The sequence below is a fragment of the Lepidochelys olivacea genome, assembly GCF_965140295.1.
Source record: "Lepidochelys olivacea isolate rLepOli2 genome assembly, chromosome: 6".
Classification (NCBI taxonomy): domain Eukaryota; kingdom Metazoa; phylum Chordata; order Testudines; family Cheloniidae; genus Lepidochelys; species Lepidochelys olivacea.
Window position 1 is genome coordinate 69,621,130 of NC_140416.1, and position 121,896 is coordinate 69,743,025.

The 121,896-nt window shown below is 43.8% G+C and overlaps 2 protein-coding genes, 1 long non-coding RNA gene and 1 pseudogene across 10 annotated transcripts; 2 read left to right on the forward strand and 2 right to left on the reverse strand.

Annotated features, from left to right (window-relative positions):
- Positions 1–7,477: 7,477 nt before the first annotated feature.
- On the forward strand, positions 7,478–38,449 carry BMF (Bcl2 modifying factor). Of its 7 annotated transcripts, none has more exons than XM_084631302.1 (5): positions 7,478–7,611; positions 10,714–11,031; positions 12,221–12,384; positions 29,163–29,260; positions 38,342–38,449. In XM_084631302.1, exons 2-5 carry the CDS (start codon positions 10,719–10,721, stop codon positions 38,352–38,354), a joined length of 588 nt encoding a protein of 195 aa, XP_084487428.1. In that variant the 5' UTR covers positions 7,478–7,611; positions 10,714–10,718; the 3' UTR covers positions 38,355–38,449. The 7 variants fall into 7 exon arrangements, with proteins under 7 accessions (XP_084487428.1, XP_084487427.1, XP_084487431.1 ...); XM_084631301.1 differs by lacking the exon at positions 38,342–38,449 and adding an exon at positions 29,430–34,656; XM_084631305.1 differs by lacking the exon at positions 38,342–38,449 and adding an exon at positions 29,430–34,656 and having other exon boundaries at positions 10,714–10,815.
- Positions 38,450–60,470: 22,021 nt separating this feature from the next.
- Positions 60,471–117,641, reverse strand: LOC311522222. The gene is made up of 3 exons (XR_014712082.1): positions 117,349–117,641; positions 74,057–74,119; positions 60,471–60,524 (listed from the first exon to the last, which is right to left on the reverse strand). It is a non-coding gene; the product is annotated as an uncharacterized lncRNA (long non-coding RNA).
- On the reverse strand, positions 70,256–73,737 carry LOC311522590 (potassium channel subfamily K member 9 pseudogene; annotated as a pseudogene). The gene is made up of 3 exons: positions 73,634–73,737; positions 72,444–72,478; positions 70,256–70,969 (listed from the first exon to the last, which is right to left on the reverse strand). The product of its transcript is annotated as a potassium channel subfamily K member 9 pseudogene (transcript).
- Positions 117,642–117,723: 82 nt separating the features above from the next.
- On the forward strand, positions 117,724–120,888 carry SRP14 (signal recognition particle 14). Its single transcript, XM_084631308.1, has 5 exons — positions 117,724–117,882; positions 118,745–118,817; positions 119,362–119,474; positions 120,204–120,236; positions 120,655–120,888. The coding sequence occupies exons 1-5, from the start codon at positions 117,793–117,795 to the stop codon at positions 120,742–120,744; spliced, it is 399 nt and encodes a 132-aa protein (XP_084487434.1). The 5' UTR covers positions 117,724–117,792; the 3' UTR covers positions 120,745–120,888.
- The last annotated feature ends 1,008 nt before the right edge of the window (positions 120,889–121,896 follow it).

Here is a 121,896-nt window from a genome sequence, read left to right on the forward strand (position 1 = left end):
AAGGATCCACCCATGCAGAGCAGCTTGCAGGACTGGGGCCTAAGAATACAACTTATTCTGCAATTATTTTGTGCTGACAGTAGTATCAACATGTTTATTGTAGTAAAATAAGCAGAAATGGCTCTGAAGATACATCATGGAATAGATATGGGCAGTAGATATATAAAAAAGCTGTTCTCCCACCACTTTTCTAAGCGTCACATCAGTCTACCACTGAATGATTGTTCTCCACTGATCAGAATGGAATTTTGGGACATTTTTTCCTACAAATGTCTCAGGGACGCCATCACACATGATTTCAGATAAACCTCCGTGTATAAAAATACCATCATGTACGTTAATGAGCAGAAATTACTGACAGAATGTCTACCCCAGGGGGTCCAGTTCCCAGGTAAGGAGTTTGTCTCAGTGCTATTGTGGCAGCTCTATTAGCAGAATGCAGCAAGGTCACTGGTATAACTTGCCCTCAGTTCACAAATTTCCATTTCAGACTCTCTGTCTCTGTCTTGGTTTCGGTCTATTTACTCGGAGCCATTTCTTAACAATGTCTAATTTCCTCAAGGAATCCCTCTGAGTCCATTCTCTCAGATACGCTGCCATATCTTTTTTTTAAATCACTGAAAGGCACAAATATCCTTCCTGAGCTTTATAACCATCTAGCTGGATTATAGACATGAATTTCAGTTACCATACATTTTTGCACTGCTGGGGTTCCAAAAGTGCAGCCTTGGGGGATCTAAAATGTGGCCCCCTAACCACCTTCACCCACAAGATGAGGGTAAAGTAGATTGATACTGTTTTTTACTGCTAATAAGAACAATCAACAAGCATTTTTTATCATGGAAGATACAAGCTATGGGAATTGTGGTGCATTCATTTTTTATTTATATCACTGCACATGCAAATTAGATGCATCCCTCAGGTGTCTGGCAAGTTGCTGATGTCTGACAGTTGGTGTCGCAAAATTTGTACATCTCTAATAAATAGAAAGCTTTATGTTGCTGTTTTGTAGCAGTTTCTTCCAGGTTGTCTGATTTTCTAAGGTGGGGAAGTAGGCTTAATTAAATTAGGATTCAGTCCTTTATTGAAAATAAAAGGAATCAGTCCTTTCTCTTTCTCACTTGATAAGGATACACAACCCAAGCAGAGGTGCCTTAATCCCGCTGTAATGAGGAGCAGGATCAACCCTTCATCAGGCAAATAAAAGACTATGGAATGGACTTTGGAACTGGAGCCATAAAGAAATGTATCAGTGTTTCTTGGAGAGAGTGCACATTATTAGCACATAGATCTAGCCATGTCACTTGTAAATAGCCTCTCAAAAATCACTGAGAGTCTGGAGCGTTAAACTAAAGAGGATATCAAGGCCCAGTCAAGGGGAATGTTATATTAAGATCTCACAGTAACTTGCCTCACCTTTCTGGTAATCGGTTCCCAATCTAACCCGTCTCCTGAGTTTAGGTTACAAACCTCAATAACTCTGTGGCAGTCTTGACAGCAATTAACATTACTCAGCAGCCAGCTGGGTTTTAAAATCTCCCTTCCAAGTGATCTTGTTACCTAGGTTTTAAAGACAGCATGACACGGTCATTTTGTATCTAGGGGTCTGATCCTGCACTTTTGAAATCAATAGGAGTTTTACTATTGACTTCTATGGAAGCAGGAGCACACTCCAGGAAAGCAATCCTACAAGCAAGTAAAACAATAGTAAACTGCTGACTGTCTCCCAAATCCCAAAGTCTTTTCCTACCTGGTTTTGATATTGTTATGGGAAACAATGGATGGAGGGGGGTTGCCCAAAGGTACCTTCTGAGAGCTTTTCCTCGGAAATTAACCCCCCTTTTTCCTCCTGATTATTTAGTTTAGCATATTATGCACAAGTATCACAACAGTGTATTTCAGTGTTTCTCTTACCCTACTGTTGGAGCACTCAGACTTCAAAAGCCTATGGGAGTCTCATAAGTCATTTAAAACAAACAAACAATGGTTTTGTCTGAAAATAACTAGCTGCTGTTGGACTCTCACATCACTTTCAAACCCAGCCAACAAATTCCCAGCTCATCTGTTATAAGGACTCTACTGTCAGAGTCAGAACCACTGCCATGGAAGTGGCGGGCAGTGCAGGGTCCTAAGCACAGTGGGGTTTGAACAGTAAGATTGAATGAATGTAAAAATGAAAACATGATTTTTGGAAAAAACTGTTTCTCTGTAGTGTCTCTTTGCACCCTGTTCCCCTAAAATTACACAGTGTATTTATTGCTTTACATGCGTTAGAGATGTGAAAGACTTACTACTTCTAGGTTTCAGAGTAACAGCCGTGTTAGTCTGTATTCGCAAAAAGAAAAGGAGGACTTGTGGCACCTTAGAGACTAACCAATTTATTAGAGCATAAGCTTTCGTGAACTGAGCTGTAGCTCACGAAAGCTTATGCTCTAATAAATTGGTTAGTCTCTAAGGTGCCACAAGTCCTCCTTTTCTTTTTACTACTTCTAGTGACTCCATTCTCCTATTTAACCAACCATAGCAGTGGTTCTCAACCTTTTGGGGTTCAGGACCCATTTGTAAATGTTTATGGCCTATCATGACCCAGTAAATAGTCTGGGGGTTGAGGCCCTGGGGTGGTTTTGATTGGAGCCCACCCCCCAGAGGGGGGTGGGATTGGGTCCTGCAAGCCACTCACCCCACAGTAGCAGCTCCTGTACTGCGGGGATGGCTGGGCTTGGCTCTCCGTTCCAGGCATTGCAACCTCGAGGGTTGCAGCGCCACTCAGGTTTGACCCCACCACCCTCGCTAGACCAAATTTGAGTGAGTGGAATTGTGACCTGGCTCATGGGATTGCAGTGCTATTCACTCAAATTTGGCCTACGTGGACTTTCATCATCATGACCTGAGTGGTGCTGGGACCCCACAGGTTGCAATGCCTGGAGCAGGAAGGCAAGATCAGCCAGTCCCACGGGACAGGAGCCACAGGAACTGCCACATGACCCTTTGAAACATTCTGGTGACCCACTTTTGGGTCCTGACCCAGGAGTTGAGAAACCCTGCTCTGGAGAATATTCTTGAGCAGTCCAGTCTAGTTGGGAGGCAACATGGTCTAGTTGATAGGGCACAGAACTAATAGTCAGGAGATCTGCATTCTCTTCCCAACTCTGCAGCTGACCTGCTGTGCTACTTCACCTGCCATCCTTTGTCTGTCTTCTCTATTTCGACTGAAAGCTTTTCAGGGCAGGAGCTGTCTGTTACTACTTGTCTATACAGCACCTGGAACAATGGGGCCCTGTTCTTGGTTGAGGTCTCTAAGTGCGATACAAATAATAAATAATAATAATAATAATAATAATAGCTTTAAATGACTCAGGTAGTAGGCTTAGGGCTTCCACCACTTCCTTTGGGAGATTATTCAACACTCTAAGAGATCTCATTCTTAAGAATTTTCTTCCCGACGTTCAACCAAGATCTGGCTTTGGTTTAATTTCATGTCACTGGTTTTGTTTGTTTTTTTTGGGGGGGGGGGTTGGGGCGGGGAGAGTTGGAGGATTTTTTTTTTCAGTATTCTTAAATCACAGGAATACTGACTATTTCTTGCGTGTGTGTGTAACTCTGGTAGTTTGGTTGTAAGAAATTTCCATTAAAAATAAACAGGGGGAAAAAACAAAACCCCAGAATAACTCGCTGAATGATGAAAGCGTCTTAAGGAATTCCCAGACTTCTCCAATAGGCGAAGAACAGGGCTTCAGCCTCATCTCCCCCCTCCCCTCCCGCCACCCCTAACGTACAGATGGCATACAGGCTCTTCCATATAACTGCAAAATGTAGCAGGTCTGATTCTGATCTCACATCAGTTTTATGCTGTAAACAGCAAGATGAGGCCTGGCATGTATTATCTGCTTACATCTCATGAAAGTTTATTGACTTCGGGGGAGTTCCCCTTTCTGAGTGGGTAGACTGGCTAGGATAAGCATGATGAGAGAGAAAGGAAGTGGAGCCCTCTACACACTGACCTGAGAGCCCAGTAGTTACATTTTGTACCATGCAGTGTATCTGGAGAGCCCCGTATTCATGATATGGGTGGAGGCAGCAAGTTCTCTGCAGCAAGCCCTGAGGGCCGATTTCTCTACTGCCCGCCTCTGGCCCCTAGAAAATACCCTCAGCACAGAAGGCCACACAGGTCAGCATACAGGGTAGGTTGGAGGTGGGCCAAGAGGAAACAGCTGTGCCAAAGCATTGCCTGCACATGAGCTATTATTCAAGGGGGCCCTTATCTACACTGGGAGCAAGGCAGGTCCCCAGATGGGCCCAGAATAAAGGGAATGCAATGGTAGTCCGAAGCCACTTTTCCCCTGAAGTTTGCTATGCTGAGCTGAGTGCAGAAATGGAGTACCAGAGACTGGGTCCCTAATTGCTATCCTTGGATAGAAAACTCTGCTAAAAGGATGGATTGATTCACACCTACTGCAGACAGTGTTGTGTCCTGGTACAAAGGAGGTCAAAGGTCCCAAAGGAAAAGCACCACATATCAGAAGGCCTTTAATCACCTCCTCCAAAGACTTGAACATTGTTCTTGACTGGAGGTTTAGAATTTTCCACAAGAAGCCCTTGCTGCCAAAAGTATGTAAAAGGACAAAAGCACTCCAGGTGTAATGTGGAATTGGGGAGATATCAGTGGCAATCCATTCCTTCATAACTTGGGCCTGATTTTCAAAGGGGCTAAACACGTCACAGTTCCCACTAAGTTCAAATGGGGTTGTGAATGCTCAACATTTCTGAAAATCAGGCTTAAGGTATGTCAAGTTGGATACCCAAAAGCTGAGATACCTCAAGTAGGGTGACCATTCATCCTGTTTTGGCTGGGACAGTCCCTTTTTTAAGCCCTGTCCCAGCTGTTCGGATTTTTTTGGCAAAAGAGGGCATTTGTCCTGGCAAGAGCAAAGGGGACAAATGCCCACATTTGTCAAAAAAGTGAGGTGTGGAGCGAAGGAACGTGCAGGGGCTGATCAGCAATGCCAGCCTGGTGTGGGGAGTGGGGGAGGCAGAGCTGGAACAACCTGTAACAGCATTGCGTGGTGGGGGGAGGTGGGTAGGCAGGGCTGGGGTGAGTGGCTTGGGCCAGCCCCACGAAGGCGGGGGGAAGAATTTGGGTCAGCCCCACGTGGTGTCCTGTTTTCCCTTTGGGAAATATGGTCACCCTATATCTCAAGCCACTATCGACTTTTAAAAATATTGGCCTTGACTTTTTGGTGCCTCAGTTTCCCCATCTGTAAGAATGGGAATACTATTTATTAGTGCTGTCAAGTGATTAAAAAAATTAATCGCGCTTAATCGCACTATTAATCACACTGTTAAACAATAATAGAATACTATTTATTTAAATATTTTTGGGTGTTTTCTACATTTTCAAATATATTGATTTCAATTACAACACCAAATACAAAGTGTACAGTGCTCACTTTATATTTATTTTTGATTACAAGTATTTGCACTATAACCCCCCCCCCAAAATAGTATTTTTCAATTAATCTAATACAAGTACCATAGTGTAATCTCTTTATCAAAAAGTTGAACTTAGAAATGTAGAATTATGTAAAAAAAAACCAAAAAACAAACCTGCATTCAAAAACAAAAACAAAAATGTAAAAGTTTAGAGCCTGCAAGTCAACTCAGTCCTACTTCTTGTTCAGCCAGTCACTCAGACAAATAAGTTTGTTTACATTTGCAGAAGATAATGCTGCTTGCTTTTTGTAAATGTCATCTGAAAGTGAGAACAGGCATTTGCATGACACTGTTGTAGCCCAAGTTGCAAGATCTTTACATGCCAGATGTGCTAAAGAATCATATGTCCCTTTGTGCTTCAACCACCATTCCAGGGGACATACATCCATGGTGATGATGGGTTCTGGTTGATAACAATCCGAAGCAGTGCAGACCAATGCATGTTCATTTTCATTATCTGAGTCAGCAGAAGGTTAATTTTCTTTTATGGTGGTTCGGGTTCTGTAGTTTCCACGTCGGAGTGTTGCCCTTTTAAGGCTTCTGAAAGCATGTTCCACACCTCATCCCTCTCAGATTTTGGAAGGCACTTCAGATTCTTAAACCTTGGGTCAAGTGCTGTAGCTATCTTTAGAAATCTCACATTCATACTTTCTTTGCATTTTGTGAAATCTGCAGTGAAAGTGTTCTTAAAATGAACAACATGTGCTGGGTCCTCATCTGAGACTGCTATAACATGAAATATATGGCAGAATGCAGGTAAAACAGAGCAGGGAACATACAATTCTCTCCCAAGGAGTTCAGTCACAAATGTAACTAATGCATTATTTTTTAACAAGCATGGAAGCATGTCCTCTGGAATGGTGGCAGAAGCATGAAGGGGCATGTGAATGTTTAGCATACCTGGCACGTAAATACCTTGCAGTGCTGGCTACAAAAGTCCCATGCAAATGCCTGTTCTCATTTTCTGGTGACACTGTAAATAAGAAGAGGGCAGCGTTATCTCCTGTAAATGTAAACATACTTGTTTGTCTTAGCGACTGGTGAACAAGAAGTAGGACTGAGTGGACTTGTAAAAATCTACATTTACAAAATCTACATTTGTAAGTTTCACTTTCACAACAAGGAGATTGCACTACAGTACTTGTATGAGGTGAACTTAAAAATACTATTTCTTTTGTTTATCATTTTTACTGTCCAAATATTTGTAATAAAAAATAATAGACACTGATTTAAATTACAACATATATGAAAATGCAGAAAAACATCCAAAATATTTCATAAATTTCAATGGGTATTCTATTGTTTAACAGTGTAATTAAAACCGCGATTAATTTTTTAAATCATGATTTACTTTTTTTAGTTAATCGAGTGAGTTAACTGTGATTAATCCACAGCCTTACTATTTATGCCTCTTTCCATGGTACATCAACGTCCGTGGATGACTGCAAGGTATTACCATTGTTGTAGCAACCCCTGTCAGTTTGATGTCATTCCCTAATCTTACAAGCATACTCTCTGCTCCATTAGCCAAGTCATTAATGAAAAATAATGAATAGTACCTGACCTAGGACTGACCCCTGCAGGGCCCCGCTAGATACACCCTCCCAGTTCGATGAGGATGGTCTTTCAACCACTTGCGCACCCCACCTTATAGTAGTTTCAGCTAGACCACGTTTCCCTGCTTTGCTTATGAGCCCGTCATAGAGGACTGTGTCAAAGACCTTCCTGGCCCTGCAACCCCTCGGGCTAGCTGTAGCATTACAGCAGACGGAGCCTCCCTTCACCAGCCCTGCTGTGCATTGTGCGCTTCATGAGGGGCTGGGGATTTGCCCTGCCTCCCTTACTCTGGTTTACATGGAAGGCTGCACATCAGCGTCTGTCCCTGCTGCGGAGGCAGCGCGGGGGGGCGGGGGGCGCTCTTTCCGTATTGGCTGGTTGGCGTGTACGTCACTGGGGGGCGGGGCTCCTATCAGCTGTTTGGGGGATGCCAGGAAGCAAGTGTATTTTGGAAACAATGCGGCGCGGCGGCGCCTGAGGCTGCAGCTTGGGGACTCCTCGCTCTGCCCGGGCTCGGCGCCCGCGCCCCTCCGGCGGTGCCCTGCCCTGTCTCCCCTGCCACAGGTGAGTGCCCGCCGGGCCGGGGGCTGCTGCCGGCCGCCTTCCCGCTGCGGGCATGGAGCGGAGCGCGCCTCAGCTCTACCGCGGAAGGTGCTCCCGGGCGGGTCAGTCAGGAGGTCCCTTTTTACCCCGTGCTCCCCGGCTCCTGCCCTATCCGGGGGGGCAGAGACCCCGCACGCTCATGGCAGCGGCTCCGGAGCTGCTGCTGCTGCATGGGGGCTCAGTCCCGGCGGGCTCTGACCTAGCAGCCCGCCTCTGGTCCAGGCGGGGCTGGCTGGAAGGGGGCCGTGGATCAGGAGCCCGAGGGTGGTGGGGAGAGAGCGAGCCTGTGGCAGCTTCTCTCTCTGGTGCCTCTTGGCTGGGCTTGGGGCCGAAATCGAGCCATCCCGGTTGCAGCAGTTTGTGCCATAAGGGCCGAGTCAGGTAGGGACTGAGAAGGGTCGGGACCTGCACTTAAACCCATGGGGTTTGCAGTTACCCGCCTGGAGCGGGTGCCTTCCGTTCTCCCCGGTCTGGGTCCTGGAGACCCCAACCCTCATCACCTCAGCATGGAGAAATCCGCACTCTGTTGGTACCGTTTAGTTCTTCCAGTTCACTACGCTGAGTGACCTTCTTCCCCCATCCAGGAAATGGCTTCCCCTGTTGGCATCAGGGAGATATTTATATTGTCCCCAACTGAGCCTGGGTGACATCTGTTTCTCTCTGTTCTGTGAGCTCATGAACCCCAAACTGGTGAGGGGGAACCTTCTCGCCAGTTACTCTCTGACTATAAACTGTACCTCTTTCACCAGAAAAATATTTGCAGTATCCTCAGTCCTAGTCATCTTGGTATCTGATTTACTTAAAATAAATAAAACTCCTCTTCTGTTGAGTTTCCTCAACCTGATGTGATCACTTCCTTATAGTTAGATTCATGCAAGTAGCTGTTGAAAAATACTTGTGCCTCTTTGGCAGTGAGCTAATTCAGTGAATTGATCACAAAGCAATTATTCGGGCACTTGGCAAAGGCAGAGACTTTTAAAAAATGGTGATTTGCATAAATGTTAATAATCATAAAGAAACAAGTTAGTGCTAGCATTATTCCAAAGCATATTGCTTTTTGGAAACCGTTACCTCTAGTCTGAAGTGCCTGTATAAGACCATGGCTCGTACATACAATGCTGAGTACACTCGTGATGCTAGAAATTATGCTAGTGTCCAATAGCCCAGATAATGTGTTTCCACTATTGAATCTCTTCTGGGGTTTAAAGTTTCTGTTTTAAACCTTGCTGGCCTCAAACATTGTATTTAAGTCCTCTGTACGGGTATAACTTTGCAGTACGTAAGCCCACAAAGGGAAGGAAATGAAGGAAAGAAATATGGTAGTCCTAAACTTAGACCAGCCAACTTTGTTTTGGGAAGCAGGCAGAGGCATGTGTATGTTGAACCCTCCCTCTGTTTTTACTGTCTGCTTATCTTGAGAGTAGCCTCTGATACTGTAATGTATAAGAATTCCACTGTCAGTGTACTCAGGCTTTCTCAGATAGCAGGTTTTCTGGTCTCCTCAGGAGAAAGCAGTAGGCAGATAGAAGGTATGATACTCCATGCATTTGTGCTCCCACAGTCATAAACAACCCTTGCAAACTGATTTGTTTGGTGCATCTCCCTTTGAGAAACTCTATTTTTGCTGTTCTTGTTTTTGAAGGAGCTAGCAAACTTTATTTTGGGGTCATGAAGAAATTAAGTGGCTTTAGGGTAGGTGATGCTCTGGACTTGTCAAATGTCTTCTTCTTTGGGCCTCAGAACAAAGCATGAGCTCATCTTGGCCCACCAGAATAGGATGTGGACTAAGATTTCTGACTGTTCTGAAGCCCCTTTTGTTAAATGTTTTGTGTACCTAGTAAACTTCCTGGCTTTGGGGTTTGTCACATTTAGCTTTTTGTACCAAATGTAGCTATAATTCGAGTTATACATTTTAATGCTATTTGCAGTTGTAACCTCTTTTTGAGAGTGGAAAACCTTATTCCTTCCCATCTCTGTATCTTCTTTAGGACAGTGGTGTCCTGAGTTCATATTTACATGGGAGGAGGTACATGTGGAGAACGGTGAGGGAAGTACTGGATAGATTCTTTTTATTTCCTTTAAGCGTAGGATTCCTTTTACTAGTCTGCCATTCTGTTAAGTTTTGGTCAAAACCAGAGCAAAGGAGATGTGAAGAGTTGAACTTCACTTGTTAAAAACTGGGTGGAAATCCTGGGGATGGATCTCTTAGGAGACTGTCTTCAAATAGGGTTAGATGCATAGATAACAGGAAAGGATTGCTGGATTCATTGGCCAGGCTGCTTTTACTTATCCTGTGTTAGCAGAAGCTCTAAAAGAGTGGTTTTCATTTTCCTACCCTCTTTTGCCTGGTGTTAGGACATAATGGGGCTCAGGAATATACTTTGACGTGTATAAAAGCACTGCTTGCGATACTGACATGACCAAACACTCACTGACTTCTGTAATTCTAGGGTGAACTAAAGGAAGGGTGTTTTGGATAGATTCTGTAGTAGTGAAGGGTACATGGGGGTGGTGGGGCTGCATGAGTTTTGGGCATTTGCTTGGTTAGGTTGTGGGGCAGGGAATGAAGTAACCAGGGGTTATGGAGTGTTTGACAGAAAGTAGTATTGACAAGACTTATGGTTTAATGGCAAGTCTCTTACTATTTGGTGTAACCTAAAGGTTCTGAAATCAGAAGACAAATGTAAAGATTCCCAAAGTGTGTGTGTGTGTGGAGGGGGTTGGCTATGCAGGTTGGATTTGCTTTTTAAACCAATGTCCCTCTGTCTCGCCATGACTATTCTTTTATTGGGGAGGGAGCAGTCTTTAAGACTTCCAACCATATGTGGAGCCTTTTTGGCTTGCAGAGCTGTCTCTTCAAGGGCTCCAGAACTTGACCACAAGGCCTTAATTATCAGCTTATTTCTGATCTTTTCAGGTCATGTATGCTTTGTTTTAGGAGGAAAAAGCTTGGGGAAGTAGGGAGAACTGTGTGTTCCTGGATGGAATTGGGGGTGAGGGGGTTATTCTGGACTGCACTCTGGTTGTATCTTAGCCATTTTTTCAAGTGTTCATTTGTTGCAGGAGCAATGGATCCCCCCAGCTACCTAGAAGAGGACTATTCCAGCTTGGACGGGCTGGACGATGACGTGTTTCACTCTGACTTTGGACTCACAGGTCAGCCTGGTGAGATGACCCCTCCTGGCATTTTCACACAGAATCAATCCTACAGCTGCCTGCTGGGGAGGTTTCAACTGTTCCCACTCACACACTGCTGTGGTCCAGGTATCAGGCATGCTGAGCAGCAGGACAAGGCAACCCAAACACTCAGTCCATCCTCTTCCACTCAGGATGTCATGTTGCCATGTGGAGTCACTGAAGAGCCCCAGAGACTCTTCTATGGTAAGAGCACTCCAGCATCACTAGCTTTGCAGAAGGGAAAACTGCCCCTCTAGCGCTTCCCCTCTTTCTCCCACTGGACAAGAGAGGGTTACTTATTCTGCTGCACCTGAAAGAAAGACAGCTCTCTCTGCTTCTCACCCTTGCCTACTCACTGCAGGAGCTGTCCCTTTTCTCACTGCTTCTGCCATTCGTTAAACACCAGCTCCTTCCCCCCCCCCCAACTCCATTATAAAGCAGTTGAAGTTATTGCTAGACACCTACAGCAGCACTTAAGGCTGAGACCCTCCTGCAGGCTTCAGAGGGCGATCAAGTGCTTCCCTCGCCTCAGTGCACATTCTGCCAATTTGCCTGCAAAGAGTTAAATCTTCCCTTTCTCCAGGCTGCCCAGGTGAATCTTGTCATGTGGATGGGACTGCATGAGTGTTGTCAGTGCAGAGACAGTAAACACAGAGGTTCAGATGTTGAGAGTCTTTTGTTGGGCTCTTGGCTGAGAAAAAAGTTGTCGGATAAATAACATGAACAGACAGTTTTTCAGTGGTAAAGAGGTAATTGGCTTGAATTTCTATTAAAGCTGAATTGGCGACATGAATCATTCCTGACTTACATTTCAGGTTTAAAAAAAAAAAAGCCATTCTCTCCCCCCACCAACAACTTTGAGTCAAATTCTGCCCTTGTATCCTCACATGTGGCACCTGTTATAAAGTGTATCCCAAGGTGAAACTTGGTCCTAAATGCTGGGCGGTTATGAGTGATGCCTGATTTGGAAGCTGCAGCAAGGATTATGCCAGGAGATTATTGATGTTTAGGAGGGACATAGGTACTGCATAAGTGTAAGACTGTCATTCCAGATAAAATCCCAACATTGACTGAACTATAAACAAGCCTGATCCATGTGTGAGAGCTTTCCCTATCTCAGTGTGGTTTTTTTCTTTCAGGTCACTCGGTTATGGGAGGAACATAATACACTCTGCTGGATCAATGTAAATCTACTTAAAACTCTGAGTGAATGTTTTACTGAATACTTAGTATGATTAGTCATTGTTTAGGCTGCAGAAACTGGACTTTAGCCTGAGTCAGAAGTTTGCAGTTACACAGGTTTTCCTTCATGATGTGTAATGGTGAGAAGGGGAACCAGGCTTTAAGCTGGGAGACCAAGCCATTGAGCCTTCTCATCTCTAATGTCTTGCAGGGAATGCTGGGTACCGTTTACATGTCCCCCCAGTTGGCTTTGCATTGAATCCACATCTCCAAGAGGAGCCTCGGGAAGGTCAACGGGAAGCACGTGCTGAGGTTCAGATTGCAAGGAAGTTACAGTGCATTGCAGACCAGTTCCACAGGCTCCACATACAGAGGGTAGGCGCTCTTTTTGGGGGGAGAAGGGGATTTGGTTATCCAGGTATGGCATCCAGGAGCCTCTGGCTCATCTGACCCTTCACCTCCCATCTCTGTTTAGTCATTGTCCATGCTGAATACACACTTGTGCCACTTGTTGTGACTAGAGTCTGCACCGTGAGCCAATCCTAATCGATGTCTGTCATATTTTGGCTAATTTCCATGCCACAAAAGGAATCTGTATGACACCATTCCGCCCTGCCTTCTAATCTCTGAGTAAGAGGGAACTAGAAGTCCCTGATCATCCAGGGTTTAGAATGGGCATGTCCAAAGTGCAGCCCAGCGCTGCCCTCCTCTTTGACATGAAGGTAGCTAACAGAGTGCACAGGCTCTAACGTGCAATACCTCATCATGATTTGAGCAGACTTCACTAAGATCAAGGAGTGCTACATGCTGGAACTGGTAGCTGCTGATGCCTTCCTGTGGTCTTCAGAGGGCGAATGCTTCCCTCACCCCAGTGGAGTCATTTAAAGGTGGGCGCTGCTTTGGTCTTACTCAAGTTAGGTGAGGAATTTAGCTCCTGGAGAGTTGCTGGGATGGCCCTCGGTTGGGCAAAGTTTGGGTTCACTTAACTTTTGGAGATGAATGGTCCCAAAGTTTTCTTCTCATGACCCAACAGCAGAATTATTAAGGGAATGTTCTAGAAAGATCAACTGAAGAAATGTGAAAGTTGGCTGTCTGGACTGTAGGATGTCATTCTGACATCAGAAATACCATATCACAAGTTATTTTTGTGCATTGTTTGTTTATTTCCCCCCCTTCTAAATAGCACTCTCTTACTAGCTGTCCCTGTCTCACTGTGTGCTTGCTTCTTACAGCAAAGGGAAGGGTAAAGATCTTTGCTGTCAGGGAAGCAGTGGAACTGGTTGTAACTTGACCCTTTCCATCTGGGGAGTGTAGCTATCCGATGTCTTTGTCAGGGAAATGCACCCAAGAATGCCCCCCTCAAAAAAACAAAAACAAACCCAATAGAAAATCTTGGCCTGTTCCCTCCCCTCTCCCCCAGGCAAGAAGCGTGTGCTGCTATGGCACTGCGAGAGCCATGCGACTGACTGCAGTGCAGGACATACGTGGGGAATGACTGAGCCAGGAGAATAGAATTGAATCGAATCGCGTGTCAGCCAAGCTTGTGGGAGAGTTAGTAAACAAAAGCATCCGCCTGCACCACCAGCTCCTGCAGCCAGCCAAGGAGGAGCTCCTGTGTCTTTGTTTGAACTGGAAGGACAGACAGTTGAAAAGGAGGGGGAGCTGTTCAACCATTTAAAAAACAAAACCAAAAACAGGTGTGAGAAATCTCAGCCAGTGGTTCTGCAGGACTTGACACTGGGATAGGTATTGACATTTAGAACTGCTCAGGGATTCTTTTCCTTGGGAGAGGGGTAGTACTGAGCCCTTGTGTTAATGTGGAGCTGTGCCTTCGACCACATAGAGTTTTAATGTCCTATCTGTGCCAATGCATTCTCTTCCCTACTGACCCTGCGTGGAGGACTTCCTTTGGCTGTTGGCACAATCCATAAATAAAGTCCTGTGCTCTTCTGTGCCTGCTGCTTAAAGGGCAGTTAGTGCCTAGAGACACACGAGCTGGCTCATGATGGGCTGTGGTTTGTCCTTTGGGGCAGTGGAAGGGGCAATCTCTGAGAATAGGAAACCTGAGCTGCCATTTATCTGTAAAGCTTCTATTTTGCTGTGAAACTAACCCCAAAACTGGGCGCCCTGTTTCAACAACTCAGAGTCTTGGTCACAGCCCACGATTCCAGGGTTATAATAGGAAACATTTAGAATATCATAGCATAGTCACAACCACACCTCCTGAACACCTGGAACAAAGAACAGAGCCAGTGGGATGTTCTTCCAACAGATATGAGTGTTTGGTGGATCCTGAGCTGGCAAAATAGGTGCCAGTTGCTGCACGAGTATGTAGGAAAAACTTCCAGTACTGGAGTTATTTGTCCTTTTAGCTGTTTGGCATATTCAGGCTTTTTATGCCTTCATTTGATGCAGTGATATATTCAAATAAAATAATTGCGTCTTCATCCCCAGTATGGAGTTACTACAATGATGTGATATTATGTAGCACTTCATGGTTTTACTCTTCAAAGTGCTTTTCAAATGTGGGCTACTATAGAAAATATTTCCACATGCAGGCTCTGCTACTTAGAATTGCTATGGTCAGTCCATGGTTCTGCAGGGCCCTTTTCAAACTATGCACAAGGGACCTTTAGTTCTCTCCTCACTCTTGCATGCCCCATAGTGCCCTCCATTTGTTTAAGGCTCCATACCTTCTGGTAATCTCCCCTCTTACCCCCCACCCCCCAATGCCCCCACCATGTACCAAGAAACCAGGAGGTGGAGCTAAAACGCAACTTTCTGTGTGCAGGAGAGACACTGGAGAACTCTCTTCTGGTTTACTGGAGGTAGACTGGACATGAATGGGAAATCTGGGATGTTGCTGTGATTGGTAGGTTGCGTGCACGCATATATGCTGTGCTGCTCGTGTGTGAGCACCTAAGTCACTTAAACCTGAGTTTTACTTGCTGTGATAACTCAGTGGAACACTTTAGCAATTTCCCACTGAAAAGGCACTTACTGAACAGGCTGCAATTTTGTGGGGTCCAGTTTTATTCTATCCCTCCCTCATCCCTTAAATCCAACATTGGCTACTGTGGACAACTGTAAGATCATGTCACAGAAGGTAAAATTGTCTCTTTAGGAGTAAAGACCTAGTAGCCCAGGACAGTTCTGGGCTTTATTCCAAGTGGAGCCACTGACTTGCTACATGTCCTCAGACAAGTTTCTTGACCTCTTTGTGCTCCAATCAAGTCAGCTGGAAGATTGGGTTAAAAAAAGCAGCACCTCAATGAGAACCAGATGCTGAATCAGAGCTGAGCTATCGTGGGTAAATAAGTACATTACAACCAACAACAAACCCCCTTCAAACACATTGGAAATCTCACCGTTGATTTAGGTGTGCTGACCATGTTCAGAAAACAATGGGACCTAGCAATAGAAATTTATTGCTACCCTATTTGGAAATTCCCCATGTATGTTAACAAATTGTCTTGATCTAATTGTGAGGAAGAAAACTGTGATTGGCCTGAGCATTGGCCCTGTGTATGAAACGTTTAGGACTAGATCCATACTGGTTGTGGGCAGGTCTCTGGAAATGAGCCCATTGCAGTAAAATTAAAAACAGCAAAATAAATTCTTCCTCCTGAAAACTTTCCACTTGAAAGTGAAACTTGTCATGTTTCACATATGTTTTTTCTTATACAAATTCATCATCTGAAGCCTTTCTTGAAACATTTTGGATTATCCATCCATTAGGGAGTCTGTGGTCTAAGACCCTCCAGTATAGGCTGTAGGCACAGGACATTCATTGTCCAAGATTTATCCATCCCTTTCTGCATCACAGTTGCTCACGTGTCTAGTGATTTTTTTTAAAATTTTTTTACTAAACATTTTTCATCAAAAATCCTGATATGTCAAAACTGAAACTGTTCTGGATCATTTTCAACAAATTTCCCATTTGGGGGATTTTTTTTTCAAAAGTTACCAAATTGTCAAAACATTCTACTTTAACACTTTCAAAATGAAAAGGTTAATTTTTGGTTCAAAACTGATATAAATATAATATAAAATATTTTTAGAAATATAATATATAGAAAAAAGCTTGAAATTAAATTTTTTTTAATGTTATCAAAATCCTTCAACATATTTTGATCTTTTTTTTTTTTTTTTGGAGGGGTGGGGGTTTGTTTTTGTTTTGCAAACATTGGAGACTTTGACTTTGTCTTGATTTGGGATGGGGGAAATTCTAGACCTCTCAAAATTCTCTTAGGATAGGGAAACTGTTTCCTGCTCTGTTCTAATTGCCAATGAAGCAGTGAGTAGAGGGTAAGAAAAGGCCTCGCTATGGGAAAATTGAGAGTTCTACATAAGTAACTGCAACAAAGGTTTAGCTTGGGATAAAAAGGGCCTAAGGGGGTGTCCTGGGGAACTCTGGAATAGCAATGGGATTGCAGCCTAAATATATGGTGCTTCCCCCACAGTAAAATGAAATAATAGTGCAGGACACCTCAAATGATGTGGGATGAATTTCAGAAAGTGGAGGAAGTAACCAGGGGACAGCCATTTTAGAGTTGATTCTAGCCAGCTGGGAGGAATTGGTTGCAAATCTGAAGCAGGAAGGCAGTTTGAGTAACGTGATCATGAATTTATAGATTTCATGATTCTAAACAAAGACAGGAGTGAGAGCTGCAGAATTAGGACAAAGGACTTGAAAAAAGCAGACTTAAATGAACTTGGAGAACTGTTAAGTAAAGTCCCATGGAAAGAAAATCTAAGGGATAAAAGAGTTCTGGAGAGCTGGCAGTTTCTCAAGGAGACCATATTAAATGCACAGCTGCCAACTATTCTGATGTAAAGGAAAGATAGGAAGAAGAGAGAGAGGCCAACATGGCTCCATCAGGAGATCTTTAATTTTCCAAAAAGTGAAATCACGGAAGAATTGCTAGGGAGGAGTACAAAAGAATAGCACATGCATGTAGAGACAAAATCAGAGAGACCAAGGCACAAAATGAGTTACACCTAGCAAGGGACATTAAATAACCTCTTCCTTGTTGCCTTTAAATACATTAGGAGAAAGAAAAAGATGAAGGAAAGAGTAGGTCCTCTACTTAGTGAAGAAGGAAAATTGTTAATTGATGACATCAGGAAGGCTGAGATGTTTAATATCTATTTTGCCTCAATCTTTACTAAAAAGGTTAATGGTGACCAGATACTCAATACAATATAAACAACAAGGGGGAAGGAATGCAAACCAAAATAGGGATAACAGGTTAATTAAGTTAATGTATTGAAGTTGGAAGACCCTGATTAAATTCACCATAGGATACTTAAGGAAATAGCTGAAACAATCTCAGAACACTAGCTATTATCTTTGGGAATTCATGGAGGATGGGTGGGGTCCCAGAGGACTGGAGAGGGAAAAACATAGTACCTGTCTTTTAAATAGAAGACCAAAGGGGACCTGGGGATTTATAGAGCAGTCAGCCTAATTTGATACCTTGAAAGATATTGGGACAAATTATTAAATGATCAACTTCTAAGCACCTGGAGGATAAGACATTTTTACAGAATAGCCAACAGAGATTTGGCAAGAACAAATCATCCTAAACCAACCTAATTTCTTTCTTTGACCGAGTTACTGGCCTAGTAGATGGAGGGAGCAATAGACATAAATCTTGATTTTTTGTAAGGCTTTTGACACAGTAATACATGACATTCTCATAAGCAAACTAGGGAAATGCAGTCTAGATTAAATTACTATAAAGTGGGTGTATAACTGGTTGATAGACCATACTCCGAGTAGTTATCAATAGTTTGCTGTCAGACTGGAATGGCATATCTAGTAGGATTCTGCAAGGGTCAGTCCTGAGTCTGGGACTAGAAAATATTTTCATTAATGACTTGGATAATGGAGCAGAGAGTGCGCTTATAAAATGTGCAGATGACACAAAGCTGATTGCGTACACTTTGGAAGATAGGATTAATATTCGAAATGACCTTAACAAATGAGGAAATTGGTCTTAAATCGACTGGTTAGGTGGTAGTATTGCTGAAAAGGATCTGAGGGTTATAGTGGATAAACTGAATACGAGTCAACAATCTGATGCAGTTGTGAAAAAGGCTAATATTCTGGGGTGTGTTAGCAGTGTCATATGTAGGACACCGGCAGTAAATCTGCTTTACTCAGCACTGGTGAGGCCTATGCTGGAGAACTGTGTCCAGTTCTGGGTGCCACACTTCAGGAAAGATATGGAAAAACTGGAGAAATTCCAGAGGAGAGCAAAAAAAATCAGAAAAGGTTTAGAGAGCCTGACCCAGGAGGAAAGGCTTAAAAAAAACAAAACAAAAAAAAAACAAACAACCAGGCATATTTAGTCTTGAGAAAAGAAGACTGAGCAGGGACTTGATAACATATTTGGAGACTTAAGGACTGTTACATAGAGGATGTGCTCAATTGTTTTCCATGTCTGTTGAAGTAGCACAAGGGAAAATGAGTTTAATCTGCTGCAAGGGAGATTTAGATTACATATTAGGAAAAACTGTCTAACTACAAGGGTAGTTAAGCTCTGGAACAGATTTCCAAGGGAAGTTGTAGAATCCCCTTCACTGGAGCTTTTTAAGAACAGGTTGGACAAACACCTCTCAGGGATGGTCTAGAAGATTTGCTTGGTCCTGCCTCAGTGCAAGAGGCTGAAGTTGATGACCTCTCAGGGTCCCTTCCAGCCCTACATTTCTGTGATTCTATAAATAGTGCAGGACACCTCAAATGATGTGGGATGAATTGCACTCACATTGCCTACAGCCTTGTTTTGTGATAAATAACTTACAATTTTTTTTTGTGCTACCACAGGACCCCAAGGCACTCTATAAACTGAAGTGCATCCCTTTAAGAGTCATTGGGGACAATGGTCACCAGTAACTCAGAGCTTTTCAGTCATTACCACACCGTGGCATCTGAGATACTGCAGCTATTTCTTACTCTAAAAGTAGTAAAATCCCATTTTACAAAGGGGGATACAAAGGTAGTGACTTGCCCAAGGTGACAGAATGACAGAGGAGCAGACCACTGAATAGGACCCAAGAGCTCTGGTTCCAGTCCCTTGCTCTGACTGCTAGATCTCACTGAGATCTCTCTAGGGATGGGGGTGATGTTTGGGTTGATTATTAATTGAGGAAGAAAGCAGGGGGTGTATGTGTACAAGCACATTTGTATGTCAATTAAACTTTCTAGTGAAGAGACAAAGTGAGAAACGCAAACTAAATTCCTCCTTGCTCCTGAAGAATATCCTATTAACTCTTTATGATCTTTTAGTAACTATTCTTGTCACTGGCAAAGGGAACTTGGTTTATTTACAAACAAACATTTTCTTTACTCTGCTGTATGCTGTCCCTTTAAAGCAGCAGAGCTGCTTTTATTCACCCTGATTAGGCAATGTGATGTAATGCAACCCCGTGATGAAAGGGAGCTGCACCTCTGGCAGCACAATGAAAAGTCTCCGGAGCAGACAGCCTCCCCTTGCAGGAGGGCTTGCAACTTCCAGGTTCAGAGAGAGTATGCGTGAGGGATGGGTCAGTTCAGCAGTGTTTGCTCTGCAGCCAGCTCTGTTTATATCACTCTCTATATTTAGCCTCTGAGTCATCAGAACTGCTGACAAGAAGCTGAACTAACCACAGGCTCCAGTTCTGCACCTGATTGCTTGTCTTTGTGCGTTTCCAGTGGAGTGGGGGCGTGTTGCTCTGTTCAAAGTTCCATTTCAGTCTCTTTGGGTATTTTCTTGCAGTAGATCTGAAAGGTTTACTTTTACCTCCTCTTCTACTTAATGTCTATATCTAGAAATAGGGAGACTAGTCCTGCCCCCTCTACCCACTGTCTTCATCAGATACAGAAACTCCTTTGTAACTTCACCCTTTGTGAGGAAAGGATCTGTATAAAACAAAAGTCAGGCAGACCCTGATGCATATGCAGTAGAATGGATTATGAACAAGGTAAACCTAGAAAACAGGACTCTAGTAGCTAATCTTTAAGGTCTGGGTTAAGCCATAGTTCTCCTGACAACCAGCACCATGTCTCCAAATGGGAGGTTTAGTTTGTTTCACCCCAAATCAAATCAAAGTTTTATTCCAACCTTTTAGTAAGTTTAGTACTAAGTAAATTAGAAAATCTGCCTCCACTTTGACTGAAATTCTCCACGTGGGAGTACTCTGCTGATGTGAAGAGCAAAGGCATATTGGGCAGGCAGCACCCCACATGCTAGATTGGGACACTTTTTCAGAGAAGAGAAATTTTCCCACATCTCCTAGGGTTCAGTTTAGGGAGGATGCGGTGGGAGTGTCAGTCCTTAGCTGACACTTCTTGTCAGGGAAGGAGCTTAGGGAGGGTTTTGGCATTTTGGACCCCTGCAACGGATTTAGAGTAACTTGTAAAGGAATCCTGTCCCAATCTGTATAGATGGTGGTTATGACTTAGGGTCTCGAGGGCTATGGGCATAAAGCAGCAGCAGATGGAAAGATCCCATGAGTCTTGAAGAGCCTTTATTCTCCCTCCACCCTGAATAGAAAACACAACTAAATAACCTTGCCAGGTTGCATAGGATAGGAAGCCCTGGGGCCTGGGAAAGTACTGGCCAGCAGTTGCCCTTTCCAAGTTGAAAGTCAGTCGGTTGTTGCCATGGTTTTTGTCTGCTTCCACTTCCTGTAGGCTCAGCTCAAAGAGGAAAGCACAAGTAAATGGTGGTGGTTGTTTTGAATTAAAAAAAAAGTCAAGAAATGATTAACCTGCCAAACCTTCCCCCAAGCTGGAGAACCTGTCTTTTTAATAAAGGTAGTTACTTGCCACTCCTGGCATCCCCTTTGTGGTGAGCGTTGGTGTTATTCCTTCCACTGCTCCTGCAGTTGGGCGTCTCTTCAACTTGTTTCCATGTGTCTCCTCCATCCCTGCATTTTGAACCCCCAAATGTTTAGTGGCTTTCTCTCTGTATGTTAACTGGCTTCTGATTTGTGCATGATAAGAACCAGATAGTGCTTGTGACTACTTCTCCCTCTTCCACAAATTTAATTTCTGCATGATGGTGCCATGGTGTCCATTATAGGAAGGATCTATCTTGCCTTCCTTTCAGAAATGCTGCATTAATTTAGATGGAGTAAGTGGCCCAAATGTGTTAACATGACAGTCCCTGTCCAACGTTAAACAGTGTTTAACAAGGTTTAGGGCTTGGTACACAGAGACCTCAGCCTGCTTAGTACCATGGCAAACATGCCATTAAAAATCTTTTTTTAACCTTTTATTAAAGATAAAGAAAAGAAGGGAAAACAGTTGAAGCATTTGAAATTAAATAAGGCTTTATTTTAACACCCTCCCTTTTTTCCCCAGCCCTGTTAACTGGAGAGAGTTTTTAGAAAGAAAAACTGTCAGACAGTCTTAGATCAAAGAGAAAAGGAGTACTTGTGGCACCTTAGAGACTAACCAATTTAAGTTAGTCTCTAAGGTGCCACAAGTACTCCTTTTCTTTTTGCGAATACAGACTAACGGCTGCTCCTCTGAAACCTGTCTTAGATCAGTGGTTCTCAACATTTTTTCGTTTGCGGATGCCTTTGGAAATTTTGAATGGAGGTGTGGACCCCTTTGGAAACTTATTGTCTGTATGTATAGTTGAATTCTGTTGTTACTTTTCAGTCTGTCTTTTGCGGACCACTAAGACATAATCCGCAGACCCCCAGCAGTTGGGGGACCACAGGTTGAGAACCACTGTTTTAGGTGGTATCTAAGATGGTAATAACTGTCCTTGGGGGAGGAGCGGGGGGAAAGAGAAGAAGTGAGTTGAGATAGCAGCAATTACAACAGCTCCAGCCTGTGGCTAGAGTCCAATCCTGGTGTATCCCAGGTGGTGGTTGGGATTCAGCTGGAGCTGGTAGAGGTGGTGATGTCATCTGGGTTCCTCTCTGGCTTGGTCTGGTCAGGACATTTCTCAGAATCTGGGTGACGAAGGCCTGGGTGTGGTGGGAGCGGCAGCAATGTTGATGAAGCTCACTCTGGTAGCCTTCATCTGTTCTTCCTTATTTTTCCCCACAAAGTGTCTTTCTTTAAGGAACCAAAAAGGGAGTGATGGGTGAAATAGCCCATCCTCTCATTATTTTGTCCACCAGTTAGGCTTAATATCTAACATGCCAATTTTGGCTTATTAATTTCTGGACCCATTTTCTTGTTTCCCAAGGGTGATTTTAACACAATCCTTGAGTTACATTAGAATCATAGAATATCAGGGTTGGAAGGGACCTCAGGAGGTCATCTAGTCCAACCCCCTGCTCAAAGCAGGACCAATCCCCAATTAAATCATCCCAGCCAGCCCTTTTGGTTTAGATTGTCTTCCTCTCTTTTTCATACTGTGACGTGTTGGATCACAGAAACCCCCTTGGGCTGCCAACTGATGTGTCAAGACTACTTCTGCCCCTGTTTTCCCTGCCAGCTTGAGACTGCAGCACCCTGTCTTGCTGAGCCAGACACACCAGTCTGCTCCAACACAGACCCAGGGTCTGAACCACGTGCCCCAAAGCTGCAGACTAACTGAAAGCAACTTAGGAAGTGTTCCTGTCTGACACTCAGATGCCCAACTCCCAATGGGGTCCAAACCCCAAATAAATCCATTTTGCCCTGTATAAAGCTTATACAGGGTAAAACTCCTAAATTGTTTGCCCTCTAGAACACTGATAGATGCACAGCTGTTTGCCCCCCCCCAGGTATTAATACATACTCTGGGTTAATTAATAAGTAAAAAGTGATTTTTATCAAATACAGAAAGTAGGATTTAAGTGGTTCCAGGTAGTAACAGATGGAATAAAATAAATTACCAAGCAAAATAAAATAAAACACGCAAGTCTAAGTCTAGTACAGTAATAAAACTGAATACAGATCAGATCTCACCCTCAGAGATGTTTCTTTCACAGACTGGACACCTTCCTAGTCTGGGCACAATCCTTTCCCCTGGTACAGCCCTTGTTCCAGCTCAGGTGGGAGCTAGGGGATTTCTCATGATGGCCACTCCCTTTGTTCTCTTCCACCCACTTATATATCTTTTGCATAAGGTGGGAATCCTTTGTCTGGGTTCCCACCCCTCCTTCTCAATGGAAAAGCACCAGGTTAAAGATGGATTCCAGTTCAGGTGACATGATCACATGTCCCTGTAAGACTTCATTATCCACTTGCCAGCCCACAGGTATACAGGAAGACTTACAAGTAAAACAGAGCCATCTACAGGTAATTATCCTGGTTAATGGGAGCCATTAAGATTCCAAACTACCATTAATGGCCCACACTTTGCATAATTACAATAGGCCCTCAATTATATTTCATATTTCTAATTTTAGATACAAAAATGATACATTTATACAAATAGGATGACCACACTCAGCAGATAAGCTTTGTAATGATACCTTACAAGAGACCTTCTGCATGAAACATATTCCAGTTACATTATATTCATACTCATTAGCATATTTTTATAAAATCATATAGAGTGCAATGTCACACATACCTTTTCTCATCAGTGTTTTTTATTATAGGTTATTGTGACATCTTATGAACTGTCACATACTTGTTACAGTTGAGCTCATAATTAGAGTAAATTTGCAGGCAGTAAAAATTACAGTAAATTTGCAATTATCACAACACAATCCTATTCTGAGTGTGGCAGCAAGAGAATGGAGCTCCTTCTAAATCAGTCAATTTTCTCTCTCCCACTATTTTTACTTTTTCGCAGGTGTATTATTCCCTAGTCATTAGGCGCTCACAAGGTTGTAGTGTGACTTCCTTTGTCCCCTCCCATCATTTCCTTTTCTAGCTGGTTTCAGAGTAGCAGCAGTGTTAGTCTGTATCCGCAGAAAGAACAGGAGGACTTGTGGCACCTTAGAGACTAACCAATTTATTAGAGCCTAAGCTTTCGTGCGCGTGTGCGCTCTCTCTATAGATAGATAGATATATAAATAAAATACAAACACACAGATAAGTTGTAAGTTACTATACAAACTGTGAGAGGCTAACTGGTTAATTAGTACTTTTGTAGATTATCACTACAAAAGTTTTTTTTCACCTGCTGATGATAGCTCATCTTAACTAATTAGCCTCTTACAGTTTGTATGGTAGCTTCCAACTTATCTGTGTCTGTCTGTTCCATTCTGTGCATCCGATGAAGTGAGCTGTAGCTCACGAAAGCTTATGCTCTAATAAATTTGTTAGGCTCTAAAGTGCCACAAGTCCTCCTGTTCTTTTTTCAGCTGGGACATCATCCATGATTTCTGTTGCCTTGGGGAATGTGACTTCCCAGTCTTACTAAACTCAAATCTGTTTTGGGGTAGCACAAATGTGCCTCTAGCCACCTGGAACTAAATGTAGCTTTCAACAGTGAATCAACAACTGCTCCTCGGTTGCAAGTGTTTTTTGCTTCTTTGCAAGAAGTAGCAACTTTTTGCCAAGATTTGTACTGGCCATTAAAAAGGGACGCACATCCTAGACACACATCCACTGATGTTCCTGTTTACCAGTGTTGCCACTTACTACCAAATCTTTGTCCCACTGACTTCAACAAAAGTTTGGCCACTGACTCTGGTGGGAACAGAATTTGGTCCTTGAAGAACCACTTGGGGTAAGAACTATGAAGCAAAGCAGAGAGCGACTGACACCCATACTGTGAACAAAGGTACATGGTCTTCTACAAAAGGTACCACCAATGGTACTTTCTCTAAAGAAATGTATGTGTGAGACAGTTTGTTTTGTAAGGAAGGAATCCACAGCTGCTTCTCCAGCATGGGGGGAAAAAAAAACCAACCTCTTCATCTACCAATCAGCTGCTACCTGTGATTCTAAGAGCCACATCCAAAGTGACGCATTTTGTCTTTAACTGTGTATCACATCCCCTGAAATCATCTTGAGCCACAGACTTGTATCCAAGGGCAGAATATGAATAAAAGTGCTTTGACACAAGAACTGGGATGCCGATTGGTTGGTTGACAGATGTTTTTATATATGAGACATATCACTTATTGTGCACACTGTGCAACACCCAGTAGGATATTGATTATCGAAAACATCTGTTGCCAATTCTTGTCCCTATTCCATTTTTGGCACACTTCCTCCCTCCCATCATGGCTCTTATGTTCTTTATTAACTTGTTTATGTAAAGGCATCCTGGCTGATATGAGCATGGTTCTGGGAATGGAATTTAGGTTTGTTAGCTGACTGTTGCTATATAGCACACATTTCTCGTAAAATTACCTTTCTTGTGACTTACTGAAACATCCATGATAACAGCTTGGACAGAGAGTCTCATAAGGATATCCTCCTTAAAAGGCTGCAGCTACAACAGGAAGCTGTTTCATCTGCCTCAACCTTTGTGTCACTCTAGTGTATAACTCTCGTCTGCTTTAGTCACAGACTAGTTCCCTTCTAGAGTCATTAACAGTTTATATTTCCCTAATATTTTCTCCCAGAGTAAGGTTACGAAATGAATTACTTTTGGCAGGGATATTGTGGGTTAGAATCAGCCTTGGGAAGAATATAAATCCTGCACCACAAGGTAGTGATGGGTAAATCTCAAGGCTGTGTGACTGAGAAATCCAACTGGAAATCTCATGAACCGGCTCTCCTGATATTTCTGGTCCTTTCTGGCAGGCAAACAGTACCTTGGAAAAAATCCTCTCTTGTGATATTTGAGTATTTTGCTCCCAGTTCTGGCAGAGGCATGTTACTTGAATTTGAAAAGTTACTTGAACTTACTGAAACTTCCAAGAAGGTCCTATTCAGGTTTGGGTAAGTTCTTTTTCTGAACTGGCTTTTCCATCCTTACTGCCGAGATCATCTGCTATCTTCCCTCCATGTCTCTTGTCTCACATTTAAATTGATACCGTTGATTTTTATCTGACATTCATCCTGTCACTGAGGAAGTGATGCTCTTGAATCTGACTAAATTGGAAAATATAAAAAGACAGTGAGGTCTAGAGCACGGGGACTCTAAAGATCTGGGTTCTATGCCTAGCTCTGCTGCTGGCGTGCTGGGTGACCTTAGGCAAGTCATTTCACCTCTCTGTGCCTTAATTTCCCCATGTGTGAATTGGGAATAATGATACCAACCTTCTTTGTAACACACTGAGATCTGCTGATGAAAAGCTTGGTGGCGTTATTTATTTTATTAGAGGGAGAAGGTGAAGAGCAAAATAAGGGAAGAGGGGGAGTGCAAATACTAAGTATGTGCCCTTCTTTTGCTGCTTTGACATAAAAAAAGGCTTGAGAGTTTTTTGTTAATAATTTAATACAGGGTTTTTTTGCACATTACCTACTCTGATTTTTTCCCCCACCTTTGTTTTGCACTAAGATGGCGTTTTCCTAGTGTTTAACTCAAATGGGTATCAATGAAAACAAACACAGAACAGAGTCTGGATAAAATAACTTCCTTGCTCAATCAGGTTTCACTTCTTTAGTTCTTGTGATGTCAGATTCTACTAGCTCTCCAGCTGTCCAGTGAGTCTTCCAAGGTAAAAAAGGCCTGAATTTCTGATGTATAAAAAGTAAGTAGGAAAAGCCATTTTTTGGTGGGAGGAAATAATTTCAGATTTCCTTTGCCCATCATAATAAAGCACAAACACATAATTATTTTTCTTCTGAAGTTTGCCTATTGAGCTGTGGGAAAGTGAGAAGATAAACATTTAGAAACATAATACATTGCATAAGAAACTCGAGCAAAACTCAAGGCAACCTCCTACCTGAAATAGGGCAGCAGTGTATGGGACTTGGTTTCATATGTACGCTAACCATTTGCGCCCATGTAAATGTATAGCAGTATAAATTGCATGCACTTTAAACTAGTGCACCTCTTGCCCCAAACTAAGCACTTTGACAAATGTCACTTGAGCAGATGGGAAAGGAGTGCCACCAGTTAAACTGTTCTATGTTCCAAATTTATTTTTGAGACAACTTAAGGCTATCTCTTAAATTTCTCTCCAGATTTCTTAAAGACCAGCCTATTTGTTTGGTCACAAATACAACGAAGTAATAAATCTTGATGAACATATGAAATCTGCCTGCATTTCCTTTGGAGCATCTTTAGTTTTTGCACCAGCTCTTTCCCATAGTTTGCTAAGTGGTGGAGATGGGGAAAATCTATTGCACCTTCATATATACTACAGTATGCTTACGGCAGGCTACTCTGAAGACCTTATTTATAATGCATTTGGGTTGGTGGTCTCAAATGAGTTGGTGAAAACATGTTTTCTGGATATGCTGTCAGGAGTCTTGGTTGCACATGCGTGTCAGAATAGGTTCTGAAATGTGGCTTGGGGTAGGGGAAGGAAGAGAGATCTCCAAAGTTTCTGACAAAAAGGAATGTAGGGTTGGTTATAAGAATAAAGGGAAACCAAACGCATCTGCCTCCTTAAGAACATTTTAGGGGTTCATTATGACATTAACCCAACACTAGAAGATAGTATTGTCAAGAGTTGCATGGTGGGAATGTTCTCACCTATGAATGTAACCACACTCTGGGACAGGTTGCTTGTGGATTTTAAGCCTGGGGCTGTTTGGAACGAATGATGCCAGTCTCCCGAATGGCTGTCGTGGGCCATGTTCTGAACAGAAAGACATTGGCACATTGTAATTAGAACAGTGTAAACCCTCCTAAATCTGGGGACACATTTAAGTCTTGTGGAGAAGAATAAAATATTGAACGAACTGCTGCTGGGTTAGGGAATCCAGCGCATATACTTTCCAAGGCCTAATTTGAGTGCATTTGAGGTTCATGTTGCACCTTTTCTGCAGTTCTAGTCTCCGGAAAGCATGAGCACAATATAAAGAGTTTATTGGAATGTTTTGGATATTTCTCTTGAAACAATTCTAGTATGCAAACTACAGCTAAGGTGTTCTCTCTTTTTCTAGCTCATGCTTATGTGAATTTGCCCTGTTGGACTAATTAAAGTTGAAACACCTTGTTTATATAGAGTGCTTCAGTACTCTGTAATGCTCTCATATGCTAAGGTGAAGTTGCTGTAAACCAGCTTTCTATTCCTTGTCTGCTTGGGATTTTTTTTTTTAAATGGTCACTAGCTTGGCTTAACAAATAGGTAATTCTGGATGAGAAAACAAGAACTGGCCTTTTAATTGAAGGTTGGTTAGGGATGTGAAATAGTATCCCAGATTGTGCAGTGTAAAGAGAAACCCACCTGTTTGTATGAGATGCCATTAAAGAACAAGGGGGGGGGTATAATGGAGAACACTTTCAGAGAGGTGATTACATATAACAAAAGAGGGGACAGCATTCCTTCCCAAAAGCAGCATTATGAGGTCTGATGTCCCCTGAAACTTAACTTTCAAACTTCATTGCTTGACAGTGGGACCTGAAATAACCTCTTGCTTTTTTCTTTCTTTGTTTCTTTTTCTCTTTTCTTTTTTTTTCTTTTTTTTTTTTTGGGGGTAAGTATGTTCTTGCTTAAGGTTTAATTGGCTCCAGTCGGTAGGAAAGGGCTCCAAGGCTGATTATTTATGGCTTACTGTCAAAAGTAGCTATAAAAAGGGCAGTATTATCTTGGAGATGCTGGGAAGGAAAATGTGATGGGGGGGAGGGAGTGGGGGAGTGTGTGCGCGCACGAGTGTTTTCTTGTACTGGATGAAATCAGAGTTTTGCTGCCTCAGCAGTGTGGTTTAAATTGAAGATTAACCCTTTGACCTTCACGGTGTCAAATCACTTACAGATGGATCACCAGTTACTTTTTTTTTTTCCACTTTTGGGGTGAAGAAGGGGGGTAACTTTTTTTTAAGAAAGTTGTTTGTTCATGCAGCTGGGCCTTTTGAGAGGCTCAGAAGCCCATCTGATTAAAAACAGCACTTGGCTAAACTCTGCAAAATCCTGCAAGCAAAAAAAGGTTTAATCCTCTTGTGCACAATGCATAAGGGTCTGCTCTTTTTTTTTTTTTTTTAAATTCTGATGTTAGAGCTATAATTATTTCTGGAGAACTTATCATTCTCCCCACCCCCTACCTCTTCTCCCCTCCTTCCCCCCCCCCCGCCCCTTGTCGTGCTGATGGGATTAAAGTGTCTGCTCTTGAAAAGTAACTGAGTTTTTATTGGAAAAGATAAGTGGTATGTTGCAATTGTAAAATATAAATAACCTTGTTTCAATCATTCTCCTTTACAGCATCAGCAGAACAGAAATCAAGTGTGGTGGCAGATCCTTCTCTTCCTACATAACTTGGCCTTAAATGTGGAGGCGAACAGGAACCACGTAGGTCAGAGGTGAGACTCCTCCACCTGTTCCAGGTCACATCCAGCCTGCAGGGAGCACTGAACAAACACTGGTCTGGGGGAGAGAGACATGCACACCGCGGGCCGGATGTGAGGACTTTGTCAAACTCTTACTCATCTTCTCAAGCTTTTTTTTTTTTTTTTCCCTCCCCCCCCCCAGGGACTCTTCTTTACTGCTTCGTGCCTGATGAGGCTGGGAGCGCTTGTCCAACACTGTTGAAGGAAAGTCTTAGAACTTAGATGTGTTTGGTAAAGCTTGCTGCTGATTCCCCAAATCAGTAACCTCTATGCAAGTGAGGCAGGTAGTAGACAAACAGGTTCCTCTGCTCTGTTTTTGTTTTTTAATTGATAGAATGCAGCATTTTGTAATTTTGGCTGCTAGTTAATGATGGTGTCTGGGACTGATGGCTCTAAATGTACTTTAGGCTACTTCCGGATTAGAGACACTTGACTCCTCTATGGGATAACTTTGAAAAAAGTTCTTTTTAGAAACAATTACACTTAAGTAGTTTATGTACAGCAGCAGGTGGGTCACTGTTTGTTTATTTCCCTGAATTTTATTACCAGGGAGATATGTAAAAATCTAGCTTTGTTTAATGACTTAATTGGCCCAACTTGGGCCATTCTTCACATGAAGTCGCTCTTTGTCATTGCCACTAATAGATGGAATTGTTTCTGTTAGAGTCCAGAATCTTTCAGAAGATGTTGGTGACTCTTCAGTATCTTTGTGCAAAGGGCTGTTTGGTCCTGTACACTATATACTGTCCCCATAAACCAGGATAGAGCTGTTAAAGATGGAATATAATCTAAGCATCATTCTTCTGGAATTGTTAATCTGTATATTTTTGTTAGTGCTCTGGTGGATTTTTTCCCCCCTCCCTATCATATGCGCTGTTAAGAAGATTCAGATCCCAAGCATCTGATACGTTTGCTTCATGATTTGACTAGGAGATTAGTTAGTAATTACTTTGAACCCCTACACTGCAGGTTTGTACAAGTGATCGGTCTATTCTAATGAGTAATACTGGAAGTGATATTCGTGTACACTGACAACAGAAATACTACTTGGAGTGATAGTTCATTGTCATTCACTTGTGACTGTCTGGTGTTTTTAAATCTGTTTGGCTGCCACTCTTGGAACAGGGATGGGGAACTACCTACCCCAAAAATTTGGGTTTCGTTTGTTTATGAAGTGTGAAATACTAAGGGAAAAGAATATAGACTCTGCTTTCCACAGACTGTTTCCATACTTGCCCAGAGCTAATTCTAAATCACAAATTATAAAACTAACACTAGGAAAAATCTTTCTGGACAGTTGCCCTTCAGTCTTGCTACAGCTGTCAACACAGAGGGGTTCTGGAGCTCCTGGTCTGCTTTGAAGCCTAATGAACAGTAAAGAATCACTGTATTGGAAGAGTTTTCTTGCACATTCTCCTTCCCCTCCACTTCCCCTCCCCCCCCCCCCCGCCTTTATTTTTTCTTGCCCTTCAAGTCTGTTTCCATCTCGGACATTTGTAATGACCCAGTTACCATGTACCCTCAGTAACCCCATTAAAGTGCCTGGTAATGATTTGTAGCACATATTTGTATTTGGATGCTTCCCCTCTATTTCTCAATCCCATCTCTTGACTGGCATTCTGCTTTTTCATGGCAGGAGTTGTCTAGCCCTCTCCAAACCAGCTCCCAGAACCCTCTCCGCTTACATAGCTCTGCTGCGATCGTTCAGTACAAATGGGGTTCCTCATGCAAACTGACTTTTTTGTTTCTCCACCCCCTAGCTAAAGCTACATTATGCAGAGTAATGTGTTCCTCTGGGATGGTCAGGAGTTCAGAACAATGATTCTTAAGTTAGCTTTGTTTCATTTTAGTTAAGCACGTGCACTATGGAGTTATGCAGTGGGATGTGAGTGGTACCTGTCATTGATTACTTTGTAGCGGTACTGGAAGCTGCTCCCTATTTCCTGAAATACCTTCCATGGCTCTGCAAAACAGAGTCACTTGGGGTGTGTGGTGCCTGGAGAACAGGGGTTTAAATAGGAAGCAAGCCTGAGGAGTGGGGTGAGCACAGACTGGATTGAGGGGAGTGAGCCCTCAGAATCTGGACCTTGGGGAGAGCCCCCTTAGAACTGAAGGTGTAGCATAGGCAGCAAGTGGAGCCCCCCTTTGGGGAAGTTAACCCCTGGCTCCATCCCTTCTGCCTGCAGCTGGAGCCCCAAGACCCTGTTGTCCTCCTCCCTGCTGCAGCCCAGAGCCACAAGACCCCTGCCCAGAGAAGCCCCAGGCATGCCCCTACCTTGGCTGGAGGAGCCCCGGGCTAGCTGCAGCCATGCCTCCACTCCCCTCCCCAGACCCAAGCAGCCTGGAGGAAAAGCGTCTCTTCAAAGATGCTTTTGATATGCCCCATGCAGGTTCTGGGGCAGCTGATGAGGCAGTATGTGCTATTCAGCTTCCTGGGTTCATCAGTAATTTCCCTGGAATCCAGAGAGATTACTGATAACCCAGGAAGCTGAACAGCACATACTTCCGGAACCTGCATGGGGCATAATAAAGCAAAAACTTCGCTGCCAAACCCCACAACTGGGGGTCCGGTTGCTGTGGCAGTGCCAGGGGAGGCCTATTATACCTATCGCTCATGAGGTGTAGGCTTGTCAAGGAAACTGAGGGAGAGGGGAGTGGAGCTTTAGAGGTTGCAGTGGGGAAGGAATGAAATAAAGCTGTTAACCAGTATGGCGCAGACATAGGTAATGCACACTCATTTCCCTACTGATTGGCTGAAATCCTTTCAACCGTCACAGAGGGGTCAGATTAATAACAGTCTTATGAAGTGTGCAAAAATTGGGCAAGCCCATCTGATTTTAGAACACTACTTCATCACCATATCAAGAAATCAAACTAGCATCATCTTTCTTCCTTAAATTCCAGCCTGGTCAGTTAAACCGAAAAGCAAATAAGTCTCCCTGGACTGCTCAGCCAACCACGACAGAAGTGTAAAATGGAATAGCAAGTTTGGTATAGGCACTTAATGATGGTCTGCCCTCATTAGCTTATTCTATAATAACACCCTTCTTAGTGGGGGGAATAAATTGCTGAAATAGTTTTGTAGTCCATCTAACTGTACAGAATTGTTTGGCTCACTGAGAGAGGGAGCCTTTCCTGGCCATGATGTCCACTGCTAGCAATGGATTTATCAAAACTGTCTCTTCCAAGGTCTTAAATTAGAATTCACTTGTTCTTGTATTTACAGTGAAGGCTGGATTATAAACCAGACTTCACTGTAGATACAGGACTAGTCCTAGACAAAGTCTGACTCCTGCAACATGCTGCCTTTAACTAGAGGTTTAACAACCACTGATGTTTTTCTTTAACATCTCATATTTGCATATCTTGGAGAAAGGAACCAGGGTTCTATCAACCCTAAACCTAAGGATCTTAATCTACTTCTTTGATGTCCAGGGGGATTCTGCTGTTGACTTCAAAGGGAGCAGGATTTGGTCACTACTTTTACCAGCTCATCATCTTCAGGAAATAATGGATTGTTATGTAGCATTGTCCCCTTCCATTGCCCATATGGAACATGTGCCCATTGTTCCATATGGGAACATATCAGGTACATTCAAGGGGTGGTTTTACTAACAGCCCTACTTTGCTTAAAGGGAAGGCTCATATTAATTACTATGAGCAACCTTGACAGGATATAATGCCCTTGATTCATCTCTGCAATGCCCATTCACACTAATGGGAGTTCTGCAGGTGGGTCAAGTGATACAGAGTATTAAGAGCTGACAGCAAAGCTATTCATAGTCATTCCAAAGAATATTGTTTTTAAATTGGCATTTGTGGTCATTTTAAAAAAAAACAAAAACCCAACACCTCCCTGTTGCTTTTGATTTGTTTCAGAAAGAAAAAAATACCTCAAGGAATTGGTGAGAGAGTGTTCAAGATCTCTTACAATTCCTAAAAAGCTCTTATGATCATTATTTCTTTGGTTTGTACACATTCACACAGGTAGAACACCACTTAGTTCTTGCCGATAAGGAAAAGCAGAAAAAGACTAAACACATTGAATGCACTGGAATGTAATTGTGTGTATGCCTGTATGTGTCTGTGTGTTTACATAAAAAGGCAGTCTGACATCCCCCCCACCCCTCCTTTTTTCTTCCACACCTCCCACCCCCTTCCCCCACAGATGGGAGGGTCTCTTCCTATGAATCCCATGCTGGAAGTTGGTTTCTGGGAAGTGAAACTTAAATCTGTAGAGTTTTTTAAAAGCCATTTTCCAGTTCTGTCTTCAGACGATTTGCTGCCTTTGGGGAGTGGAGGGAGGGGGTGGGAAGTGTAGATCTTTAAACTGTTTTAAATTTTATTATGAAGATTTTGCATGTACAAAGTTATCTTTAAAAATCAAGTGGAGTCTCCCTGATTTGTGGATTCATCCCCAGGAGAGCATCGCCACAGACTCTTCAGCTCCAGGGAGACTACTTTAGGCCTGCACCCCTCAGAAGACCACTCCAGTTTGGTTATACTACTCTGAGGAAAGGTTGAGGGTAGAAGGGGGATGTAACACTTCTCCCTTCTCACTGATGTGTTGTAGTCACATGATGTAAGAAGACAAACATGGCTATGATCTTACTAAATGGGTGCTTAAAGTTAGGCTCCTAGTGGGGGATTTTCAAAAGCACCTAAGAGAGTTTGGTGCTTTTGAAAATCCTGACACTAAATATGGACTTTTGGTGCCCAAAGTTAGACTACTTAAAAAAAAAAAAAAAACAACCACCCCCCTCCTCCCAACTTGAATGTATCTCTTTCTTTTCCAAATCCTCTTCCTTTCCTTCTGTGGTATCAGAAATGTATTCAAATCTCCTCTGCATTTCTCTTTAAAGATCCATAGATGAGCATATTTTGACGTGCAGCTTCATTTCCCCCTGGACTTTTCTACTCTTGTTGGAGAGGTTTCATTTTTAAACTTTGGAGTAATTAATTGCCTCCAGTGGCTGCCTTGGAGAATCAAAAAGATGAGGGGGAGAGAGGTTCTCAATGTATTGTTTAAAATGCTCTTAACCTTTCATAGAGTGTCCCTGCTGAATGAATCTTATGTTCTCCCAGCTGAAGAAGTACAGCCGATGCTCTCCTGTGAAATCTTTGTCTAGACTAGTCCTGAAGTGCACACGCCCTCTCTGCCATGGACTGAGACCCAGTGAGAATGTAGCATTTTGTTTATCTTGGCTGTGTGCCTCCAGGACTCCTGCCTGTAGTGATGGTGACTGGGAGGAGCTCCTTTTTTGTATCTGTGCAGTATATTTGCTCTGTGCTTTCTCTCTGGTGCTTTTTAATACTTGGAATTTTTTTCTAATAACTGGTACAATTTTTAATAAAATTGTTAAATGCTATGTATTCTGTTCTTTTGCTTTTTGTATGGTTTAATGGCTGTATGACACTCCATTCTAGTGATCCGAACCTTCACAAATTGCCCAATAGGCCTGTAATTTGGTAAAATAATATGGAAGTACAACTTTGGTTGGTAAACTTTGTAAATGGCGGTAGATCCATGTGTATACTCCCTGTTACCTACCCCATACCAACCTCTGCAGCTAAACCAAGATTTTCCTTTAATATGCTGTCTTTGTACAGGGGAAAAAAACAGGTTTTTCTAAGCCCACTGGTGACTGAATTATGAAATACGTGAAATATGAAGCTTTTGAGGCTGTATTATCACCACAGTACACTGGGCTTTACAAGGCTGTTGCTAATAGGAGCTGCACAGCTAAACTTTCCACTTCCATCCACAAAGTTGAAAATTGTATCTTAACACAGGTAACAATATGCTGCCTCCAGACTCTTAAAATGTGGCTTCTACTGGCTGTTTTTTGTACTTCCTATGCAAGCTCATTCAAAGCTGATCAGCTGCAGGTTTTTATGGATGATTAACAAATGTATTTGCATTAATCTACCAAGGAAGATGCAGGTCTATACTACTAATTATGTATATTTTATGCAAATGAACAGTGACTCTAAGGGGTAAGATGGTGTCACTGGTCCTAGTTGAGCTCCCTCTTTTGGCTACTCCCTAGACTGCTGTGAGGGAACAGAGCCTCCTGCTGCCTAGGTGTCTGTCTCCAGAGCCTGACTGGAGCTCAGCCACTGCCCCTAGGCACATACTTGAGGTACAGACCATTTCTCTAATACCCCCTCTTGAGAGCTGGAACACTGGTGTTCACTTGCCTAGAGTGCTGACCCTTCAGACTCTTCTGCAGCTTATGCACCCGCTTCTGGAAGCCCACCAAAAGTGAGTGTCTTCTGGGTTACCATTTAACTCTCTCGGGAGACACGTGGCAGTTGTGAAGCATACAACACACGCAGACATTTTGACCAGAATCTAACACATTATTACTTCTTTACTTAATCACCTGAGAAATAGACAGAGTATAGATCATTTAGAAAACAAACATTCTAAATGCGGTGCTCCTCACTACTTCACCCTTCCCTTGCGGGACCAACTGTGTTCAGGCTGTAGGAGAGACTCTCATCGGGCCCCTACATATTGTTGAGTTGCTTCTCCCTCCTCTTAAATAGGAGAAAAATGGCCATTTGAGTAAAGCAGTTCCTGCCCTCTTAACTTTTTAGCCCCTTTATCAGATGTCCTGCTCAGCCTCCCCAGGTGATCTGACCCCTGGCAGGTGGTTTTGTTGCCAGTGACCTTCCCTGACAAACCAGTTCTCTAGGATAGAAACCAGCACTTTGTCCTTTCTGAGTAGGGGACCAGCATGATTTAACAACCCTCTCTTGTTAGGCCTTTGCCACTACTGCAGTTGGAATTTTGGTCCGACATGGAGGTGAAAAGACAATAGAAGACAAAGGACCACTTTTACAATAAGAGTTTTCAGCTTGGTAAAGATACATAGAGAATTCATAATCTCTCACAGAATTCATGAATTGTACAGATTCCCCAGGTTATCACAGATGGTAATGAATCTTCTCCCCCCCGCCCAGTTGCAAAGTCAAATTCCTGATTTCACTGAGCTAGTAAATTCACACTTATATTTGGGACCCTGATGTGTACCCCTCTGTGGAATTCAATTTTATTGAGTTCCTGTAAATAATTGGAGGAAATATTTCCATTGAATAATGGTAACCAGTCCAGGCAGGACAATGTATGAGTTTAATAATTTTAGTATACTTCATTAAAGCAATATTACTAGTGAGATTTTAATCTCCAAAAGGCTTAGGAAACTGAGTTAATATTCCCACTACAATGTTAAGTTGTCTTGTTTTGGTGTATGCCTTACAATAGGGTCTTTCATTTCATGAACACATGATGTATGCAGTAATATGAAAAGCAACATGCACATCTAAAATTATAGAAAAAAGTACAATTTATTTTCATTGTATTAGATTTGCTGAGAAATGTGTCCCCTGCCCAGTGTCATGTGATTATGAAAGAGCTTATTGTAATATACTCGTACAAGGGGACAGAGGTAAGATTGATGCAGCTGGGGGAATTAACTCTGAATTTCCTGACTCTTGTATGATTAAAATCTGAATTTTTTCATAATTATTTTATTAAAGTAAAATGTGGCCTTTAAAAACTAACTGTATGGTCGTAGCACTGACACGTAGCTAGAACAGCTGAAAGGGCTTTTACCTAACAGGAAACATAGGCTGGTGCACAAATGGCTGGAACAAAATCCTTCCTTGGAGATCTCCCAAAGGACTAAACCCAGCTTTGCTTAAGTTATGAAATTAGATGCTATCACAGCCTGTAGTCATATGACTGCAGCCAAGTGAGGTTTTGTTTTTTTTTAACTGTATACATTAGAACCTGGGGTGAAGAGAGATGATAAGATCAAGCATCAAAACCAAATCCAACATGCTCACACACAGGAGTACTCCCAGGATCAACAACAACAAGGTGGAGATTTCCTCCTCAGATCCTGACTAGACTTAAACGTGCATACTAATAAAAATTAGACAGAAGCAGAGTCCCTTGCACAGTCTGCTTCCAGCCACTGTCCCTTCACTTGTAACAGGGTGGGGCAATCGCGATATGTTCTTCCTAGGACGTATTTGCACCATAGTAACAGCTTTTAAAAAAATGTGTTTTAGTTTCATACTATTAACCTTAAATGGTATGCTTTAGTGATGAGATAAATAGTTTAAGTTAGGTTAGTGCTGCAGGAAAGTGTTTATTAAGAAGTGTTCGGCCTACCTATAAATAAAATGAGGATAAATACACTGTTCTGATGCTCAAAGTTCTTCTCTCCTTACACTACCAGATCCATAAAGCACTATATTCCCCTTAACTTCAGCAAAAAGAGGCACTGGAAGAATCTACTGCACTTAGTGGACTATGATTAAACATCCAGAAATTTTCAAAATTTAATACCTCGATATATGGCTAAAGTACTGGTCCTTGCTGAGCATGATTTACATGAATGCTGCCCAAAGCAAGCTTCTGTCTGCTTACACATCTGAATCATTCAGAAATAGATTGGTATTTAAAAGATACTTTAGAAAATCCATTCATTTCTGGTCTAGCACCAAGTCTTTTATGTTTATTTGGTTTGGGGGGGGGGGTCCAAAAAGTCAGTTTTTGAGACAGACCTAACTGACTGGGAAACAGTGGCTTAAAATGGGAGAGCTTCAACTGCATTGTCTCATTCAAGCAAACAAAAAAACAGCCAGGGACATTTTTAACCATGGGCAACAGAAGTGGCTTGGCCCCTCTGCTTTTGGGGGCATCACACAAGCTGAGCAATTTTCCACCACAGGTGAGGAGCAGAGGCAACTTGCCAACTAATTTCCTCCTTTCTGGCAGGTCAGGACAGCTGTTTCTGTTTGAATGATTATACATATACTTGCTGAACAGTAGGAGTTTGCTTAATGTCATATCATGACAAAGTCCCTGCCTCAAGGAGCTTCCAATACAAGCTAGGGAGCATTCAATACGTGTACAATACCATGTGATTGGAGAATGAAGTGGTATGTCTGAAAATGGAGACTTTATATAAACATTTGTACATATTGCTAATTAGCATTAAAATGCTGCATGAAAACAAATATGCTTCCTTCCAACAGGGATTTGAATTAAAAAGTGGATGATAGTTCAGTGCTAATACCTACTTGTTGTTATATGCTACTGATGGGTGTTTGCTACTACTTTGACTTCCTTCACATCTGATGCAGGTATTGCTTTTTGTTATTTTGAGGTCCTGATGTCTGTCTGTCCCTTTAACAAAATTAAGTGTCTGACATCAATATAAATGTTCCATATGAAAGGTCTTTAAACCTTGATTTCTCCTAAATGATTTAATTCTCTCCTCTCTAAAATTATAATGGTCTCTTTTCTTTACTTATTGAAATCTGTGTCAGCATTCTCCCTCTCTGTTTTGCCTCAGGACTCTTGATGTATACAAAGGATCCTCTGTTTTTTCACTCTTAGTCACATGCTTAACCTCAATGCTGTAAACTAAACATCCACCCTCTGTGGCTGGAGATGACCCTATTTATGTCTGTAGCTCAAATCAAAACAGCAACAGTTGTGAAAACTGTGTATGATGGAGACAACTAGCTTTTAGTAAACGGACAACAAATCTCGATTTTTGGATAACTAAATGAGTTCCAGAGTTTATGGGAAACTTCAAACAGAAATAATAAGCAGGAGATGGCTAATGGGTTATATAAGGAAAAAGTTCTTTTGAGTCATTTTCCTTTACCACCCCTGGCGTTTATTGAAGATGATTTATTAGCATAGTTCTTCTGTGTGTTTGTTTTTAGGCAGTGTGAATTCTGTTTGAGACAGTGAAGTGACAGCCATGTTCAGGGGTGACTACTTTTAAATTCTTTAGTTAATTAACCACTGGTGAAAGGTGCCAGAATGATAGGTCTGAAGCATGAAGTCTTCTGTATCAACAGAGCAGGCAAAGCCCGTCAGTTATAGTTCAGGTTTCCTCCTCATACTGCCCTGCTAAAGTGCCACTCAACCCTGAGATGGCAGGACCATCTGTGTATATGAAGGGCTTTGGTTTCAGTACTCAGTCACTCTTCAACCTTTATGCTAAGACTGCCAACAAGGGTGCCAATTGTGGGGGGGCTTTTCATAAGGTGTACACTTGTCCATTGGGAACTGGCTGAGATGACAATCATATTTCACAAAGGCCATTCAACAGCCAACAGATGGTAACGTTTGGGGATAGCTTGGGTGGGAGAAGAAACATTTTATAGAGGAAGTGGGTCATAAACAACTGAAAAGCCTGAAGTCATGTTTAGTTCCATGCAGAGAGAACACAAAAGGACTTATAATGTCCACATACAAAGGACTATCGTTTTTTTTCTCTGTGTTTAATTCCCACCCATATTAATTAATAAGACCTCAAAAATAGACAAGGATCCTTCTCAGTGAGTGGTTCTTGCTCTTTTGCTACAACCTCTAAAGGTAGTGGGGAAGAGAAACATTCCTACAAAACACTCAAAGTTCTTCCAGTACAATCCCTTTCTTCCTCCTTACAGTCATCTAAAATGCTTTACCTTTTCTTTCAGAATTTGGCAAGAGTGCCAAGAAAAAACGTGTCTGTATGTTTTTAAAAAAGGATTTCAACAATCTCCTCAAGATCTCCTCTCTGTGACCCCATTTGCAGTTGCCGGCGGCTGTTTTACAGGCAAATTTTCTTGGCCACTCAGAATTTGTACCCTCTAGCACAATTCTTAGACCTGCTTTTCTTTAGTCAGGAATTCCTGAGGCTCTTCAGAAGGGTGAGAACAAATAACTTGCTCTGTCTTCTCCTCTGAGTCCTGATACAGACAGGCCGCTTCTGACAGTATTAGGTCATGTAGTCCATCCGCCTGTCAGTGCAGGCATGTTCCCTACAGCATATTCTCCAGTGCTTTGATTAGTCTAATTTTAAATGTCCCAAGTGACTGGCTTTCCACTACTTCCCTAGAGAGACTGTTCGACAACCTAATAAATCTCACTGACAGGATTTTTTCCCCAATATTCATCCTACATTTTCTCTTTCTTAATTGTATTCCACTACCCTAGTTATTTGCCCTTGTACCACCTTGTAAAGAGACAATACACTAAGCAACTGTTATAGCTAATACATGCTAATAGCCTGATCCAAAGTCCATTGAAATCTATGGAAAAACTCCCATTAACTTCAATGGGCATTGGTTCAGGCTCTAGAAAATCAGATCTACCTGGCCTATTCACCTCTGTGACAGATTAGTTTATGTCTGTCCATGTGTGGAGAAAATATTGGTAATATGGTTATGAACAATATGCATAAGTTAGTTTTCTCACTCACCTTGTACTGCTACTTATTGAGTCTGAAAGGGTTAATTTCTCCCTGAGGAGAAGGGGTAGTGAGGCATAGCTGTATGTCATGTGAGCCTGTCTGGATTAGATTTGGAACTGGTTATATTCTCAAGAACTGACTGGAATCAACACAGATGAATGGAGTGTGCTGGAGAGACAATAGAAGCTCCAACAACCAAACATTAGCTTTTAATGACTGGGAAAGGAAGGCAAGCTGAACATGGGAAGACAGCAGGGGCTGCAACTTGGGACAAATGGGCCAGGTGTGAACAGACTGTGTTTTAAGTTTCCGGCTACCCAAGCAGATACACCAGGTGAGAGGGAGACAGAAGATGAATCCCAGGAGACTATGGAACAGTGGGGTAATATGTGGGGCAAACTGACTTAAGCTTTGCTTTACCATTCAAACCTGCACTCTTAAATATTGTGCTACAGCTGACTAATAAATGCTGACTTGTTTATGAGGTTGCTGCTGTTACTTACTGGTTGCATTGCTCCCTGAAGGAGTAAAATTTGTAGCAGGAGTTTGAACTCATTTGGACTGGCTGTAAAGCCCCCGTGAGCAACAGGCATGCTGAACCCAGAAAGCCCAGTCTTGAAGTAATGTAGCCACATGGCTTGCCCTCATAAAAAGCTAAGCCAAGAGCTTTGCAAATAATAGGGGTATTCACAAAGAAACTCATAATGGTCCCTTCTGACCTTAGTATCTATGAAACTGTGTAAAGTCTGGGGCATTGCACACCCCTGTAATTCCATGACAATATGTCTGTATCAAACTACAAATCCCATTTTGTTTTGTGAACACCATTTTGACTTTAAAGTACACTGTACTTTCACTGTTGCCCATTTAACCTCCATCTTGAATTGGGCTTTCACGAGGTGTTAGCAGAGGGCTAACAATGGAGAGCAATCAGGAATTGTTAACCTGGATGATCTTCCATTCAAATTCCTACGACAATGAGTTGGCTATCTGCCCCCCAAGGAACCAGTTGTCCCAGGTGGGCATGTAACCATAGCAACAAAATACCTGATGAGTGACTTTGAAGCCACTCAGGAGAATCACCTGATGAGGGACTGGAACTTTTTATACAAGGAAGGCTCTCTCACTGGCCATTTGGGTGGAGACGAGAACACAAGGCTGTGCAGGTGCTAAGAAAGAATCCTGGACTTCCTAGAAGACACTGACTGAGACCCAAAGGGCTCTCTGGACACTGGAGGGAAGGTTTTGTCTACAGGTATTTATTATTACTCCCTGGATCTGTGTATCTCTTGTGCTTAAGTGTGTGTTAAGGTGTGATTGGTTTAGAAATTCCTTTGCAAAGTCTGTGTCCCCTTTGCTTTCACTGTCTCATAGTTCCTGAAGGAGGATACAGTAATTTTTTGGGTCCACAGCTTCAGTGGAGCTCTGGGAACATGCAAGGCTTGGGAGAGCTGGCCCTAGTTTCAGAGTGTAGACAGTTGGACTGCAGAGTCTCATCTTTCAGGAAAGCATGCTAGAGGATTGACACTGTGAAAGTGCATGTTGAGACCCAGAGACTGAGGCAGAGCCCAGACTCTACCCATCCCTAGCCATCCTAAGATGTGAGACCCAGGAGTGGGATCAAAATACAGTAACCTGAACAGTGTCCACTAGGGGGAGCACAATGTAATTGCCAGCTGTGTCTGATTTTCCCTTATGGCTGTAGTCCTACCTGGGACTACACTAATAATGTGATATCTAATACAGCACAAGGCCTTCATTCTATCTTCTTAGCAATCATGACTCAATTCACATGAGTAGAGGGCTCAAGTGAAACTGAACTGTGCCCACAAACAATGGTAAACTAATATCTATCACTCCCCATCTCACTCAAAAGCCACTTTAAAATGTCCTTCTATTTTAAGACCTAAAGGTCTATAGCCACAGCTTTCACCTTATTCCTGAGCTAAATGTCATTTCTCTAGACAGCCTCACACACAAAAATAACACTATCCACCTACGAAAAAATAGGCAGTTCTTAATACCTCTTTGAGCAAGTTACGCCACAGTGATGCTGCATTTCAGAGCCTGGATTGGAACAGCAAGAGTTCTCCTCCGCTGCATTGTCCAGATCCAAATCCCTGCTGTCGGAAATTGCACAGCTTCAGTGGTTATTTCAGAGAGGGTCTATTGAATCCTTGAAACTGTACAAGATGTGCCCTGGATTTATTTCTTATTAAATATGCATGTAATACTTACTCTTGGGTGTGCCCCTTCTAAGCTAGGTCTGGGGATGCAGAAGGGGGTTGCATTGCACACAGGTGCTGGCATGCAACTATTCTTCACCTTTGGTGATGATGAAGGTTGCCTTGTGGTACAGATATGCTTATTATATAGTCCTTGGAGCACGGCGCTTTTACACCATTCCCTACATGTACCGTATATCTTTATGCAAACCACACTAAGTGTGGCTCTCTCAAACCTCAGTGTGGTACAGAGGCTAATGAGTCTGCTATAGCCTTTGGGCAATGAAAGTCTCTTTTGGCTTGGGCAGCAGAAGCTCATTCTTCTACATCCAGAGATCCTGTGTTCAATCCCCACTGCCACTAACCAACCTGGAGTATTGGGTTATAAGTGGTGTCCCACCTTGGAATATGAGTTGGGTTGAACCTTGGAGTGAGCTTCTCTGGCTAGGGGAAATGTGTAACCCCTGCCCACACAGAGGCTGGACCACATGGGGGTTTGAACTAACAGGGATGGATCTTTCAGCTTAGACAGTAAAGGCTTATTCTCTTTGATCTGTTGTTCCCAGGGTTTGATTCCTGTTTCTGATGACCCATCCAGGAGCATCATGTTAAACTTGGAATGCCACTGATGTCCCAAATAGGCTGAAATCTCTTGATTAAAGGAAGGGTGTTTGGGCTGGGTCGCTCACCATATATGGTAATATGGTGCAGCCGTTAAAGAATACATGGGCAAAGGAAAGCTAGGTTTATTCCTGGATCTGATAGTGTTGTGTGATAGAGTAAGTGACTTGCAGTAAGTTATCTGGGCCTCAGTTTAGCCATCTGTGAATACTGATTTATTGATATCCCAGGTGAGGCTTAATCCCTTAGTGTGCAGGGAGCTTTGAAAGTCTCAAATGGAAGATGCTCTATAAAGATAAAGTAGTATTACTATAGTACAGGGGCTGGCAACCTTTGACAAGTGGCGTGCCAAGTCTTCATTAATTTAAGGTTTCACGTGCCAGTAATAAATTTTACATTTACAGGGCCCCCCCGACAGAACCCCAGGCTGGCAGCGGGCTGAGTGGGCTGGCGGCCAGTACCCCGGCTGGGAGGGGGCTGGGCAGCTGGAACCCCAGACCAGCAGTGAGGTGAGCGGGGCCAGCGGCTGGTATCCCACGTTGGCAGCAGGCTGACAGGGGCCAATGGCCGGAACCCGGCAGCGGGCTGAGAGGGGTGGTGGACAGAACCCCAGGCTGGCAGCAGCTCACCCGCTGCCAGTCTGGGGTTCCGCTGGCTCCTGCCAGCCGGGGTCCTGTCCGCTGGCCCCGCTCAGCCTGCTGCCACTCTGGGGTTCTGTTCGTCGGCTGAGTGGGGCTGGCGGCTGGGACCCTGGCTGGCAGCAGCGTGCCAGTAAAAATCGGCTCGTGTGCTGCCTTTGTCACGTGTGCCGCAGGTTGCCGACCCCTGCTATAGTACTTGGCACTTCCTTGCCTTAGAGGTGGGTTTTTATTTCTAATGTCTTGTCTCCTGAGAGGCAGGGGCCCCATGTGGTGCAGGTGAGGGCCACTTCTTTACTTTGCCAGGTAGTGCTTAAGGGGATATATTGATCGGTTCAGCAGCTTCTACAAGCCTAGCAGAGAAGCTGGAGGAATGTATGCTACATACAGTATAGAAAACTGCTCTCAGTGGTAATGGGCCTATTCTAGGACCTAAGCCCTTAACCTTTACAAGGAAAGGTGCACCAACAATTCAGAAACATACTTTCTTTTCAACAAATCTAGTGAAGACTTTAGCAAAAGTATGAAGTCCTGTATTTATCCTCAGAGCAAATGCTACACAGATAGCTGAAGTGCAAACTTCCTTAGCACCCCCCACAAAAAGATGTGGTCAAATTGGAGAAAGTCCAGAGGAGAGCAACAAAAATGATTAAAAGTCTAGCAAACATGAGCGATGAGAAAAGATCGAAAAACTTGGGTTTGTTTAAAGTCTGGAGAAGAGACGACCGGATAACAATTTTCAAGGACATAAAAGGTTGTTACAAGAAGGTGGGTGAAAAATTGTTCTTGTTAAACTTTGAGGACAGGACAAGAAGCAATGGGCTTACATTGCAGCAAGGGCGGTTAGGTCTTCTTAACTGTCGGGGTAGTTAAACACTGGAATTAATTGCCTAGGGAGGTTGTGGAATCTCCCTCATTGGAGATTTTTAAGAACAGGTTAGACAACACCTGTCAATAATGGTCTAGTTATTATGTAGTCCTGCTTTGAGTGCGGGGAAGTGGACTAGATGACCTATTATCCCTTCCAGTCCTACACTTCTATGATAATGCAACTTTGGCCCTGGCTGCAGGCAATCTTGCAATGATGCAAAAACTCTGGCCTTCACATAATTTTGGGGAAGCAAAAATCTCAAGAGAGACTTCACCATGCCTGAGAGACCATGAGTTCTAGTCCTAATTCTCACACTGCCTGATGTTTATATTTGAATATCCATCAAAACCTTATTATAAGCCACCATCTCATACCCTGAAGAGTAACTATCATTCATCCATTTCAGTATAAGATAACTGAGATCACTTCAAAGGAGCTAGGAACAGAATCCAAATCTGAGCCTCTTTGCCACATAGTTTTTCAGAAGGAAAATACCAAATTAGGTGTTTCGGTAACCCACACTAACACAATGCGCTTCTGTGTTTAGCAACAAACCACATGTAACAGTTTGACTCTCCTAGTGCTCCCAAGAGAGCTTCTTTAATTCAAGTGGTAGAGGTTCATGTTTTTATATCCAGATATCCCAGATTCACTCCAGGGAGATGACTCAAAGATGAGCGTGTTACATTTGGTTATGCTGTTTGTAGTTACTAGACTACAACCTGCTGAGCCAAGAATCCTGGTGCCCAGTATTCCATTAAATCTTTCCCAATAAACTTGGGAGAGTTGACAACCTGTAATTCTCTCTCTCTCCTCCACCCACACACACATACTGGGCAGGAAGGGCACAAGGTGGTCAAAACATTTTTTTAAATCAAGTTTTCTGAGCAAATAATGATTTATTTATTTATTTATTTATTTGGAGTCTGACTCATGATTTTTGAACTTTTGCTAATCTGCCAATATGTCTCAATCTTGGTCTACTGAGATCAGCTTTAGGTACAGAAGCAGTTTAGTTTTCATGCTGGTTCAATCCTTGGTTTGTCTTCTGTCTACAAGGATACCACTTAGTGGCAAATGTGGTGGTATTTGTGATCTGGACACATCTACAGAGAACTGTACTAAAACACCAACTCATGTCAGAGGCTCCCAAACGTTAGACAGCTAGTAGCTACTTTAGGTCCTTACCAGCCTTGGCTAGTTTTGAATATGTCCTCAACAGATAAATGCACCAAGACCCCATGCAGTGCTATTTCTGCCCCTACTTGTTTTGTTAATCAAGTGCCTGATAGTGTTCTCGGTGCTGAGAAGACACAGTCCCTGCCCCAAAGTGCTTACAATGCAAAATTAGACAGGAGTCAGCCCCGAATAGTGATTAATGTGACTTGGGAGGTGGGGGGCATAGAGAGCAGGAGCTTGAAGATACAAAAGATGGTCCTATAGGTACTTAGGTTTGTTATGTGCACATCCTGTTGGTCCCACCTGCTCTGCAGGTGTGTGCATTTTCTTTTGTAACCTGTGTTCAGAAATGGGCTTCATACAGGTGTCCAATGTGAGCCAAGTGACCAGAGCCTTGTTACCAATTTTTCAACAATACTTTTCAAAAATTTCTCCTGCATCAGAAATTATAACATTTCTGCACACACAAATTACGGGTTCTCCTTGAGTCATACTGCTAGAATGTCCATGCATAATAATGGCAATGTGGCTGTCCTTTTTTTAGCTCTGAGGGAGACAAATATATTGAATATTTTGAGACCAACATATTACTCATTAGAAGTAATAATGTAATGACTGAGAAACAGGTGGCTCCAAATCTTCACTTATTGGAAGAACTGAGACAATATCTTTAAATCTAAAGGAAGTGTTTAATAAATCAGTGTTTTGGGAAGGTATTTTCCTGAAGCTTCTATATTTTAGGAGCACAAAGTTTTCATTCTGATTTAAAGCCCTATAATTTTTTTCTGCTGCCTACCATCCTGCTCTGAGGTCTCCGTGTTACCATTCTATTCAAGTCATCTCCTCTCTGTAGATGCTAGTCTCTCCTTCTTACTCAGCAGCTCTGGATGTTCCTTTCTAGCTGACTAGAAATCCAGATTCCCCTTCAGGCTCCAGTTCTGTAATAGGTCTTTTTTTCTCAACCTCCTGTTCTGTAATTTAGGCTAAAACAGGACTCCATGTTTTTGTTGCTTTGGTCAACCACTATCCAGCTGTCCTATCTTGCCAAAGTCTCTTATAAGAATTTCATAAAATCACAGAAATGTAGGTGTGACATTATCCAGGGAACAATCTGGACCATTGAACAGCTGTGTCCCCTTAATTCTCTAGCCTGGGTTGCCTTTTACACTGCTTTGCTGTCAGAACATATACAAGTGGCCTGCTCACACAGCCTTCACCAAGCAAATTCACTCCCAGATAAATACATGAGCACTCTGAACATTACTCATGAATTACATAAAGGGTGACACCCACAAATTCTTAGTTCCAGCCTTGTCCCCCACAGAAATGTGTGTCTTGTACTGTCCGGCACACTACTAAACAATGCAAGCTCATAGAAAGTCTGTCATTTCATCAAAGGAAAATGATATATGCACCAGCCTTGTTATCCCAAATGGAGTTTCCCCACACTCTCTAAATCAAACATGCTGGTTAGGATAAAACAACAAGAAAGATATTAACTATCTTTATTAACTACAGAAAGATAGATTTTAAGTGATTGCAATGATGATGCATAAAATTCAAGTTTGGTTACAATGGAAAATAAAAGGAAAACACAAGCTAATACCTAACTTAACAAGCTAAGTGATCTTAAGAGCAAAAGGTTTTGTTTCACCATATACAGTAAATTTCATAGGCTGCTTTCAGCTTGGGGCCTCTCCCTATTAGCTCAGTTCTTTGAGAGTCGTTGATGTCATGAGGAGAGAGGTGAATGGGAGGCCACTGTCTCTCATTCTTATACCAGTGTCCCCTCTTTCAGGATTACCCCTAGCTGGGGTGCAGGTGAGAAGTAGTCTCTTGTGGACATGAGGTCTGAACTATCCCTGTGATGAAATATAAATTTCTTCCTGTGATGAGGTGTACATTTCTTGTGTACACCTTCCCATGTGGCTGGAGAATGGCTGCTTAACACCTGGCTTGGGTGCTAGTGTGTCTGTCTTTCTTTCTTTCTGAACAACTGGTCCGGGCCTACTTTCTTAACCTTGGAGCATGTTATAATAATGATACATTGCAGAATCTTATAACTTCACACACAATGTTGATACACACATTTTACCAGGACAATAATTATCAGCAGATTATGACTTTTCAAATGATACATCACTAGGCATAACTTTTATACAAAGTATCATAGTCTTGTAAAAGTGGGCAATAAAATAGTACAGACCCCACAGTATAAGGGACCTCAATACATCATCTACTCTAGCCCCCTACGTTGTGGTAGGACCGAGTAAACCTGGACCATCCATCCCTTACAGGTGTTTGTCTAATTTGTTTTTTAAAACTTCCAGTGATGGGAATTCCACAACCTCCCTTGGAAGCCTATTCCAGAGCTTAACTACCATTAGAGTTAGAAAGTTTTCCTAACATCTAACTTAAATCTGCTTTGCTATCTTGCCGTGTGTATTTTCAGTGGACATGGAGAACAACTGATCACTGTCCTCTTTATAACAACCCTTAACATATCTAAAGACTGTTATCAAGTCCCCCTTGGTCTTCTTTTCTTAAGACTAACTATTCCCAGGGTTTTAACCTTTCTTCGTAAGTCAGGTTTTCTAAACCTTTTTTCATTTTTGTTGCTCTCCTCTGGACTCTCTCCAATTTGTCCATTTCTTACCTAAAGTGTGGCACCTAGAACTGGACACAATAGTGCAACTGAGTCCTCACTAGTGCAGAGTAGAGTGGGACAATTACCTCCTGTGTCTTTCATACGACACTCCTGTTAATGCACCCTAGAATGATATTGGCCTTTCTCACAGCTGTCTCACATTGTTGACTCAGATTCAATTTGTGATCCACTATAACCCCCAGATCCTTTTCAGTAATACTACCACCTAGACAGTTATTCCCCATTTTGTATTTGTGCACTGATTTTATTTTTCCTTCTAAAGTGAAGTACTTTGCTCTTGTCTTTATTGAATTTCATCTTGTTGAATTCAGACCAATTCTTCAATTTGTCCAGGTCATTTTGAATTCTAACCCTGTCCTCCCAAATGCTTGCAACAGCTCCCAGGTTGGTGTCATCTGCAAATTTTAGAAGCATTCTCTCCACTCCATTATCCAAGTAATTAATGAAAATATTTACTAGTCCCAGACTCAGGACTGACCCTTGCAGGACCACACTGGATACATCCTCCCAAATTGACAGCAAACCATTGAAAACTACTCTTTGAGTACAGTTTTTCAACTAATTGTGGAGCCACTTCATAGTAATTTCATCTAGACACATTTATCAAGTTTGCTTATAAGAATGTCATATGGGACTGTGTAAAATAGTAAAAATAGTAAAATAAAGCAATATCATTTACTGCTTCCCCCCATCTGCAAGGCCAGTAACACTGTCAAAGAAGAAAATTAAGTTGGTTTGGCATGATTTTATTCTTGACAAATCCATGCTGGCTATTCCTTATAACCCTATTATCCCCCAGGTGCTTACAAATCGATTGTTTAATAATTTGTTCCAGTATCTTTCCAGGTATTGAAGTTAGGCAGACGAGTCTATAATGTCCTGGGTCCTCTTTGGTCCCCCTTTAAAAGACAACTATGTTTTCCCTTCTCAGTCTTCTGGGACCTCACCTGTCCTCCAGAGTTCTCAAATATAATTGCTAGTAGTTCTAAGAATACTTCAGCTAGTTTCTTAAGTACTCTCAGGTGAATTTCAACTTGACTTTCGAACTTGAATACATCTAACTTATCTATATATCCTTTAACTTGTTCTTTCCCTATTTTAGCTTGCATTCCTTCCCTCTTGTTAATATTAATTGTGTTGAGTATCTGGGAGCCATTAACCTTTTTAATGAAGACTGAAGCAAAATAGGCATTAAACACCTCAACCTTCTTGATGTCATTAGCTCTCCTTCCCCCCTAAGTAGGGGACTGTGACAGAATGCTGAGATCTGGATCAGCACTCTGATCACTGTAGCCTCAATTAGTTCCCCAGTTAGAGCTGATTGAATAATTAGTGAATCAGGAGAGACTGTGGAGGAAAGGAACTAATTAGCCCTCAGCTGAATAACCTGATAAAAAGACAGTAAGGCAGTCTTACAGGAGGGAGGACAGGACTAGCTGAGCCTCAAATGAAGGAGCTCCCTAGAGAGAAAAGGGGGAGACCTCCTTTCCTCCTACTTCTTTCAGTCCTTGCTAGGGCTCTAGAAGTTAAAATGGTGATATTGTACCCTACTGGTGTTTGTGAACAGGTTTAGAATAAAATATAGCCAACACATAAGACAAAAGTGGGTCTGAGGAAGTTCTGGGGCATCAGAAGACTGGGACAGAGCGTTGCCCTGTCAGAGACCTACACTTTCCTTTGACATTCTCTTGCACCTAATGTATTTAACAAACGGCGTCTTATTGTTTTTAATGTCCCTTGTTAGGTGTAATTCATTTTGTGCCTTAGACTTTAATTTTGTTTCTACATACTTGTGCTATTCTTTGTAGTCCTCTTTAGCAATTTGTCCATGTTTCCAATTTTTGTAGGATTCCTTTTTGATTTTCGGCTAATTAAAGAAGCTCCTGGTGGAGTCATAGTGGCTTCTTGCAATTCTTCCTATCTTTCCTTTGCATCAGGATAGTCTGTAGTTGTGTGTTCTTGAGAAACTGCCAGCTGTCCAGAACTCCTTTTTCCCTTTGATTTTATTCTCATAGGAGTTTACCTATCAGTTCTCCGAGTTTGTTGAAATCTGCTTTTTTTAAAAATCCCTTGTCCTTTATTCTGCTGCTTTTACTCCTTCCTTTACTTAGAATCATGAAATCTGTAATTTCGTGATCCCTTTCACCCAAATTGTTAGTAACATGTGACCCTTAGTGCTGGTAACTTCTTTAAAGTATCAGATTGAGGAAGCTGATGTTTGTCTGATTAAGTGCATAGCAAATCATGGAAGGGGGTGTTTTCTCACTAAGCAGAGAGAGATTTGCAACTTCTGATGAAATTTTCAAAAATGATGGCCTTTCATTTCCCCAACTCCTTCTGTGCCTCAGCTTCCCCTTAGGGGTCTCTCTCTGAGTTCTCCGTATAGTGGTAGAGAATCTTTGTTGTCTGTAGCAAACTTAGTTATGCTCTTCCTATTACATTTCACAGAATAAGTTTCTGCTCCTACTACCCGTTCTGTGTACTTCATACAGTCTCCTAGAAGATATTAATACAAGAAAGAGCCTTTTTCTAAAACCACTGACTATGGCCTTTGTTCACTGATCAAGGCAATACAGTGTCCTATATAAGGCAAGCCCTACTTAAAGAAAAGTAGAAACTGCAAGAGAACTGGGCATCAGAACTCTATCAGGATTGTAACACCAGCTTTGTCACTGATTCACTTTGTGGCTTAGGAAAGTCACTTAAGCTCAGATGTTTCAGAAAAGTGTGTGTGTGTAACTGTACCTCTAATTCACATGCATACTTGCTATGATTATATGTGCAATTGTGGTAAGTGCATGTAGAACTGAGGCACCCAGGTATACAAATGATTATGCTCTAATAAATTGGTTAGTCTCTAAGGTGCCACAAGTCCTCCTTTTCTTTTTGCAAATACAGACTAACACGGCTGCTACTCTGAAACAAATGATCTTGAAAATCTAGGCCTTAACCTCCTTGTCTCAGTTTACCCATATGAAAAATGGCTGTGAAAACATTTAATAATGGAATTGTGAAGCTTCATTAATATTTTAAAATGTCTTGAAAGCCTAGGCTTAAAGGAAAATCATTATTATTTTTACTTCTGCTATTATTTACCATCTTGTTTAGCAAAATATCTTTATCTATTCTTGGTGCACTGAGGTTCAGATTCAACATGATGCTTAATGACTCCTGAGAGCTATTCAGCATCCTTAATCTGCATTTCTCAAGAAGCATCAGCCCATTGCAGGAATTAGTCTCGCACATTTTGGAGATTTTTTTTTAAGTACCATATTTGTGTACCTGCAGAAGAAAACAAATTATACACAAAATGCTAATTCTGTGAACAGCACAGTGAGGGCCAAGGCAGAAGAGATGTGGGTAACCAGCAACATCTGATACAAAACTAAACACAAATTAAGCCTTTGCACAGCAAATAAAAATTTAAGTTAATAAAAGGAACCAGAACACATCAACCCCCTTCCCTCCACCACCCACCCACCCCTGGTTGTTTTTTTAAAAGGTCTGACTTTGAAGTGAATTACTGTTTCCAAACTGAAGCAGGTACATTTGCATCAAGCAGAAGCATGAGAATAAAGTCAGCAGTGAAGCAATATTAAAACTGAAGATTACAGACTGGAAATTGGGCTCAATGTAAAATCTTTTTTTAAAAGTTACTGTAACTATAAGCAAGAAGTGAGTGCCAGAGGAAATGAGAATTTAAGAAAATGCAGACATTTTGGCAGGGCTGCAAAACTGAAGGCTTTAAGGGAAGAAAACTCAGAGAACTGAAGGAAATATTAGTTGGAGAAAAGATAGAATTGTAGAAGCATCAAGCTTTGGTGAAAGAAATACGCCTGTACCCAATGCTTTACAATCAAAGGCACATACTGCATGAAAGTAGGCAGCCCTGTCACCAGCTGATCATGGGGGAAATTTTTAAGTGCAAGATTTTTTTTTTAACCATTTGAAGACTAAGCCATTCTGTACCATATAAACACATATGCACATAAAGAGAAGCATTCAGGGGAGTGGTAAAGGTGGGGGGAATCCAGTGATTTAAGGGTTAAGCTGTTGAAATAGTTACCAGACACCATTTCTGTAGAAATGATGAAGTTGAGATTTAGAAGATGTTGAAAGAATTGTGATTCTGAATGGCCAAATACACATTAGTGCCCCTACCTCGACACAAATAAACCACAGCTGCCTGGATAGCATAATTCCCCATGGTCTGAAACTGTATATGTTATTCAGAAGGATCTTCAAAAATAGAAGTAGTACAACGTGAGAGTCGCAGGGAAGCCAGGGATCTAGAGCTGACCCAGCAGGCTGCCACTCACTGCCTGCGCAAGAAAGCGGACATGGAGCCTACCTTTATCCAATGTAGCGCCAATGAAACGTGCGTTTAGGGTCTGATCCTGCTCTTGTAGATGCTAGCAGCAAAACAGTAGGTGCTCATATGCTACAGTGATTTGCACAGTGTAAGAACCTTAGCAGAATACAACTCCCATTGACTTCCAGGAAAGGTGGGTTGCCCCTTGTTTAGGTACTAGTAGGGTGCCCACCCTTGTGGGCATGGAAGGTGGAGTGGTGGGTATCTGGCCTTACATGGGGCCACTCCTCAGTCTTTAATATGAAATATTTAATCATTCCAGTCTCTGTAGTTAATGAATTGCTGAGCTGTGCACTCAGTACTCCCCTGAGGCACCCATTTCTTTGCTGCTACATGTTTGAGAAATACTCCCTGCTCGGTTCTTTATAACATTTATTTATTATTCTGGTTTAGTCTTTAACTACCCAAGCATCAGCCCATCATTTACCAGCTGTCCACTTCCAAAGCTGCACTCTCTTCACTTCCCAACACTGCACCCACAATGTATTCTCTCCTTATGGGCTGTAAGTGCAGCCCCTGTCTTCGGTCTTATACAAAGCAAACATTACACACTAACTGCTACTTTTGACCTTTGCTTCTGGAACAGACATCTCCTGGCTGACAAACCAGACACTGAAGAAGAGGACATTTCACACCTATGCTAAATCACACTTAATGAAAACTGGTGAGTCTCTTGTTTGGGTCCAGCCAATTATAAGAACTCCCACTTCAGCAACTAGTTCAACCAGATGGTGTACAACCTACTACAGCACAGGACGCATTCTTTTAAAGAACAGATTTTACATGAATGTTGTGTTTGTCAGTCTGGCACCTTTCACATCTCTGCAAGCTGAGTCCTCCCCACAGAACAGGAATGACAAAGGCAAGCTTCCCCACGGTGACCTGTCAATATGCCTCAACCCTGACTTGGAGGGATCACCTCTAGTGAAGAGGGTGAAGTTTAGTCGCTATGTCTATTCAGTTATTGTCTTATTTTCTGAGACTACAAACAAGACTTCCAGTTAAAGTCAGTTGTGGTGGTGGTTGTAACATAGGAACAGCTGTTCACTAGGAAATGGACTGCAAATTTTTTCACATCAGATACTAGACAGCCTTCAGATGGTATAGCAGTCTAGGCCAGATCTGAATTAGCAATCTAAAATGAAAGACTCTATATTCCAGCCCCAGTCGCTGAAGCTATTTGGGTTTGCTAGTGAACTTATCATAATGCACTGGCTAAAAATGTATTGTACAGTTGAGCTCCATGGTAGAGAATCAAACCTGTTCAGTGGCCTGTCACAGACACTATGCAAACAAAAGAGAATTTCCTTTGGTCCAAATGGTAGATGCCTGTGCTTTTGGTCCAGACTTCTTTCCTCACTATTGTGCTAAGTTCCAGGATGCCATGCACGTGACAACCAGGATGCAATAAGTGGCCACAATTTTGTAACATTAATGAGAAAAGCAATCACTGAATATGACATGTACAATGATGTCCCCTATATGCAGCTGGTAAAGCGCTTTGGGATCCTTCTCAACCAGGGCAGACATCATCTGTGCAAGCCCACTAGGTGTTTGCTTCAACCCACCAGCAACCTCTAACTTGTGTTGACTGAGTTTCTGCCAAATGGGTCTCATATAAGTCCCTGTGTTGGTCAGACATTTGGGAATGCAAAGAAACTGAACCCTGTAGCTCACTCTATGCAGAAGGATCCCAAAGCATTTTATAAACGGCTCTGGGTGGCTTGTAACAGCCGGGATAAAATTCCACCAACCGAGGGGTGGACGAGGCCCAGAGGCAGATCCCCTATTTCATGGCTTCATCAAGTCTGTTCTGATGTTGGACTCTCAGGCCATCAAGCCTTTGCGGTTGTGCAGGAACAGACCCAATGGCGAACGATTGCTGTGGTCGACTGTCTGGCTAAGCGCTGAAGAAGAAGATATAAGGATTCACTATCTGTATGCAGCTACCTCTGGGGTGGTATCCAGTAGCCATTCTGTGTAGAAATGTGCTAACCCCTTCAGAAACCTTGCCCCCACAGACCTCCTGATTGTCTCCCTCTTCCACTGCCACAGATGGAGAACAGAAGAACAGCCATCCTGGGTCAGACCAAAGGTCCATCTAGCCCAGTATCCTGTCTTCCAACAGTGGCCAATGCCAGGTGTTTCAGAGGGAATGAACAGACCAGGCAATCATCAAATGATCCATCCCCTGTTATCCACTTCCAGCTTCTGGCAGTCAGAGCCTAGGGATACCCTGAGCATGGCATTGCATTCCCTGACCATCTTGGCTAACAGCCATTGATGGACCTACTCTCCATGAACTTATCTAATTCTTTTTTGAATCCTTGTTATCGTTTTGGCGTTCACAACATTCCCTGGCAATGAGTTCCACAGGTTAATTGTGCATTATGTTTAGCAGTATTTCCTTCTGTTCATTTTAAACCTGCTGCCTACTGATTTCATTGGGTAACCCCTGGTTCTTGGGTTATGTGAAGGGGTAAATAACACTTCCTTATTCACTTCTCCACACCATTCATGATTTTCTAGACATATCCCCCCTCAGTCGTCTCTCTTCCAAGCTGAAAAATCCCAGTCTTTTTAAGAGCTACCTTCACTACTCAGGAAAGAGAGCGTCATTTTCAGTTCAATTGCATGTAGTCTTTAATGTGATACACATAAAGACTTTTGTTGTACTCAGGGATGAATTGGCTGGCACAAACAATGCAGGCAAATGCTAGAGCAGCTTATAGTATTAGTTTTCAGAAACCTGTATCCTTTGTCCAATTACCACTCCCTTCCACATACATATTTATAGTTGTGTCTAATGGAAATGCATGTGCAACGTGGTTTGCTGCAATGTCTGAGCATAAAATCTTCTATAAAATACATTTTAAAGTCATTTTCCCCTGCTTTCATTCTTTCGTCTCTTTTGTTCAGTCCTACACTACTTCCCCCTTTCCCTCTAAAATCCATGTTGGTGTGTCTTCCTTTTTCTTTCAGAGCCTGTTTTCACTCAGTCCAGTTTTTTTTCTGTTGAGGTTAGTAAAGTGTTCCCTCCTGATTTGCTATTTCTAGGACATCAAAACCCATACTAAGCAGTTATTTATTTCTATTTTGGTTTATTTAAAAATAGATCTAGAGCCCTGAGTGCATGTTTAAAAATTAACTAATACAATATACAAATTAGGACCAATGTCCAAAATAATGTAATGTCCTCCCCAATTCACCCCAAACTAGGCTTCCTACATGACTCAGTACAGCCCACCTGTCCCAATCTATCCCAGAAAAAGCATGGGAAATAAAGTGAACTTGCAGCATGCATGAGCTAAAGGTCAACAAATTTGGGCTCAAGTGAACCAGTGGGAGAGGCAAGTTATAGGGCTTGTTTACACTGGCAATTTACTGTGCTGAAACTTTCTCGCTCAGGGGTGTGAAACATCACGCCCCCAAGTGCAGCAAGTTTCAGCGCTGTAAAGCACCTGTGTAGACAGTGTCCCAGTGCTGGGAGCCACGCTCCTCGTGGGGGTGGGTTTTTTAGCGCACTGGGAGAGCTCTCTCCCAGCGCTGCACTGCGACAAACACAAGCCATGTTAAAGCGTTGCCGTCGCAGCACGTTAGCACTGCCAGTGTAGACTAGCCCATAGACTCTACCTCACAGAAGTACCCCTGCCCCCAGACCCCTCCCAGTTAAACTAAGAGGTATGTTGGTACCAGCATCTCAGATAATCTCAACCATTGCAGTATCACGCATCTGAGAGGAACCTAGGAGCTAACTGTTCGGGGGCTTATAAAGCTAAGAATAAACACTTCAAATTACATCCAGAAATGAACAGGGAGCATGAACAGTTCACACAGCACAAGTATAATGTGCTCCACACAGGAAAATACTGGTAAACAAATGAATGGCATTAGCTACTACACATATCTGGGCAGACTGCTTTGGCCTGTGGAAGAACAACACCACAGGAAGCAGCCCTTAGGAGAGTTGCAATGTATAAATAGCTCTGCTGACAGCACAACAAAGACTCGGCTGTGCTACTGTAGAGCACAGCCAACCATGGTATCACTGTGTCACTGAAACAAAACCAATGTGTTACCTGACGTGAAACCGTACCAGGAGTGGGGGCGGGGGTCAACTGGCAACCGCAGCTACAATTGCCAAACAGCACTGCAAACAAACATTACCACGGCAATGCAATGTAATGTCTTTCTGGGGACTCTCATAAGGGTAGATGCTATTGCAGGGCAAGATGAGCCCATGTGCACTTCTTGGGATTGTTCCCAGTTGATGTAACCCTCCCTTTCTTTCAGCTTGGACAGCCAATTGTTCTCATAGCTTCTGAAAGAATAGGAGTCAGGACCCCATCAGCAGATTTCATATGCGTGCCATGGTATTGATTGTTCATACACAAAGTGTGTGTGTGCAGGGTGGGAAGTGGTTGCTGATAGTGCTGATGAGCATGATTGCTGTTTTCACAGTAGGAGGCGTCTTACCAGTTTTGTTAAAAAGAACAAGACACAAATGAAGACATGGCCTGATTTGCCACTGCCCTGCTCCTTCTGTGCTCCTTTACACCTGTGCAAAGTGGCAGTAAAATGCTCCTATTCTGATCTGGCAGCACACGCCCCGCCCCTGGTCAATGATGAATCTGGCCCTTCTGGCTCAACAGCCATTCCTGTTTTAAATCAATGGGAGTTTTATCATTGACCACAATGGAAGGAAGATCAGGCTTTTAGTTTAGCGTTAACAGCTATTTCAAAATCCTCATGCTTTCCAACAACTGAAAGGCCCTTACAAAAACCCAAACAAACATTCACACATGCAACACTGGAAGTTGGCTTGAGTTACAAACACAGGAAATTAAATACAAAACTGTGTTACAATAGCATAGAGGATCTGACTTAAATCAACCCAAACAAGGGCATACACAGTTCAGGTTGCCACTCTGTCTCCCCCTTCCCCCAAGGGCCACAGTATGCATCCGATGAAGCTCACGAAAGCTTATGCTCAAATAAATTGGTTAGTCTCTAAGGTGCCACAAGTCCTCCTTTTCTTTTTGCAAATACAGACTAACACGGCTGCTACTCTGAAACCATACAAACATTGTAGCACTTTAGATAATCCGCATACTGTTGCTACAGATATACCAGTAAAAGTGCTTTTATATGGTATAGCTATTCCCATTGGGGCCGGGTAGTAAGCTATAGCACTCTACGGGTGTCTCTATACTGCTGCCACTACAGCGGCACAGCGACGGAGCCGCCACTGTGCTGCTGTAGGGAGCATCTACACTACGGCGCTACGTCAACACAAGGCGGTTGCCCATCAGTATAGTTAACCCACCTCTGACAAGCAGTAGCCATGTTGACAGAAGAATTCTTCCATCGATTTAGATGCATCTACACCAGGCATTGCTTTGGCCCAACCACAGTGCTCAGGGCACAACATTTTTCACAGCCCTGAGTGATATAGCTAGGTCAATCTAATTTTTAATTGTAGAGTAGGCCTCAGTCACCTTTATACCAGCGTAACCGCATCCACGCTAGGGGTTGTCCTGGTATAACTATATCAGTACCCAAAAAAATCACACCACTAACCAAAATAGCCATCCCAGTACAACAGCTGTATGCGTAGACTGGGCCTTAGTGCCTTCCCCTGATGTGCCCTTAGACATTATAGCAAATATACTAGTGTCCTGTAACATCCCCTACCCATCTTAGCCCCTCCCCCCAAAATCCAAAGACACAGTTGCGTAGAGTTACCACATTTCTAATTGCTGGTAACCGGACCCTGAGGCCCTGCCCCCTGCCCTGCCTCTTCTTCCAAGACCCTGCCCATGCCCCCACCTCTTCTCTGAGGCCCCACCCCTTCTCTGTCTCTTCCCCAGGCACCTGACAACCATAAGTGGCACCTGGACACAGAAGCCAAAAACCAGACTGTCTGGGTAAAATGCAGACAGGTGGCAACCCTACAACTCGGGTCAATTAAAGATAGAGTGTAGCCTCAGCTCTACATGTCCTGTCTTGTGGTTTTCTTTTAAGGCAGGAACTTAACCTAGCTTAGAGTTTGTATTTTATGTCCTTAGTTCTAGGCTACACACTTGCTTTTCTCCTTTTAGCTTCGATGAGACAAAACCAATCAAACATTTCATATGAGAACGTCGTTATGAGATTTCCTTTTATTACATTGTGCCACAATTCGGCAACTAGCTACCAGAGTTATCTGAGGCCATACTACTAAAAAAAGACTCACAAGTTCTGAACATTTATCTGGAGCCCTGCATAAGGTCACATTTCTACTCCAGCAGAAGGGCTTGCAAAGTTAAACAATGTCCCCTCGCTTGCTCTGTCTGAGTAAATACAGACCATATTGGAGTAAATAAACAGCCAGGCAGTGTCCCAGACAATGGGCCTTGGCGATGAATTAATAAACTCTGCCTCTTGCATTAGCAGAGTGTGACTGGAACTGGCAGTAGTCCCTGGCTGGACTCCAGAAACGATTATTACTAGACAGAGCCAAAGGAGACTTGGCACGAAGCAGGGCCCACAGCTGGAGATTAGGTAACAGAGTCAACGCTTTACAGAGCTGCCAGGGCGTTGGTCACCCTGTTTGAAAAGAGGGTCAAAATTTTGTTTTTGTGGCTCATATTCACATATACTGCCTACCTCCAAAACTCACACTGATTCAAGCTATAATTCTCAATGGATTTTTCTTTGTAGAACTGGATCTGTCATGCCAAACCCATAAAGCTACCAACACTACTGCTTAAACAAAGCATTATGGCATCCCCTGACATAAATGTGCACCATCCATTTTCTCCCTGCCAGCTGACATGAGACCCCATTTATCCCAAGGTATCTGATGCCCTTTAATGCAGGGTTGTGCCATATTGCAAAATGGATGGTGTCTCCATGAATACTAAGACTATGTCTTAGTGGGGAAAGGGGTGGCGAAGCTCCTTTTTTTTGTAAAGAAAAGCTTCATCCAGGCTGGCCTCTTGCTTCCTGGGGCTGACAGGACTTGGAGCACTACAGAGGCATTCGGATCAACCTCTGGGGGAGGAAGCACCTTATATGAGTCTGCAGTGATGCTTTCTTACTCATTTAGGAGTGGTGCTGTCGGACAATCTCTTGAGGAGAATCCTTGGCCCTCACAGCTGGAGGAAGGTCATCCCAAGGCACAGCCTTTAGGAAGAGAGTGGTAACTTGTAAATATGGAGAGCAGATTGTGGATCCTTAATAACAGAAGGTCCTCCCTCCCCCGACAAAGAAAACCGTGTTTGCAGCTGAGGTCTTTGCAATAAGTTAGGAACATTTTACCAACACCAAATATATCTTTCACTGAATCAATACTTACACACATGTGAGTAAAGACGATGATACTGACCTCTTCTGTAAAGCACTTCAAGATCTAAGAATGAAAAGTTTGATGTAAGAGCTAAGTATTATTGTTATTTTTTTCATGTTACATATCACACACTGGAAAATGTAGGGAGAAAGTATGGGACAGAGGCCTACTTCTTCAAGAAGTCATAGAGCAAATCTTAAAGCCACTTCTGATGCGGGGACGTTTGTGTGCAGCCACCTCCGTGCCAGGACTTAGAGAAATAATGGTTTTGTGTGAATGTAGGGGAGGGCAGTTAGTGGACTGCTGATCCCAAGCAGAAGGAGCTTCTAAGCAGAGATGTATGTGCCAGTTCAGTTGGGAAAAGAATAAACCTAAGGGCACAAAAAACAGAAATACCTGTTTGATGGAGCAGTGTTCCCTCCTTTTCTTACCACCTCCTAGGAGGACATTTGAACCAGTTTGGTGGAAATAGGAATAGGAAGACATGTTAAAGGAGCTTTTCTTTTCTTTTGACAATCTGTAGGGAGAATTAATCAGCAATTCTCATAAATGGTGCCCTGAACCTCTCTTCATCCATCCCTTACTTCAAAATGATCTTCTGTCTTTTGGTCATAACTAGAGAGAGGCTCAAACTAGATCCTGAAATTGAAATCCATCTTCTTCCATTCACATTTTGGTTGGGTATATATTTGGATTCTTGCATCAAAATCACTTTTGATTCCAGATTTTGATGGTTTTGGTTCCAGGTCAGATCCAAAACTAGGGGGGGCCTATTTTCTGATGTGCTTCTGGTGTGGCCCAAGATGGAGAAAATCTCACAAGAACAGCTGATCTTCATGAGATTGCCAACATTTTGGGTTGAAATCTCACAAGAAGGGTTTGCAAGTATTTGATGCCATCAAATCCAAATGCTAGACCTGGCTCAGCCTCTGACTCTAATCTAAACCATATGCACTGCAGAGCTGAATATCACAAGTGTGGCTCATATCTAATCAGACCACTCCTCTCTTCTACTTTTCGCTCCTTCTCTTTCATGTCCACAGTCTGACATGCTTTTCCTGCTCTCCGCATTTCTTCTTCTCGTATCTGGTATCTGTTTTTCTCTTCCCTCCTGTCCTCTAATTGCTTCTCTTCTTTTTTGCTACCCCACAATTGCTACCCTTTTCCCCCTTCCCTTTTTCCTTGCTCCCCAGTTGTTCCAGTCTCTCTTTTCTTTCCCCCCGCTTTACAGTACATCTTTATGCTTTGTTCTGATAAAGAGTGGGATGCAGCTTTTAAGATTTGTTTCTTGGATGCAGGCAGCACTATTTGCTTATGGCAATTCAGCTTCACTGAAGCCGAGGGATGGTCACTCTAAACAACCCTGAAAGTAATTTTTTTTAAGCTACATTTTACTTTGGTGAACATGGTGCTCATTAGAAAAGACTAAACTGAGGGAACTAAAAACTGATGTGTTCTATTTAGCTGCATAACATGTGGCAGCACAAGCTTTCCCCACACCAACCTACTTAAGAGTATCCCAAACCTGACCTGGACTGACCACCTCAAAGTAATAATACCACCTAGTTGTTATATAGCACTTTTCATCAGTAGTTCTCAAAGCACTTTACAAAGGATGTATGTTTCATTATCCTCATTTTACAGATAAGGAAACTGAAGCACAGAGCAGTGCATTGAACCCTGCCCTCCTGATTCCTAGTCCACTGCTGTATGCACTAGGTCACACTGCCTACCCAGGATCATATTATGACCATGCTCATTCGCAGGGCCCTACCAAATTCACGGTCCATTTTGGTCAATTTCACCATCATAGGATTTAAATCTGAAATTTCATGGTATTGTAATTGTAGGGGTCCTGACCCAGAAAGGAGTTGGGGGAAGGGGTCGCAAAGTTATTGTGTGTGTGTGGGGTGCGGAACTGCTACGCTAACTTCTGCACTGCTGCTGGCGGTGGCTCTGCCTTCAGAGCTGGGCGCCAGGCCAACAGCCACCGCTCTCCATCCACCAAGCTCTAAAGGCCGCACAGAAGCAGGGCCGTCCCTAAGGGGGTGTGGGGCCCAGGACAACCCCCTGCTCTGGCCTAGGCCTGCCCCCACTCCAACCCTTCCTCCAAGCCCCCACCCACCCTGCCTCTTCCTGCCCTGCCCTGGCCCACCTCTCCCCGCCCCCATTCCACCCCTTCCCCCAAGCCCCTGCCCCGCCTCTTTCTGGCTTCCACCCCCTCCCTCGAGCGACGCCGGGAGCCAGTGGGGCAGAGCGGAATGGGGCAGGCTGGGTCTGGGTTGCTCGTTGTTGCCGGCACAAGGCCCCCTGCTTACTCCCCAGGCTGCCCTGGACCTTACGTTCCGAAGCGCAGGGCCCGGGACAATTGCCCCGGTCAGTCCTATAGATGGGACGGAAGTAAGGGTGGCAAACCATGACCCCTCTAAAATAAACTTGCGACCCCCCACAACTCCCTTTGGGGGCAGGACCCCCAATTTGAGAAATGCTGGTCTCCCCTGTGAAATCTATATAGTATAGAGTAAAAGCACACAAAAGACCAGATTTCATCCGGGGAGAACAGATTTCATGATCCGTGATGCGTTTTTCATGGCTATGATTTTGGTAGGGTCCACTCATTCAGTAGTTTGTGTGCTGAGACTGCAATCAAGAATCCAACTTTGTGCCAATTTGTGATCCGAGCCTCTGTCCACTACGAACTTCATTAAGGCCCCAAACCTATTTTGAATTGCTCTCTGCTCAGTAGCGAATGAAACAACTTTGGTTAATATCGACTTTAGTTGAAGACAAATTGACCCCCAATGGCAAAAAGCCCTATTCCCTTTTTATCAATCCCCTGAGCTATTCAATCCCTTGAAAGTAAGGGAGTGGAATTTTGTCTCTTATTTTTGAAGTTAAATACAAAAGAACTGCTTTCTGTTAGCCAAGAGTTAGATGTTGTTCTTTTCCTTAAATAACCCCCAATTTGATAAACATGGGCACTGCCTGCTGGTGCCTTCAAAGAGCAAGGCCTAGAGAGAAAACCCAAGTGGAAAATGAAATTCAGAAGAACTAATAAAACATTTTCTGAAGAGTCTGAATCTCCCACTCCAAAGAAAACAAAGAGGTCAAATGACCTTTCAACCCGATCCTTCTTTTTTTCTGAGACATTAAGAAAAACATTCTGAAAACAATGAGTTTTCATGCTAATTGTCCCTCCCCTACCTCCTAGCTCCTGCCAAAAGCAACATTTCAATGGCCATGGAGTGTGGGGGTTGAAAGCAAATGAATGAGCAAGGGAACACTGGCTTTCACACATCAATGACTACACTGTCAACCAGACCCATGGAGACTCAAGGTGAGGGAGTCAAGCACACAGACTATTACTGACTGACTTTTACTGAAGTGGGTACCTGAGATATTGTAATCAAAGTGGGCTGTTGAAAACCTTTGTCAACAGCATTCAAACTGAGAGGTCAAAGGGTAAGAAAAAGGGCTACACAGAGGTAAAGTGCAATTTCAAACTTAGCCCCTCTGCTCTGCACTAATAATTACCAAACATCTATTCACATGACTAGTGGAAATCTTCACAGATGAGATCTGTCCTAACCTAGGTCTATAATGATTTTGGTGACAATGTATTATTATTTGTTTGTATGACCGTGGTGCTTAGGAGCCCCAGTCATGGAGCAGGACCCCATTGTGATAGGCTCTGTAAAACACAGAACAAAAAGACAGTCCTTGCCCCAAGGAGCTTACAGGCTAAATTGGTGAGAGGACTGGTTTAAAAATAATGGAATGTGACAAAAAGTGGTGCTTTTCTATGCAAAAGGCTTCCTGGGCATTTAGCACCACTGTTTTCTTGCATTAGGAGCTGGAGTAGATCCGCTGTAACATGTTTCCAGAGGCAAAAGGAATCAAGGTGTTTCAGACTGAATTCACTCTAGCATCTGGATCATGTTCTACAGGGCAATCTTTTGGAATATTTCTCTGCAGTAATAGCACTGAGGTCTTCTAAGAGAGGTCTCCCCCTTTCACTTCCCAGGAAATGATTCCAACCTTCCAGCCCAATGGTCTACTCATATCCTGAACCATGCAGGGAACAAGAATATTCCTGACCCTGACACTAACTGGTTCTGTGATCTTGGGCAAGTTGCTGAGGCCTTCTCTGCGTTAGAGAATTTTTACAAAAAATCCACTGTTGCTCATGTTGGTGCAGCTGGTGTTAGCAAGGTTTGGAGCTCCTATGTAGACAGGTCTGTGCTCCAACAGCTGTTTTTGGTATTCTGCTGCTGAAGCTGGAGAGCTATCTGCATTAGGGCTTTTGACCTTGCTAACTCTGGAGCAGTTTCACCATTTTTGTAAAAATTCTCCAGTTTTAGACAGCTCCTTACCCTCTGGGTCCGCTTCCCCATCTGTAAAATATGGATAATAACACTTATGCAGCTTTGTAAAGTGCTTTGAGATCACTGGATGAAAGATGCTGTGAATGGTCTATAAGTGCAACATAACAGTAACTTGCTGTGGCTCCACTGAGACTTAAGCTATGCCTATATTTTCTCTTTTTCATTGTCAGTGGTGCTAACAAGTACAAGGAAAGAACAGAACAGTTTCTACACTTCTTTGGAACCACAATGTAAAAGCAGTGACCCTGGGAACCTACCTCATAATTCCCAATAAGCACATGAGTGGGTTTAGGTACTGGGTGGGAGCAGGGGAGGAGGTTAAGAAGGTTAAATAAACAATTCCTCTGGGACCTTTTTGTTACCTTTGGGATTTATTACTACTATGCAGTAGGCGTTTCTAAGGCAAAGTGCAATTTTGTGGTTCTTCATCAAGACTCACATTCAGTATATAAAAAAGAAACTCAGAGCTGAGCTTTTGTTGAGCAATGTTCAGTTCATTAAGCAATGAGTCAGCCTTGGTTTTGTGGTAGAGGATTCGGCTTTTCCTTAAAGGTGGGATCAAGATGCCCATTTCACCATAATTTACCTCTCATCTATGCCACATTACAAAATTCATATTTACCTTCATCCCACATAAACCCGATAATCTCTTACTTTTGTTAGTCTAAATTATTTATGTTAGAAATGCTGAATCATGACATTGAGGTTAGATAAAATGGTATTGAGGGTTAAAATAAAAATTATTCCCACATCACTGTAAGATCCCTGTACTATTATTTTCCTTGTGTCTTTATGTGTTATGTTTTGAATAGGGTTTAAGGGGTGCATTGACCTTGGTCCTCTGCACAGGGGTGAATTCCACCCTCAGTGAATTGAATGCTTGTAGATGGTGCTTGTTTAACAGTCTTTGGAATGGAGGTCTTTGGTAGACAACAAGAACCATATTGGGCCATAGTGCAAGCTTCCTACACATAGTCCTACCAATGTGCCAGCACCCTGTTACAGAGTGACCACCTCTCAGGGTGAGAAAGTAGTGACTCTCTTAAGTCCATTCAATCTTTGGCCTTATCGAGACTACAAATAAGGGGACAAATTGTAGTACTGTGACAAGGGCACCTGTCAGCCTAGTGATGGAAGAACCTCAAATGAGTCAGAGGTTCAATTCAGCTAAGCACCGCAATTTTGAAAGCATATCTGAAGCTTATTCTGACAGTCTGAATGTCCTGGTTTGCAAAAGTGGGCTAGAAATCTCATGAGAAAAATCTCTCTCGAGACTTCTAGTATTTCTGGTTTTTTTATCCAGCCAGAAATACTAGACGAACAGCCGTTCTCACTGTATTTTGGTACTTTGGCTTCCAGCAAGAAACCAGGTGTGCAGAGGCAGCAGTGAACATGAAAACTAAAACTTTATCATAATTTTTGAACCTCACAAAAGGTTCAGTTTGAGGTGAAGGTTAGGGTTAGTCTTACTTTTCAGAAGCAATTCATTAATTGTCCACAAAGAACTGGACTTAGACCATCAATTCATTTCACATATTCCAAATCACAGCCATCCCATAACAATTAAGTTAGATCATTACCAGTCTGGTGAGATTAGAATGAGTGATCCAGAGCAAAAGGTCTATTTCCTATCACCAATCACCTGAGCCACCTGTGTTTTTCATTTTCACATTGTCCTAAATTTGATCTCTGGCATCCTTTCTGTGTAATGAACTAGAGTCTCATCTCAACACACTCAGGCTGTCACTGCAGCCAGCTAGGCATTCTGACCACATTCAATGTTCTGTCAAATTAAATAAGTAAAATGAATATATGCAACTAGATTCCAAAGTGATGTGTAAAGTGGTGCAAACTACATGTCAGTAAGTGGGTACAAGTGGGAGAAAGGGAGTCTAACTAAATGTAAGGTCGACCTCTTACTAAAACTTAGTGGGGATTTTTGGTTGGCCATCTGCCAGTACCAAAAGAAAGGGGAAGGGTTGATGGGACCAGGACCTGAGACTGACAGTCCCAGGGACAATGGGGAGAGGCCAACACTCCAGGTCAGCCTGATTGACAGGGTGGGCCGACTAATGAGGGAGTCAGGAGGCCAGGGGTCCCAACCTCCATGTGGGCTGGAGCCAGGGGTGAAAGTAAGTCCAGTGACTTACTGGTACGCTGGGGCCAGCTCTGGCTGCTGGAAGGGGCGGGGCCTTGGGCAGAAGGGGGTGGGGCTGAGGGGGTCAGAGCCAGCCCCAGCCCACCCTATAAGGTAAGTGCTCCCCCCTCCCCCACCGGGGTAGCAGCAGCAGCCTGGGGCTCCGGGGGCTATTTAAAGGGCCCAGGGCTCCCCTACTTCTACTGCCCCAGTCCTTTAATTAGCCGCCGGAGCCCTGGGGAAGCGGCGGGGCTCCAGCGGCTATTTAAAGAACTGGGGCAGCAGAGGCAGCTGGAGCCCTGGCCCTTTCAATAGTTCCTGGAGCCCCCGCTACCCCAGGGCTCTGGGGGCCATTTAGAGGGCCTGCGGCTCCCCTGCTTCTACCGCCCCGGTCCTTTAAATAGCCCCTGGAGCCCTGGAGTAGTGGCAGCGGGGCTCCAGCAGCTATTTAAAGGGCCGGGACGGTAGAAGCAGGGGAGCCCCGGGCCCTTTAAATAGCCACTGGAGCCCTGCAGCCGCTACCCCAGGGCTCCAGCAGTGGGGCTCTGGAGGCATTTTAAAGGGCCTGGGGCTCCAGCCACTGCTGGGAGCCCCAGGCCCTTTAAATTGCCCCCTGGGGAAGCCGGGCTGCCCCAGTACGGTGCACTGGCTCTTGCCGGTACGCCGTACCGGGGCATACCAGCTTACTTTCACCTCTGGCTGGAGCTGCCTCGGCCAGAGTGGGGCTGAGCTAAGGAGAGAGCAGGAGCCTGGGCTGAGCTGGGGAGCAGAGCTGCACCAGCCAGAGCCAGAAGGAGCAGCCCAGGGGGCTGGAGGCAGAGCAGCAGTAGTGCTGAGGCAGAGTGGAGCTGGGGCTGGAGCTGGTGTGAGCAGCTCAGAAGAGCGAGGGGCGACTATGGGCAGTGGGCCCAGTTCAGGGAGAAGCCCCAGCCAAGAGGCCTTGCAGGCCAACCTTGGAGGGGGATTGTAACTGTGGAGGAGGGATGGGGGCCCTGATGCTGGGAAGAGGGGCCCTGCCATCTAGAGACTGAAGGCGTGTGGCCACCGCCAGACTAAGTGTCTGACCCACAGCATCCCTGCAACATAACCAGGGCCTGGGCCGGAGGCCTGGGCCGTGTGAGGAACAGGCTGTCAACTTCCCTTACATTCCAGAGATGCTGGTTGTGATGTCCCCATGCCACAGAGCTGGGTTATGTGTTTTCCTTTAACCATTCCCATTTTTTCCTTATTTTTTAAATTGATTGCTGTTTAATAAAGCGTATTTGCTTGAACTATATGTAATGCCCAGTGGGTCAGGGAAGCATTCAGAATGGAGAGAGCACTATGGAGTGGGAACACCCTAGACCCTGACCTAAGTGACCATTGGGAGTTTAGCCCCCCAGGAATCCTGGGCCCAGCCTTGTCGGGGTTAGGATGACTCTTCCACACAGGAGAGTGAAAGAGGAGTCCTCGAGGTCAGGCAGGCCTCTAGGTAAAGGAGTGGGAGCGAAGACTCTGATCCTTTCACTAGCTAATTCCACCAAGGTAGCGTATAAGCCAGGAAAGTTACGCACAACAGTGGGACCAATCTGCCACTTACATAATTCTACATTTTTGTAACTTAAATGCTGATGGGCTGAAAGACAGAGGTGCATCAGGAAAAGCAACATGCAGGAGGAAAGGATTTAACTTATATTTTCTTACACTTTCTACCAACTTAAAAATCCCTTACGCCCTCTTAATGATGTGCAAGTTATATCACCTCACACATCACCTCTGACCTTGGCCCCTTGTTTCATGGTTTGTCACAGATGCTTAAGATCTACTAGTACCTGAACAGAGATAAATGAGGACCATATGGAGGCATATGATTGGACTCTAGTCCACACAACCTTCCAAAAAATTTCTCATCTTAATGAAAATGGAACATGAAAAATGAATACAAACGTTCAGTTCTAAATTGGCATGAGGCTCAGAGAACACAGAACAGGCCCAATTACCTTTAGCAGTAGCTATCTTCAAAAGGGCAATTTCAGACATTAATATGCCAATGGAAATTTTAGGTGTGGGGCATTTTACTGTAAAACCAACATTTCTTAAAGAATAAATTGAGTCAGCAAGTGTCAGACAGCCTGGAAACCACAGACAGAAGTGCTGCTCCTGACCTTCAGCTGACGCTTGGACCTTCTTGCTGGTGCTACAATGCCCTTTTCTCTGAGTAAGTTCATAGCCCTGAGTTTTTAATAAGATGGTTTCCATCTTAGTGTATCTCCGCTTCAGTTAGACAACACATAATGCACTAAAAGAGGCAGATGCGCGCAGTTAATTACAGTGTAATGAGTAAACAAACCACTTTTTCCAGCTTTATCCATGGTCACTCAGCCTTAGATGGGAGTCCAGTTTCCAGCTAAAGGGGCTCTTGTTCTAGTCTCTAGCCTAGAGGAGATAGTGACGAGGCTTGTTCCTTGAAGCAGAACACAGTTGCAAAACAAGCGAGCAGACTGTGTATAAGGCATGTAGAATTATATGTTGTGATGACTTTTTCAAGAGGATAGTATAACTTCAGATGCACCTGAAAGTGTATTAAACTTCATTAATTGTTACTATCAATTATAATATTTTATATTTCTGTTGGCCTTGTCTTGAAAGCATCTCAAAGTTCCTAACAAAAGTTATTTATAAACATGAATTAATTAAGGCTCAGCACATGTCTAAAGTAGGGTTTTTTATCCCCATTTTACAGATGGGGAAAATGAGACAGAGAGAGGTTACAGTGAGTGACTTGCCCAAGGACATGCTGCAAGTCACTGATGCAGCCAGGGGTAGAACCCAACTTTCCAGTCTGTCTCATATTGTTCTTGTAATGATACATCATGTGTTTAACCACAGTAACTGTGTTAAGACATGAGGAGTTTAAATGGGGGTGGGAAAGGAACAGCATAGCAGGAGAGTCTGCTTGTGTGTGAGAGAAGCCCACAGGGATGCTGAAAAGCCTCTGATTTACTCAGGGGAAGGTGAATTTTACAGTTTGTAAACAGATCTGCATTTTACACCTCTTCCCACACTGCCATGCCCCTGTTCCCACCATCTTCATGGATGAAACATGGTAGTATTTGTATTTCAGAGATATAGCCATATGACAGGCCTCAATTTAGATTAGCTGTAAGGCGAGACCCTGGAGTACGGGACTCTGCAATTGCACTTTTTTTTTATCAGTTAATAATTTATCCTCAAAGTATGACTTCAGTAGCAGAATACAGTTCAGAGTAAAAATTCCCAAAGAGCATGCACATTTAGATGGATTTCCTTCGCAGGCGGTGGTGTTCCCTGCAGCTGGGGCTGTTGGACGATAAAGTGCTCCCAGGGGAGGAGAAACCAGTGGGATCCCTCGTGCTCAGAGAGACCTCATCGATTTTGTAAGAAATGGAATTATAGTAAACGGGATTGGTGTGGCAGCTGAGGGTCTCTGGATGGGAGGGGGCAGGGCTCTCACATAGCCGCGGTCTGTAGCACAAACACGTGCAGAAGGAAGGGACTCTGGCGGTAGAGTTTGAAGAGTGGCGTCTTGGTCTATCAGCATCTTCCTGCATCAGTGGGATGAGGTTCTTTTGACTTGTCCTGTCTTCTATGGGTAGAAAAATAGCATCTCTGATCTTACTGGCTTCCTTAGCTTTCAGGTGGATGTTGTTCCTGACTCTCCTCAGGGATGCCCTCTCTTCTGCATCCCGCATCTCATCTTCCAAATTCATAGTCAAAAACGTAAGGACAACTAAGTTTAGGAAAGCACCCAATCACAGACAAACCGACCAAGATGTACATGAAGCTGAAAGCCTCATACGGTGGCTTCTTCTGCAAAGCTTCGTTTTTCTGCAGAGCTACAAAGTCTCCAAACCCAATAGTGGTCAGGGTTATGAAGCAGTAATAGTAAGTGTGGAAGAAGGTCCAGCCCTCAAAATAAGAGAAGGCAGCTGCTCCAACACACAGTGTTCCCATGCAAGACAGGAAGCCTGCAAGGCAGTCATATAGTCAATCTCCCTATTTCCAAGGCTTTATCATGAGGAGGTCAGCGCATTCTCTGCCATTCTGCATTTGAGACTTTGTCCTGATGTTAGTGAGTGAGTGGATAAGCACTCTCACCACCACCTTGAAAACAACACTGCAAGTATGCAGACAGACATTAGCCCATTGCTGAGACGGAACCAATGGTGGGATGAGGATTGTGTGCATATGGACAGTGACCTTTGAGCTGAACCAGGGCTCTGAAGTGGGAGTACACAATCAAAGAAGCAGGAGCCTGAGTCCAGGGTTAGTGCCACAATTCAGTGGAGAAAGGGACAAATCTAAAAGCACAATTAGAAAACTGCACTTTCTGACTGTCTCTACAAAGTGCTCTGCCATTCCCAACTGTGCTGGGGTGGAGGTGAATTTACAGTGCAGTGGGAGCACTAACACAGTTAATGTTTAACATTATTATTACCTCATCTTCCAGGGGCTCCTTTTAAACATAACAATTGACAACAGGCTCCTGACAGTTTGGAGGAGACCGACCTCAGCCCTAAGACTATGATGAACATGATTTCCCCTCCCCCTCTGTTTTGATTTTCTGCTCTGTTACCCCAGAGCCTTGGCTGGCCATGACCCCTGGCTGCTTTTTCTGTAATTACCAGCTCCTGCCAGATTTACTGTGGAAGTTAATGTCTGTTCCAGCCAAGTCAGCCCGCACTGTTACATTCTATGAGACTGTAACCCTTTCATTACAGGCAGCAGTAAAATATATGAAGTAATAAAGCTTCTAAAGGCCTTTGCAGAAGGTTTTATACTTTCTGATGAGGATGTTGAGTTAACACTGTCACTCCTCACATGAGCTTTCCCTGTGTAGCTGTGTGTTGAGGATTCTGGCCTGAGGATTTTCTAGTCCTGAAAAGCACACACAGTAAGCGCTGATGAGCGAGGAGAAAGGAAATCTCATGGAGATCTTGAAAAATCTTCCGTTTCTCCCCAGTCTGTGAAATTCCTGCGGGTCTTTCCCTAATCAATTAACATTCTTCAGGTTTGTCCTCCAAACCTGCAGTGTTTTTATAGGGAATTTTTTTTAAAAATAACCCAAGAAGTATGCCATGCTAAAAATGGTGAGACTCAAGCTCCAATGGACCTCCAGCCGAAGCAAATGCCAGAATTTATGCAGCACAGCCATTAGGAACACCTCTCTCTAGCCCCACACATTTTGCCTTAGGTCTAGTTAATCAAGGCAACCCATGGATGGCAACTATTGCAACATTGCACAGGCTTTTAAACAGGTTTATATAAGATTAAACAAGATTATACATGCTTGATTTTAGCCAAAAGTCCAAATGGATTCCAAACAAAGGCTAGATTCTGATCTCAGATACATTGGAGTAAATCTCCAGTCAATAGAGTTACTCCATATTTATAGTAGTGTAAGCTGAGAATCAGACTCAAGGCCTATACTTATGCTCTTACCATTGCTGCCAGCAATGGAGCAGAACCAATGACAGCTGTAGAGAGAAATGTAAAAAAACAAAAACAACCCCCAAACCCTAACATAGACGCAACCTGGGAGACAAAGGGATCACTGAAGTACTGGCTTTAGTCTGATCTGTTACAAGGGAAAGAGAGAGACACTATGAATTGTCCACACAGTTTTGTACCACATCAGTGACAAACTTTTCACCTTAGTGCTACAGATTGAGCACAGTTCATGGCAACTAGCGCATTGTTGGGAAAAACTAGCACTCAGCTTTTCAATGAGGCAATCAGAACTGACTTTGGCAGTTTGTGGGGCTTTGTGGAAAACTGGAATCCTGAGCTCACTGGAAGGATTGGGGTATGGGCTTCTTCCCATTCTGGCCTCACATCTAGAAGGGGAGATTAGGCAGGCTTGTGAATTGCCAAGACAGCACAAGGGCCTGGGGTCCCAAGTGGTAGTCTGATTTTTTGGTGCTTAAAACTGCCATGTAAATCAGAGCACTACAGATAAACTCTTTCCTTACCATCACATCCTTGAAATTAAGGAAATATGTCTGTGGGGTTGATGTGAATTTTACAAGTGCCGGACTGCAACCTGATATGGATGATGGTGATGTCACAGATTCTGAGCGAAATCTTCTTTTGTCATTCTTTGTTGTTTTTTCCCTCACACACAAGGAGGGAAATATGTATATCTCAGTCAAGGTGACTTATTTCTGATTTAGGAACTCAAACAGAGAAAGAACAAATATAAGGCCTCCATGGAGGAGGATGAGAGAGAGATATCAAGAGATCACAGTGACTTCACATGTAACATTCTGATCCAGAACACAGGTGGATGCTCCCCCTGCCCAGCCAGGAATACCTCTGAACAGCACAGTGGCAGAATAAAAGATCCTGTTGCAGTACTTGGTGCAGGGGAGTGTCAAGGGCAATCCTGAGGCTGATGGGGATATGGATAATGCTCTCTGTCTTCTGGGTATTTTGAACCAGTGTCCCATAGGTGGGTATGAGGAACTGCCATAAGCTAGTGTAGCCCTTGAGGCTGTTCTAGCTTATGTGGTGGCCAGGTAGACCTAGAATTGGAGGGTGCAGATGTTGTGCCCCCAGCCTGCACTGCTCAGGAGGGTGCAGGTCAGACTCAAGCTTGCTGCAGCATAACTGAAACACAAAATGGCAGTTACCTTTCAGATATCCCTGTAGCAGGCAGAGAATTGGCTCTCAGTTTAAGGCGGCAGTACATGAAACCCAGAATGGCAACAACTCCTGAACAGTTCCAAAGATGCATACGTCTCTTTACCCAAGCTAGTGAGGCTTGAAGTATTACATGCAGTATCACACACACACACAGGTGCACCATGGCCCAGTTATACTTTGGATGCCAGATAGCCTGAATCATAAGGATTTGTGAATAGATGTGGGATGGCATCATGGTACACAACCGTGTGCGACAAAAATGGAAAGACACTTTGGGCTAGTGAGCATCACAGACTGGATCATGAACATGGTCATACCCTCCATCAACCTGCAGGATTCACTGAAGTTTCTACAGAAGGAATCATTTTAAACCATATGTATGAAGAAACATACCATAGGCCTTACCGTACCTGAACAGACCACTGGTCCAGTTAGTCTGGTGTCTTGCCTCCTATAAAGACTTAAACCAGGTGCTACAAAGAAGGAGAAAAATCCCACAATGTATTCAGCCAGTAATGCACATCTGTATTATTTGGGAGGAGAACTCTGTTCTAAACACCTCAAGTTATGTCCTGATACATGTTTTAAAAGATTATTACTTTCCCCATCCAGCCATTATAATCTGTTATGTAAATACCATATTTAATGGAGATGGGCCCAAACCAAACCACAGAACTTGGAGGAGATTGGAATCTGACTCTAGACCCAAAGATGCATTTCATATCTGGATCCAGTCTCAGTTTCATGAGAGGAAAGCTGGTTCAGTGTTTAGGTACTAGCCGAGGACTTGTGAAACACAGGTTAAGTTCCCTACTCGGCTATGGACTTTTTGAGTGACTTTGGACTTAGGCTGTTTCTCATTTTGATGGAAATCAGTGGAAATTAAGAGCCTAAATACTTCTGAGGATCTGAGCCTTAGCTCCCCATCTGTAAAATGGAGATAATAGTATTTCCCAACCTTATAAGGGTGTAGGGAGGATGAATACATTAAAGATTGTGAGGTGCTCAGATACTACCATACTGGGACAGATATTACAGACCCAACCTAAGCGGATCAAAACACCATCAGATTGTGGGGAGGGGAGAACTTGAAAACTAGATCCAAATTTTACAGGTTGAGCTCCTCTCAGATATTCAAACAATTTAAAACCTTGAGGTATGGGTTGGAGGTGTGGAAAAAAACTTATCAAAAGAGCAAATGAACTTTCTCAGTTTACACATCGGTGTCATTATATAGCTTTAAAGGGACATTTTCAACCTACATTTAAGGCCTAAACTTCTTGGTGTCTTTTTAAGTGCTCTGAGATGCAAGGAGAAGTGGGGGAGAGGGAGATATTCCTGTCAGCTGGTTGCTTTATTATATGGGCTGGGATTTGCTTGGGCTGAGGGAGGGGTGTGTGTGTGTGTGTTGTAGCAACTGTTAAAGTACCTAAGGCTGGGAACTGGGGTTTTTTGTGTATCTAAAGCTAAATACATTAATAAAATAAGTTCATGGAATGTGTTACTGTTAGAACAGTAGAGTAACTTTGTACTGTTTTAATGATCAACAGTTATCAGTATGTACAGACCTTATTATTAGCTATTATGTGCACTGGAGATTTTGTGTAATTAAATAGTCTACACTACAGTGAAATACAGTGAGCTGTCTGTGAATTAGGCTATGTTTCTTCCTTATGGAGATATAGGCTTAAAATTGACCCAGCCACAGAACAAAAGCTTTGTCAGAATGAAAGAGTTTTGAAGTTTATGATATTAGTTTTGATTCAGACCCGAGTTCTCATGTTGATTTGGGAAGTGTGTTCACTTTGGGCCTCCCCTTTAACTCTATAAACAGAGGCAGTAACTTGGACTGGAAGCACTAAAAGTGATTTAAGAGATTCAACCTGAGATTCCAGGCAAGCAGCACCTCCTTCTGTTTGGTGTGGGGGCTTTTCTCCCCTCCTCCATATGAGTTGCTTTTCCCCCCTTTTTTTCTTTGCATGCAAAATACTTTAAGACTATTTATTCTCTGAGACAGTCTCTCTCTCTGTTAAAAGAAAAAAGAAAAACCCCCTCTCCAGATGGACAGCTGCTCCCTGCTTCTTTTGATGTAGCTTATCTGTCAGGCCAGTGCTCTCTTGCTCTCTGTCCCATCTCCCCCTGAGGCAGTTTTCCATAGAGGTCTCAGGGGAGCTTTGTCTCTCACATGTGTTTAAAAAGAAATGTGGGGCTGGCACAATGGCTCCACAGCTTGACCTTCGCCCTTCGGTGTTATGAGGGCCATAAAGCTCAAGTCCCTAGTAACAGTGCTGGTGACCAGAGCAGTTCTGTACATAGACAGAGCTCCTTAGCAGAAAGTTGTTTAACTAAAAATAATTTAAGGAGGAAAATAAAAGGTTATACAAAGTAAGCAATGTCTTTTATTGTCTAATTTGGCATTACTTCCCTGTGTGGCCAGAGGCAGATGGCTTAGTGGCATAGCACCAGCTTTGAAACACATAGGGCCTGATTCTCCTCTTATTTATACAAGCACAAATCAGGAGTATCTCCAACTAAGTTACACTAATATAACTAAAAGGAGAATCAGACCTTTAAAAATCCATAAGCCACAAGTTAGATTGTAAGGTCCTTGGGCTGGGACCATCTTTTTGTTCTGTGTGTACAGCCCCTGGATCATGACTAGGGCTCCTAGGTAGTTTGGTAATATAAATAATAATAATCATCCTAGGACTGTTAATTCAAACCCTAGCCTTCCAAAGCAGATAAATTGAGAACCAGGTAGTGTGGTCAGAAATAAGAACTGTTATGTTTTCCCATTTATAAAACAGCCTAGGCGACTTTTATTTCAGATTAAGAAAAGCAAAAAACAAGAAAATACAAATATGAAGTCTTCATGAGAGAGAAAGAGAGAGAATAAGAAAACATAGAGGCTCCCTCTGTAACCCTTGTATTTTGGACCAGAAGCAAAAAAACAAAACTGTGCAAGCAGGGAAAATATTTTCCCTTCAAGGTGCAACACACAGAAAACAGAATGACAGCATCTCCTTCCATCTCCATAGCCTCATATAACATGAGTTCCTTTTGCTTGAAAATGAGATGCTGTCTTCATTGCATGGACATTAAGTAAAACTTCATCTTCAAAAGTGGAGCAGGAATTGTGTATGGTAATTTCATTTGTCTGCATTTGCCTGATTTGTGTATGCAGTCATGCCATATTTGGGTGCACATGTGCTCTTATTTTCTGGATGAAAGCCTCCTCTTTCTGTTTAGAAGGTGTAGCCCTAAAGATACCAGAACATTTTTACTAAGAATAGAGGCCTACACTGGTGCCTTTGGCTAAAAATTCCCCTAATAGCAGGGCATTCTCAGCTGGCATAAAGCCAGTGCATCTGGCTCACATGCCAATTGTCCCCACCCCACCATGGCATATGGAATGAGAGAGCAAGTAAAGAATAGCAGGGGGACTTTTCCTCAAGTGCTGATCCTTAGCTGGGGCATAGTCTCTAACAGAATCCTATGGCTGGCATAAACTAGAACCATCTAGCGGTTACTTTAACTCATGCCAGAGCTAGGGCCAAAGTAGATCAGTCCACAGAAACAGCGAGTTATAACCAGCTTCCTGATGAGCTCAACACTCATATTCCACTGCTCCTGCACCAAGCAGACCTCAGAAGCAGGAAAGAATCAAGCCCTTTTGCTGTCATTTTACTCAGAACATGTGACTCTAGTTTATAACAGATGATCCTAATTATTATTCCCTCTGCCCAGGGCTAGCAGACAACTCTCCCTTATAACAACTGACCCCAGTAATCCCCTGGCTGCTGTGAGCTAGCTGATATAGTTAACTATGGGGTTTAGCTGTTGGGATTAACAATTCTTTCCTTGCTTAAGGCTATTAGATAACTAACTATGGGAGCAGAAGGATGATTGAGTGACTAAAGCACAGGACTGGGAATCAGAAGATCTGAATTCCATACCTGGCTCTGCCACAGACTTACTATCTGTGACCTCAAACAACTTATTTAACCTCTCTCTAGCTTATTTTCCTCATCTGGACAATCAGGATGATAATAACAAATTTCTACTTCAAATGGGTGTTGTAAAGATGCATTAACTGATGTATGTAAAGTGGTTTGAGATCTTCAAATGGAAGATACTGTATTTCCCACTTATACAACAGCTGAGAATTGTGCTTCGTTGAAACTGCTCACCCCACAGAAATTGCTTCTCTTCTAAGATAGTAGTTTCACTGCCTCTGTACTAGCCCTTGAGGCTGCATTACCACTAAAGGGTAATCTCACAAACTCTCCATTTGCACTTTATAACCTCCATGTAGGCTGCAGAGTAACAGATGCAGCCGTGAGAAGAAACCACACACCACAGACCTGCAGGTGCATGTGGGCCCTAGCGGGGAAGAATATTAACTATTTCCTGGTAATAGGAACAGAGAGTCTCTAGCACAGATGAAATTATCTATTGCTGTCTCCAATACATACTCTGAGCATGAAAATGTGGGAGGCTACTGTCCAGTCAAATACAAAATCTACATTCAGCTAGCCCTGAGAGTCTGTTTTGTGACAAAAAGCAGAAAGAAGATCCAGGGCCTGATTCTCCTTCACACCAAGCTGATGAATTTACACACTTACATACCCTAAAACGTCAATGTAGCATGCAAGGTTTTAGCCATCTAACTCCCACTACTGTTAGGTTAGCACTTTATGTGCTGAGGTTGTGATTACCACCTGTTGCAAATTTTTCAGGATGACTCCCGTTTTAATAAGGTGATCCTATGTCTTACACACAGAGCTTGAGAGAGATTTGCAGATCACAAAATCACTTTTGATCTCCAAAACATATGGGAACTAGAGTTAGGAGAATAATTCCTAATGGATATTTTATCAGAAGAATTTAACATTTTTTCTGTTGGAAAATCATCTATGAGCACACAATGATTTTCTCTAGTTTATTCATTAATTATAATAAGTGTCTGAAATTAAATGTGACTGGTCACATAAATTACATGGTACGGCTAGATGAATGCAACTCAATCAGATTTCCAGTGTGAATGTTTGCAGAAAGTGAATTTTAAATTGATTTCCCTCAAATATTTTACTGAATTCCCTTAAATGTGCTGTTTCTGCAATCATCTTTGCCAATAAACTTGTTTGCTAGAATATTAGTGAGAAGCAAACACAGAAGGGGAATAAACAGAGTGAATTCTTTTACAAACAATGAATATTTGTGGACTTTCTTTGAGTATTGGCACAGCTATAGCAGCAACATTGCAACACCAGATGATGATGCTTTGCTGCAACACAATATGTGGATGCATTATCATGATGTTACACTAAAGTCACAACACAGGACATTGCGACATCATGCTGTAAATGTCATGATGTGGTGGCGGTTGAGTTTATTTCACTAGGCACACTCAAAACCCTGTCTGTAGTGCTCACAACAAGGATGGTGTTTCAGTGGATGGCCTAGGATGACTTCAGCTAGATCCTGGATTTTACTATGATAATCAGTGATGGTGGATGATCCTTAAAAGTTCAGTAATTTGGTTCACAAAAATACCCAGCAGGTTCAATACTTAGCCAAACTTCTAGCCGAACCATGTGGATTGATAAAACTCGGTTGGAAATCTCATAAGAACAGGCTTTGCACCAGTTTCCAGTTCCTTCCTGCTTGAGCAGAGCTGAAATACTGGTTCCATGAAAACAGCCTCTCATGATATTGACCCTTCCATTTTTAATTCTTGTGAAAAGCTGGAACTGCAGACCTGCTTAGTACAGAAATATAATTTTAGAAAAAAATTACCCATCATTTCTGAATTAGAAAAAATGTGGGTGGTTAGATTTGGCCCAAATCTGGGCAAAGTTTTGGGTTGGTTCTTAACAGAAGTTGCATTTAATCTAATTTTTCTTGGCATAGATCAAATATAAATGCGATTTCATATTTTTTTGTTTAGTTGCTTGGCACATTGGTCAAAACTTGTCTTTGCTAGGGCTTCCACCACTACTGTCACTAATAGAGCTGAAAATGTAGTAGCAAATGCAGGAATTTTTAGGGAGAAAATGTTTGTGTAGATTAATTCAGTTTCAATGACCATTCAGTACTTGATCTCCCCATTAGGACAGTCAATAAACACCTAATTGTCAATTAAGTGGCAGCTGTGACAGATTTTTGGGACATGGACATCTATCCACTGAATGGATATCAGAAAACTCATATCACCAAGGAACTGAAAAACCATCAGATGCTAAAATCCTTATGATCAACACTGTACAGAGCTAGACTTAAATAGGCAACCCAGTGGTAAAAAAATTCTACTAACCCATTACCAGTCTACTGAGCCAGCAATTCCCACAACGTGGGCGGCCTTAACAAATATAGGAGTATATAAGGCTCAGTACATACATTTTTGTTTCTCAGGAAGCCTAGATTTCATGAAAAAAGAAAAGGAGTACTTGTGGCTCCTTAGTCTCTAAGGTGCCATAAGTACTCCTTTTCTTTTTGCGAATACAGACTAACACGGCTGTTACTCTGAAACCTAGATTTCATGGACTCTGAATTTCTGCACTACAATTTTTTTATTCTGCCTCCTTATTTTTTAGTCGTACATTTTAAGGGGCAGGGGAAGAGAAGAAAACACCACTGGTAGGATTTCTGGCTGGGCTTTCATTTCCTCTTTCTTGTTTGTCACTTGGTGGTTCTTTAACAAGAGAAAAAATATATACATATGGGGGGAGTGGGGGGCAGGGGAAAAAGAGAGCAGCTGCACCTCCTTCATTCCAATGAATGTTCTCCTGTACTTCAACTTCTTCACCTTTTGGTAACACTGAACTCCTGAAAATTTAGAGCACTCTCCCTTTAAGAGGGGCTGATCTCTGCCCAGCTGTTGACTTGCCTGAAGGTGAGACCTCTGCTTAAATTCATGGCTCCAGCTGTCAAAAGCAAAGAAAAGCAGCTTTTCCTTGGCGGCTTTCTGCTTTGGGTAGAGTTTGACATCTTCCTCAGTCAGCAGAATTTAATCAGCATCGAGTACCCACAGCCTCTCAGCTTCTCCACAGCTCAGCTATGGGGGGGAGAGGAAGGGGAATCTTGCTAATAGAAAAAGGGGATAGTCCAAGCACAATATGTATAAACAGATACAGACATGAACATGATCTAAAGCACGTTGCTGTCTAGAGATAGTCCCATTATGCCCTTTGATTTAAGAATTGCTGCTACCATTAGCTATACGGGAACACTCCCACTTGCTTATGGAGGAAATTCTTTCCTTGCTAAGGTTTTGCCATGGCTTCATTATTTACTCTCAGCTTCTCATGAAACACAGCTGTAATTTGCAGTTGACAATGATACTGATTGCAAAAGAAAGCTGATGAAATGTGCATAGGGATATGGTTCCCCATATATAGATGAACAAGTGAACCAACTTCAGCGATCAGTAACAGGAATACCTTGTTTGCAACCTACCTAAATATTAGATGGAAAGAAGCCCCTCTCCCATTAATTCTCACTCATATCTCAGTGAATCAAATAATCCAACCCAGTGCACAGAGTTATGAACAATCAAAAAACATTCACATTGCACCTCAAGCCCACAGAGCCTTGGGCCCAAGAGTAGATGGATTATAAACTGCAGCCTGTGCTCAAAACAACTTGGTATACATAAGCTAAGGTTGCTTACACAGGTGAAAGCTCTCAAGACTTCTTCCCCACATATAGTCTTGATTCTCCCTCCCTGCAAGCAAGCCCCAAAATCCCACAAAGAGAACTAAGGTAAGAAAGGAGGCAGTTAGCAGTAAGGGAGAAGTTGATTATGGGGTGGCATGATAGTTCCTCTTAGAGGTTTCAGTTCTGTGCTGTATGTAACTATTGTGATTGTTTTCTGTGTACTACACTGTATAATTTCTAAGGAGTCTGCTTGCCTGCTTTCTGTGAGACCCTTGAGTTTAAGGAGCAGTTTTCATTCTAAATGGCTATTGTTATGGAGTGAGGTATGAACACAGTGTTCTCTCAAAGAGACTTTACTTTCATTCTTTCTTGTTTTATTGATTTCCTTTGTGTAAAATAAGAATGTCTTATTAAAATATCTATTTATTCTTATGTTTAGGAAAAACAAACTCCAGCAATTCCAAGTATCTGTTTCACTTCCAACACCTGCAGCTTGTTTATCCTTTCCTGACAATTGTTATGCCAATTGTGGAGAATGAAGCAGTTGTTTTTAATTCTTTTTAGAAATATCATGTGTATCCCAGTTTAACTGTTTGATATTATTCTGCCTGACTGCATGTATTTAAAGCACAGATGGCTGTTAGAGGGAAACAAATCAATAATGATAAAGGTAAGGGACTGGCAGAGAGACTCAAAGGTACTTAAGGAAACAGTGGGGATACCATTAATTGGGAAATGTCCACAAGCTTGGCTCCAAACAGGCTAGCAGGTTAATTTTCCTCAGGCCTGAACCTAGGATCAAAGGTGCACTAAGGGTTAGATTCCAAAGGGATTTAGGTACCTAAGTCCAAAATTTAGATCCTCAGAACTCCCACTCAGCTTCTGCCTAACCATATAGGTACCTAAATTTCTGCTGATTGAGTCCTGTAGGTGCCTAAAAATCTGACTTGGGCTGACTTAAGACCTGACACCCAGGCACTTAGCTCACACCTAAGCCTTGGTAGGATCCTCAACTAGGCATTACGCTGCCTCTTGCCTGCAGGAACTGAGCAAGTAGGTGTTCTTACAGGTAGCCTAATAGATCAAACCCTGCACAAAACACAGATGCAGGAGGGTAACCTAGTATTTAGAACATTCTCCCAGACTGTGGGAGAGCCAGGTTCAAATCTCAACTCCATCTGCTTTGGACTTACATCTTCCAACTCTCAGGAGAGTGCTTTAAACACTGGGCTATGGGATATTCTGGAGTGGGGGGTGTCTCAATCTGTTGAAGCTGTTCCATATTGCATAAATAGTCATTGGAAATTGGGCTTAAGTATCTTACATCATAGGTGAGTGACAAACCACTGAGCTAAAGAGTCATTCTTGCTCTTTCTCTGGCCCTTTCAGTGGTGTCTCATATTGGGAGAGAGGTTATAAACCCAATCCATATATATGCCAAATGTCCACCATTTAGAAAGGCCATTCTTTATACCTTAGCAAGCTGTTGATCATTTTCCTCACTCTTTGCCTCCAAAAAAATCTCTCATAGATCAATGAAGTTACATTCTTATTTCCCTCCTCAAACCTTTCTAGAGCGTCCCAATGTTAACAGGTACTGTATGGACCCCCTATAACATCCGGGGTCTCCTCTCCTCCAATAATATCTCTCATATGTAAATAGATTATTGAGAACATCTGTTGTCAGGAGCAATTATTTGTATATTATACATTTATATTACTCCAAGCTGCTTGAATAATAATTGCAAATAATATATCTGTTGACATTTTCTGTCAGCTATTGAATTAATAATAAGTGAATACATATTTCCATTATCCATTAAACTCCATGGATGGTCAAATAATATTTGTCAAATAAATTATTAGCAAACTTTCCCTTTTGTCAAAGTTATTATCTATGAACAATTATTTTAATGATTCAAATAATCCTTCATAACCAGAAGGGGTATAAACATATTTTTAAAAAAATGAGAGCTGAGAGTCTGAAACACTGTTCCGTGGCAAGTGGTGAATTCCATGGCAAGTACCATGCTTATGGAACTACAGAATACATAGGAACCTCCCTAGAAAAAACCTCCCAAATAATTATGCTAGGTTGAGAGGTAGATGGAGATTGCTGATACTGATTTTATGTCAGAGCCAGTTGAAAATTGTCCACAAACAGTTGCCAAAAGTTTCAGTTGTGCAAAAGATTGTAGTTGAACATTCGAATTATTTTGACCAACTCTATTTTATCTGTCTAAAGCCCTGGGTGAATCTCTGGTACTTCCTCACAACTCCCATTGTGCCTGACCCCGAGAACACAAGGGGCAGCATGAAGGCTCATTATTATTAGGAGCTGCAGTAATTCTGCTACTACTAGGAGCCCTAGTTGTGGACCAGGACCCCTCTCTACTAGGTGCTGTACAACCACAGAACAACAACAACAAAAAAGTCCCTGTCCCAAAGAGCTCCCTCCCTTACGCACGCCCACACAGGAGCTGGGCACAATCTCACCTTTAGATTGCAAACAACTTGGGCTTTGTTGTCTTCTATGCTTTGTACAGTGCCAAGCACACTGTCAGCTCTTACCTCCTACTTACTTTTATTTCAATCCACAACTTAGGTTGTGCACTTTGCTGAATGCAAAAGAGTCTTTGGCAGTCTTTAAAATGTTCATATAGTATGCAATAGAGTGTGGAGAGGGATATTTGAGCCCAGATTGGGGTTGGCCTTGCGTTGTGAGAAGCCACATGCAGTCTCCACCCAGTGCAACCCTGAGCCAACAGCTAGGCATAACCCCCTCTAGAATTTCTGAGCACAAGGAGAGGGAAAGACTAGCATTGCCCAGAGAGACAGTTGCCCAAAAACGCGGGGTGAGGGTAGAGCTGAGCTGGCACTGGGAGACTGGCAGGCTCCCATGTTCTGGTATGCACTCCTTTTGGAATCCTCACTGGGTCCGCTAGAATGTCTTTAAGGGTGGTCGCTGGTGTAGAGCGTCTCCACAGCCACCTCAATACAGGCTGTGGCGAAATAACGACCGTATTGCCCGTAATGGGAGGTGTACGAAGCAGCACACTAATATATGGAGAAAAGTTGTTGGTTTACTTTGTAAGAAATTTTCATTCTTTTTACCACACGCACTAACTGTGGTAAATCCTACTTGACTTCTTGAAACTTGCAGTGTTAGGATGAATCGGGGATATTTGTGTGTGTTTGAAGCCAAGATCCCTGCTTCATTCTACCTATGGGCAGATGCAAGAAGATGATTTTTTTGGACATTGTAGCATGTTCAGGAGCAAACTGACATTTTTACAGCGAAACACATTTAGTGTACCACCTGGGATTTCTCTGTTCCTTAACAGGAACTAAAAAGCTCTGCACATGCTTCATTTTCTCTAACTCCAGGTCCCACCTCAGGAGGGTGGAAGACCACGAGTGTCGAGGAAGCCCCCCCGCTCTGGGCCCAGGCTAGCCTGAACACTTCTCCCTTCTGAAGGCTGCTGTGTTATACCTTGTGTTTGCTTTTGTTTTGTTGCATAGTTTTGCTTTATCTTTTTTGGTGATTCTTTGTAAGTGTTACACAAATAAAATTCTCTCTTAAAAATAAATAAATAAATTAAAAAAAAACTCCAGGTCCCACTGCTAAACAGTAATATGGACAGGGATTTAACAGCTTCAGAGAAGCTGTTTTCAAAACTGGTGTGGAATAGGCACACCGCATTTACAAAGAAGAAGAGCTCTTCGTTGCGTTCACGACTACCTTCGAAGCGAGCCTACAGCACAGCTCTATAACAGGTGTAGTATGATTTAAAAATTATGCCCTGGAGAACAATGTGTACTCCTTGAGCCTGATTTAAAATTGTGTTAAACTAGGAGTCTAGAGGCAGGCCTAGAATCTAACTATCAAAAGCTGAGAAAATTCTCTCTCTCACACTCACACACATTCTGATACATTAGTCACTGCTACAATTCTCATAGGCCATGTCTTCACCAGTAAAAAAGAGTATGTTCTTTATCTCAGGTTAACTAATGCACGTGAGCTACCATGACATAAAAACACAGTGAAGACAAGGCACTTCAGTTTTACTGTGAGAGAAATTAGGCAAGGTCAGCCCTAGGCAGGGGTATAGGGGATGACCTCACCTAATTTACCTCACAGAAAAAAACTAAATTGCCTGTTCTTCACTATGATTTTTGCCACACAATAGCTCAGAGTAACCAGCAACTGTAAGATTAAAAAACACACCTTTTTAACAGGTGAAGGCAAGGGCACAGAAAAACATGCCCTCTTGCAGACATACATCTATAGAGACACTCTTGGCAACACACAGTTGTTGCACACAGACCTCTTAGACCCCACAGGGCCATCACTTTAAAATGCAGAGGGCTAGCCAGTGCTGTTCTGTTTGTCTCTCCCCCCCACCCCCACCCCGCTTTTTGCTGCAGGGTGTGCCAGCACTTGTCTTGGCAGGAACCAGCCTTGCACAGTAAAACTAAAGAAGCTTCCAGTGTGTTCGTGACTCACGCAGTCTTTAGCAGCCCTCCTCTCCCCTTGCTCCAGCAGACAAAGAGAAACAAACCTACATTGATACATGCTGGGAACATCCACACCTCCCTTCACAAAATGGCATGATCTGTGCTTCTGTAAATCAGGGCCTTGTCAAAATTATGCATGCATATATCACACAGAGTGAGTAGCGTACACACCAGCATCCACAGTAAAAATAACAGCGCCTTTTTACTGCGTCCAGGCTTGTACGACAGTGTGGAAAGGACATTCAGATTCCGTGCTGAAAAGTAGCAAGTGCCAGGCTGACCGTCCTGGAGACTGAAATCCTTTATTTGTGCTCAGAGCAGGTAAAGCAGCAGCGTCAGCATCTCGATACAGCCCTGCCGACGTGCCTCTACCTTCTGGGGGGGGGTGTTCCCTCTGACCAGTCCGTCTGTCCTTTTCTGTAGAGACTGCCAGCCAAAAGATGTATCCTTGATGGTGACTGTGTGACATGGCCACCTGCCCTCTAGAAATCACCCTGTGAACCTTCGATTTTCCACAAAGGCTACCAATCATCTGTCATATAGTGAAGAATCAATTTTCTGCCACTGCTAACCTTTTCTGGATTACAACCAGTGGCCTAGATGTTAAAGGCTCCCTATTCCATCACCAGTCCCCAGAGTGAACCTGTCCTGCTCTCTAAATAAATGAACAACTGAGTAAACAGGAAGATTTTATTGCCTTTATACAGAAACATCTACAGACTTTAATTTCTGCCTCTTATCAGCCCCGCTTGAGAAAGATGACAACCAGGCTCCTTCACCTCAGGACTTTAGCTATCACGTGTGGGAAATCTTTGTCTATAAGTTAGCGTACGGACCTTCTGCCATCCCTCTTTAGTTCATGAGCCTTGGAAACTAAATGCCTGCCCTTGCCTCTCTGTGTCTACTGGATTTTTGTCTCCTGCACAAAAACGGCAAGACCAAGGCAAATCGCTCCCACAGAAATAAGGAGTCTCGGATCTGTGGCTCATTCTAGAGCAGCATAGGAGCCATTATGGAGGCAGGGATCAATGGAGTGCAGTGTGCTCCAGATGTGCCTCCAGTATGTCCCCTATTCTAGAGCATCTGGTATGGAACCAACTAGAAAAGAATCAGTTGCAGACAAGCGATATAGTATGTGCCCTGGGACTAGACAAATCCAAGAGGGAAGTCTCAGAGAATATGTGTGCAACCCTGTGAAACTTCCAGAATAAACCCCCAGCATATATGAAAACCACACAGTTAATACACACAGATGTGCTGTCAGTCCCCACAGTATTGCATCAGAGGGGATGGGATGTTTTAAGTTTGGAATGGGAAGAGTTTGAAGAACAGTGATACACAAGGAGTTGCCTTTCCTCCATGAGGGGGCAGGGAGGTGTTATCATTTCTACATTAATCACTTGCACCTCCAACCTGCCTAGATCCCCTGAAAAGAAAGAGCAAAGAAAACACCAGCTGCTGCAGCTTCTACTCCTCCTTCAGCACCCTGCAGTCTCTCCCTCCCCCCCCGACTGTGTTTATTTTTACAGCTAGTCAATCAGCCAGAGGCTTGCATCCTGCAACAAGATCATCTGAGAACAAGCTGTAGTTTGTACGGCCCCTGAAACATTGGGTTTGTTTTCTAGTTTATGATCAACAGCAAAATACGTAGCTGAGAAAAGTGAGAGAAATCTTTTGTCACCCAGAGAGATGGGACTTTCATTCCACACCAGACACACAGAGGGATTTCCCCAGCCTGCTCCAAGAAAGCATTTCAGCCTTTCACTCAGGACTGTAATGTTCATGTAAGAAATGAATTTAGTCTCCACATAGATTGTAAGCTCGTTGAGCACAGACCATCTTTTATATATGTTTGTACAGCACCGAGCACAATGGGACCTCAATCCTTACTGGGGTTTCTAGAAGCTACTGTCATATAAACAATAATAATGTTCAGTCACTCACAGGCATCTGTACAGTTCTCCTCCAGTGGGCCCCACTGCTTCTTAACCCAATGGAAGGACTATTTTCTTTTTGAGTAAAAAAAGAGATTCACTTGTCTTGCTCATTCAGTCACTCCTCCACCCTGCTCTCCTGGTAGTCACCCCTTCCCACCCTCAGAGGAAGTGAGCACCTTTTTCTGGGATAAGAGAAATTCAGTCTCATTCAGCTACATTTATTCAGTCACAGGCTCTCCAACATGGCTACATGAACTGACTCTAAACCTGAGGGACAATCAGTGACAAGTATTACATTTTGCTCCATTAAAGAACACTTGCCCAGAAGAGAGACTAAAGGGAGTTCTCATTTCCTCTTTGCTTCACAGTTAGGAAAAAGCATCAGAGGGGAATGGAAAGAGACAAGACAGAGAATGCAGCAAAGAAAGACTATTAGGAAAGAAGGGGGTGATGGATGGGTGAGGGAGAGAGAGAGAGAGAGAGACAGGTCACTTGCTGGAGGATTCTCTGCTCCTTGAAGTCTTTAAACCATGATTTGAGGACTTCAGTAGCTCAGACATAGGTGAGAGGTTTATTGCAGGAGAGGGTGGGTGAGATTCGGTGGCCTGCTTTGTGCAGGAGGTCAGACTAGATGATCATAATGGTCCCTTCTGACCTTAATATCTATGAATCTGGGAGGAGGGAAGATGGGATGAGCGAAGATAAGGAAAGGAAACAGTACAGAAGAGCAGTGGCACCTGCAGCTGTAATGCATGGGGGGGGGGAGGGGCGGGGTATGTGTATGTGTAGACACCATGCTAAGTCAAAGTGAAAGTGGTTCAGGTGTGGGTACTATGTGAAAAATTGATCGAGGCTCCCTTACGGAAGAGACAGGAAAGAGGGGAGGGGAGAGACAGAAGAAAGCAGGAGGAAAACAAAAGAGAATAGATAAAGGGAGAACATGACAAAATCTTTCTTGCCAAAAACAGCACCTTGTAACAGTAGAGAAGTTTTGCATCTACAAATCTAATTCAGGCATCCAGAGCAATAAGCAAATCTATTTTGGGACAACTCTGCCATGTTTCATCCACGTGTGGGACATAAAAATCTCCAGCAAATTCAGCATCTTCTGCTGGAACAATTTCTTCCTCTCTTTATTGCATCGTCATTCAGGCAGCTGCAGTGGTACTTCCAGTGTCAGCAGCTCCTGGGCTTTGCTAATGGAGGCTTTCCAATCAAAGGCTTAAAGCTGACTACAACAGTCTGACTAAATAACATACCTCCAACATTTCAAATTGGTAAAGCCAGAGAAGTCTTACCTCTGCTGCATGGGAGGCCCGGCCGGTGTGAGGGTCAGGTGCATGCTACCCCTGGAGTGTGGAAGGCTCTGGGTGGTGTATCATGATCAGTGGAACTAGAGCCAGAAGGCCCATGTTTATTGGAGGGACTATTATTGAGAGGACACCAGTGGAAACAGGGGCTGTCTGGAAGCAATTCAGCCACCTGGACAGGACGATGGTCAGGGTTTGATAAAGTGCCATTTGTTCAGCTTCCCTTGCATTCAGGCTCACACAAACATGGTGGCAGCATCTGAACAGTGAGTTCATTTGCAGTGCAGCACCTGTCAGTGGGAGCCAGGGAACTCTATATGAAGTCCCTGGAGCCCTGGATTTTGCAAACAGAAACCTAGCCCAGTGATGGACCAGCAGAAGGAGGAATTTGAGCTGTTCGCGGGCCTGGCCATGCAGGATGACATAGCAGGAATGTAAAATTGTTGTTTGGCCTCACTGGGGAACAAGGCAGAGAAGTCTGCAGCACTGTGAAACTCACCCCTGCCTCACAGTAGTACGGTTCTAGGAGCCCTGGGGGCGTATTGCTCACCAAAGCAGAATGAAACTGGAGTGACATAGGCTTTGGTCTCTAGTGAAATCTGAAGGGGTGGGGAAAGACCCCTTATGTTACTGCCTTACACACACTGGCTGCTACATGCAATTTTGGGAACTTGAGAGTCTTCTCAATTCCGGACCGGATAGTCTGGCACTTGGGATCACCACCCTCGGGTGCGGCTGCTCTGAGAAGGTGGTGTCACATTAGACAAATGCTTAGACAAGAAAGCCCTAGGTGATAGAACACCCCCAGGAGTACATAGAGGGAGATACCAGCAAAGGAGAGCAGGTGGCCAGGGTTCCATATCCAGAGTGAGATGCATTTATTGTGGGAGACAGCAGGTAAAGGAGAAGTACCCCACACTATGACAGCATCGCAAGGAATGTGGCAAATTAAACCATTTTAGCAGAGTGTACAAGAGCAGAACCAGCTCTCAAAAAGATTCAGCCAGAAAAGGCACATCAGACAGTGGTGACTCATCATCATATCAGGTTTAGGTGGTCAGGACAGGAAACAACAAGGACAACACCAATCTCGGTGCATGCAACTATGGTGTGATTTCAGCTGGATAGCAGGGCCTCCTGCAATGTGATTCCTTGGGGTGAATTGGAGTCAAATGCACTGTGACACGCTGTACCTCAATGTAAGCACCCTGGAACCCCCATATTCATCACTGTCATATAATTGAGATGTTTTGTACAAAGTATGCCTTGTGTGAGGTATCATCATTTTAAGTCTTGATCTGTTGAACATTAATACCCTGAAGTCCTTGTGGCACCTTAGAAACTAACAAATGTATTTGGGCATAAGCTTTCATGGGCTATAACTCACTTCATGAGATGCATGGAGTGAAAAAAAGTAGGCAGGTATAAATATACAGCACATGAAAAGATGGGAGTTGCCTTACCAAGTTGGGGGTCAGTGCTAATGAGGCCAATTCAATCATGGTGGATGTGGCCCATTCCCAACAGCTGGCAAGAAGGTCTGAGTATCAACATAGGGAAAATTTATTTTTTGTAGTGACCCAGCCACTCCCAGTCTTTATTCAGGCCTAATTTGATGGTGTCCAGTTTGCAAATTAATTCTAGTTATTCAGTTTCTCGTTGAAGTCTGTTTAAGTTTTTGTTGTTGTTGAAGAATGGCCACTTTTAAGTCTGTTATTGAGTGTCCAGGGAGATTGAAGTGCTGCCCTACTGGTTTTTGAATATTACAATTCTTGATGTCTGATTTGTGTCCATTTATTCTTTTGCAAAATCAGACATCAAGAATTGTTCTGGGGAATCTCAGATCAGCTTACAAAGGCTGGTGCGTGTCCATTTTCCTATGAAGTAGTGGCAAACTGGGTAATGAGCTTACACTGGCCAGGCTTCTGACCAGTGCAAGATGATACAGTTCAGGGGTTCAAGACTTGGGAGCTGGGGGGAATTGATGGTTCATGAGTTGCTGGGAGATTACTCATGTGACTCAGTGGGGTGTGTCCCTGCCTGTGTAAGTGCGGGGCCTGTCAGAAGTTTGTAGCTTGACATCAGTATCACCATGTGAGAGGTTGGTGGGTTTGGAGAGCTCAGTGGTCCCACAGTCCAGGTTACACCCTGGGGACCCCATCAAACGTACCTATTACAAAGAGCAGGTACAAGTTAATAATATACATTGAGAGCATAATGCAGCCCATAGGAAAATGTGACCTCAGAGTAACTAACCTGAAAAATAACAGATGGTACCAACTGAAGTTTATGGCAGTGGAGGGAAGCACCACAGATCTCTCCTGGGGTCATACAACTGTGGTTTTGATCAGGGTGCAGCATCAGCATTTTATAGCTGCAGCGCAAGAAGCAAAAGGAGGAGTCCCATGGACAATTAAGACAATTTTAAATGCATATGGGAATGTTTTCAAAGGCAATGGTGTCTTAAGGGAAAGCTGCGACTTGAAGTAGACCTCCCAGTGGAACCTTTGTGCTTCCCAAGAAGGATTATGAAGTGCCACTGAAATTTTCTATCGCGCAAAGAGCTTGAAAGTCTGCAGAACTGGGGTATCCTAGCATCTGTGGAGGCCAGTAGAGCCTGGGTAAGCAGCCTGGCAATGGCAAAGAAGCCATTAGGCAAATTACACATATGCATAGACCCAAAACCAGGCATTGAATTGCTGCCCACAATTGATGATATTTTGGTATAACTCTCCAATACCAGAATCTTTACGGTCTGTGAGATGAGGAACAGGTTTTGGTGCACACGCCTGGATAAAGAGTTCAGCATGCTGACAGTCTTTGTAACACCATTTGGTCACTGTAGATGGTTGCGCACGCCAATGGGCATAAGCCCAGCAAAAAAGATGTTCTGGAGAAGACTCACCCAAGTGCTAGAAGGACTGCGTGGGAGCATAATTGCAGGTGATTGCTCTCTGCACCAGAATGGGGATATGATACAGAAGCTAAATAAGATCATGATGAAACTACAGGCTTTTCTACAGCAATGCAGGGACAACAACATAAAATTCAGCCCAGAAAAAAATGCAACTCAAAGCGCGTCCGGTGACATACATTGGACATCTAGTCCCATGGAGTAAAAGCAGATCCCAGCAAGATCAAGGCAGTCAGAGACATGCCAGCTCTAGTGGATGTGAAAGGGTTACAGCGCTTTGTAGGAATGATACATTTTTTTTGTCCCAGTTCTATCCACACCTGGTGGCAGTAGTGGAACCCATATGTCAGCTCACAAGTCAGGATTCTGATTGGGACTGGGCAGGTTCCCAACAGTAAGCATTTGATGCACTGAAACAAATGATAACAGATGCCCCTGTCCTGAAGTACAACCAGCCAGGAGAATTACTGACAATCTAGCGTGATGCGCTGGAGAAAGAACTGGATGTAGCTTTTTTGCAGGAGCAGCCAGTTGTTTATGCCAGCAGAACCCTGCCAGAGACTGAACAGGGGTATGCCCAAATAGAAAAAGAGCTACTCACTGTGGTTTATGGAGTGGAGTGATTCCAACAGTACACCTGTGTCCACCCGTAATAGTGCAATAGGACCACAACCCCTAGAGACAGTCATGGCAAAGTCCCTTCTTAGTGCTCCAAAGAGATTGCAGCACATGTCTCCAGTACTACCAGGCAGAGACCAGATATTATCCAGGATGATTACTGATGTAAGCTGGTGCTCTGAGCAGCAAGTTGGTGGGTGGGTATCAGGACACTGAATCCATTAACATGCTGCACTGTCTCCCAGTTTCATCAGTGAAAGTGATGAAAATCAAAGCAGTTATGGAAAAGGACATCCAACTACATGCAGTCGAGAGAGCAGCTGGAGCAGTACTGGGATAGGAAAGTTCCACCTCAGGCATTCTGCTGGGGAAAGGAGCAGAGTAAAGAGAGGTCCAGCAGCCCTGGCAAGGGAGAGGAAAAAAGCCATTTCCTGGAGGATCACTGCCTTGCAACAATAGGAGAAGAAGCTGTGAGCTTCCCCCCCACCACTTTTAGACATCACCCAAGAGATAGGGAGTTTGATATTATTTGACATGAACTGTGACTGTAAAAATCACTGTTGCAACCATGGTCCTGTGGCTGCACCAGGTCTTGTACAGAGGACGTCAAGTGGGGTGTCTATGGAAAGGTTGTAGTTTGCTGGTTATGATTATGCTGTCTGTATGTGTGTATCATATTTGTATTTGAAGTTATGAATATTGGCTATGTACTTGTATCTCAATGTGTTTGATTCTAAGTAGCCTCAGTGAAGCATTTGGTCAGCTTCTTGAGAATGGGCACTTACTGAGAATAGTCCTATCAAGAAACACTTAACCAACAATGGACTTTAGGAGACGCCAATCCACATCTGAGCCTTCCTGGGAATGTTCAAACTAACATGTAAAAAGCTGAATCATTCATAGACATGTGACTTGCCCAGGTAGCTACAAACTCTATCTTGTTGTTGTGACTTTGCACAGAAGAACAAAGGGGTTTCCACCCACAAGAGAGAGAATATAAAAGGCCCTGGAAGCCCTTCCATTTTGTCTTCAGCTGGCTCAAAAGATAGCCTCTCCACCCCAAAGAGATGCCTGAAAGAAACTGGAACAAAGGACAGTAACTATGGGGGTGTGAGCGATTGCTGGACCCAGACTAGGAAGGAGTCTAGTCTGTGAAAGAAGCTTATTGGAACATCTCTGAGGGTGAGATTTACGTGCATTTAGTTTCCTACTGTATTAGGCTTAGACTTGCATGGTTTTGTTTTATTTTGCTTGGTAATTTACTTTGTTCTGTCATTACTTGGAACCACTTAAATCCTACTTCTTATACTTAATAAAATCACTTTTTGCTTATTATTGAACCCAGAGTTAGTGACTAATACCTGGGGGAGCAAACAGCTGTGTATCTCTTTATCAGTGTTATAGAGGGAGGACAATTTGAGTTTACCCTGCATAAGCTTTATACAGAATAAAACGGATTTATTTGGGGTTTGGACCCCACTGGGAACTGGGTATCTGGGTGTTGGAGACAGGAGTACCTGCTAAGTGTTTTTTACTTAAAGCCTGCAGCTTTGGGAGACGTGATTCAGACCTAGGTCTTCGTTTGCAGCAGGCTAGCATGTCTGACTCGCCCAGACAGGGTTCTGAAGTCCCAAGCTGGCAGAGAGAACTGGCTCAGAGGTAGTCTCAGCAAATCAGGTGGCAGTCCCAAGGGGGTCTCTGTGACCGAACACGTCACAGGGAGAACCGCATGCAGAGTTACCAGAAGGTTACCTTCATTAGTCCCAAAACTTGTGCATTTTGAGCAAATCTGCTGCGTTTTTCCATACTGCCTCAGCAGGGGATAGAGTGTCCGAGGAAAAGCACAGCATGGCATCAGTGAGACATGGAGCAATGCTCTCTGGGATGTCCTGTTGTACATAGAGCTTTGAAGATTTCCTAGCTCAGTTACACAGGCATGGTTAGAGAGGTGCCATCAAAACAGCAAAGCAACAGATTTATTTTAGAAAGATGACCATGTGCAACTTAAGCCTCTTGCAAGGGTGACAGATAGCAGTCACTATTATCACATATTAATTATGTTTAAGGCTAAGATTTTTTTTTCACAGTTATTTTTAGTAAAAGTGGCTGGGGCACAGCCCCGACTCCAGTGGCCGCAGTGGGAAGAGCAGCCACGAGGGGGACACAGCCCTTGTTCCAGAGCTGGCCAAGCTGTGGGGCAGGAGTGTGCGGCCTGACGGCAGCCCCTACCAAGCCCCGGCTGCAGCAGGGGTGGGCACACCACTGGGAATCCGCAAGTGGAGCGTGTGGCCCAGCTGCAGCCTCTGGTGAAAGCCGTGGGGCTGGGATGCGCGGCCCCAGCTGCGGCCCCGCCAAGCCCGGGACACCGAAGGACTGGGGCGCTTGGCCCCAGCTGCAGCCCCTACCAAGCCCTGGACAATGCTGGGCAGGGGTGCGTGGTCCCAGGTGCACCTCCTGGTGGAAGCCACGGGGCTGAGGCATGCGGCTCCAGCTGCATCCCCCACCAAGCCTGGGATGCCATGGGTCTGGGGCACACGGCCCAGCTGCAGCCCCCGGAAGAAGCTGCAGGACTGGAGCTGCAAGGTCCTTGTTCCAGCCAGCCCCCTTTGCAGGGCAGTCCTGCCGCTTCCTCCTGAAGCCCTACAAGTAACAGAGGTCCAGCAAAGTCATAGAATCTGTGACTGCTGTGACCTACGTGACTAAATCGTAGCCTTAATTATGTTGTATGTAGACACAAATCTTGTTTAAAGCCAATCATGTCACTATCTGGTTGCACACTCCACTAAAAGTTATAGTTTAAAGAGGCCTAAACAGGGCATTCTTAGAACTGACAGCAGTCCTCATAAATAGTTTATAATGCAATAAGCAATTCATCGCTGCAGCTAGAAACCTGCCCACTTGGTGATAAGCCTTAAGAGATAAGGCATAGTCTGTTGCATCTTCTCCATTTCTAGTTTAGGACTGGACATTGCATTCAGATACCTCTAAGTAAAAGGCTCTGCTTTGTTCCATAAGAAACAGCACAAATGGCTTTTCCGTATTTAACAAGCTTGTCAGAATTAAACTCTTCATACAGGTGTAGGCAGCTGCCATTTTATCATCGCAGAGCACCTGATTATCAGGATTATAATGTTATCTTTTGGCAGAGAACTCCTGGCAGCAAACAGCCTCTTAAATCTGAAGGAGATTAGCAGTTCTGCGCTAGACCTATGCCTAAGTGACAAATCAGTCTCAAAGCACAGTCTTTGGCTGAAAGCACTGTGTTATGGAACTGACACCTTTCCAAAGGTCAAGTGGTTTTCCATTCAGCTTGGAGCAGAATGTACCATTTAATTCCTTCCAAAGACCAAAGGATTGTATATAAGTATAATGTAAGTCAGCTGAGTCTAATGACAGATATCAGGGCCTGCCTTTGGTCAAACACCAACATCGGGCAAAGCCAGATTTTGGAGATGCTGTATGTGTAGAGTTCCAGCTGCTGTTAATGCTTGGGGCCCAATACAAGTCTCCCTGGAATTCCTGCAAAGTGGGGATCATGCCCAGTAGAGATCTCCCTAGAATCATTGTTTCCCTTACAGGGGTGGATGGGGAACAGCAACAGGACTGGCCTTCCAAAAATTCCTGCTGCTGTGGAGATTAGGCCCAGGACAGGCCTTGCTGGAATCCGTTCTGCCACAGGGTGGACTGGTGATCTCAAGGCAGAGCTTGTGCTCTCTGTCACATGAGATTTACCAGTTTTCTTTCTTTCTTTTCTTGCTGCACAAACTTTTCATATCATGCCATGACCCTGCATTGCAATTAAATAAAGTCACACAGTGTTGTACCCTGAGTAGATTTGAGGACTTTCAAAATGGCTAGCAACGTGTGGGAGTGATCCATAAAAGTATGAGCTGCCTCATGAAAAGTGAATGAGGCAGTATTGTCCTTGCTCTCTGCACAACATTAAGAATCTGCAAAGACCCCATGGACATAGTTGAGTTCCAAATAACCGTGTTTACTAGCTATATATAAACAGCCAATGTCTACTCTGTGTGTGTGTGTGTGTGTATATATTATATACACACTTCTTCCCGGTTAGGTTCTGGGGGTTTATGCAGTAGAAATCAGAGAGGTCCATTAGAGAGCTCCCAAACTATTTTAAAAGGATACTATCCAGTTCCTATCCACTACAGGTAGGAAGCCACAAGCTAAAATTTCAAGGAAGACGGGGCCATCAGAAAAGGTGGTCTTATTTCAGATCTCCCAACAGTCCCAGGTTTTGTGGGACTGTCCTGCTTTGACCCACAAAGCCCCCTGTCCCTTTTCAAGCAGCTCATGTCCTGAAGGGCTGGCTGGGCTCGCATCCTTGCACCAGGTATTTCAACCTGGCCCCGGCTCATTGGTTCACAGCACCACTTGCTCAAATTTGTCCCAGCCACCCCTGTTAGAGGAGCCAGGCCAAACCAGAGTGGCACAGCAACCTTGTGTGCAAGGGGACAGGTCACAATGCCTGGAGTGGGGAGCTGAGACATGGGATCAGCTGCTGTGCGATGAACAGTGGGTTGGCTCACTCTGAAATCTCCAGCTATTCCAACACAGCAGCACCCAAACCCGCAAAATCCCCCGTTTCACTAGCTAAGTGTGAAGCTGAATGCAAGTTAAGTTGAACGTGTGGAGCTTTATTAAACACTGCGCACTGCTCCGGCCATATGGCTGCATTGCTTCCAGCCCAACTCGCATTCCCCGATTTCCCGGTATCCCTGCAATAACAGTCTCTCCACACAACATGGTCCCTCTTACTCCAGTTCCACTGATCATGATACATCTTATCTATTTTACAAGCATTTTAATATAAACATAAAAACAAATAATTTGATGCCCCGAGCCCCACCCTGTGTCCCTGCAGCCAGAGGTTGCTAGCTGAGTTGGAGTCCTGTCTTTATCACAGACTCAGCTGGTAAATCTGGGAGATAGTTTGGTATTCTTAATAGGCAACTGCCACCAGCTGTGATCTATCTCTGGCTCCCTGGAGCAAGGTTGTCTGTTTAGTCAGCTGGCCTAGTGATCAGGTCCTGCTGCTCTAGCTCCTCTTTTAGTTCAGTGTATCCCAAATTCCTTACCGCCTGCCCAAACCAGGGCTAGGAGAAGGGGAATTTGGCTCTCTCGTTCCACCAAGTCCTAGCCCACAGCCCTGAAAGTGTGATAGGTTAGGTTGGCCTACGTTTGGCAAAGCTGCTCACTCTCCCCTGGCCCTACCACACCCAATGCCTCGGTTTTGGGGTGTGGCTGCTGTTTAGTTATCGTCCTTTGCGTGATCAAGCAGGATAGGTATGGACACACAAACTCAGTTGACACGTGGCTGTGTTGTGAAAACTTCTGTGTGAACACAACTCAATCATGTTTGAAGAACTGGGATCAGAGGAGCATGTCATGGCTTGGCTACAGGCAATGTTGTATTTCATGTAGATGGGGCCTTAACAAGAGCCTAGGTTGTTGTTTTTTTAAATACTCTTTCCTGGCATCCCTGGTAAAGAGCTAGAGATAAGTTTCTGAACATAATAACACTTTTTGGCTCTGTCTACACAGGCAAGTCCAGACAGTGATATAACATGGTTGGGCAATTACTGTATTTAAGCACGGTAGATTTCATAATGCAGTCTGGGTCTAAGATAGTTTTATTCTTTACATTCTCCTAGTACCTGATGCTATGCCCCAATCCATTTCATTCCTGGCACCCTCCGATTCTTTTTTCTTTTGCATTGACATTGTAACCCAGTCCCAACCAGTTCAGAACAACCCCAGTTGGCATCATAAGCACATTTCCCCTCACTGCACACTCAGACTTGAAGGTTCCTCTCCCGCAGTACTGTAACCCTATCTTAACACCTCATGGCTGTGCCCTTAAGGCAAAATCATTCTGGAATGTAGCTAAAAACTGCAGGATTTATTTATGATGATTCTGAAGTTCTTTAAGGTTATAGGCCTTTGTAAAGGAATTATATTTACAAGCTCAGTTTTGTCCCAGTACTGGTTTTTGACAGTGTTGTGCTTTAGGCTTTGCAGAGTTGATTGACAATGGCTGGGTTACCTGCTACCACAAATGGAGGTGACTCACTTGAGATTTCTGCAGTGCAGGTGCTGAAGAGTCTGCAACTTCTAATCTGCACCCGCAGGGGCCCTTGTATGCTCCTGCTCTCTACATGTTTGAAGACAGTGCGTGTACAGGAGTGCCAGGCAGGGGGGTGGGGGTGCAGAAATGAAGTGGGAGGGAAGGTGACAAACTCAAATTACTCTCTGGGTTTCTAGAAACACCTGTTTCCTGTTGTTGAATGGCTCCAGTAGAAGCTATATTGTTTACTTTAATTAACTTGTTCTTTACCCACTTGTACCCCAAACTCTTAGCCCCAGAGCTTGCTTTCTGAAAAAGAGGGCCAGTAAGTGAGGTGGGATTCCTAGATGGAGAGTCCCTGAGGACAACCTGCATGGACTGAAGTGAGAGATGCTATACAAGTATATGTTATGGGGAAGTAGAATGAGAGGGGGAAGGGATAAAGACATTCTGTGAACTGAGACAGATCCGAGGGGATTAAGGACTCTGCAGTAAGAAAGGTGATAAGAACTCTGTACTGAGGGGAAATGGCTAAGCACTTCCTACACTAATGTCCTTTCTACTCCAGTAAGCTGACCATTGCTGAAAATGGTTATCAGCTACTGGTCCCCTTCATCTGGTGCTGAAAACAATTTAACTGCTTAGTAGACAAGACAAAATGTTTTCACCACTGTCACAGAAAGCATGATTGAAACTTGCTGCACCAAGTCTCTGAAAGACCCACACATGGAGCTTAGCATAGCTCACTTAGAAGGAAGAAGGACTGAGAGATGAACCAGTAATTTTAGGCAGTCTAGTATTTCAAACTTGATGCTTAGGCCTTTAGGCCATTTATGGCAGAGACATCTATAAGTACCTGTTATCCAAGCCCTGACTGTCTCTTCCTCCTCTTCTCTCCACCGCTGCCTCCCACTTTTAGACTTAGGAACAGGAGATGGAGACAAGGGTAGGGGCAGAACAGGGAGATGTGCAGAGTTGTAATGTTGAAAACAATTTCCCCATGCTTAGATCCTGCAGTCTTAATGCAGCTTTCTTTCCCCCTATTGTTAAATGCATTGAATACCATCAAAACAGGAAACGGCTTCCTCCAACCTCTGACACCAGTGAATAAAGCCCAGCTGCTGATAGCTGAAGTGGCCTCACCACGGCCACCCGGTTCTTAGAAAATGTCTGCATGGAGGGGCACTAGGGGATGAGGGAGAAATACAAGTGAAGTCTGAATATGCAGGTAAATGCAGTAGCTCTTCAAAGAGGTCTGTAATGTCACTGGAAAACTCCGATGGAAACTTTTCAAAACTGCATTTCTGAAATTAGGGCACATTAAAGTGAAAGAAATAGTGTTCAGTATAATCTCTATCACTTCACTACTCTTGAATGCTAATGTTATCTCCCTGCTGCTCTGCACAGCTCTTACATCAGACATTATGTGTTCTCTGGGCTGTTGGGAAATTGTCTTATGGTCATTCCAACTTGTGCTGTGATCCTCTTAGATCTCACAAGTCAAGCCAGATTGGTATTGGGTTAGGAGACATCCAAGGAACACATACGTGCTACAGGAAATGGTGTTGGTAAGTTAATAGGAAACAAAGCTTCAGCACTATGTTAGAGAGCCCTATGCAGCCAGTGTTCCATCTTCTCAATGAGATGTAACATAGAGGAGATTAAAGTTCTCATGGCACTTTTCATAATTACACCATCCCCTATTATTAACTGGCATCCAGGCCAAATCCCAGTTTATGGCTTTCTCCTGACTTTAACTTACCATTGCAATTTCAGTCGGATACGATATTCTCCATTTCATCTCTAAATAGTTGTGTTATATAAAGCCAATATGATGTGATCATTATATGTCCCCTTTCTGCCAGAGAGATATGGTGTGTGGTTTGGTAAGTATTTATGATTCATATCACATTCTCAGAGTACATAGTGCTATATGAGCCTGACCTGGCATCACTGAAGTCCATAGAATCATAGAATATCAGGGTTGGAAGGGACCCCAGAAGGTCATCTAGTCCAACCCCCTGCTCAAAGCAGGACCAATTCCCAGTTAAATCATCCCAGCCAGGGCTTTGTCAAGCCTGACCTTAAAAACCTCTAAGGAAGGAGATTCTACCACCTCCCTAGGTAACGCATTCCAGTGTTTCACCACCCTCTTAGTGAAAAAGTTTTTCCTAATATCCAATCTAAACCTCCCCCACTGCAACTTGAGACCATTACTCCTCGTTCTGTCATCTGCTACCATTGAGAACAGTCTAGAGCCATCCTCTTTGGAACCCCCTTTCAGGTAGTTGAAAGCAGCTATCAAATCCCCCCTCATTCTTCTCTTCTGCAGGCTAAACAATCCCAGCTCCCTCAGCCTCTCCTCATAACTCATGTGTTCCAGTCCCCTAATCATTTTTGTTGCCCTTCGCTGGACTCTCTCCAATTTATCCACATCCTTCTTGAAGTGTGGGGCCCAAAACTGGACACAGTACTCCAGCTGAGGCCTCACCAATGTCGAATAGAGGGGGACGATCACGTCCCTCGATCTGCTCGCTATGCCCCTACTTATACATCCCAAAATGCCATTGGCCTTCTTGGCAACAAGGGCACACTGCTGACTCATATCCAGCTTCTCGTCCACTGTCACCCCTAGGTCCTTTTCCGCAGAAATGCTGCCTAGCCATTCGGTCCCTAGTCTGTAGCTGTGCATTGGGTTCTTTCGTCCTAAGTGCAGGACCCTGCACTTATCCTTATTGAACCTCATCAGATTTCTTTTGGCCCAATCCTCCAATTTGTCTAGGTCTTTCTGTATCCTATCCCTCCCCTCCAGCGTATCTACCACTCCTCCCAGTTTAGTATCATCCGCAAATTTGCTGAGAGTGCAATCCACACCATCCTCCAGATCATTTATGAAGATATTGAACAAAACCGGCCCCAGGACTGACCCCTGGGGTACTCCACTTGATACCGGCTGCCAACTAGATATGGAGCCATTGATCACTACCCGTTGAGCCCGACAATCTAGCCAGCTTTCTACCCACCTTGTAGTGCATTCATCCAGCCCATACTTCCTTAACTTGCTGACAAGAATACTGTGGGAGACCGTGTCAAAAGCTTTGCTAAAGTCAAGAAACAATACATCCACTGCTTTCCCTTCATCCACAGAACCAGTAATCTCATCATAAAAGGCGATTAGATTAGTCAGGCATGACCTTCCCTTGGTGAATCCATGCTGGCTGTTCCTGATCACTTTCCTCTCATGCAAGTGCTTCAGGATTGATTCTTTGAGGACCTGCTCCATGATTTTTCCAGGGACTGAGGTGAGGCTGACTGGCCTGTAGTTCCCAGGATCCTCCTTCTTCCCTTTTTTAAAGATTGGCACTACATTAGCCTTTTTCCAGTCATCCGGGACTTCCCCGGTTCGCCACGAGTTTTCAAAGATAATGGCCAATGGCTCTGCAATCACAGCCGCCAATTCCTTCAGCACTCTCGGATGCAACTCGTCCGGCCCCATGGACTTGTGCACGTCCAGCTTTTCTAAATAGTCCCTAACCACCTCTATCTCCACAGAGGGCTGGCCATCTCTTCCCCATTTTGTGATGCCCAGCGCAGCAGTCTGGGAGCTTTTTGCCATTGACTTCAATAGGGGCCTGATTGAGCCCCACATTAGGTGAATTGTTGAAAGCACCTAACAGTCTTTGCCAGAAAGAACTTACAGTCTATAGAACATGTCACTCTAAAGGTACAAGTTAATTAGTTGCTCTCTGCTACATCCACACAACCCCATTAACTTCAGAGGGCCTTCAAGGGTATAACTGAAGGGAGAATTTAGCCTTTAATGTTAATGAAGTGCTTTGAATGGATGACAGGCTGTCCAATAGCAGTGACTATTATTAATTATTGTTATTACTATAGTAGTAACTAGGTTTTACGCTCCTAGAATCTGGGGGTCTCTCAAGAAAGTTAAAAGGGAAGAAACTAAGAGACAAAAAGAGAGGAAATTGAGTGTGCGTGTGTATATTTGGGGGCTGGGGGGGTGGGAAGAGAGAGAGAAACTTGTCTGATACAGTGACCCAGTGTCTGGAGCACCACATACATTTATGCATATCCTGACTCTAAGATCAGAGAGCATGAAGACCAGTGTTCCTTCTAATTTTTTATGTCCATGTGCGGAATGAATTTTGTTATGTGCACCAATATGTGTCACACATCACCTTCATATTGGTGCACATAACAAAATTCATGCGATGGGGGTGGGGCCGAGGAATTCAGAGTGTGGGAAGGGGGTCAGGGCTGGAGCAGAAGTTTGGGGTGCGGCGGAGTAGGTAAGGGCTCTGGCTGGGGGTGCAGGTTCTGGGGTGGGGCTGTGGATGAGTGCTTTGGAGTGTGGGAGGGGGCTGAAGGCTGGGGCCGAGGGTTGGGTGCAGGAGGAGAGGGCTCCGGCTAGGGGTGAAGGCTCAGCGGTGGGGGGTCATGGATGAGGGGATTGGGGTGCTGGAGGGGGCTCAGGGTTGGGGAAGAGGGTTGAGGTGTGGGCTCTGGGTGGAGCCAGGGATGAGGGGTTTGGGGTGCAGGCTTCCCCAGGATGGTGGTGAGGAGAGAGGACTTCCCCTTAGCCCTCTCTCGCCACAGCAGCTCGGGGCTGCGGGAGAGGTGCCTCTCCCCAGGTCGAGGCAGCTCCAGTGGGGCTGGGCTCGACTGAGGGAGAGGCTCCTCTCCCCACAGCTCTGGCGGACTTGAGCCAGGGGAGGCTTCCTCTCTCCCAGCCATGGCAAGTCCGGGGCAGGTCTGTGCTGGGGCCAGCGAGGAGGGGCGTCCCTCCCCGCCGCAACAGGTACGCATTGCAGGAGAGGCACCTCTCCGTGCCACGGCACGTCCATGCTGGCAGAGAGATATCTCTGCCCACCGCAGCCCTTAGCCCCTGTCTGGGGCTTAATAGGCAGCTGCGAGGCTGCACAGCTTAGAGGGAACTTAGATGGAGACCCTGGTTTGAAAAAGGTCCTGGCATCCATCCCCATCAAGGTCAAGTAGCTGGCAGCTGTGAGAGTGAGGAAGGGGTTCCACCTTTTAATGTGAATGAGGTAATGGGATTGGATCTTGAAGCTGAAAGACAGCCTGAGGGACCAATAGAAGACAAGATGTAGGCCTCTTTAGGAAGCTCATGAGGGAAGAGCCAGGTTGCTTCTGCTCTTTTCATTAATAAAGACAGGCCAGTGAAAGCCACTTCTCTCTCTGGAGAGCTGGGAGCAAGAAATAATATAGCCAGAATAAGGAAAACTGATGAGAAGAGAGTAGGATGAAAAAAGTGTAATCAGTTTGTATAATAATAATGACAGGTTTCAGAGTAGCAGCCGTGTTAGTCTGTATTCGCAAAAAGAAAAGGAGGACTTGTGGCACCTTAGAGACTAACCAATTTATTAGAGCATAAGCTTTCGTGAGCTACAGCTCACTTCCTCAGATGCATATCGTGGAAACTGCAGCAGGCTTTATATATACACAGAGAATATGAAACAATACCTATTCCCACCCCACTGTCCTGCTGGTAATAGCTTATCTAAAGTGATTTCCAGCACAAATCCAGGTTTTCTCACCCTCCACCCCCCCACACAAATTCACTCTCCTGCTGGTGATAGCCCATCCAAAGTGACAACTCTTTACACAATGTGCATGACAATCAAGCTGGGCTATGATACCATGCTCTGTAAAGAGCACGGTGTATGTACCGATGACTTCTTTGATGGCTGCTGAGTCCGATGTGCGAGTGACAGTCCTGTCCACAGGTAGGGCACGCTCATGCACTAGCAATGCTCCAAATCCGAGCAGCAGATTATTTTCTCCTCTGACGCCGGTCATCACGAACCTTGATCCAGTCCATCTCGCAGCGCGCCTCTCCAGCTACAAGCTGGCTCTGCCAACCAGAATGGCAATCTGAACTCCTTTCCCAATCCTCCAAAGAGATTCCAAAGGATACTAAATCATCCAAAATCTGTGCAGTGGTCTGCCTCTCTTTCTAGACCCTTTGTGAGCTTCAGAGTACAGCACATTCTTCAGGATCCTTTAATCCGGCATTCGCTTGACATGTCCAAGCCACCTGAGTCTTTTCTTACTAATCAGTGTTCCATGTATGATATATCAGCATGATTTAACACTTGCACATTTGTCACCCTGTCTTGCTGTCTTATTTGAAGAATTTTGCACAAGCATCTGATATGAAAACTGTTTAGTCTTTTGGTATGTTTGGCGTAAGTCATCCATGTTTCTGAGTCATATAGAAGAGTGGATAAAACACATCTTATAAATATGAATTTTCACTTTAGTTGACAATTTGTTTGTTCCAGGCTCCATCTTGCAAAAGACCAAAGCTTCTGGTTGCTTTGCTGATGCTACTAGTGATCTCAGCATCAAGATCTACATTGCTGGTAATGGTAGATCCAAGGTAGCAAAATTGGTCAACAACATTCAGATGAATACTGTTACCTGAAATTGGGCCAGCTAGTAAGCTTAGGGAGGACTAATGACCCACCAGAGTTCGGCAGAAAGCAGCACGTTTATTATCCTGATAGCTAAGCTCAAACGAAGGGGGAGGAGGGTTCCCACACTCACACTCGCATACTCACGCTCCCAGGACAGGCGCGGCACTGGAGATGTCAGGATCCTTCAAGGTAAGTGTCCCACAGCGCAGCAATGGACAGTGCGATGAAGGTAAGTCTGCCTGAGGCATGATGGAATGAAACGCAGCGAACCACTGGCCAGGCGGTCTGGGGGAAGGGCCTTCATGGGAGGTACAAGATTTGCCTTACCTACTGTTCACCTCTGCCTTGCATTCTCAGGATTAATCTACTCCCCCACCCTAACCTCCCAGGTAAAATATATTGGGGTAGGGAAACAGGTACAGTTAGAGAGAGAGAAGAAATATATAAAGGGAGCTCTAAAAGTAGCTGTATAGACAGCACTTTGAGTTGTGGCTCAGGCTACAGCTCAGGCTCTGAAGCCAGCCTTCACAGCCTGAGCTGCAACTTCAAAGCCTTGTTTACACTGCTATTTTTAGAGTGCTAGCACGAGCCCCACTAGCCCAAGTCTGTTGTACTCTGGATGTCCTCAAGAAAAGAGAACCAAAGTTCCTTATTTTTGTTTAGATGTTTTCTGTTCCTTCTGTAGGAGTGACCCACACGAGTGGTGAGGGCAGGGGTGGGCAAACTTTTTGGCCTGAGGGCCACATCTGGGAATAGAAATTGTATGGCGGGCCATGAATGCTCACAAAATTGGGGTTGGGGTGCAGGAGGGGGTGAGGGCTCTGGTTGGGGGTGCGGGCTCTGGGGTGGGGCTCGGGATTAGTTTGGGGTGTAGGAGGGTGCTCTGGGCTGGGACCAAGGGGTTTGAAGGGTAGGAGGGGGATCAGCGGTGTGGGAAGGGGTGCAGGCTCTGGGTTGGGGCTGGGGATGAGGAGTTTGTGGTGTAGGAGGGTGCTTAGGGCTGGGGTTGGGATGTGGGGAGAGGCTCAGGGGTGCAGGATCCGAGTGGCACTTACCTCAAGCAGCTCCTGGAAGCAGTGACATGCCCCTTCTCCGGCTCCTACACAGAGGCACGGCCAGGCGGTTCTGCACGCTGCCCCATCCGCAGGCACCACCCCTGCAGCTCCCTTTGGAGCATGTAGGAGTAAGAGCAGGGCCATGCAGCTGCTTCTGGGAGCCACATGGTGCGAACCCTGACCCTGTGCCCCAGCTGGAGTGCTGGAGCAAGGCAAGCCCCAGACCCTGCTCCCCAGCGGGAGCTTGCAGGCTGGCTTAAAAAGGCTTGCGGGCCATAGTTTGCCCACCCCTGTGTTAGGGTATATGACCTTGGTGCTGACGATACATACCTATTACCTTCGCAACCTGCCAGTCAATTTCTGTTTGAAATGTCATAGCCTCTCCCATTTGTAAAGACACTAACTGGCATTCTTGCCATAGTATTTCTTCTACTAATTTTCTGACATATAGCTGTTCTGTAGCTACTTCAGGATTAATTGTCTTTTGCTCAAGAAATCTGTTAGATTTAAAAAGTTTTTTCTTCTGCCCATTAGTCTCTGAACTGGTGAGCTTAATAAAGCTGCGAGGTATGTTGCAATATTCTAATAATGCTAATTATAGACCCCTTGAACATGTTGGGGTTTTGTTGTTGTTATCAAGTTCTTTGCATCTGTACTAACTTTTCTGCTAGCCTGTTGGACTGTGCATAGTTAGGGCTTGACCGTGGTGTACCTGAATGATAGATCAAAGAGAACTACCAAAATGAACCACTTGTGAATTGTGGGCCATTATCTGTTATTAACTCATGTAGAGTCCCATGGTGAGAAAACTGTAATTTACAATATGTTGTTACATTGTTGCTCAATGTGGTATGAAACAGCTCAATTGAAATAATAATAATAATAATAATTAATAATTAATAAAAGACTGGTAGTCCACTCATGAGATAATCTTTTCCACATAATGCAAATAGATCTTTGCCAATGTTTGACCAAAGGTGATCAAAAATTTAATTTAGTTCTAGTAGTTCTTTCACATTCTGTTTCCTGGCTCTGATACTATTGCATGTAGCAGTGTAGATGATTTAACCTTTTTTGCTCCTCTTCAATATTGCCAGCTTCCAGGAAAATTTAGAAGCTCTGCAACCACCTATTCCAGTTCTCTGCCAGTTTTCCTTCAAGAGTCAATGATTCAGGTGGCTTCACTGCCTCTTAGGCAATCTGCGAAGAGACTGCAGCTGATACTAGGTGCTGAAAAAGATCAATTCTCCAATATTTATTGACACATAACTAGGGCCCTATCAAATTCAATCTGTTTTGGTCAATTTCATGGTCATAGGATTTTAAAATTTTTAAATTTCATGACTTCATTTTAGTTTTCTTCTGACACAATGTATAAAGGGGTAGCAACCAGGAGTGCTGATAAGAGACTTATCTTTTTTCCCTCACCCCAGTCACATGACATGGATCAGGGTTACAAAAGGGCAATACCCCGTCACATGCTAGTATCCATTGATTCCTGTTGCTACTGTTACAGCTCCTACCTGTTGTCTTGGGGGTGGGGGGCAGCAGCAGAGTGGGGGCAAATAGCATGTCTCCCTTTCCCTCCAACTTTTTTACAAGCTGTCCCCCATTCAGTCACTGCAGTGTTTTTTCATTATTCTCTCCCTCTGTAATCTTTGATGTTCCCTTGTTCTGGAAGTTGCAACATTTCTCCCTGTGGTTTTTCTCTCTCATCTCTCCCATCTAAGGTGTTTTTCCTTTCTTCCCCATCTAGGGTTATCTTTCTTTTCCTTGTCTCCGGATCTCACTATTTCTTCCTTTCTCCCCATGCCCCTTGGTTGTTTTTCCCCTTGTGTTCCTCCTTCCTGTCTCCCTAACTGCCCTCAGGGAAGTTGCTTTCTTTGCTTAAGGTTGATGGGGTCTGGTAACACTCTGAGATTTCACTGAAACCTTAGAGCATTGGTTCTCAACCTTTCCAGACTACTGTACCGCTTTCAGGAGTCTGCTGCTTTGTCTTGCGTACCCCCAAGTTTCACCTCACTTAAAAATTACTTGCTTACAAAATCAAACATAAAAATACAAAAGTGTCACAGTGCACTATTACTGACAAATTGCATATTTTCTCATTTTCATATAATTATAAAATAAATCAATTGGAATATAAATATTGTGCTTACATTCAGTGTTTAGTACTGCATATGGAGCAGTATAAACCAGTCATTGTCTGTATCAAATTTTAGCTTTGTACTGACTTTGCTAGTATTTTTTATGTAGCCTGTTGTAAAACTAGGCAAATATCTAGATGAGTGGATATACCCCCTGGAAGACTTCTGTGTATCCGCAGTGGTACACGTACCCCTGTTTGAGAATCACTGACTTAGTGTAGGGGCAGCAAGGGAGCAGAAAGGCAAATTCTGGCAGTTACAGCAGTGGCTCCTTGTGGCAGGATGAGAGAACTGTGGGCAAAAAAATCCCTTCTATGGAGCTTGTATCCTCTGAGCATTCCATAAACATTAATGAATTTACCTTCAAAACAACCTTGTGAAGAAGGGAAGTGTAATTATCTCCATTTTTTAGGTAGGGGCACTGATAGGTACTGGGAAGATAAGTGACTTATCCGAAGTCATAAACATTGGGGATAGATTTCAGTATCCACTGATTTAGGAGTGGATACTCCTAAATCCCAGTGCAATGCTTTGGCCAAAAGACCATTCTTAATCTCTGTTACCAGGCCTGTATGGAAATGGGCTTCTCTTTTCTCCCAGTGTCCATGATCACAGACATTTCCAAAAGGATATATATTGTAATTGCTGTGTTTTTTCCATTTCTGTTTTTCTCTTTCATCAATACATGCAGTATGCAACTACTGGACAATTTTCCATGGACCGGCACTACAAATGCGAGAGCACTGCTGCACCTTTTTCCATGTTATTCCTTATGCATGGAACGAGCTCCCCATAAAAATCCATCAGGCTATCACAGTGACTCCCTTCAAATTCCTGGTTGAAATTCTCCTCTTATGATTCTATGAATGTCTCTCACAATGGTTAGGCATCTGAGGTGCTGTGACTGCTGCTTATCATGATGACCAGCTGTGTCACTATTTCCTTGTGCTCCCTCTGTTTTCTCTTGTCTTATACTTAGATTGTAAGCTCTTTACGGCTGGGGCCATCACTTTGTTATATATTTGTACAGTGTCTAGCACCATGAGAAAACAATGCCATTGACAGAAGAGCTCAATAATGGAACAGAGTTTGTTTGCGTCAATGGCAAATACATGGCATGGTTTCCTGTTTCCATGGGAGTTCGGCAAGGATGTGTCCTGTCACCACTGTTGTTCAATATTGGCATTGATTGGTTGATGAATAAGCTCAAGGAGACAGGTGTAAGTTGTACTAAGCTGAATACCATTATGCTTTGACATTTCAAATATGAAATATGTTGATGATATTGTCCCATTGGCTCAGTTTGGTGAATCGCTGTAGCTAATAGCAACTCTGGTTGGGCAAGAAGCAGCATGATTTGGTCCAGATAAAATTAAGTCCCTCACCATTACCATCAAGCAGTTTCTAACTCCAAATTACAACCAGTGCAGTATTAACCTGTCTGGATGGGATACTTATCAATACTTGGGAAGCACCATAGACAGTCCTGAAGGATGCTCAAAAGATGTGGCTGCTCGTTTAGCAGTAGCTGCTGCCATGTTTCAGGCCCTTCTGTGGCCTCTGTGGTGATATTGTGGTATCCAGCTTGCTACAAAGCTGTGGCTCTATAGAACCAGTTATACCAACTTTACTGTACCTCTGTGAAACTTGGGTGCTGAGGAAAACTGAAGAGTACCAGATTTGTGCTTCTGTTTGTGATTCTTGTCATCTTCATCAGCTGCTCCATGTTAAATGGCAGGCCAAGATCAGCAATGAGGATACATGTAACTGAACTCACCAACTGCCTCCATCAACACTGATTCGGTTTCAGTGGCTTTCTTTGTACGGACAAGTTATTAGGATGAAAGATCAATGAAATATGAAGCATGTTCAGTTTACTAAGTCATGCTGCTATGCAGCCAGTGATAACATAGTCACCAAAAGCTTCGGTAGTGCAGTAAGATTGCCAATGCCAGATGTAGACTGAACATCCAGCGAGATTGTCTCGAGGACCTAGCTAGAGATCCATCTGGGTGGCACTCAATCTGCAAGGAGGCTGCATCCCTTTGAAATTTGCCATGATGATGATGATGGTAATAACACAATGGGGCTTTGGCTAGTACTACTACTACTGATTATGATGATGATGTCCCATTAGAAAACCTGTACTCAGAAGACTTAGAAAATATTTTTTCCTTCTGGTAAATATAACAGTTGAAAAGAGACTGGGACTGGGGACCCTTCAACATCAGAAATCCATGAAAGAGTGGTTGCATTACCTTGAAACCAGCAACATAAATGAGTGAATTGTATAGTGTGATAGATTTCATCTGAGCCTTGCCACTGCTGCGATTTCCTGTCTCTCTCATATATTTCTTCACTTGTACTTCAGGCCCACACTGTTGATCTAGTTTGTCTGTGCAGTCATAGCACCCTCTACTGCTTCTGAGGCAATCTGCAGACAGACTGCAACTGATAATAGGTGCTGAAAAAGATCAATTCTCTAACATTTATTGACCCATAACTAGGGCCCTACCAAATTCACATTCCATTTGGGTCAATTTCACAGTCATAGGATTTTAAAAATCGTAAATTTCATGATTTCAGCTATTTAAATCTGAAATTTCATGGTGTTGTAATTGTAGGGGTCCTGACTCAAAAAGGAGTTGGGGGTGGGGAGTGAGGGGTTGCAAGGCGTGTGTGTGTGTGTGTGTGGTGGTGGTGCATTGGGTTCTGGTACTGCTAACCTTACTTCTGTGCTGCTGGCGGCGGCGGTGCTGCCTTCAGAGCTGCGCAGCTGGAGAATGGTGGCTGCTGGTTTGGAGCCCAGCTCTGAAGGCAGGGCCACCACCAGCAGTAGTGCAGAAGTAAGGATGGTATGGTATGGTATTGCCACCCTTATTTCCAGGCTGCTGCCTGAAGAGCTGGGCCCTCACTCAGCAACCGCCGCTTTCCGGCCACCCTGCTTTGAAGGCAGCGCAGAAGTAAGGGGGAAATACTGTGACCACCCCCTAAAATAACCTTGTGACCCCTCCTAGAACTCCCTTTTGGGTCAGGACCCCCAAATTTGAGAAATGATGGTCTCCACCATGAAATCTGTACAGTATAGGGTAAAAACACACAAGACCAGATTTCACGTGGGTGGGGAGGGAGACCAGATTTCACAGTCTGTGACGCGTTTTTCATGGGCACGAATTTGGTAGAGCTCTACCTATAACTCTCTAAGGCACTGTTGTGTAGTTTTTTTTCTCATGAGAACAGCTTGGATCATTTTACCATTAAAAAATTAAGTGCTGACCCTAGAGGAAACTTCATTTCTGGGTATGGGACTGTACACTCAGAGGTTTATCCATCTACTGAGCTAAAATATTTGGCATGCTTTTTTTTTTTCTTTCATGCATTGGTGAAGAATCATTTCCTCAGTATTCGTTCTGTCAGGCCCATGAAGAGCAAAAGACAAAGTTTGTCAGTATCTGAGCTTTGTTAGAAATATGAAAAAGCACTAGATCAAATTTCACTTCCTGCACAAAACCCTACAATTATAGCTGAACTGTGTATGACTGACAGGAAATTTCCACTCTTCAGAATTTTGACCTTAGTCAAGAACTACAAGTATTATGGATGGAAAGTGCCCTTTCTCTCCATCCTAATACACTTTGTTTTCACTTAGCCTTTTATTGTACAAGGCTAAGAGTCTTATCCTTTTCATATTCTGAAGTTACATTTGTCATTCCCTGAAACTATAATCAGTCATTCTCAGACATAACCCAAAATCCTTTCCATAGCACTTCAGAGAAAGTGTCGTGTCAGGCAGGATTTTATGTCCTTTAGTGGCAATTAGCATTAGCTGGGGCACGTGGCTTGTTGGGGGAGGCTGAGGGAACTGGGCTTGTTTGGTCTGCAGAGGAGAAGAGTGAGGAGGGATTTGGTGGTAGCCTTGGGCTACCTGAGGAGGGGTTCTTGGGAGGATGGAGCTGGGCTGTTCTCAGGGGTGGCGGAGCAGGGAGTGGTGGTCTCAGGTTGCAGTGGGAGGAGTCTGGGTTGCATGTTGGGAGGAACTGTTTCACTAGGAGGGTGGTGGAGCACTGGAGTGGGTTACCTGGGGAGCTGGTGGGGGTCTCCATCCTTGGAGGTTTTTGGGGCCTGGCTTGACAAAGCCCTGGCTGGGATGATTTAGTTGGGGTTGGTCCTGCTTTGAGTAGGGGCTTGGTCCCTTCCAACCCTAATCTTCTATGAGAAAACCTGGATTTGTGCTGGAAATGGCCCACCTTGATTATCATACACATTGTAAGGAGAGTGATCACTTTAGATAAGCTATTACCAACAGGAGAGTGGTTTTGGGGGGAGAAAAAACCTTTTGTAGTGATAAACACTCATTTTTTTCATGGTCTGTGTGTATAAAAACATCTTCTGTATTTTCCACAGTATGCATCTGATGAAGTGAGCTGTAGCTCACGAAAGCTTATGCTCAAATAAACTGGTTAGTCTCTAAGGTGCCACAAGTACTCCTTTTCTTTATATGAATGCTTGTTTGTTGTTGTAGCTGTGTTGGTCCCAGGATATTACAGGGACAAGGTAGACTCTCTAGTATAAATGTCTTATGTACTGGTCCATTCAGGAAGCTCTTTTTGATGAAACATTTATATGGAGAGTTCAGACTGGAAAGGAAATGGGTGCTAGCAGTGGGATCAGGGGAGAGCAGGGTTAGGAAAAACAGTATTGTGGGTAAGGCACAGAGAAGATTAAAATTGGAAATGAAAAAGATAAGTAGTATTCTTCAAGTTCCTGAATACATCAAGTGCTGCTCACTTGAGAAGCCAGAATGAGATGCCCACCATTGTTGTTCAGTATTGGCACTGATCCCCTCATATTGTAAATATGAATGCACTTGCTCTACTGGGCTCCAGTCTGAACTGCCCTTCAGTGCAAAAATGCACCCAAGGCTTCTGTTAGGCTCGTTGGGCTTTGTTTAGCTCCCTTCACTGGAGAAAAAAATAAGTGGGGATAACTTGTGGTGCCAATGAGAGGTCACTCACAATACATTATGCAAACCTTTGTAACGTGAAAAGGAGTACTTGTGGCACCTTAGAGACTAACCAATTTATTTGAGCATAAGCTTTCGTGAGCTACAGCTCACTTCCCTGACAGCAGGATTGTCTGGCTATGTAGACTCTCTCCTCAGGCCCTACGCTACCAGCACTCCCAGCTACCTTCGAGACACCACTGACTTCCTGAGGAAACTACAATCCATCGGTGATCTTCCTGATAACACCATCCTGGCCACTATGGATGGAGAAGCCCTCTACACCAACATTCCACACAAAGATGGACTACAAGCTGTCAAGAACACTATCCCCGATAATGTCACGGCTAACCTGGTGGCTGAACTTTGTGACTTTGTCCTTATCCATAACTATTTTACATTTGGGGACAATGTATACCTTCAGATCAACGGCACTGCTATGGGTACCTGCATGGCCCCACAGTATGCCAACATTTTTATGGCTGATTTAGAACAACACTTCCTCAGCTCTTGTCCCCTAATGCCCCTACTCTACTTGCGCTATATTGATGACATCTTCATCACCTGGACCCATGGAAAAGAAGCACTTGAGGAATTCCACCATGATTTCAACAATTTCCATCCCACCATCAACTTCAGCCTTGTCCAGTCCTCACAAGAGATCCACTTCCTGGACACTACAGTGCTAATAAACAATGGTCACATAAACACCACCCTATACCGGAAACCTACTGACCGCTATTCCTACCTACATGCCTCCAGCTTTCACCCTGACCACACCACACGATCCATCGTCTACACCCAAGCTCTGCAATACAACCGCATTTGCTCCAACCCCTCAGACAGAGACAAACACCTACAAGATCTCTATCAAGCATTCTTACAACTACAATACCCACCTGTGGAAGTGAAGAAGCAGATTGATAGAGCCAGAAGAGTTCCCAGAAGTCACCTACTACAGGACAGGCCTAACAAAGAAAATAACAGAACGCCACTAGCCGTCACCTTCAGCCCCCAACTAAAACCCCTCCAACACATTATTAAGGATCTACAACCTATCCTGAAGGATGACCCAACACTCTCACAAATCTTGGGAGACAGGCCAGTCCTTGCCTACAGACAGCCCCCCAACCTGAAACAAATACTCACCAACAACCACATACCACACAACAGAACCACTAACCCAGGAACCTATCCTTGCAACAAAGCCCGTTGCCAACTGTGCCTACATATCTATTCAGGGGACACCATCACAGGACCTAATAACATCAGCTACACTATCAGAGGGTCGTTCACCTGCACATCCACCAATGTGATATATGCCATCATGTGCCAGCAATGCCCCTCTGCCATGTACATTGGTCAAACTGGACAGTCTCTACGTAAAAGAATAAATGGACACAAATCAGATGTCAAGAATTATAACATTCATAAACCAGTCGGAGAACACTTCAATCTCTCTGGTCACGCGATTACAGACATGAAGGTCGCTATCTTAAAACAAAAAAACTTCAAATCCAGACTCCAGCGAGAAACTGCTGAATTGGAATTCATTTGCAAATTGGATACTATTAATTTAGGCTTAAATAGAGACTGGGAGTGGCTATTTCCCCTTGTCTTTTCCTACCCCCCCACCCCACCCGACGTTCTGGTTAAACTTGGATTTATGCTGGAAATGGCCCACCTTGATTATCATACACACTGTAAGGAGAGTGATCACTTTAGATAAGCTCTTACCAGCAGGAGAGTGGGGTGGGAGGAGGTATTGTTTCATGGTCTCTGTGTATATAATATCTTCTGCAGTTTCCACAGTATGCATCCGATGAAGTGAGCTGTAGCTCACGAAAGCTCATGCTCAAATAAATTGGTTAGTCTCTAAGGTGCCACAAGTACTCCTTTTCTTTTTGCGAATACAGACTAACAAGGCTGTTACTCTGAAACCTTTGTAACATGATCATCCCTTTCCTTTCTTACATGTTTTCATCAGCAGTTAAAATAGTTAACAATGCTGACATTTACATTGTCATTATGAAATGAAGTGGGGTAGTTCACACTTCTCAGAGCTTTTGTTTCAGGATGTTTGCAAACTCACATAACATTTCATTAGTTACACTTGACTCATGTAATCATTCTGAATGTGTTCTCCTCCCGACCATAAGAGATGTCTATGTCCCCCTTTGTCTCCCAACTCAAACCATGGGTTCTGGACTAGGAATCAGAAGATCTACATTCAATTCCCAGCTCACTACAGACTTGCTGAGTGATGCTAGTCAAATCCCTCATCTCCTCTGTGCCTCAGCTTCCTCAGTTGTCAAACGGGAATAATAATGGTTCCCTACATCAGAGGAGTGGTAGAAGGCTAAACTCACTGGAGATTAATATGGATGCCGAGAATCTCAACTTACTTTAGTAAAGCTTATTAAAAATTGTGGGAAGTATACAATCCTTTATGCTTCAGAATATAACCCACCTCTACTTTATAGGGCTTAGAAACTTTCGGTAGGAAGAGGTTATGTCATAACTCAGAGGTGGGCAAACTACAGCCTGCAGGCCTCATCCGACCCTCAAGCTCCAGCTGGGGAGCAAGGTCTGGGGCTTGCCCTGCTCTAGCTGGGAAGCGGGGTTGGCGGTTGCTCCGCATGCGCATGCCACAGCTCCATGTGGCTCCCAGAAGCAGCAGCATGTCCACCTCCTGCTCCTACATTTAGGGGCAGCCAGGGGGCTCCACACGCCACCCCCACAGCTCCCATTGGCCGTGAACTGTGGCCAATGGGAGCTGCAGGGGCAGTGCTTGCAAATGGAGCAGTGTGCAGAGCCACCTAGCTGTGCCTCTGCATAGGACCTGGAGGGGAGACAAGCTGCTGCTTCTGGGAGCTGCTTGAGGTAAGCACCGCCTGGAGCCTGCACCCCGAGATCCTCCTGTGCCCTAACTCCCTATCCTCATCCTGCTCTTCAAACCCCTAGGTCCCAGCCTGGAGCACCCTTCTACACCCCAAATCCCCCAGCCCCACCCCAGAGCCTGCACCCTCAGCCAGAGCCCTCACCCCCCGCACTCCAACCCTCTGCCGCAGCCCTGATCCCCCTCCTGCCCTCTGAATCCCTCAGTCCCAGCCTGGAGCACCCTCCTACATCCCAAATCCCTAGACCCATCCCAGAGCCTGCACTTCTAGCTGGCGCCCTCGCCGTCCCACCCCCCCAACTCCTTGCCCAGCCCAGAGACCACCTCCTGCCCCCAAACTCCTCATTTCTGGCCACACTCCAGACCCTGCACCCCCAGCCAGAGCCCTCACCCCCCCCTGCACCCCACCCCCAATTTTGTGAGCACTCATGGGCTGCCATGCAATTTCCATACGCCGATGTGGCCCTTGGGCCAAAAAGTTTGCCCACCCTGGTCACAACTGCTTATTTCCTGCACCCTTCTGTGAAGCATCTAGTATTAGAGAGTTGCCAGTTTTGGGTGGCTGTATTCCTGGGGATTTCATCACATGCCATACTCTTTAATTCCTGGAGACTCCAGGCCAATCCTAGAGGGTTGGCAACCCCTGGAGGGTTGGCAACCCGAGAGATTGAAGTGTTCTCCAACTGGTTTTTGAATGTTATAATTTTTGGTGTCTGATTTGTGTCCATTTATTCTTTTACGTAGAGACTGTCCAGTTTGGCCAATGTACATGACAGAGGAGCATTGCTGGAGAACACTTCAATCTCTCTGGTCACTCGGTTACAGACCTAAATGTGGCAATACTTCAACAAAAAAACTTCAAAAACAGGCTCCAACAAGAGACTGCTGAATTGGAATTAATTTGCAAACTGGATGCAATTAACTTAGGCTTGAATAGAGACTGGGAGTGGATGGGTCATTACACAAAGTAAAACTATTTCCCCACGTTTATTTCCCCCACCCCCCACTGCTCCTCCGAGGTTCCTACCAACTGCTGGAAATGGCCTACCTTGATTATCACCACAAAAGGTTTTTTTTCTCTCGTGCTGGTAATAGCTCACCTTAGCTGATCACTCTGGTGGCAGTGTGCGTGGTAACACCCCTTGTTTCATGTTCTCTGTGTATATAAAATCTCCCCACTGTATTTTCTACTGCATGCATCCGATGAAGCGAGCTGTAGCTCAGGAAAGCGCATGCTCAAATACATTGCTTAGTCTCTAAGGTGCCCCAAGTCCTCCTTTTCTTTTTGCGGACACAGACTAACAGGGCTGCTCCTCTGAACCCTGCAGATACACAGAGGCCAGCGGGCAGCGCCGACACCTCACAGGGGGGCGGCCCCAGCCCGTCCCCGCCAGGGGGCCCACACGCGGGCTCCCGCCCTGAGGCGCCCCGCCGCACAGCCCCCCCGCCCCGCCCCCCCCCAGGCGCTCTCACGGCCGCGGCTGGCCGCCCCGCCTGTGGCGCGGGGCCGCTGGGAGCAGCTTCGCGGCCCCGCCCCGCGCTCGATGGTGCGAGCTCGCAGCGGCTCTTCCGGTTCCGGGGGCGGGCGAGCCCAGCGCGGGGCCGGCGCGATGGTGCTGCTGGAGAGCGAGCAGGTGCGGGGCAGGCCGCGGGGAGCCGCACCGGGCCCCCCTTCGGCCCCTGTCCGGAGCGGAGCCTCTCCCGTGCGGCGCGTACGGGCCCCCCCCCCCCCGGGCTGGGGCGGCCGGGCCGGGCCGCTGAGGGGCCACCCGAGCACACTACTCGGGGCAAGGTGTCCCGTCCCCTGCCGATAAACCCCGGGGCCGGCAGGGCTCCGGGCCTCGCCTACACGCCCGGGGCTTCTCGGCGGCGTCTGGTTGCGGGCAGCGGTTGCTTGAAAGGACCTTGGCCAGCTGGAGTCCAGTAGCGCTGCGGACCTGCTCTTAGTGTCCCTTTCCCCATCTGCGTGGTTGGTTGCTCCCCGGCATTGCATTCAGCAGGGACCAGTGCCAGTAGTGGGGTCGGCCTGACTTTCAGGTTCTCGTGTGGCAGCAAATTGCTGTTCTGCGTGATTTGCAAACGCTCGAGAAAGTCTCAACCAAGCTGAAATGCCTTCCTCTGGTTTTTAAAATATAAACTTTTATAAAAGAACATAGTACTGATAATAGGAATGCTACGAACGTCTGTGTTAGATAAAAACAGTGTTCCCAACAGGGCTACTTTAAATAGCTTAGCTCCCTCTGTCTTCTGGGTGAAGGAAGCTATATAAATGCTTTCTTCAGACAACACCTGCACTGGTTTAACCCATGCAAGTTCCGTGTATAAGTTGTTGGGAAGCATTGTGGTGTAAGAATGCTACTTTAATGAGACATCTGCTGTTAATTACATTGAGAATGGCAATATTTGCTACCTAGCAGAAAACTTTCCTGTCTGTTGCTCCCCCCAGCCTCCAGTGGTAGTTCTTAACCAGAGATGGGTCTCTTCTTTCATTTACAGTTCTTGACAGAACTAACAAGGCTTTTTCAAAAATGCAGAACCTCCGGGAGTGTTTACATAACGCTGAAAAAATGTAAGTATCAGTGCCTTTATAGTGGATTAAAGGAACACTGTCAGTTTAAATCAAAGTTCTTCTGTTCCTAATACCGTTATCATTAAATGAGAGTTTAAAAAATCCACTTGTTGCTATTTATGCTCCTTGTATAGTTTTTGCATTTCTCTCAGCTTAGACAAAGAAAAGTCAAGTCGTTTCACTTTAAAATTGTTAGTGATGCGCTGTTTGAAATGTAAACGTTGCAATGAAATGTTGAAAAGCTCTCATTGGAACTTTTTAAATAGAGATATTATGGAAATTTTATTCTCAGATTTATAAATGCTGTGGAGAGGTGGTGAACTGGGCCAGCAAAATAGCTCACTGTCTGTTCCTGAGGGGAGGCATATGCTCCCCTCAGGAACATCTTTGATATGGTGTCTTGATTTCAAATTGCTATACAAGCTAGGGGTATACAGGTTGGTGGTGGTGGCAGGCATCCTCTTGATGCACTGAGATTTTGGAAAAAACGTTTTAATAAAATCTGGATAAACAGATTATGATATGCCTTTGGTTTTCAACACAGATGATGGTCGAACAAAACCCATTCCACGTAAGGGCCATGTGGAAGGTTTTGAGCCTGCGGACAACAAATGTCTTCTGAGAGCAACAGATGGGAAGAAGAAGATTAGCACAGTGGTAAGTAGCAAATCTGGGTCAGAGAGAGCATGTAAACTCATTTGTTCCTGAAATAATTGGCTGCATCATTCAGGCTGAAGGCCAACTTTAGCTAATGTAACAATCTGGAATTTTTACATGTGGTGGATAAACCATCAGTGTCAGGTCTGAGAGCAGCCACAGCTTGGGCATATGAAGATAGTGTGGGCATTTGGATGCTGGAAATATGGGGCTCAGTGTTCCTGAGAGAGTTTGAGTGTGCTGTGGGAGAACTTGAATGGATGTCACAAATGAATGAAAAGGAATCTGAAGAGAGTATGTTATGTTGAAAAACTAGCCAGGATAACTTAGTTTGTAATATAAACAGAAGTGAAAGGCACTGGAATAAGCAGACAATTAATTGGCTTTGGACTTCACATTGAGGATTTATTCTCTGTTTGAAAGTGTGTAGATTTGGAGAGGAAATGCTACTCTTTTACCGAGTTGTGACTTAAATTGGTGGTGGTAGGGGGGAGAATCGTCCTCCAAAAAACTAGATCTGTTACCAAGAGTACTTTCCTGTTATCCCTCCACACGTGGTCTCTCTAACTATTTTGATGCCAACTCTTCAATGTGATCACTTGATCAGACATAAGTGCGGCTAGGTGGGACCTGGTGTTTAACTGACAGGCAAATGTCTATTGAAATTTTTAGTCCTGGGATAAAATGTTTCCAGTATTTCAGCTTAACGCCCAAATTTGCTTTTCACAGGTAAGCTCGAAGGAAGTAAATAAATTCCAGATGGTAAGTTTCCTATGTTCTCTTTTTTCATTCTTCTGTATTGTAAGGAAGAATATTCAATAATTTAGGATAAGCCATGGAAAGCTACAGATCATTCTCCCATCTCTAAATGGGTCGGTTGGTTAAATATTTAAAGTTATAGGACAGGTGCTTACAACAAATGGAAGTATAGCTCCATATCTTGGTAAGTATATGGTCTCTCCATTTGCATGAAATTCTCCAAAGCATCTTATTTAACTCTTTTGTATCATTGTGGGGAAGAAAAGGGTGATTTCCTGATGAGTTTGAACATTCTGTAAAAGAGCTGTGTGGAGATATAGGTTATCTAAAATGGAGATTTTATACAATTTTTATTTTTTACTGTAGTGCACTGCCTCTGAATATTTGGTCAATCTTAAAGGTGTTTATTTCATGATTGCAGGCCTATTCTAACCTGTTGAGAGCTAACATGGATGGCCTGAAGAAGAAAGACAAGAAAAGCAAAAATAAGAAAAGTAAAGCAACCCAGTGATGGAACAGAATGTCTTTCCATCACTGCAAGGCTTGCATTCTAGTCTTCAAAGTCCATTTTTTCCTAAGTCAATGCTTTCTTTTGGCTGTAGAATACTGAGATGTGAACAATACCGGCACTTAAATAAAATGAAAATAAAAGGTGGTTTCTGTAGATTGTTTGGCAGGAATATTCACAAGATTAGACTGAAACCTCTTCACTCTCAGCTGCTGTGTTGTTACACAGGATGGTCAGTGTAAACTGTTTTGGGGGATGCAGTGGGTGGTCACAAGGGCAAAGAATAGATCTTAAGTAGTGAATGAAAGCCTAATTCTGTAGATAAGCCCCATGTAAACTAAGTAGGGAAGTTGAGAATTAGTGGGAACATTGCCTTTTTTTTTTCTATTAATTTAGCTTCTAGAAGTGATTGGAGGTTAAGAGGTCATGACAAAAAAAAAAAAAGCAAGTCCTAGAGCTTCACATGTTACAATTGCAATGACTGTTTTACTAAAAGTCTCATTCTTATGAATGTGTTCAGGGATTTGGTGCATCTTACTTTGAATGGTTATATTGTAAATATAGTATCTCTTGATGCTTTGTTGTGAAAAGGTAATGTTTACTTATTCCTATTAAACAATCAGAAGTGCATTTGGTTGAAATGACTACTGTAATTGTATTGGTCTTTAGTGAATGATTAGTCTGATCATACATTAGTCCATGTTTGCAGTGGGGATCCAAGCCACCAGTCACATAGGTCTTGTACTACTTACAAGTAGGGGATACAGGCGTTAGAACCCCTACTCCTGAACATACATAGTGACCTTTTGTACTTGTATAAATAGGTATGGAATTTTCTTGTAGCATTCTGTGCTGTCTATAATTTCTGTTCTAAACCACTAGTGGCCCCTCCCCAGGAGTAAGTGGAAGGTAATTCCTCTAGTCACTCTTTGCTGAAGGTAAAGGTTGATAGCAGCATGTAGGAGGGTCATACTCGGGGCCGGCTCCAGACACCAGCTTTCTAAGCAGGTGCTGGGGCAGCAGTCTGTGTCCCATGGCGGCAATTCGGTGGTGACTGCTTGGGGCAGCAAAATTGGTAGAGCCGCCCCTGGTCATACTAAGGCTAGCTATGTAATAAAGGGGCAGAGAGACAACAGCACGGGGAAGTTAATTTGA

Excerpts from the sequence above, each read along its gene's own strand:
- BMF (XM_084631301.1), top strand. The coding sequence starts at position 10,719 with ATGGATCCCCCCAGCTACCTAGAAGAGGACTATTCCAGCTTGGACGGG. Across the intron at positions 12,385-29,162 it reads ACAGGCTCCACATACAGAGG|CATCAGCAGAACAGAAATCA; the intron begins GTAGGCGCTCTT and ends TCTCCTTTACAG. Across the intron at positions 29,261-29,429 it reads AGGAACCACGTAGGTCAGAG|GGACTCTTCTTTACTGCTTC; the intron begins GTGAGACTCCTC and ends CCCCCCCCCCAG.
- SRP14 (XM_084631308.1), top strand. The coding sequence starts at position 117,793 with ATGGTGCGAGCTCGCAGCGGCTCTTCCGGTTCCGGGGGCGGGCGAGCC. Across the intron at positions 119,475-120,203 it reads AGAAGAAGATTAGCACAGTG|GTAAGCTCGAAGGAAGTAAA; the intron begins GTAAGTAGCAAA and ends TGCTTTTCACAG. Across the intron at positions 120,237-120,654 it reads AAGTAAATAAATTCCAGATG|GCCTATTCTAACCTGTTGAG; the intron begins GTAAGTTTCCTA and ends TCATGATTGCAG.